Source organism: Watersipora subatra, chromosome 3 (genome assembly GCF_963576615.1).
Source record: "Watersipora subatra chromosome 3, tzWatSuba1.1, whole genome shotgun sequence".
Classification (NCBI taxonomy): Eukaryota; Metazoa; Bryozoa; class Gymnolaemata; order Cheilostomatida; family Watersiporidae; genus Watersipora; species Watersipora subatra.
The window spans coordinates 21,012,391-21,156,569 of record NC_088710.1 but is presented as its reverse complement, the minus strand read 5'-3'; the positions used below and the strand labels follow the sequence as shown (position 1 = coordinate 21,156,569).

The 144,179-nt window shown below is 35.0% G+C and overlaps 4 protein-coding genes across 5 annotated transcripts; 3 read left to right on the top strand and 1 right to left on the bottom strand.

Moving 5' to 3' along the window:
* Nucleotides 1-44,682: 44,682 nt before the first annotated feature.
* On the top strand, nucleotides 44,683-56,906 carry LOC137390418 (arylsulfatase J-like). The gene is made up of 11 exons (XM_068076751.1): nucleotides 44,683-44,848; nucleotides 46,372-46,483; nucleotides 46,616-46,667; nucleotides 48,034-48,137; nucleotides 48,293-48,393; nucleotides 49,262-49,332; nucleotides 51,508-51,612; nucleotides 54,382-54,631; nucleotides 54,733-54,892; nucleotides 55,179-55,354; nucleotides 56,668-56,906. Exons 1-11 carry the CDS (start codon nucleotides 44,683-44,685, stop codon nucleotides 56,904-56,906), a joined length of 1,536 nt encoding a protein of 511 aa, XP_067932852.1.
* Nucleotides 56,907-59,754: 2,848 nt separating this feature from the next.
* LOC137389647 (probable acyl-CoA dehydrogenase 6) lies at nucleotides 59,755-73,936 on the top strand. Its single transcript, XM_068075709.1, has 8 exons — nucleotides 59,755-59,942; nucleotides 60,077-60,197; nucleotides 63,922-64,158; nucleotides 66,283-66,450; nucleotides 67,628-67,798; nucleotides 69,838-69,999; nucleotides 71,027-71,177; nucleotides 73,663-73,936. The coding sequence occupies exons 1-8, from the start codon at nucleotides 59,757-59,759 to the stop codon at nucleotides 73,754-73,756; spliced, it is 1,290 nt and encodes a 429-aa protein (XP_067931810.1). The 5' UTR covers nucleotides 59,755-59,756; the 3' UTR covers nucleotides 73,757-73,936.
* A 55-nt stretch (nucleotides 73,937-73,991) lies between these two features.
* Nucleotides 73,992-91,666, bottom strand: LOC137389648 (ubiquitin thioesterase OTU1-like). The gene is made up of 5 exons (XM_068075710.1): nucleotides 91,584-91,666; nucleotides 83,601-83,787; nucleotides 81,920-82,009; nucleotides 76,646-76,864; nucleotides 73,992-74,435 (listed from the first exon to the last, which is right to left on the bottom strand). The coding sequence occupies exons 2-5, from the start codon at nucleotides 83,773-83,775 to the stop codon at nucleotides 74,011-74,013; spliced, it is 909 nt and encodes a 302-aa protein (XP_067931811.1). The 5' UTR covers nucleotides 83,776-83,787; nucleotides 91,584-91,666; the 3' UTR covers nucleotides 73,992-74,010.
* A 187-nt stretch (nucleotides 91,667-91,853) lies between these two features.
* LOC137391712 (6-phosphofructo-2-kinase/fructose-2,6-bisphosphatase-like) lies at nucleotides 91,854-139,100 on the top strand. 2 transcript variants are annotated; one of them, XM_068078244.1, is made up of 13 exons: nucleotides 91,854-91,997; nucleotides 102,748-102,873; nucleotides 105,319-105,415; nucleotides 109,053-109,119; nucleotides 113,595-113,744; nucleotides 123,502-123,685; nucleotides 124,269-124,342; nucleotides 125,766-125,837; nucleotides 127,859-128,008; nucleotides 130,734-130,838; nucleotides 134,122-134,251; nucleotides 136,290-136,417; nucleotides 138,666-139,100. In XM_068078244.1, exons 1-13 carry the CDS (start codon nucleotides 91,964-91,966, stop codon nucleotides 138,723-138,725), a joined length of 1,377 nt encoding a protein of 458 aa, XP_067934345.1. In that variant the 5' UTR covers nucleotides 91,854-91,963; the 3' UTR covers nucleotides 138,726-139,100. The 2 variants fall into 2 exon arrangements, with proteins under 2 accessions (XP_067934345.1, XP_067934343.1); XM_068078242.1 differs by lacking the exon at nucleotides 91,854-91,997 and adding an exon at nucleotides 102,524-102,646.
* Nucleotides 139,101-144,179: the final 5,079 nt, after the last annotated feature.

Sequence of the window (144,179 nt, the reverse complement as noted above, 5' to 3'; positions counted from 1 at the left end):
GTGAACAACTTCTCATATGTGGTAGGGCATTTGTCACACTATTCCAACCAAAAATGGTCATAACTTTCTGAGTCTTTTTGATGTAACAGAATGTAATAAAAAAAACTATTTTAATACTTACATCAGAAGAAAATATTATAATGGTATTTTTGTTTAGGCCTGCATCTTTTAGAGCTGTTCTTGTTTGTCCAACCAAGTTGTCTAAAGCAGAGACTAAACCTACAAAAAGAATAAAAATGCAGACCAATGTATGACTAAACATTTTTTGATAAATGCACACATGTGGCATGCAATACAGCATAAATAATAATAATAATAATAACATTGATAATAAAAATTAGCCTAGTTTTATGTAGGTATCATTGTCAGGTTGTGTGCGAAGTGTCGCTAAGCTAACTCATTCTGAAATGAGTCTGGGTGCTGCTATTCGTACCTCAAAAGTCATGAGTTATGAAAATGGGATAATTCTTGCATTTTTACTCATTCATCAGATATTGGCTCAGGTTACGCATCCAGCTTGAAATTTGGTTTATAATGCCAACTCTTGAAGTTCCATAACACATGTCATAGGAATGAGAATAGGGAAAACAATTACAACTGTTGGTCCTTAAAAAGACTTATTCATTAGTCCAATGAAGACAGCTATGTTATGAACTTTTATGATAGACAATACAGTTGTGAACTATGTAAATGGTTAAAAACATATTAAAAGCAGATTTGAATCAGTGGCTAACACTTTGTGGGAGTTGCCCTCACAAGTATGGAACAACTATCGATCTACTTTGTGGGAGTTGTCCTCACAAGTATGGAACAACTATCGATCTAAATTGTAGATCAAAAATTAAATATGAGTACATATTGCCAAATTTTGTATTAGTCCAAGGTGACAATGCATAATGCTGATGATAACTATGATAATTATGCATAATGCGCATAATTTAAAAATAATTTACAATTATTGATGAATAAATTTAAAAACAAATATCGTAAATCTACACGCAACCAACTTGTATTATTTACTTGAGCAACTTTTTAATTAGGCACATAACCCTAAATATTCGGCTCAAAATAATCTACTAATTAGTGTTAGGGTTTTAATAGTGATGTAGTAATGTATTATAACATGGTTATTTAAATGAACATGTTATAACTCTAATAACAGCCTACTAAACAACTAGAGCTTATAGAGTTCCCTAAAACCAGCAGTTGTATATTACATCTCTTATTTTTTATCAGCCCGCGGTTGAGTGTTTATAAGGCTGATTTTCAGGAACTAGATAAAATTTTGAAACCGAATATTTTTGTCAATTTGGTAAAAGGCACGGTGCATATACATGTGAAGTTGGCATGAAATCAAAACAGAAATGTAAAAACGCATAGTCTTCACGTACACTCATACACTCACACACACCACACACACACGCACTCACACTTATACACAGAGATAAAGTGGGCTTCATTAATAAAGGGGCATATGCTTGGAAAGTTTAGACAAAAATTTCCAAAAAATTTGCCAACCACTGTAAAAATGCATAGTATTCATGCAGACCAACAGACGCACTACGACAAAATAGGATTTAGTTATATATTGATTTCTCAGAAAATTTGATTATGATTTATTCATCAAACTCTAGGTAAAAATTTGCTCATTAGTGTTTAGGCTAATCTACATGAGTTGATTTGGCAGAGAGAGCAATTTGAGTTAATGCGACTTTTTTGCCACCACTGTTGACCTTTTTGGGAATTTTGCCTCATACCGCTGTTTGAATTTTAGGCACACTAAACCGCTACCCCGTGTTTGCTATCTAAGATTACTCAAATTGTTAGCTAAAATTATCACCTACCCAAGTACTTCCTTCTTCTCCTTGTCTCAAGGTTGGACGAATCTAAGAAATTATGGGTGTCGAACATCTCTTGTGTGTTCTGAAAGCACACGGCGTGTTACATCTGTGTATGAGTATGTAAAGCAGCTCGCATGCACAGAAAACCTACCAAAGTCTACTCCATGTATTTATGGGGAAGAAGCATTTCAAATATTGTTGAAAAGATTCTACTTCCACTAAGCAGCTTTCATTTTTGAAATAAGATGTGTAAATAATTGAACTGTATATGCATTTTTGATATTTTATGTTGATGCATTCCAGTACAGAAAAGTTGGGAAAATTGTCTATTTGTATCTATGTATAACTATGTCTATTTGTATCTATGTATAACTATGTCTATTTGTATCTATGTATAACTATGTCTATTTGTATCTATGTATAACTATGTCTATTTGTATCCATGTATAACTATGTCTATTTGTATTTATGTATAACTATGCCTATTTGTATCTATGTATAACTATGTCTATTTGTATCTATGTATATCTATGTCTATTTGTATCTATGTATATCTATGTCTATTTGTATCTATGTATATCTGCGTCTATTTGTATCTATGTATATCTATGTCTATTTGTATCTATGTATATCTATGTCTATTTGTATCTATGTATATCTATGTCTATTTGTATCTATGTATATCTATGTCTATTTGTATCTATGTATATCTATGTCTATTTGTATCTATGTATAACTATGTCTATTTGTATCTAATAGGTACAACCCGCCATTCAGCAAAAATGTAGCTAATAACATCGGTAAGATTTTCTTTAATATCCTGGACACAGAGTTCCCTAAATCACACGCTCTCAGTAAGATCTTCAATAGAAACTTTGTGAAATTAAGCTACAGCTGTATGAACAATGTGAGCAGTATCATTAGCGCTCATAATACCAGATTGCTGCAGCATCACAATGAGACCCCTATAACTACAGAACCAAGAGAATGCAACTGCCGACATAAGAATGGCTGCCCACTACAAGGAAAGTGCCTGAGCAAGTCAATTATATATAAGGCGACAGTCACCACCAATGATCAATCTGCGGAAGAACATTACATAGGATTGACTGACACCACATTCAAACAACGCTATTACAATCATATGACAACCTTTAGAAATGTAGAGAAAAGATCAAGCACCGAGCTCAGTAAGCACATATGGACCTTAAAAGACCAAGGCATAGAATATAACATCAAGTGGAGCATAGTCAAAAGAGCTACATCATACAACAAGACCACAGGCAGATGCAACCTATGTCTGTATGAGAAATTTTATATTATATACAATCCTAACATTGCTACCTTAAACAAACGCTGCGAACTAGTTTCAACATGTAGACATGCTGGCAAATTCCTTTTAAGCAATTTTAAGACTTAACTTTTAAACTTCTGCATTGTTGAGGCTTTAAATCGTGTTGCTTGCTAATTTTAATCCTACGTATCAGTGGTGTATTTAGGTATTTTAAGACCTACGCTTTTATTTCCATCTATATATAAGTCGTTTTCAGTGCTAACAATTTTATCTGATGATTATTGCATGGCAATATGAAACTATTAGTAATAAAGTTGTTTTAAACCTAACTTTAACTTTCATTTTTACTCAATTCTATTTGTATCTATGTATATCTATGTCTATTTGTATCTATGTATAACTATGTCTATTTGTATCTATGTATATCTATGTCTATTTGTATCTATGTATAACTATGTCTATTTGTATCTATGTATAACTATGCCTATTTGTATTTATGTATATCTGCGTCTATTTGTATCTATGTATATCTATGTCTATTTGTATCTATGTATATCTATGTCTATTTGTATCTATGTATAACTATGTCTATTTGTATCTATGTATATCTATGTCTATTTGTATCTATGTATATCTATGTCTATTTTTATTTATGTATATCTATGTCTATTTGTATCTATGTATAACTTTTTATTAACATTAGGCTATCATCAATAAAATGATGCTTTTCGTAATACGTCAAAAGAAACAAAAAATACAGTTAAAATGCTATTATATCTTATTTTATGCAGTTTGATTACATACAGTATGAGTCATGGTGACTACCATATAAACATAATATATATTTTATATATCGCATTTTCCTATACACCAGTTATATTTAGTTTTATTACTTTCTTTGTATTGGTGTTTGATTGTATTTCTAAAATCTACGCATTATTATACATACTGTTATATGTATATATTTTTTATTGGGCACTCCATAATCTTTTTTTAAATGTTTTACATATGGTGGCACCAAAAAATGCATAAAGACTTGTTTAAAAGAATAAGTTATTTCTAATAATTGAAGCCATTTTAACAGAATATTTCACACCTAGTAAAACAGCTTCATTGATTTTTTATAAGATACTGTTTGTTATCATTATCTATAATCAATAATCAATAATAAATAGACTAGAATATTCTCCATAGTAAATAATTGACAGACTATAGAGTGATGTCTATAATCTACAGCCTGTCTTCCATAGTGTATAATTTACAGTCTATAGTCAATAAGTGGAATCTATAGTTTATAATGTAATTGCACTATCATTTATGATTTATAGACTCCATTCATCAGTCTATAGTCTACAGCTGATAGCTTATAATCTAATCAATAGAAATTCAGTATTAAGTGGAAGATGTAATAATGCAGTTCAATATAAAAAAACATTAAAAGCCTAATTAAAAAAATATTTCTGTTTAAAATGAAATTTTTGTCAATAAAATAAAAACCATTGTATTTGTTTATTTGTTTTAAATTAATGTCAGGCATGTTTTAATAGAAAGGTGCTCAACCATCCTTTTTGAAACGATGTTTTATTCTATCCACATACAAGCTAAGACAGTACTGGTGGGTGGTAGCTTGAATACTACTAGATATTAGTATGATAGTTTCTACTAAACAACATCCAAGCTTTATTTGATATTAATAGCAACTTTAGCAAGACAAATCAACAGCGCGTCTTTTAAAATGTTAAACCTAAAATTCGTAACAGATTTTTAAACACGAGAGATACGTTTTTTTTACAATTACTGCTAGCAGTTGGCTGAACAAGTTGAGAGTTGTTTTACCTTTACTACTTAAAAATATTGTAGTTTTTTTTTACTTTAAATTTGTTTATTTTTTGATAAAACCGTCTTGACTATAAAGTTTTAACAGTTGCACAAATATTTACCATCATATAATCATGGCAACTATTAGCGTTACAGAGGTTAATGGTATCCTAGCTTTACCGCTAGCATTCTTAAAGCAGTGTGAAAAGCATTAGGAGTTATCAATACACTGTTAGATTCATGTACAGCAATAAGCAAGGGAGGCAAATTCTATTATCATCTCTCATAGTCACATGCATTTCATTGCGTTATCGTTTACAATGTGACCACCTACTTATGGCTACTGATACATATATATCAATACTGAGATCATGATTAGTAATACCTGCAAGGGAGTGTGTGGGGCAGTAGAAGTTATTAACACATTGTTAAATTTATGTACAACAGTAAGCAAGGGAGACAAATCTCATTAACATTGCTCTTGATCACATGCCTTCCATTGAATTATCGTCATCCATGTGACCAGCTGCTTATGATTAGTGATACATATTTATAAATACTGACATCATGATTAGTAATATTGTAAGGGAGTGTGAGGAGCAGTGGGAGTTATCTTACATATTGATATGACAGGTTCCATTACCAGTGCTCATAGACGCGTGTATTTTCTGTTACTATCTACATCAGACCACCTGCTTATGACTACCGATACAAATATACTGTAAATACTGACATCATGATTAGTAATACCTGTAAGGGAGTATGTGGAGCCGTGGGAGTTATCCACATAAATAGAGGAGCTTCCTTGCCCTTGTGATCAAGTATCATATCTTGGATATCTCGAGTGTCTTGTATCTGAATGAATAGAAAATAACTTTATTTATTCCTAAACTTTAAAGGTTCACTGGCAACAAAATTCACATTACAGTTATTTGGTATCAAAAGATCACCATGTCTTACTCTGCTGATTTGGAGGTGCAAAGTATGTGGAAATGTGATTACAAGCTCTTAAAAGCTCAAAAACGAACAGTTAATTGCAGCCATCACCAAAACGCCGTAGATTGGAATCCTTTTCCAAAACGGCTCAAAGGAAACATACTTGAACACGTTGGCTTCTGTTTACAGTGTCATGCAACCTCATTCGTGTAAATATTTTCACAAATATACTTCACGCATTCAATCGTGTCCATACAATCACAGTCCTGCAGCAACTATCGTGAAGGGAAATAGAGATTGAACAATTCACGACAGCAGATTACCATCGCCGAAGTGATGCATTGCCCAGGCAAAATCATGGTTGCAATATTGGGAAAGTTTGGCAGCTGCAATAGTTCTTTACATATCCCCGTTGCCTCGACGATCTCATCGGTTTGTGATCCGCGTAGTCAACAAATAATCGTCGAGAGGACAACCCCTACATACGGTGATACAGTGTGAACCAGCTTTTATTTATCAAGAGATTGCACCATAGTCACGTAGTTCTGATTTGATGACAGTTGAGTGGGTGGTGAATGTTTATGCTGACTCACCAGTTAGACATTCTCACTGGGGTTGCTGATTCTGTGCCTATCAAGTGTGTCTTATGCAAATCTATGAATAATATTTAGCCTAACAGACAGCACCAGCTTTTTGAGATATTTTGCAACAGTAGCACACAAGTGTTTGATCAAAACCACGAAAAAGTTCAAAAGATTAAACAGCGCTAGTGACTTTTTATCGATTTATAATATAATAAATATAATATTCGATAATATATATAAATACATATAGAAACCATCCGATTATTAAAATAAGACAATCATATGACATCAATATTATTTTTTGACATAAAATTTTTTACGTATTCTATTTCAAAATGTTTGTGATTTGTTGCATAGCGAGCAAACATTGAGAATATTTGTAAGGCTTTGATTATGGTTGTCAGTGTTATCTTTTACTTCAGTTTCCTAGAGTGTCTGAGGGTTGTCACGAAGTTGGACCAGGATGCTGACAGCTTAATGAAACATATCTCTATGTAAGACATGTAAGACATGAAACATATCTCTATGTAAGACATGTAAGACATGAAACATATCTCTATGTAAGACATGTAAGACATGAAACATATCTCTATGTAAGACATGTAAGACATGTAAGACATGAAACATATTTCTATGTAAGACATGTAAGACATGAAACATATCTCTATGTAAGAAATGTAAGACATGAAACATATCTCTATGTAAGACATATTCCAGCATTTCTTATTCTAACAACTGATCTTTCCAAATTTTTGCATCTTCTCACTTTACCTATGTTAAATGTTTATTATACATAAATTATAGGTTTCAAGTTCTTTCATTGTTTGTGTTTGTGTTTTTCACATGAAAGTTACAGGTTTTTAACTCATTTCAACGTAAAGGATATGAACAAATTGCATACAACATCTAGCAATTATTTTGAAAATATTATTGCTAGCTGCTTAACAATCTTCCACCTAATATTCATTCTCTCAGCAGAGAAAGGTATTTAAAACACTATACGTCAAACCATTTATTTGATTTTTTTACCTAACTGTTACCTTCTTTTCTTTTTTTTTGTTTTATGATCACTGTATGGCATAATCTGAAAAACATTTTCATTTGAAATGAAATTATTGCCAATAAAGTAACATAATATTTAGTAAGCATAAGTGCAAAGTGCAAACCACATGATCGTTTGAAGAATTAGTCAGCCACGAAAAATGCTGTTCCTGATCGAATCGTATTGTCACAGGGGATTAAAGATCTCAAATTTCGTAACGTAAACACCCCCTGAAATGCCTACTTGCAGCTTATGTAAACAGCTGCCAGGGAATTCCCACCTACTTAGTGCTATTTCCTTATTGAGCTTAGTGTTTAGCAAATGTAATACACAGACCTGTACTGATATATATACGCTCATGTAAACACTGGTCTCATAAGGAAAAAGTTCTGATGTTGTTTAACAAAAGCTGAGCAAATCTTTCAGAGAGAACCGTGACAGAAAACTTGAGGCAGCCAACAGGAAATGGCCTTAGTACCCTCTCAAGAGATCATGAGTTCAAAAGAACTCAGGAAACATCTGATTCATCTAATATCAAAATAATTAAAATATCTGATGCAATTGGAGAAGATCAGGACTTGAGAGAGAATACTCGCAACTAATAGTATAGTAGATGACTAACTACATGTATATTATAACTAATATAGAGTGTAGCTAATAAGACTTTAAAATCTATATTTCTCAATTTTGGTCGCCGGTCGTCGTATATGTCGATCTATAGCTATTAGATTTTTAATCTCTGAAGATTTGATCAGATCAGAAGATTTGATCTCGGAACCTCCCGTTCCCCAGTCCGACACCTTACTAAGCCACTCCAGCTTGATAGCGATGGCTAGGCAGTGTTTGTCGCTATATGAGAGCAAATAGGCTGCCGCATTGAACATTGAACCTCATGTTCAACGACTCGTGACATGCACCTCATGACAGCGCCTTCCCTGCATGTCATATTGTGACAAGCAGGGAAGGCGAAAGCATGATTTTTATATAATGTAACAATTGTAAAAGCTGTTAAAATTGTAAAACTATATATACATAACAGTTTGAACACAACATGAGGTTGTTCAGCAGACTGAAATATGTTAGTATTTTATAACATTTAGTACTTAGTAGCATGACTTATAGCTACACTTGAGTCTATTTTAAACTGCTACAAAGTTTCAAGCTGAGATGTTTTTACTGCAATTAGGAAACGCTACAAATCATGGAGAGGTCTTTTTGTTGTTTTAGGTATTAAATAAGTAATTACAAGTGTACACATACAAGGTGTACACATACAGGTTGTACACATACAGGTTGTACACATACAAGTTGTCATTCGTAAAATGAATTTAACTAAAGTTGAATTATGGTACAAGTTGTTGTCAGTACTACTAAAAGTGTTCGGCCTGTTCGCTCTAAAAAAACTTATATTCTTTTTAGAAGGCAGCTTTTAATTGAATTATTTTTAAGCCGACTTACTGTTAAGTGCGTTCCGATGTTCTCAGCATTTGGGGATCCTCTCACATATCTTTGCAGCACAGTTTGATCAGCTACAACATTAAATTACATTACGCAATCTTTTCCTTTTTTTATTAGAAAACTGAGCAGAAGGAAAGGACGGGACTGAAGATAGTACAATGTGCAGGGATAAAACAATAGAAACAAGTTAGCAGACAGAGACAGAAGAAAAGGAAACTTTGCATGGAAGTCTAGATTTAACACAAAGGTATAGCTTACACGCTTTGAGGTAGGCTTTTGTCTTTTAATGGTAAACTAGGATTTCAGATAAAAGTTTTTTTAAATAAACTTTACCATTTGAATTAAGCTGTTTTTAAAGTGAGCGTTTGATTTTTGATAAAAATTTTGCTGTTTGAGATTACCTCTGACTTTGAGATAAGCTTTGTTTTTAGAAGAAAGATTTTCTCTGGCAAGTTACCGTAAAACCCTAATTGGATGCCACTATAGAGGAGGGTTGAAAAATAGAGCGCCATGGCGTTCAATTAGAGGTTTTACGGTAGCTGTCTCCTTACGAGTTTTTCATTTTGAGTTGCCATAAGAAGTTGTTTAATGTGAACACGATCTGATGAAGCATTATGCATGACACAACTTGTGTACGTTCATATGAAATAGGCTTTTAGACAATAGCTACATATTGAGACTCAAACTTATGGTTTGTTTTGCCTGAGAGATTTTTATATTCACAATAAGAAATAGTTGAAGACTCACTCCAGTTGAAGTAATTAGCTTCCCCGGAGGTGATCCCTCTAAATTCATCCACTCCTCGAGCTTCGGGGAGACAACTCCTAGCACAATATCCTAGATGCCATCTAAATTATGCATACAATCAGTACATTGCTCTAGTGTCTGTTCAAAATATACGGTATTCAAGTACAAGTAGTAAGTTTCCATACAGTGACAGTGTAGAGACACACCCACACATGGCGCTGCAATGCCATTATGGAAACAGCCCTGTTGCTCTCACTAATGACAAGCTGTAAACCAAAAATTTGTGTCGTGTTGTTTATAAATTATATACGGTGTTTAGCAGATGAGTAAAGATGCACTAAAAGATGCGTTGTGACTACTAAACTAACACTTACTTGCCAACTTGTTTAGTGACATAGCCTTCCTCCTTCATGTACTCAAATATTGTCTTGTGTTCTGTTGGTAGACAAGTTCGACTCTCATGTACCACAAGGAGAAGCTGCAAAACCGTGAACCATAAGCTAAAATATTTGATCTATTAGGGCAATATTGTAGAATAAAACTGTTGTTGCATAACCAACGCTAATTTACAAAAATATGCAGATGATGATTTCATTACCTGAAGTCCATTGTTGGATGGATATTTTCCGGTCATGAACGCCGATCTCGATCTACATGAAATGAAATATGCATTTATGTTTGATGCAGTCGAGTTAGTGACAAAATTTAAAATGCTCTAGCTTATGTTAACACATCTACTTCCTTTAAGGTAAATTTTAATTTTACTCTTTTTCCCTCTCCTCCCTTTCTCCTGTCTCCCCTCCATGTCTCCCCTCTCATGTCTCTCCTTCTCTCCCTCTCTCCACCTCTACTTCACTTCTCCGTTCATCACCCTCCATCTCTCTCCACATCTCTTCGTCTCACTAGCTCTCTCTTTTTCTTTTTTTCCAAATATCATCCCTTTCTCCCTTTTTCTCTCTCTTTCTTTTCATCTCTCTCTCTCTCTCTCACTCTCTCCCTCTTTCCATCTCAACCTCTCTCTCACTCTCTCCCTATTTCCTTCTCTCCCTCTCTTCTTCTCTCCCTCTCTCCCTTTCTCCCTCTCTTCCTCTCTCCCTCTCTCTCTCTCTCCCTTTCTCCCTCTCTCTCTCTCTCTCTCTCTCTCTCTCAACTCACTCTATCTCACAAGAATCAATGCAGAACTCGTGAACTTACGCGCTACAAACTGGCTGCATGTATGACTGTGTGAGTTCGATCCCTTCCGCTCTCAATGCATCTATGTTTGGAGTTCTTACCTTTGGGTTGTGAAATCCGACATCATTCCATCCTGCATTTAAGAATATGCGTTAACTTCCTACTGATTTAAATTCAAGTTTTACAAAATTGTATAATGATGATTTGGAAATAATTAATATTGATTATTTAGCAACTAAATAATATTAATACGAATAATAATAATACAAGCAAATAATAATTGACAAATTAACTTTTATTGAGAATAAGGAGAAAATTACAAATCTTAATTTATTAATGGTTAGCAGTATGCCCGGTGGTGCCTGGGATGCTTTTCATTTTTAATCAGACAGTCTGATGGGTGTTCAAGAGGCCGGTTATTAGGAACCAGGCGGAGTTTGTTTGCAGTCAAACCATTATATAACTTGTTAGGCGTTTTGGTTTGTTTTGGAACCATGATTCGTTGGAGCGAATATCCCTATAATATTTTGTTTTGCAGCCCAAAAATATATACTGCAAGTGATATAATATATACTGCAAGTGATATAATATATACTGCAAGTGGTATAATATATACTGCAAGTGATATAATATATACTGCAAGTGATATAATATACACTGCAAGTGATATAATATATACTGCAAGTGATATAATATATACTGCAAGTGCTATAATATATACTACATGTGATATAATATATACTGCAAGTGTTATAATATATACTGCAAGTGATATAATATATACAGCAAGTAATATAATATATACTGCGAGTGATATAATATACACTGCAAGTGATATAATATATACTGCAAGTGATATAATATATACCGCAAGTGATATAATATATACCGCAAGTGATATAATATATACTGCAATACCGCGGTGATACATACTGCAATATGTTACACAGCGTATTAAAACTAATATACTTTATAAAATTAGATGCAAGGCCATTAAAAATGAATTTAAAAATTATATAGAATTAGCAGTAAGCCAGGCCATGCCCAGGTATTTCTTTAATTTTCGATCAGACAGTCTGCAGATGGGTGTTTAAAAGGCTAGTTCTCAGGAACCAGATAAAGTTTTGAAACCAAATATTTTATCGATCCGGCAGAAGGTTTTGATCATATGCGCGTAAAGTTTGAATGGAACCAGCAAAAAATGTAGAAATGCATAGCATTTATGTGGACTGGCAGACACACACATAATGACAAAGTGGAATTTATTTATATACTAGATGAGTGCCCGACATTGCACAAGTATTAAAAAAGTTTTTTCAAAAAAAAATTATTTTCAATCAACAGATTAGAGCTTTTCAACAAAAAAAATCTCTGCCTAAAATGTCACAAGATAGCAAGGGGTATGCGCGTTTACAAGTGTGACACTGTTGGTGGCTAAGGCCATTTCCATGGCACAAAGATGGCACATGGCGCAGGTGCTTTGTTTCCAAACTGCAACATGGCAGAACTGTTTTCATGTAATGTTTGTTGATTAAAAACATTTTCCTATTAATGCATATTTATTTTAATCTAATTTATTAAACAATTAAGATTCTGGTAATATTTAGCTAATTTTAAAGTTAAATCCAAAACAGACTTAATCACTTACTAGAACTTGGTGAGAAAAAAATGAAAAATGGATGAGGTAATAGAAAGCATTTTCTGCTAAAATCTTTATGATAAACAGTAGAGGGAAAATGTAGCAAGACTCACCCAAATCATCAGCCATAATGTAGACTATATTAGGTTGTCTTTGGTAACGGTCTCTGTAAGAATCACGAGCTGTGTCTATGCTTGCAGCATCACACGGGGCGGTCCGTCTGCCCTCCGCACTCAGTGTCAGAATAAGCACGATGATAGTCCTCAGTGTATCTCCCATCATGTCAGCAAGGGTTCTATTAGATGCCTTCCATGCACTGTGTCTTTATATACCACTGAAATCAGATTCTTATGCAGAGCATAAATTCCCCTTTTATCCAATACACTTTCACGATACTGATCCGTTTATTTTGGCTCAAGTCTAACTTCCTTAACCCAAATACAAATGAAAGCTCCAACACGCCCTGGTAAATGAATCGCAGAAACAACAAAACTACTCATAAATATAAACAAAGCTGTCATGTCTTAATCACTATGTTAAAAATATGCTAATTTGTTATGCTGATTCTCTAGATTTGGCTAACCCAAGTTTTTGCATTTAATTAAGATTTAGCTCTGCATAAATGACTACCGGTACAACCCACCCTTACGCTGACTCGCAGCATGGTACATTTCTAAATTATAAAGCTGCTCATACCCAACTTATAAGTATTTTCATATTTTAAAACATGCTTAGCGTGAGTCAGCTGATCACAACATAATGCACAAGTGCCAATTGCAGTTTCATTTCCTCATGACACAGATGGCAGGTTTCACTATGATTGTGTCATGCGCCACGGTGCCATTTCTATAAATAACACTCTTCATCCTTGCAATAATTAGAAGGAGAAGTTTCTAGTCAGCCTTGTATAAAATGTTATTTGTTCAAGGTTTTAGGCTAGCAGAATTAATTTGTTCTTAATTGACGAATGCGGACGGACGGATGTGAACAGAGCATTGATCAGCTAGCTAGACTCCCAATAGAATCAGATTAGCACTGAAAGAATTGTTATACCTGACTGGAAGTTTATAATCATACAATTTGTAGTACTTCAAAGCAATTCCTCAATCATCCGATGAAAAGTGTGACAATTGCAGTGAACATTTGTACTTCGACCACAACAATTTCTTTGGAGTTGCGTTTCCTTGCCTCGTCCTTATCTCATCAATAATTGCTCCTTTATCATTTTTGCTTTAATGCCTTTTGCAGTTAGCAAAAGCTGATGTCTTTTCTTACCTTACCTTGCATTTACCTTTTACGGGTTTAATCTCCCTTCTATTGTTCCATCTGCCTTTCTCTGCGAAACCTAACCTCTCACCGTTGTGACAAGTGATAAGGTGTGACAGGTGATAGATCAACAGCTACATACATATTTCATACTTACCTAACCTACATATTTCTTACTTACCTAACCTACATATTTCTTACTTACCTAACCTACATATTTTATACTTACCTAACCTACATATTTTATACTTACCTAACCTGCTTATTTCTTACTTACCTAACCTGCTTATTTCTTACTTACCCGCATATTTCACACTTACCTAACTTACATATTCCATTTTTATCTGAGCTATATACATGTATTTCATACCTACCTAACCTGCATATTTTGTTCTTACCGAAAGTACATATTTTTACCTACCTAAGCTAAATATTCCTTTCTCATTTAAGCCGTGTTTTTTATTTACCTAAGGTACATATTTGATACTTACCTAAAGTACATATTTTAAGCTTGGGCAACCTCAGTGCTATGCCGACAAAACTCAAATGAATATTTGCTATCTAACCGCAGTTGATAAACTCTTACACATCCCTGCATACCAACCCACATCATCATTTAATGCAATTGATAAAGACTGCATGATGTATCTTTCCTTGAATGATAAGGTGATGCTAAAATGGGCCTTCGTGGAATAACAAGGCCACAGGCTTACGTAATAATTCTTGTCTTATCTGTTTTGTGATAGACTGAAGGGACACTGTCTGGCGATTGCTCTGCAGAATTGACATTGATTTGACATTGAGCTGTCATTGACCTGTCATTGAGCTGTCGTTGAGCTGTCATTGACCTGTCGTTGAGCTGTCGTTGAATGGACATTGAGCTGTCATTGAGCTGACATTGAGCTGCCATTGAGTTGTCATTGAGCTGTCGCTGAACTGACATTGAACTGTCATCGAGCAGTCAACAAGCTGACATGGAGCCGGCTTTGAGGTGTCATTGAGGTGTCATTGAGGTGTCATGTATAGATATTTAGTATAGAACTGTCCTTGAGCTGTCCTTAAGCTGTCATCAATAAAGGAATTTGAGATATTTGATTAGTTTTCTAAATTCAGCGTAAGAATAAAAGACGACAGTATATTCCAAGAAATCTAAAAAATTGGTATACTCATCTGGACCGTTATCAACTGTACATATGTACAACTGTACATATTAGGTAACATCATAAACAATCAGTTGTGAGATAAGGATTGATTATACTTCTAAGGTTCTGTACATATGTACAACTGTACATATTAGGTAACATCATAAACAATCAGTTGTGAGATAAGGATTGATTATACTTCTAAGGTTCTGTACATATGTACAACTGTACATATTAGGTAACATCATAAACAATCAGTTGTGAGATAAGGATTGATTATACTTCTAAGGTTCTGTGTTAGAACTACCAAAACAAAAGAGCATGGAGTGTATTATAGAGCTCGACTATTTGTTATATATTTATGTATCTAATACTCGTTTTTCGTTCGGCAAATCTTTATAACTACTGTCCAAGATTTTAGTTAGTGATATCTTTGGTGTTTTAATTGGGCTTCCTATTTGTTAACGGATGCTAACAAATGTTAGCATGTACTAACAATGCTAACGGATGTTAACGGATGTCTTTGTTAACCTATTTGTTAACGGATGCTTAGCAAAGGCTACGACCCATATTTTTAAATCTCTAATAACTGCCAATTCAGCCGATTCAGCTGCATCTACCGATATTAGTCAGCATTTGCCGTTTCTACCATATATAAAGAAGCCCCAATTATGGAGGAAGACAGATTGGTATTAGAGTCAGCCAGAGATTTAAATCTGATTTATATAATTGTACTCCATGTGGTGGTATATTTATATTGTTATATAATATACTATTATTGTTATAATATATTATTATATAATTGTACTCCATGATTTGGAGACCATTTATTTCATCAACAAGAAATAAACTTGCGCGAGTGCATAGTTGAATAGAAGAAGTCAAACAGTATCGTCTTCAGTATAGTTACAAACAGTATCGTCTTCAGTATAGTTACAAACAGTATCGTCTTCAGTATAGTTACAAACAGTATCGTCTTCAGTATAGTTACAAACAGTATCGTCTTCAGTATAGTTACAAACAGTATCGTCTTCAGTATAGTTACAAACAGTATCGTCTTCAGTATAGTTACAAACAGTATCGTCTTCAGTATAGTTACAAACAGTATCGTCTTCAGTATAGTTACAAACAGTATCGTCTTCAGTATAGTTACAAACAGTATCGTCTTCAGTATAGTTACAAACAGTATCGTCTTCAGTATAGTTACAAACAGTATCGTCTTCAGTATAGTTTTGAACAGCACTGGGACCTTTTCCGCTACAATACGCTAAAACTATTAACCACTCGGGAAAAAAGGGGCTTGATAGAACCGCTGAAGAAACGATTTTTTGTCCCTCAACCTGACAAGATGGCCGCAAAACTTTGTACACAGAAAGTAAAAGAACAACAGGAACCATATCAACAGAGTTGAAGACGCTAGATACCAGAATTTCTAATTAAAATGTAATTATTAAAGTCATTCAAGATAAACAGACAAATAAAATGAATATATCTAATAAATTAGAATATATTGGATATATTCTAATTTAACTGACATTAAATAATTCAGTGTAGGTATAGTATGCTATAGCAGCTATACACTGGTAGATAGAATCAACTCTCCATAGCAACAAGAAACAACAAGAAGCGACAGTAAACTGAGCCTATGCATTCACTATAGTTACATTCAATAGGCAAACAAACAACTAACTCTAAGGCTATTATGTTTTTATTTTAACAGCTTTACTTGCTGTTAAGGGATAATTTTTTGATATCTTTAAAAAATTTTTGCTTTGTTCTTTTCCAACTGCAGTTTTTTCTTCAAGTCTTATTAAGTGCAAATGCTAAAAGGAGTGCTTCATATATGTTGTATTTCTCGAGCTGCATGTTATTAAAACTGATTAATTATGCCTTTAAGCACACTTTTGTTTGTGCTTCAACAATAATTGCAATTGAACAGGAATTCTTGATCTAATCGAAGTCAGTTGCTAGTAATAACCTGCTGTACACAGCAGTTCTTTAGTTTTTAACTCATGTCTAATAATAACAAAAGAGAACACAACTTCAACGGATCCTTTAGAGGGGATGAACTTTCTGTTGCCACAACCTTCAATTCACTCTCCCAACTCCTCCACAATACCATTGAATGCAATTGAACCGGATTTATTGATCTCATCAAAATCGCTTGTTAGTACTAACTCGCTGCAAAAGGTATTTCTCCATTTCTGAACTGGCTAAACATGGTGTTTAATAACAAAAGAGGACACAACTTCAATGTGTGCAGAGAACATACCTCTGCAGAGGTGAAAAAGAATCTCCTAGTTACATAAAGTATGTAGACTTTTACACATAAACTCTCCATATCTATTCTTTTGTCAATTGTGTCTTATCATATTGATGTATAGCCTATATATCTATATGCATTTGTTAACGGTATGTATAAAACATAAATAGAAAAAAACATAAAAATTAATATATTCAACAATGTTATATAAAAACTTTGCACATATTTATATGTTCAATAGAGTTTGTAGCGAAACCTGGCTGTCTATGTGCAATAGAAGAATAGAGATGAGCCTGGATTCACCGCAAGCCCAGTTTAGATAATGGCCATTGGTGTTATGTAACGACTGTATGTCATAAATCTGCAAATTAGTGAGTTTTATGGTAATCCATCAAATTTGGCAACGATATAGTCAAAAATCAAGTGACAAACAAAAGTGCTCATAGTACTTGCAGAAACAAAGATAAAATAATTAGAAAAATTTCTTGACTTCAGCTACCAGTTGCAATCTGACTGCTGCTTTCCCTTTGACATTTCAGCTTCATTTCATTTTTCAAATTCTTCTTTCCTGATATACTCTTTTTCATTGCTGTACTAGTCGATATCAGCGTTCCACTGAATCCTTAAGAGAGCAAGAATTTTCTTACATAGCTTTTATGAATACTTTTTACGAAATAGAAGAAGTTATGTCAAACTGCGAAGCTCACGCATTTGTGCTAAGCACAAACATTAGCTTCAAAATGGTAGTAAAGATTGTGTCATAATTTTCGAAATCGATAGTTCGGTTTTTATCACACAAATTTATATATGAATTGAAAGTTTAAAAAAAGTCTATTAAAGAGTGTGTTCTGACAGACTGTGTCGGGATGGGTATGCTAAGGGTTAAGAATAAAGGCAATCATTTACACTAAACCTTAATTCTGTACCAATATTTGGTGGACCAGATTAAAAAGAAGAACAAGCTGCATCTGCCCAGCAGGCCGTAGTTTGCCTACTTCTGGTTTACATGGTACGAGTAATTTTTGCCCAAACACTCTTTCTATCCTCATCACTGACCTCTGCGAAAACCAAACCCTAAGCGATAGTTTAAAGGTTAGGCAATTTAAATGATCAGCCATGGCAGCCTTCTTTTTCTCTACTGACATCACATGGCTTCAAACAATTAAAGGTAAATTATGATTAGACAGAACAGAGTAGTATAAGTATTTGTATTTTCAGAATGTATATCACACTAAAACTTTGTGGTGTTTTTAAGTATGGCATAAATTACTAGGTCAGTTTATATCGGCAAGCTTTGAGTTACTAACTGATATCAACTCTTTGTGGTGCCTTCCGCTTCCTCCATGTATTCATAAATTTGGAGTTATTCTCTCCATGTAACTTTCAACAATTTGTGAACAGTTCAACAAATATTTCATCCGCTAGAGCATGACTCAGTAAAAATCTATAACAAATGTTTTCAGTATTTATGGAGTGCGGTTTTTATACTGCGAATGGTTGGTTATTGTAGCCTAACAACAATGCCTATTTACTATGATCTCAGGTTATACTTCGTGTGGCCTATTTAAAGGCATAACACCTATACATCGCCAACAGGGCTTACCCGAATTCGTTATTGTGTACTAACACTGCATCATTGGATGAATTATTAAAATTCTTTGAACTTGGTAAGGTTTTCTAACAGGAAGTAGATCACCATACGTGACCCCATAAAATACCTCTTCCCATAGAGATTACCCTAAAGTGAACTTATGCCTTCCATCAAAAAGAGTTTGCTTGATGACTTTTGACGAATCACTCAGGCAGTCTTTCTATTGGTCAGTGTGAGAGAACGTGTATGCAGAAAATGTCACGTTTCTACTTGACTTTTTCCTCAATAGTCATCTTAGAAATTCCTCTTTCCTTTTATGGTAGTCAATTCTTCCTTGTTAAGGTCTATTGACAGTCTGGAAGGATTCATCTTTAAATGTTATTGTAACTCATAGCTATTGTTTCTGGCAAGCTTCTAGAATCACGTCACTCATGGTTTTCAATTCATGGGAAAATAGCCAATTTATTGTTGTTTTCACCTCATTGTTGAGTCAGCCAAAACTTTCCGTGTATACGTGTATGACATTGAAGGGTTACTCATGTCAAATTTTAAAAGATTTTACTAGAAAGGATAGATATTTTTCTTCATTTGCTATTTTGTTTGATGCTTTAGGTGATCTGACTACCAGGATGTTTAAAGACTAAAATCAACAAACTTAATCACAGTTTAAATGCTCAGAAGAGGGAAGCCTCCAAAATGATGTCAATAGTCGCATTTCCTGTTTGTCCCTCTCAGTATAACATCATCGATTGTATTTTTATATATTCGCATATATTTTTATTTTGTAGTTGTTGAAGATTGTTAAGATAAAACATTAAATATAACCTGAGATACATTGCTATGGATGTATCAAATGATCTAAAAATAGGTTGGTTAGAACTTGTTCCACCATTTTTCTCTAATACTGTGTAAACATATGAGTGCCCAAGGATAATGACCTCATATATTTATCACTTTTAAACAATATGCATGACTACTGATGTCAAGCCTACACACATCTTTTTCTTTTGAGCATTTCAACAGAAATCAAGTTTTGTTGATTTTAATTTGAAACATTCTAGCAGTCAGATCATCTGAAAGGATTAAACAGAATCTCAAATGATAAAAATATATCTATACTTTCTGATACAAATCTTTTGAAATTTGATGTCAGTAATCCTTTAATTTACACTTGGATTTAACATCAGGCTTAGGAAATCAGACAGTTCTGGCCATTCCAGTACCCCTCACTTGTATCCACCCCTCACTTGTACCCACCCCTCACTTGCATCCACCCCTCACTTGCATCCACCCTTCACTTGTATCCACCCCTCACTTGCATCCACCCTTCACTTGTATCCACCCCTCACTTGTATCTATCCCTGGCTTGCATCCACCCTTCACTGGTATCCTTTTCTATCTCATTGAAAATATTTCGTCTTACAGGATGATACAAGCCAATTATGGAGAGGAAAGTTTGCTTTCAGAACTAGGCAGTGCCAGGCAATCTCGTAAGGACCGTTCACAAACCACCAACGGATTTTTTAGAGTTTCTCAAGAGTTTTGAGACCAATTAGAAGGGCTTAACTGCAGTAGCAAGTGGTATTACGCAGTTCCAACACAGTCACAGCACTTGGTTATCTAAGTTTTTTGTACCCCGGTACCAAGAATGATTTTGGCCTGACACGCTTTGAAGATGAGCTTACACAAAATTTTGTAGACTTTATCAAAAAGCATCGCTATTTTTCTATCATTTGCAACTGTTTTTGATGTTCGAGGTGATCTGACTGCCAAAATGTTCCAGGATTAAAATCGACAAAACCTGATCGCGGTTAAAAAGCTCAGAAGAAAAATACATGCCAAATAACGCCAGTAGTTCCTATCAGCGCTATAGTTGATATTGGCCATTGAGTTCAGGTTGTCACGTTACGGGTCTCTATTCTGACTATTCTCTTTGCATCTATAGAAGTCATAATCACATTTTTGCTTGATTTGCGTGTTGTAACTACAAACAAGTTCTGTTGATTTTAATATTGAAACATCCTGGCAGTCAGACCGTCTCAAACATCAAAAACCATCACAAATGATAAAAAATAGGGATGTTTTTAATAAAATCTACTAAAATTTTTCCCAAGTTCATTTTTTAACAGATGAACCATTTTATGATAAGTACAGTAGTTTTGTTTAGTGGTAAAGAACTAGCTACAAACTAGTACAGCAGGGGTGGGCAAGCTACGGCCCGCAGTCCACATGTGACTAGCTAGTGGCCTCACGCCCAAACAACTGTCCACACCTATAGTACAGCATACTTTTTAACGAGACAGCCAACGCTGCCACAATACAACCAAATTTATACAAAGGAAGTTAGCTCATTCTGAAAGTTATTTGGTACGCTACAATCATCACATGTTGCTGAATATAGGAGCATAATACAAACTTCATAGCAGAGTATTTCCTCTATTATTTAGCGATTTTGATATGAAACCACATCTAGGTTCATAGTAATCTAATTATATATATTTCTCAAAGTTGGTCGTCGTATGTGTATTCGTAGGTTTAATTGTCCGGCTGTAGATCATAAAATCTTGGAATAAAGATTCTGTACCGAAGAAGATTCGATCTCGAACCCTGCCATTCTTCAGTTCGACACCCTACCCACTACACTACAGAAATGGAGTTGCTAGCTTGCCAATATAAGTCATTATATCAGAGCAAATACCTAACGACTTTGCGTACGACGCGGGTCACAGCATAACGTCACAAGAAGCTGTTCGCTCACATTATTAAACGTACTGACTAATAGCGCACAGGCTAATAGCTAGCAACTCTCACTACTTCTTATTGTTTGTAAGACAAAACATTTTTCTCATGATATGTAGTTTGAAAGTTAGAATGGCAAATGTTGTTATATGTTACATGCAAATCAATTTTCTGTCCAAAGACTTTTCTATTACCCGGGCAATGCTGGGTAGCACAGCTGGTATAATATATATCTCAAAGTTGGTCGTATGTGTACTCGTAGGTTTGATTGTCCAGCTGTAGATCGTAAAATCTTGGATTAAAGATTCCGTACCGAAGTAGATTCGATCTCAGACCCTGTCGCTCACTAGTTCGACGCCCTACCCACTACACTACAGAAATTGAATTTTAGCTTGCCAATATAAGTCATTATATGAGAGCAAATACCTAACGGCTTTGCGTACGACGCAGGTCATAGCATAACGTCACAAGAAGCTGTTCGCTCACATTATTAAACGTACTGGCTAATAGCGCGCAGGCTAATAGCTAGCAACTCTAACTACTTCTCATTGTTTATAACACAAAACACTTTTCTCATGATATGTTGTTTGAAAGTTATAATGGCAAATGTTGTTATATGTTAAATACAAATCAATTTTCTGTCCAAAGACTTTTCTATTACCCGGGCAACGCCGGGTAGCACAGCTAGTTATATATATAATATAGAGGTTAAACTGCACAGGGACTAAACATAACGACATCTCCTTACGATATATCAGGATTCAAAATTGTAAATAAACTGTGTCCAGAGTATTTATATATATTCTTCCTCACATGTGACAAATGTCATTTTCTATTACATAACACCAACATACTACATCCATCATCATATGTTTCAGTTTATGAACTTTCTATATCTACAGCCTTCAATTCCCTATTCTAATCTTCCACAATACTATTAAATTGCCAGCTTTTAAAACACTTTTATTCAACTCACTCAAATTTCCTGGTTGCTGTTTTTTCATTTTTTCCTTTATTTGGGAGTGTAATGAAAAACATCATCTTGTTGATGATTCACTCTCTAGGTCCAATTTCCTGTGAGGAAGCAGGTAATCTTAGTTCTCCTCCAATTCCTATAACCATGCCTTTTCTTGGCAGGTTTCAACAGTGGTTTACCATTGCTTTCTGTTGGGTGTTTTTATTGAGACACCATCTCTGGCTACCTGAACCGTTACATGCAGAGAAGCTTCTCAGCCCTTTGTTTGGCTTTGTTTTTAATCCTGCAGGATTGCTAGCCACCCTCATCATCCCCTTGCCATCATTAATGAGGTGATAACTCTTCATAACACTTACAGGCAAAACTCTGCAGACATAACTAATTCGTTCTGAGGTCTGCTTCATATATTGAAACAAATATTCTTTTAAGAATACACTGAAATTTATTTAGTTTGTTCTCCAACTCAAAACTACAAAAACTTCTTAATAAATATTACATGTAATTATAAATAGCACTGAAACCAAATTACTATATAAAAGCAAAACTATATATTAAAACTAAGCTAATAAACTAATAATCAATAATCAATAGCATTGTTTTCCATTATAGTATTTTTAATTTAAAGTAATAATATAACGGTAATTCAATTAGTTAAAACAACAATAAATTGGCTATTTTTCCACAAAGGGAAAACCATACGTGGCGTGATTCCAAAAGCTCACCAGAAACAATAGTTATTAGCTGTAATAAGTTCATCTAGACTCTCAATAGAGTTTAACAAGGAAGAATAGACTACAATATGAGGAAAGGAATTTCCAAGAGAACTATTGAGGAGAAAGTCACGTAGAAACAAACCCTTAGAGGTTATTTGGCAGCCCTTGAAAGGTACTTAAAAGTTAGTTCTCATTCTCAACTTTTGCAAGCAATATTTTACTCCCCATAATTGACTTACATCTTTTTGGTGCATACAGGAAGTGGAGCTATTTTCAATAAGATAGAAAAGAGTGCCAGTGAAGATTGAACTAGAATGGCCAAGAATGGCTGCCTTTGATCGAGTAGATTCTCTGAACCTGATGTTAGTACAGAGTGTAAGGTAACGTCATGCTCATAAAAAACGAAAAGATTTTGGTTCTCTCAACAACGAGATGAAAACAACAACAAATTAGCTATTTTTCCGCAAAGTAAAAATCATGAGTGTCAGGATTTCAAAAGCTGGCCAAAAACAATAGTTGTTAGTCACTAACAATACTATAACAAATATAGACGGATCCTTCTAAACTGTCAATAGATTTTAACAATGAAGAGTTGACTACAAGGTGTGAGGGAAAATGAATCTCCATGGAAACTATTGAGAAAAACAAAAACATTTCACCACGGCTTACTAAAGACAAAAAACTCAATCTAGAAAACCAAAAGAACTACCTCCAACTCCAAACATTTTTTGTGAATTCTCTAGTTTACAAAAAAGTTTTGAGTTTTACTAAATCTATGGCGCAGATTGACCATAAAATTGACCAACTAAATAACTTCGTTTGACCAACTAAATAACTTCGTTTGACCAACTAAATAACTTCGTTTGACCAACTAAATAACTTCGTTTGACCAACTAAATAACTTCGTTTGACCAACTAAATAACTTCGTTTGACCAACTAAATAACTTCGTTTGACCAACTAAATAACTTCGTTTGACCAACTAAATAACTTCGTTTGACCAACTAAATAACTTCGTTTGACCAACTAAATAACTTCGTTTGACCAACTAAATAACTTCGTTTGACCAACTAAATAACTTCGTTTGACCAACTAAATAACTTCGTTTGACCAACTAAATAACTTCGTTTGACCAACTAAATAACTTCGTTTGACCAACTAAATAGAAAAAAGAGAAAGTTTCATCACAGATCACTCAAGACAAAAACTCCATCATAAGAAAGTTTGATATCAAAGGAGAAAGCAGGAAGAGATGAAAAAGATTATTGTTTTTGGAAAAGTTTGGCATTTTCAAGCGTACATGAACACAGCAGAGCTTAGGCTAACAGGAAGCTATATAAAGAAAGAACTCCGCTTTCTGATTTAGCAGATAGTCTAGTAGACACTCGGTGACTATAGTCCTAGTCGAATGACACACTTACCTACATATTATCACCTCTAAATCGCTATTCTTACTTTCTCTTCTATACTGAACTATATTCAGATGTCTATGTGCTGAATTATTTAAGCTGGCCATGGACACAGTTCAAGTTTGCGTACTACATCTGTTTGTCATAGGAAACATAATTTTATAAAGACAAGATATTTTGGAGATGATCACAAAACAATTTGTAGAAGGCAGCTCAACTACTACAAGAAACTATCGTGGCTGGTTAGATATCTGGCTATGTTACCACATACGACAGCTTAAGTATAGCGGCCCATATTTAAATTGTCACTGAGTTAAGAAGATAACGTATACAGTAATATCTTGGCATATGAGTATTCCAACATACAAGAAGTTTGAGATATGGGGAAAAATGCAAGTAAATTTTTGCCATGAGATGTGAAACAAATTTGAGATACAAGCGCATGAAATGGTTCCCAATGCGGTCACTAATTGGCCGAGTATTCGAAAGGCTGCCTATAAGAACAGTTCTCTCATCAGATCAGTTTGTAAATTTATTTTTACATGTTTTTTGAATTAATCAGAGTAGAATTAAGTGAATAAGCAAATTGTCCAAAGCGAGCCGGTGGTGTGCGCGTGATTGAGCTGGTTTTCCATTATGAGAAGAGTAGCTCCACAATATGTACCAGCCTCTGGCAGAAGGATGCTAAAGTCATCAAAGCTTCCAAATGACTAACCATCCTTCCCGAGCTGCGCAGTGATATTTACGATGAGACGAAGAGGCTTCTGACAATATGAATAAAAGGGAGAGATCAGTACTGAGATGATCATCTAAACAGCCAGCAGAATCTACTATGACTTGAAGGAAAAGCAAAAAGCAAGCAGCTGAAAAAGGAGAGACTTTGAAGCCAGCGTAAACCTTCAAAGTGAGTCATGGCTGGTTCAATAATTTTCATAAACTGAGATACGCTCGGTTGTGATGCGTAGGAAAGCAGCAAGTTCTGATTCGAAAGTGGCAGCAGAATACATCAACGTCTTTGCCTCGGTCGTAGCACAACAAAGTTACATCCCAACAAGTGTTCAGGTGCAATAAAACTAGCTTTTTCTAGAAAAAGATTCTTTGCATGCATCATGGCAGAGGACAAGAGACTACCTGGCCGTAAAGTCATGAATGACCGCCTTACTCTAGCCGTGCGTGCCAATGCCAGTCATGACTGTAAGGTCAAACCAGTCCTTGTGTACCACTGGGAGAGCCCATGTTTTTGCAAAAGCTAAGGGATTCCATCGTAATATTTTACTTTAAAGTATTTTTTCAGAGAGTGAGAACGGATTAATTTGTATTTAGTTATTTTATATAGGAGAGATTGATTTGAGATACAAGTGGATTGACACGCTAGCTTGAGTTCCGGAACGCATTATGCTCGTATCTCAAGGTATTACTGTAAATGTATTCTACATGTTAAGGGAGAGTTATGCTTTAGTTTGTTTTATTGCTATAAAATAGTGTTGTTATTCTTGCCATTTCTTGAGATGTTGCCTTTTAATTGTGATTGCAAAACAAAAATGCTATGAGGGCCTCAACCAAACTGAAAAGACACTCAGCCCTTTCCTTTCATGAATGAAATGCGGCACCGTCAGCTGACTTGTTCTGGCACGTCGCCAAAAGCAATCGGCAAACCTTTTACAGGCATGGCACGTGCTCTGCTCATGGCACTTAACTAGCTGATATGCTTTTACTGCTTATACCTCTCTGACCTCTCTGACCTCTTATTACCGCTCTGACTAAAACTACACAAAGCATTGCCGAAACCTAATGCATGGTAATCTTTAATGTCCTTCTTTGTGAGGTAAGCAGTTTCATTTGCGCCATTTGAGCACTATTGCCTTAGAACAGATTAACCTACCGTACTCAGACCAGTGACACTTTCATGTCTTGCCAGTTATCCCTGTGTTTTCATGATACAGTTAATCCACAAGTTTGCTCCATCCGTAAGATGGAAACAGCAAAAAACCGCAAGTCAGCGAGTTTTATTACTCGAAAATTTTTACCGAATGTTTCATACGTGCGAAAGGTGGAAACGGCACTTGTGAATGATTCACAAGGAAATGCAGCGCAAACTATTCCATTTTCAACACTTTCCACACCTCAATTGTGCCTATTTCAATTTGACAAGACAGGCGTATGCCACTATGGCTGCTGGCATGGAATTCCTTATCTTTCTTCACAAAGTACCATCACAACTTCCCTTTGTTAATCCGTAACATGCGAATGTCTATTAAAACACTTATTGCACGGTAACTCAACGTGCTCACAATTCCGCGCAAAAACGCATGCACACAATTCCGAATTCGCATTATTTGCACCATGGAAACATTGTGCTTGTGGGAAGGTTAGGCTCATTGCTATAACAGTAATTTTTAGCACTAATTGTTTTCAAAGCTATAAAACCAGGTTGCACTCTTTGTGTTGTGGCTTCTCTAAGCAAATATAGAATCACAGGCAAAACTTTCACATACTACACACAGACAGAACCTATGCCAATCAGGCAATAAAGGACACACCTATTACTAACTTTGAACATGTCTGTCAAGTAAATATTAAGGGTAGACATAAAGCAACCGAAGTAGTCTCCAACTTTAAAAAAACATTTTTTTGGAGTTGAGGCAATATGGCTGAAACTGAAAAACTAGAAACCGAACAGGATTGGTGGCGCTCAATTTTGTCATTCGTAATCAAACTTTGCATTGATTGGTCAGCTTCTCAACAGCGAATGCAGTTGAGTATTTTAAAACCTGCTGCTTGAGTAGAGTGGATTAAAAGAAGTTGCTCTGTACCAAAACAGGAACTAGACAGAGCTATGTTAACTTCAAGCATGAGGTTTGAGCTCAGGGTGCTATGCATTGAGTCGTTCAAGTTTGCTGAAATATATATTCTTTGAAAGGGCTACACTGGCGACCATGTGCCCGGTGCACACCTTTCTCCGAGCAATGGCGGACTAACCAGCTGCAAGTGTCAAAATTTGCGGCTGCAGTAACCATAGATTTACTTTGCAGAAATAACTACTTTTATGTGGGACACACAGCTACCTTGTTGAGTTAAGTTGATGAGAATGGAAGGCAGTCGCGTCAAATGGCAGTTTTCTTCTCCTTGAAATGGCCAGTCAAGTAATGCCAGCCTTATTATTTTATATCATATTATATCTATTGTGTATACTATATTGTATTATATAATACTTTAATATATTTTATTATATCGTATTATATTATATTGAATTATATTATTTTGTATTATATTATAGTATGTTATATTATATTTTATTATTTTATATTAAATTCTATTATATCATATTCTATCATATTGTACTATATAATATCATGTTATATTCTATTATATTATACATATTATATTGTACATAATATATAATATAATATGTATAATATTATATATTATATATATAATATATGCATGTTATTACATTATATGTATTATATTATATATTATATTGTATTATATTATATTGTATTATATTATAGTATATTATATTCTATTATGTTATGTTATATTACATTTTATTATATATATTATATTACATGTTATATTACATTATATATATTATATTATACGCAATATATTGTATTATATTATATATATTATATTATGTTTTATTATATTGAACATTATTATATTATATTATACTGTGTTAACTTATATTATGTTGCATTATGTTATATTGTTTTATAATCTATTATAGTATACAGAATATATTATATTACACTATACAAATAGAATGTATATCTTATATTACATTATATATATTAAATATATATGTTATGTTATATTTTATTTTATTGTATTATATATATTATATTGTATTATATTATATTGTGTTATATTATTTCATATTATACTAGAGGGATTATATTTTATGATATTGTTTATTATCGCTGTTATCTTTTATCTCCTTAGAATGACCAGGTAGCAAAGTGCACAGATAAAGTATGTGTGGCGATGATAAAACAGCTGCCATCTTTTACATACGATAACTAAATCTGTTCATATAGAATTTTGATAAGAGAATTTATAAAGTGGTATAGAAAATGGCATAGTTCTTAAAACGCTGTTTACCGTAGCGGGTGCATCACAGACAGCAGCTCTTTGAAAAAAAAGTACATTTATCATTCATTATGCTAGTAAAACAAGCTATTAGCGTTAAATTTATCTGTTTTCAAAATTCGTCATTCATTTTTAAAGATAATATTACTTGTAAAAATGCTGACATTCTTGTGGTAGACAATTCTTATGTTAGTTTCTGCTAGATACACTACAGTCAGACTTGACTTACAGGGTTTGACAGTATTTACCCGCTGCGCTTCTTTTGAGACTTACAATAATGCCTCATGTTTCACGATTTATCGGGACGAGCCTCTCATGTCCCACTCAGCAACAAGTGAAACTCCACGAAATAGAAACAAATAAACTCATACTAATTCCGTGATTGTAAGCATTTTACTTTTTTTGTTAGGTTCATTAGACATTCATGATAAAAGCTGTTACAAGCCCTTTGTACTATCACTGTTTGTACTATCACTGTTTGCACTATCACTTTGTGCACTATCACTGTTTGTACTATCACTGCTTGTACTAGCACTGTTTGTACTATCACTGTTTGTACTATCACTGTTTGTACTATCACTGCTTGTACTAGCACTGTTTGTACTATCACTGTTTGTACTATCACTGTGTGCAATATCACTGTTTGGACTATCACTGTTTGTACTATCACTGTTTGTGCTATCACTGTTTGTACTATCCCTGTTTGTACTATCACTGTTTGCAATATCACTGTGTGCAATATCACTGTTTGGACTATCACTGTTTGTACTATCACTGTTTGTACTATTACTGTTTGTACTATCCCTGTTTGTACTATCACTGTTTGCACTATCACTTTGTGCACTATCACTGTTTGTACTATCACTGCTTGTACTAGCACTGTTTGTACTATCACTGCTTGTACTAGCACTGTTTGTACTATCACTGTTTGTACTATCACTGTTTGTACTATCACTGCTTGTACTAGCACTGTTTGTACTATCACTGTTTGTACTATCACTGTGTGCAATATCACTGTTTGGACTATCACTGTTTGTACTATCACTGTTTGTGCTACCACTGTTTGTACTATCCCTGTTTGTACTATCACTGTTTGCAATATCACTGTGTGCAATATCACTGTTTGGACTATCACTGTTTGTACTATCACTGTTTGTACTATCACTGTTTGTACTATCCCTGTTTGTACTATCACTGTTTGCAATATCACTGTGTGCAATATCACTGTTTGTACTATCACTGTTTGTACTATCCCTGTTTGTACTATCACTGTTTGTACTATCACTGTTTGTACTATCACTGTTTGTACTATCACTGCTTGTACTAGCGCTGTTTGTACTATCACTGTTTGTACTATCACTGCTTGTACTATCACTGCTATCACAACGCAATATACACTGGAGCTAAAGTATAAGAGATTTATATACTTTAATTTTTTTCAAGTTTTTAACGAATACCTTTTACCCTGTGAAATACTGAAGCTACGAAAGTTGAACCAGGAAGTAAGAGGAATTACTGTGTATTTAAATGCTGCCAACTCCACTATTCTACTCTGTCTTAAATTGCTGTTTGGATGGAGATAGTCAGAAAATAATTTTGAAATTTTATACCTTCGAGTTTAAAAAAATGATAGACCTGTAAAGTACTCTTACGTAGGTGGGTTTAAATTAGAATTAAGACAAATATTTACTCTTGTTGTCTCATCTAGACATTTTTATACTCTCGCTCTTAATAAATATTTACTTATATTTAATTTTCTAGCTTGTAACAAAATCTACTCATTGAGCATTTTCCGTGTAGATGTTTTCTTAAGACGCCCCTGCTGACGGACAAAATGTTTCGTATAGATGAAAGAGTTAATATTAATCTCACGCTGTTCAGGGAAACAGGGGAAATTTTTAAATCGTCTTTACAAACTTTTCCTGAATTGATTATTTTTGGCAGCGTCTGTCGCATAATCTACGGCTGGGAATACTTAACGCACCTACTCAGTTGATACTGGCATATGCTATTTGTAACTCAAACTGATTGCGTAGTTGCTGACTTGGCAAATGATCAAAGATGCTACGATGCAATTCAAAAGCTTCCCCTAACCTACTGCCTTCACATTTTATAGCTCTTTGTTTCCTGGTGAGTGTCCACCTACATGTAGCCAATGAATAGGTGTTAGTCATAAATTACCAATTAGGTTTATAGTCGTCTTAGCTGACTACTTGAAAGAATTTTAAGCCTCCAATTTGTCTCCTTAGCAGTTCAGAATCAGCTTAGACTGATGACAAGTATTACCAGCGATATCATATTATATATAATATAATATGTTATAGTATATAAGATATTACCATATATATATATATATATATATATATATACAGTAGATGCAGTATGAACAGTCTCTTGCATGAAAGTGCTCAATATTAAAATAGAGCGATGTAAAATTGGGTAAAAATGAAAGTTAAAGTTAAGTTTAAAACAACTTTATTACTAATAGTTTCATATTGCCATGCAATAATCATCAGATAAAATTGTTAGCACTGAAAACGACTTATATATAGATGGAAATAAAAGCGTAGGTCTTAAAATACCTAAATACACCACTGATACGTAGGATTAAAATTAGCAAGCAACACGATTTAAAGCCTCAACAAAGCAGAAGTTTAAAAGTTAAGTCTTAAAATTGCTTAAAAGGAATTTGCCAGCATGTCTACATGTTGAAACTAGTTCGCAGCGTTTGTTTAAGGTAGCAATGTTAGGATTGTATATAATATAAAATTTCTCATACAGACATAGGTTGCATCTGCCTGTGGTCTTGTTGTATGATGTAGCTCTTTTGACTATGCTCCACTTGATGTTATATTCTATGCCTTGGTCTTTTAAGGTCCATATGTGCTTACTGAGCTCGGTGCTTGATCTTTTCTCTACATTTCTAAAGGTTGTCATATGATTGTAATAGCGTTGTTTGAATGTGGTGTCAGTCAATCCTATGTAATGTTCGTCCGCAGATTGATCATTGGTGGTGACTGTCGCCTTATATATAATTGACTTGCTCAGGCACTTTCCTTGTAGTGGGCAGCCATTCTTATGTCGGCAGTTGCATTCTCTTGGTTCTGTAGTTATAGGGGTCTCATTGTGATGCTGCAGCAATCTGGTATTATGAGCGCTAATGATACTGCTCACATTGTTCATACAGCTGTAGCTTAATTTCACAAAGTTTCTATTGAAGATCTTACTGAGAGCGTGTGATTTAGGGAACTCTGTGTCCAGGATATTAAAGAAAATCTTACCGATGTTATTAGCTACATTTTTGCTGAATGGCGGGTTGTACCATAGTATCGGTCTTCGTCTGGTATTCTTGTCTCTGTTTTGCGCATTGTTTGTCGGGGCAGGCTGAAACACAAGCTTGTGTTTGTGTCCGCTTAGATTGAGTGCACCCCTATAACTACAGAACCAAGAGAATGCAACTGCCGACATAAGAATGGCTGCCCACTACAAGGAAAGTGCCTGAGCAAGTCAATTATATATAAGGCGACAGTCACCACCAATGATCAATCTGCGGACGAACATTACATAGGATTGACTGACACCACATTCAAACAACGCTATTACAATCATATGACAACCTTTAGAAATGTAGAGAAAAGATCAAGCACCGAGCTCAGTAAGCACATATGGACCTTAAAAGACCAAGGCATAGAATATAACATCAAGTGGAGCATAGTCAAAAGAGCTACATCATACAACAAGACCACAGGCAGATGCAACCTATGTCTGTATGAGAAATTTTATATTATATACAATCCTAACATTGCTACCTTAAACAAACGCTGCGAACTAGTTTCAACATGTAGACATGCTGGCAAATTCCTTTTAAGCAATTTTAAGACTTAACTTTTAAACTTCTGCTTTGTTGAGGCTTTAAATCGTGTTGCTTGCTAATTTTAATCCTACGTATCAGTGGTGTATTTAGGTATTTTAAGACCTACGCTTTTATTTCCATCTATATATAAGTCGTTTTCAGTGCTAACAATTTTATCTGATGATTATTGCATGGCAATATGAAACTATTAGTAATAAAGTTGTTTTAAACTTAACTTTAACTTTGATTTTTACCCAATTTTATATATATATATATATATATATATATATGTTAATATAACATTGTTATATATATTTTATTATATATATAATATATATAACATATTATATATACACATATATATTACATAATATATAAATAATATAATATGGCTATAATATAATATCTTATATATATTATATTATACTAATACCCTGGCAGCCCTGTGATTCATGAGAGATCATCAGGTGTAATAAGTATGTGCATAATCATTCCATTTTTTGATTTCCATTTGATTTCCGTGTGACGCATTCTTTTTCCAACCTTCAAGCATAGCTTCGGAGAGACAGATGGATGAACAGACACGAACAGCTCTTATTGCAGGAAAGATAACTTTATATCACATCACATTACACTGCACAATATTATATGATTTTTATTATATTATGCTAAATTATATTAAAAAACTATACTTCATTATATTGTTTTATACGACAGTGTTACAAAGCGAGCTGTCACACTGGCTCTATTGTTTACTCATAAGTTTTATAGTTATAAAGTCTGTTTTATCAGAGATTTGGCTGATATACTTAACAATATCTTAAGGCTGCTGCATTCCCACATTTGTGGCCAAAACAGTGTTGCAAATTGTATATTCAGTACAACAACACCAGCAAATATTTTCAGTGGTTTTCTGCATTTAAACTTATTTTGTAAAATGACTCATAGCTGGTAGCACAAAGAGCAGAGCTTTAAATTGTGCTTTTTTCTCTTAGTTTTCCATACTTCAAAAACACTAACCCATTAATGACATATAAACACGTTATTCCTTGGTGGCTCTACCACTTCCACCTTCCTCCTCCGCGTCAACTCATAGGCGGGTCATGTTTCAGGTGTCGACAGAATGGAACTCTTTGTCAACTAACCTCCGACAAATAACAATTTTAATCAGTTCAAATCAAGTCTCAAACAACACCTCCTTGACACTCGAATAGTCATGGTGACTTTTTTATATAAATAAATTAACTAACTGCTAGTCAGAGTCCAGCACCATGACTCTCTATTCTACTGCGCATGTGGGTCCTCATTGCACCTACTTTTTTTTATTCCTCCCTCATCTGTACCCTTTTTGAATGAATTAAACAAACAAAAATTATTTGTTTTTCTATTCTTAACAAATATACACTCTATCAGACTCAGTGTACTGCAATCATGATTCTTCAGTTGCATGTACCTCTTAAACATCGCTTCTTTGAAAGAGTGTGAAAAAAAAACGTTTAATCAATTTTATTTCTGTTTTTTTCATTGAGTTTTAGAAGCTTCTAAATAGTATTCCGTTTAAAAAGAATTGCGCTGTATTTAGAGTTTTTACAGTCGATGTCAAGGCTGTAATATAGTCTGAAAACAGGGGCCTGCTTGTATATACAACATCAGACTTCAGAGCGGTATACTATCAAGTACAATGTGTATGGTAATTCCGTAATCTTCATTCAGCGCATGCTGCAAGTCTAAAATGTATAAGAAGCCAGTCCATCCTAAAACAAAAAAGCAATGAACTCGATTATTTCTTCTTCCCAAATGGTAAACATTACTAGCAACTTTATTATCAGAAAATCAGAAGTTGTATCGACAATTTCAATTAGCGAGCACCTTGTCTACAAATGTTAAATTCTCCGTCAGCCTATGCATGACTAGAATTTCATTTATTCTTACAATGCATGCTATTTCGTTGAACTATATAATTTAGAAAACAATTAAATTTGAAAATAAAAACTTTGCAGTAGATTCTAAAAATATCTAACACTACCTATTGTCAATGGTAACAGAACGGAAAGTTCTTAAGGCGAATATTACTGTTATAATAAGTAGCGGGGCAGTCTAATTCTATAGCTAACTATATGGGAGGGAAATAGGCTGCGCAACAGCTTATTATGAAAGATGCCAGCGAGTCTATTTCCTGGCTGCATAACAGACTATGTGTCTAGTGTATACTGACAGTGTAAACAACGCGTTGCTAGAAAGCAGTCGGAACTGTTGCTAAGAAACTCCTCGCACGTAATAAGTTCGCAAACAGAAATTCATGCGAGATGTGACCCAGTCAGCAAATTAACACTAATGACGTTTTGGTACGTGCAAATATTTGGATTAACTAAAATTTCTAAAAAGGAGTGCTTATAGGTTTTCCTAGCATCTGAAATTTTTCCGAATCTCTTTCTTGGAAATAACAAGTTGTCATCCTGAGACTGACTCAGAAACAAATAAGCATTTAGATCAATATTATGTCTCTTTTAGTTACTATTTCATTCCTTAATTGTAGTTATTTTATTATCATGCTAAAATATTATTTATTATAAGACTGTAGCTAGAGATCTTGTAAGGCATACAAGTGTATTAGTAATAATAAAGATAAAACATTAACGATGAACTCGCACAAAATTTTAGTGAATTTTATAAAAAACTGTCGGTATTTTTCTATAATTTGTGACTGTTTTTGATATTTGAGGTGATCTGACTGCCAGGATGTTTCAAGATTAAAATCGATACAACTCGATCAAGATTAAAACGCTCAGAAGAAAAATATGTGTGAAATGACGTCACTAGTTCCTATCGTTGTTATAGTTGGTATCAGCTATTGCGTTCAAATTGCAGCGTTACGCGTCACTATTTTGTCAGTCTTTTTTCAATTATGGACGCCATAATTGTACTTTTGCTTGATCTAAGCATTTTAACCGCAATCAAGTTTTATAGATTTTAATCTTGAAACGTCCTGGCAGTCAGATCACCTCAAACATCAGAAACTATTGCAAATTATAAAAAACACCGATTATTTGCATGGCACAAAGGTTAAGACTCCTCATAGTTTCTGATAAAATCTACTAAATATTTCATGCAAGTTCATCTTTTATACTGATTATTATGACTAGTACACTTGTGTGCCGTATGAGATCGTCTGGTGTAATAACAATGTCTACAATTATTCCAGTTATTGGCTGGCTGGTCAATTGGTGTGGTTGTTAGAACATTGGACCACCATGCTGAACGTTGAGAGTTCAATCCCTGCATGAAACAGTCTTTTTCCCACACTCCAACCGTGGTTTTAGACAGATGGATGAACAAGGTTTTTATTATAATAAAAGCCTTGTTATTATTCTGTCAAAGAAGTATCTTTGACGAGTGGCAAAGATGTTTTTTTGCCACTCGGCTGTGTTCAGTGACAAAGAAGCCTTGATGACCGGAGACATGCCAAGTTGCAGCGATCAATTTGAGGTCGGAAACCATTTATGTCAATACCGTTTCTAACAATTTGCATGAACAGAAATTTCCACCAAATTTCTAAGCATTGAAAATTTCCAAAAATAGCAATAAGGTTAGACAACTCCTGAAACAGCAAATTATTCGCTCCATCATTCAGCTCATTACACCTTACTTGTGCTATGAGTAAGCGTGTCCGATTTATTTGTTTTTAGCTACAAATTTCTCGAATAAAAAAGTGAATCACTATTAAAAAAATGATGAATAATACAATAATTATTTCTAATTATTTCCGTAATTTCTTAATTTTCTGTAATTTTTTAATTTCCATAATTTTGTAGTTTTACCCCAGATACGAATCAGCATTGAGTTAAAATCTGCTGTTCAACCCTTTTTAAACTTCTCCAAAAATTTAACTTTCTGCATTTCTCAAAAAAGTTATGATTTCAAAGTTGATTCACCATAAATATCTGCTATCACAACCATGGCGATCTTGTGCAAAATTTTGAAACTTCTTTCACATTACAAAAAGGTCATTCGCGGTTTTATTGTGAGTAATTTAGCATTTGATGTAATTTGTATAAGGAAAAACTGTCACAATTGTTATATTAGTCATTAGTACGACTCAGAGTCTTCTGCCACTCCCTGCGCAAACGCTGTGTAATCTAAGCTCGTCAGTCAGCTGAACAGAGTCGATAGATTTGAAATATCTAGAATTAGTTGAGGGCCTTGTAGTCACCTTCTTCCGTTTCCTCCTATTGCAGGAAAAGTGTCAACTACCTCATGTATCAATATGCCAACAGCTGGCTAGCTTATCTGATTTATCTGATTATATGTCTGTCAATACTTGCTCTTCTCTGATGAAAAGCTATTTTGTTGATTCAATCACACGTACATGTATGATTGGTGTTGGTTTCAGAGAACAAAAGACTGTCTCTGATGTTTCATTGATAATCCACATCTGTAATGCTTTAGCTTTGATATTACATTACTCTCTTATCGAAACAATTAATTTAAAATTTTATTAAATTTATGGCCTGCAAACCTTGGGAATATTATTCTACTTGTCTTTCTAAAGCGTTTCAGATGACCCCCCTTCTTTTGCTGACACAAGGAGGTGCTTATTGTTATATAAGCCTACGCAGCCATTCTAAGTTGTTTAAAGGTTTTGCTTGCGCAACCCGCTGATAGGCTTACTGCAGCCAGCAGCAGTAGGCGATTGAGTCACTGCGCTAACTAGACAGACGGGTGAATCCTTTTATTTGCTTTAGAAAATTCTTCAAGCTTTTGTTGCCCACTCATTTGTATACATACAACTAGCTGTGCCACCCGATGTTGCCTGTGTAATAGAAGAGTCTTTGGACAGAAAATTGATTTGTATTTAACATATAACAACATTTGCCATTATAGCTTTCAAAGTACATATCATGTGAGAAGTGTGTCGTGTAGTTGAAATAAATTAAGAGAAAAATAAAAACAACTGTAAAGGTTTTAAAACTTTGTCAAACAACTGTACCTTTCAAGCTAGTAGCCTGGCATATTGACAATGGAAAACTCCACTAAGCTAGTTAATAAGGTTAGGATTCCAATGACGGTAAACCATGACTTTGAGTCTGCATTGTTGTTCAGCTCAGCTGTTCTAATAATAGCTATAGCCAGATTTCCAACATACAGACGTACTTTGAGAAATATATATATAGATTACTAGCTTATCTACAGCATATTACAAAGGGAAAAAGGTTGCCATAGCTTTTGCAAGTTCTCTATGATTTTAAAAATTAACTTACACATTACTTACACATTACTTACACATTACTTACACATTACTTCCACATTACTTACACATTACTTACACATTACTTACACATTACTTACACATTACTTACACATTACTTACACATTACTTACACATTACTTACACATTACTTACACATTACTTACACATTACTTACACATTACTTACACATTACTTACACATTACTTACACATTACTTACACATTACTTACACATTACTTACACATTACTTACACATTACTTACACATTACTTACACATTACTTACACATTACTTACACATTACTTACACATTACTTACACATTACTTACACATTACTTACACATTACTTACACATTACTTACACATTACTTACATGACAAATTACTTTAGTAGATTTTATCAAAAAGTATCAGTTTTTTTTCTATCACTTTTGATTGTTTTTTATATTTCGTGTGATCTGACTGCCAGGATGTTTTAAGATTAAAATCGACAAAACTTGATCGCATTAAACCGCTCAGAAGAAAAATACGTGCGAAATGACATCACTAGTTGTTATCGTTGCTCTAGTTGGTATAGGCTATTACGTTCAAGTTGCAGCATCATGCGTCTCTATTCTATTGGCCTATCTGCTACTATAGACGTCATAATCACATTTACGCTTGATCTGAGTGGTTTAACGGCAGTCGGACCACAAATGAAATCAGAGGGCAATTGCAAAAAAACAGCTAAAATGACACAAACTTTCTGAGTTAATTTTGAAGTCATGAGACCCCTCCAAAAACCAGTTTGTGAGTCATTCAGTACTTGCTTTAAAATGCTTTATCTCATGCTCATCCATTGTGAGCAGAACCAGCCAATGAAATGACAGTAACCCAAAAAAAGATGCGTAAAAGCGATGTAGTGATGACAGCCCACAATAGAGTAGAGATTTTGCAATATTTACTTATTGACTCAAATTCCTGTTACGAAATGAGTTTGAAGTTTTTATAAAAGTTTTCATAAAATAAAGTTTTCCTCATCATTTGTAAGAGCATTTTCAATGTAGAGTAATAGATTATATCATAACTAGTGCATTGACTACCCTTCATAGACCTGCTGCAGGCAGAGGCTTGCGTGTTTTTATGTAACATTCTCGTATAAGTGACAGCTCTGTAATCATGACTAGACATCTCAGAGTCCAGTGGCAAAGAAGCCTCTATGACTGCAGACATGCCAATTTGCAAGGATCAATTTAAAGTTGGAAATCATTCATGTCACTACAATTGGTAATCATTTGCATGAACAGAAATTTCCACAAAATTTCTAAGCGTTGAAAATATCCAAAAATAGCAATAAGGTTAGACAACTACTGAAACAGCAAATTATTCGCCCCATCATTCAGCTCATTACACCTTACTTGTACTATGAGTAAGCGTCTGATTTATTCATTTTTAGCTATAAATTTACCATAAAAAATGAATCACTGTTAAAAAAATGATGAATAGTATTAATAATAAAAATAATAGGATAACAAATTGAAATGTACGGTGCCGAACACGTTTATCATGTAAATGAGACAACTTGCTTGCTAAGCGCCATATCAATATTGTAGAGAAGCACCTTCTCGCCTCAGAAGATAGTATAGTCCTACCTTAACATTCAACTGCCCCAACATACGAAAAACCCGAGATACAAGCTGAAGTTCTAGCAAGTTTTTTATTGAGTTACAAGTGCGCAAGCCGGTTCTCGATAGTCACTACACTCTATAGCCAAGTATGCGCGAAGCCGCTTTCGAGAACAGCACCGCTTGATTTTTCTCTTCAAATCAATTTGAAAATTTTTTTCAACATGTTGGTTTAAAGTTATAGTGATCATGAGGCAAAAGCCCCATAACCGAAAGTGGATATTAAACAAATATGACCACGAAATTAAAGTAAGCTTAGTAAAAGATTAAAACTTAGTTTTAAGTGTGTATTTAGTAAGCTAAATTCATTTAAGTTAAATTTCAAGTTTCTATTACATAGTGTCACAAAAGTTTAGTGTACCAAATGCGTTGATGTCAAGTCTCAGACTGCAGTTATCCACAACGTCTGTCAGAAAGGTATAAAGACTCTATTCAATAGCGTACATAGTGATGTTATATTTTACTGCAGAGCATAATGAGTAAATGGGTATTTGTTACTTTATTAGTGTAGGTACTGAATTATAACAATTAAAAACACTTTTTCCCATCGTAATATCCTCTTTAGTTTGTTTTTCATAATATGGTAATGGATTAATTTTTACTTTGCTGTTTTATCTAAGAAATAGTGTCTTGAGATGCGAGTAGTTTGACATACGTGTTCACTCCCAGAAAGCTTTAAGCTCGTATGTCAAGATATGACTGTACATGCTGACAGCTGTACCCAGATAATCACCAAGCACATCATTTTAACACAAAACTATTTACCATCCAAAAAACCGTTAGCAAAAGATGACATAACTGAGTATTCTTAAAAATAAACTTACACAGAATTTTAGTAGATTTTATCAAATTTTATCAGCATTTTTAATTGTTTTTGATGTTTGAGGTGATCTGACTGCCAGGATGCTCGGTCTTTCTCATCAAATAGTGTGAAAAAGTTTTTAAGAGTTTGGCTAAAAGTTATAGTGAATGTGAGACAAAAAGCGCCAAACCGGAAACAGATGTTACAAAAATAAGACCACAAAATTAAAGTAAGTTTAGTAAAAGACTAAAACTTAGACTCAAGTGTGTATTTAGTAAGTTAAATTCATTTAAGTTAAATTCAAAGTTCCTGTTACATAGTGTCACGAAAGTTTAGTGTATCGAACGTGTTGATGTCAAGTCTCTCAGACTGCAGTTATCCACAACGTCTGTCAGAAAGGTAAAGACTCTATTCAATAGTGTACATAGTGATGTTATCTTTTATTGCAGAGCATAATGAGTAAATGGGTATTTGTTACTTTGTTAGTATAGGTACTGAATTATAACAATTAAAAACACTTTTCCATCGTAATATCCTCTTTAGGTGGTTCATCATAATATGGTAACGGATTAATTTTTACTTTGCTATGTTATCTAAGAAATAGTGCCTTGAGATACGAGTAAATTGACATATGAATCGCAAAACGCATTAGGCTCGTATGTCAAGGAAGTACTACAACAAACTGACCATAATGGCAGTTGCTACAGCTCAAAATGTAATCTCGTTTATTTGAACAACATTGCATTTTGATAATGCCAAATCGTATGTATAAATCTCAGTGTTTTGTTGCCTTTTTTCTTAAAGAGTCCAGCTATAGAAGTTAAAATCTAACAATGAAAACTTTTATGATTAAAATTTTTTTATAGTATAAGAAGATAGTTTTGATCACAGGACCTCCATATTCAGAGGCACCAATCTTAACTAGTAAGCTAGACAGAATACGATGAATTCATTGGGCAAACAATTATTACATTGGTTAAAATACTCACCCTTGAAGCGCTCGCTTGGGGTTAAAAACTAACATCGCTATGTGTAACGGTTGTTAAGTGACCTCAAATTGTGAGAATTGTTTTAGTAAAGATTTTAATAAAGATCTAGCTTTCCAGATAAGTTACTCAAATTCATTAGGTAATTATTCTATCACTCGTGCCAGGCATTCCGGCTAGTTGGTATATACAAATAATTAACGGAGGTCACTGGACTGCAGCTGCTTCAATAGTAGCTACCTGCCTCATAAAGGTTTTTACTAGACTCATGTTTGCCTCTGGCGCACCCCAACAGTTTGGGGAGAGGGTGAAGAGAGATGAGTTAATTTGACACTATGATGACACTATTTTCAAACTAAGGCGTGTGCATTATGTAACCATTTGATTATGTGTGAAGCCTGCCACACTAACTGATATGTTCTGATACGACAACTTGTCTATTACTCAGCTTTGTGAAAAAAAGCGTAACCAGGAGAGACTCAGGTTGTGATTCAAAGACACCGAGAAGTGAAACATGAAGAAGCTGGATATGGACAGGATTAGCTAGCAAGAAAGAGCTCGATCAGCTGTTTGATCAACCAAGATGAGGACAGTCATTGTCACATCGACAGACTGCCGTGATGATGACAAACTGATATGTTAAAGACAATGTATGGATGTTATGGTGACGAGTAACATTATTCCCTTTTAATAGCAGGGCTATCTTACCTTGAGTTCTGTCCTTGACTGACAAAGACAAGACCAGTCCCACTAGCGTAGACTACGGAATCAAATTTAAAAACAGACAGTATTTCATAACTGTGTCTATTTATAACAATACTAGCTGTAAGTCCGACGATACCCGGAACTTTTTTCATTTTAGATCAGATAACCTGTAGGTGAGTGTTTACGAGGCTAGTTCTCAGAAATAAGATAAAGTTTCGAAACCAACTATTTTACCGACCTAGATGAAGGTACGGAGCATCTGCGTGTAGAGAGCGTGTACACACATTAACATACACATCGCACATCGCACACAATGTTCAAGTGAGATTTATTGATGAAGATATCTTGTTAATTCATTGGTCAACAATGATTTTAACGTTAGAAAAACAAAAACCAATTTTGGAGACAAAAACACTCACAATGCAGGCTTCAAGCTGTCGCATAAGGAAGTCCTTTTGTTCGCAAGACAAGCATGTGAATTATTAATGCTAATGCCAAAGATTAGCCCATGTGTAAACACAATACAAAAGCACTTCTGTTGACCGCCGCTAATTAAACGAACGTGGCAGATAATAATAACAAGGCAGAAACAGATTTTTAAAATACTGCAAAGTCTGTGTCATATTTATACATCACAATTATAGAATTACATAAAATATTAACATTATAAAATTACATAAAATATTAACATTATAGAATTACATAAAATATTAACATTATAGAATTACATTAATCGGTGTGCGTGTGCATCTTGCCGAGTGCGCAGCAAAAAAACTTACGTTGTATAAATTGGAAGGTTAAAAACTGTCCGTTAAAATAAGCTGTTCTTGGAAGTCATATATTTAAAAAATACGAAAGCGTGTCATACTTTCATCAATAAGAAATTTAAACAGACAAGCTTTAGATAATCTAGTTTAAAAAATGATCAATAAAATATATTTCTATAGCGCCGCAGCCGTTTCCGGTTGATATTTTGCAACGATTATAAATCTTTCTATCCAGTTTCTCAATGTAAAAAGTTTGGTCGGAATCACTAAAAACTACTATTCCAAACCTAATCTGTAATATCATCTGCTACTGTTATTATTATTATTATTATAATAGCAATAATTTTTCAGCGGTCCATTTAACTTAAGTTAATTTAACAACTAAGACATCTTTGCCCTAAATAGACTGTGCTCCAAAACACTCGACTTTTCGTCAGCTCAAATGTATAACAGTTTTTTGAGTTTGTTAAGCCATCATGTATGGTCATATCTACTAATTCAGTGAGGTGAGGGTTCAAGGTCAAATGAACCATATTTAATACGGTAGAATTTTTATCAATAGCTACGAAAGAGTGCCATCAAATGATTAACGTTTAACACAATAAAATTGATATTGGTTTATTGATTAATTTAAAACTTACATAGATATAATAAAAATATTATAAAAATCTTACAAAAATGTTATTATTTATAAATATTATATTAAGACACTTGCTCATTTTAAAACAACGATGAAATCCAATACTTCCTCATCGACTGATGTGTCATGAATACATTAGGAAGTTTTCCTTGTCTTTTCTTTGAGTATATTTATATGGGGTAAATACAGAAATTTGATACGCTTCTATATAAAGTCATAGTTTTAGGCTGTTCGCCTGTTCGCCCTTTCACTCGTTTTTTGCTTTTGTGAGACTAGCTTCTATAAGGTATTTATTAGCTCACTAATCAAATATACTTCGCAAACTCCCCTGTCATAAACAAATAGCTCATCAGGAACCAGGAACTTGTCTGAGTACTGATAAATTTGGTACATGATTGATGTGTTTAGTCATAATATAAAAGTACTGAGAAAGTTAGACTATTAGCCATCTATACGGCTAATAGTCTAACACTCAAAGCTAGAATATTAGCCATATAGATAAGAGAAGCCATTCTCACTACAAGTGATAGCACTGAAACTGATGGCATGAGTTCATAAATATTAGTCTAAAAGACATATTTTAACGTTTAACGCTAACGTTTAAAGTTCTCATCTTGCTTGACAAATGTGAACTGTGATAGAGGTGGTCATTGCCGCAAATAAAGGCTGGCTCTCATCGGGTATATTTTGTTTGTTTGTTTGTTTATTTTCATCTATAATATAACCACAAAAAATAACATGAAGAGTGTTTCTAACAGTATGAAAAGACAAGAGAAATAGAAAAAAAAATGTCACTCCAGGGAAGGTGATGATGAGGTCCCTGTGCGCAATAGCAAGGCTAATCAAGGGGCGGAACCTGAAAGTAGAGTCAGCAGAAGTATGTCTAGTTGGTTTAGTCGTAGAAAGTTATATACATAGATAGTTTTAAAGAAATCAATGAGAATGAGGCTTCAGTTTGTGGAAATTTCCAATCCTTTTCACAGGGGTAATGGAAAACCCAACACCTACCTACCCTAACACATTGTTACCTGAAATAAAGTATAAGATTTAGTTGATATGCGTATATTTACAAATTAGCATATCTTGTGTGTATTAATGGTTGCAACTGTGTTAAGTTTCATTTCTACAAAATTCTAATAAGCAAGTTATTAAATTTCCCCAAATGTAACTGACTAATCAATCTTTTCTTCTAGTAGGGCAATGAGTTAAATTTCATGACTATAAAACATGGAGAACAGGATTACTCTATCCATTACTGATACATCACCGATACATCACTGATACATCACTGAAATGATGGAAGGTATACTCAGGGCTATCATCGTGCTTATGCTGACACTGAGTGCAGAGGGGAGACGGACCGCCCCGTGTGATGCTGCAAGCATAGACACAGCTCATGATTCTTACAGAGACCGTTACCAAAGACAACCTAATATAGTCTACATTATGGCTGATGATTTGGGTGAGTCTTGCTACGTTCTCCCTTTAATGTTTATCATAAAGATTTCAGCAAAAGATGCTTTTTATCACCTCATCCATTTTTTATCTTTCTCTAGCAAAGTACTAATAAGTGATTAAGTCTGTTTTTGGATTTAACTATAGAATTTCCTAAAAATTAACACCACAAGTTTGATTGCCAGGAATTAGTGAAATAAATTTTGTTGCTTTAGGAAATAAAGTTATTTAATTGCTAAAAGCACTTGCAAACCAGTTTAGAACAATTACTCTTATTTTAAAAGCTGCTTAAATGCATTATCATTATCATGTGGCTCTACTTTGTTTTTTTTTTGGTGGTAACTAAAGATGAACTAGTCATTACGTAAAATAACATCGAAACATTTTAATAACTTTTTATTAAAAAATAGTAATATTGTTCATTATTATTATTTATTATTATTATTGTCCACTTACTTTACTTTTATGTATTTTTTGCCTGCAGAGGCAGATAAACCAGTTAAATAGTGTTTATTTCAAAAACAATTAAATGCGATTTTATAACTTTCTATGAGGCGGCAATAATGATATAAGAGAAATATTTCTTTATTCATTGAAAACAAGAAGTTTTGAACATGAGTGTTTGACCTCGCTTACTCTTTAAGTCGTTGAGGAAAATTTCTGAGATATTATTATTTAGGATACGAACATGAAACAGGCTCATACTATGTGTTGGTAGATCAGCAACCTTCATAATCCTCTCTTAGTTCTCATAAATAGACATGTAGCAAAGCGTTTTTTATAAAGAAAAAAACAAACAATTTTTATTAAAAAAACTGCTTAAAGAATTTTAATAAATTTTTTTTAAATACAACAGCTATTCTTAGTTTTTTTTTCAAAATAGGTATGATAAAAAAATGTTTAAATTTTGAGAAAGACAAAATAATTGTCTATTCTAAGTTATACCAAAACTATTTTGGAATTGCATCTCTTAACCTGTCTTGTGATGGCACACTTAACTAGTACAAATATCTATAGTTGGGTTGGTAGCCTCATAGCAAAAACCTTGCTAGCTAATAATTTATAGCTTCAAAACTAGAATATTAGCCGTTATGGTATTTAACTTCAAAGCAAAATATTTGAAGTTATTCCTCATGGCATCAATGCTTGGATAGTAGTAGTTATGCTGTGTAGTGTATAGCATCAAAGCTGAAATGCTAATAGCTATACTGTATAGCATCATTGTTGGAATATTAATAGCTATACTGTATAGCATCATTGTTGGAATATTAATAGCTAAACTGTATAGCAACAAACATGAAATATAAATACCTACTGCATATACTGTATAGCATCAAAGTTAGATTCAAATTGTGCGTTGCTTGGCATATACCCGAGCGGGTACATATGGGTCAACAACAAGACATATTTTGCTAACCAGTGGTGTGTTAGTAAAATAATTTAGTTTAGAAATAATCTGATATCATTATATGAATTAAATTAGATTTTGTCATGCAGTTAACTTGTGTTATTGCATTGTAATAATATCAGGCTGGAATGATGTCGGATTTCATAACCCAAAGGTTAAGACTCCTCACATAGACGCATTGAGAACAAAGGGAATCGAACTGACACAGTCCTACATGCAGCCAATTTGTAGCGCGTAAGTCAGCCAATTTAATCAACTCTTGTGCTGACAAGAGTGTTTTAACCTTCTGTATTTACTTGTAGCCTGAATGAAACTGTCTGAAAGATTTATCCATTTCTTCACTTTTGTACTTGGTGGTGTTTGTAGGTCTAGATCAGCCTTTATGACAGGAAAATATCCATCTAACAACGGACTCCAGGTAATATAAATACCTACTCATAATTATGTTTCTTGGTTCTTGGGTGAGCTTTTACCAGATATTATATTGGTAGCGAATGCTCATTCAAGAGACTTCAATGTATGTATCGATATAGTATAATCATCAAAAAATGAGGTTTTCTGTTACATGTCAAAAAAAAGAAAAAGATTAAAAGGCAGAATCACTAAAAATTGAGTGAGTTAAACAAAAACGCTTTAAAAGTTGATTATCTAATAGTATTTAAAGGACTGGAGATAGTGAATTGTAAGTTGCAGCAACAGAAAGTTTCTAAACTGAAACATACTATGGTGGATATAGTATGTGATTAGGAATGCAAGCCGGCGTACCCAGCATTCCCTTGGTGAGAAATACAATTTGATTTTTTCATCTTTGATTGTAGTAACTTTCAAACAAATAAACTAAACAAAGATATATACAGTTTTTATATATGATTGGTTGATTGGCACAATTTTTCTGAGGCTACAGAAGGTGGCTGATTAGTCCAGTTGATTAGAGTGTCATTCTAATCAGCTAAATGTCAGGGATTCAAACCCCATGCTGCGCAACATTTTGGTCAGTTTTCCATCACAAAAGGTTTTTTCCGGCACTAATGTCTCCTCACAGTCAGTGACTGCCACATTTTTTGTCCTTAAAACCTGAAGGAGTGTTAAAAATCCACAAATTTTCAGACAGATTGCTTAATTAGAAGTTAGTGTTAATAAATTACATGCCCACAGACAGACAAAGCCAAATATATACGTAGATATATTGTAGATGCATTGCATTTGAAGTCTTCGAGAATAAAATATTTTCTGCGGTTATAATGCTAGTTTTGTGTTATCATGATAACGCATAAAGATAGGGTGTGGCTAACAATTGCACTCAAATATTTCACCTAAAAGGGGTGGTGCATACGCTCTCCAAACCAAAGCTTTGGATGTCCCTGCTAGAAAAAGCAACTAAAATAACCAAAGCGTAACAGCATGCAATTGAATGATCTTGGGCATGCTAGCTTTGGTTAATTCAGGCAAATCTAAGCTTATGTTTGATTGGACAGTTTTTCTGCTAACGAATACAGTTTTTACCTTACTTCTTTACAGACGATTAATTGATTTATTCCAGATTCATAAAACAACGAATAAAATTACTTTATAATAAGACAAAAATAGCTGCAGCAGATCAGTGCTAATTTTTTGATTTCGATTTTGATCCATAGGGCCACACCTCACAAGCTCTGGTTATTCCCAATGAGATATGTTCTATCAAAGAGTTTTAATTCTATTTGATGTTACATTGAATTACATCATTGCACTATCTCTATTTATATAAGCGTTTAGAATGTGTTCCTAATAACTCTATTTTTTAGTTACTGGTGATAATGGAGGAGAGTCTATCTTGCCTACCTCTAGAACACAAGACAATATTTGAATATATGAAAGACGAAGGCTATGTAACTAAACAAGTTGGCAAGTAAGGTTACGGAGTTGCTTAAATGTATACAGAGTTTATGTTCTCCTGGTAATGTCTAATTATAGTTTAGCTTAAAGTAGTTACAAAGCTGAGACTAGACCTTCATAAGCAATTTGTCATTTAGAACGTTAATACAAGTTTACTGCAAATTTTAGATGGCATTTAGGATATTGTGAGCAGAGTTGTCTACCCGAGAGCCGAGGTGTAGATGAATTTAGAGGGATAAAAACTGGACAGGCCGATTATTACAACTGGAGTAAGTACCTCCTCAATAACATATTTACTTGCTTTAATTTGTTTTTTTTTGTATATTTCTTATAGTAAACAATTGATGTAATAATTACTTTATTGTAGGAGCTGTAATAGAAATACAAAGTTATATTTTAAGCCTTAAGTTTGAAAACAAACGATGCTTTAGCTAAAATTAATACTATTATATTGATATAATTTTATTACTAATAAATTAATAATTACTATTTAAATTAATATATATTGATATTAACACAAAACTTTTAAATTATGTTCAAATTTTCTACAAATATCATCTGCTGCAGCTTACAATTAAATTACATCACCTCCACAAGCCGAATCTAACAAATGATATAAAATTTCATCAAACTTTTAATTCGACATGAAAAAATTTGTTACATACAATGAAATAGATTTTTCAAAAGTTTGTAGCTCCATAACTGTAAGCGACAAGGCTGGTATAATTAAAAATTAAATCAAAAGATTTATAGAATCAATCATAGAACCATTCATAGAATCATTCATAGAACCCTGCCGGTTTAAAGTTTATCTCTATTACTATTTTACCTCTCAACCTATTTGTTCTAAATTTGTACAAAAGCCTTTTTTGTAAAAAGAGAATCTATTTTAACAAGTTTTGTTTCAAAGAATACATCATGAATCTTAGAAAGATCTATGTAGTGTAACTCCGAATTTTTGAACTATAAGGATGCAAATTTGTTCGCAACGGGCAACCTTGAACCCATTCGAAGCATGGAAACACAGTGAAGATATGACTTTAAAAGTCTCTCCAGAGGCCCAGTAACCGTATTTCCAGATACATGTTTCACACTAAAACCATGCCATATAATAATGTCTTGTGTTTCCCTTTTTAGCTGATCATAACATTTTACAAAGGCAGGTCAACGGATCACCTAGTACAAAGAACATCGGTACCCATCTCACAGTAAGTTTATATTCCGTAGATGACCTTTTTAGATATAATCCTACGAGTTATTTGCTGCAAGGCATTGATCAATATCTACAGATATAGACACCGTAGATATATAAGCGTAATGATGTATATCATAACACATGTTTGGAAGGTGATCCTACGATAGGCTTTTTGCACCGAGCGCTGAATCGGGTACAGAATATCAACTACGCATAATTTGAGTCTAAAAACATTCTATCAAAGCTATTCGTGGAACTCAGGGAGTCGTTCCAGACGTATCGTCTTTTTATATATTTCAGACAATTGGGCTTCTCCGTTTACACAATAGAAAAGTAGCTCTGGTTTCGGTTTTAACGATTCTTGGAAAGTGTGCTCACCAATTCAACGAACACATCTAAGTGAGAGCTTTTTATATAAAGAGAGCAAATACAAACAATGGATGAAGTCTGGGAGTAAAACTCCTATAAAAATAATGTTTGAGCCTCTAGAGTACTGTTTAATAATTTTTTCAACATTTGCCAATAGAAGTGCGTGTATAAAGATTGAGAGGTATCAGTCGTCTAATCTATTGTTGCAGTTTTTATGCAGCTTCTGTTCACTTTTAGTATCAACGCCCTAATTGTAGGTCATCCAAAACTGAGTAGGAGTTTCTTCCCCTGTTAAATTTGCACTTTGGCATTGATCTTGTAAAATTCGACTTTTTCACAACTTTAAAAAAAGCGAAGTTGTGTACATTAAGATTTAATGCATTTTAGTGGACTATTCAATTTATATTAATTGAAGTTATATTTTTATAAAAATTTATAAAAAGTAAGAAGAAAGCTTAAATATTAAGTAGAATAATCAATCAATAAATCAATTGTTTGTGTTTCAGTAGTAGTTCAGATGAATAATGCTACTTCCGTCTTAAAAATATAAAACTTTATTTTTAGTTGAAAACATAAAATTTACTAGTTTTTTAGTCTACAACTTTGCAAAAGGCCTCCTAAACTTGCTGCCAACATGTAACACATATCAATAAAATAAGCGAAGTACCTTTTCAATAGTTTCGTTTTTTTAACCAAACAATTGAATTATAACCACTCACGTCACAGCTACACCCCACTGATAAAACCCACTGAGCCCACCAGACAAACACCTTATCCATCCTATATCTAGAACAAACGTATATCATAAGAATGTTTTGATTACTGTTAAATTTTCATGTTACTATTTTTTTCACACGGTTTGATTTGTTTTTAGCGACATTGGCCGGTAAAATGAAGTTGGAATGAAATGTTTTGAAACATTTTAGTTGATGCGGTAACAAAAATCATAGAGTTAAATAAAATCCTAGACTGAAACTTGAAGCTATCATAAAGGAGCATGGTAAATCCTCAAAAAAGTTATTCGATCGTAAGCGAGCCAAAATAGAATGGCTAGCTCGACTTTTTTAGCAAATAATTCTATCAGTAGGAGTATGGATTCATTGCTAATCACTCAGCTTCCTTATAAGCTGCTCAGTAAGATTTGTAGAGTAATTTCAAATTTTGTCAGCTTACAGGAAATATTTTCTTCATATTTTCTGTTTTATCTCATTATGCATATTTGCATTTATATACATTAAAAAACTCACAAAACGTGTGATTTTTAATTTTAGTGTTTATTGAACAAAGTTATCCTTAGGTTGTACTACCTGGTACTCATGTAGTGCTCTCATACTAGTATGAGTCTAATTTCAAAGCTGTTGAGTGCAAAATTGTGCATATCACTGTTACTGTATGCACTTAGCAGTCTCACCCTTATTAAGTTCAACCAGCATGAATGTATCTAGACACCTGAAGAGGCTGTCAGGTGTCATAAATTTTATAAGCTTGCTTTCAGCTGTCAATTCATTACTTTAATCATTGTATCTCCCCAGTTTGGCAATATTTTCCAATAATGTATCTAGACACCTGTAGAGGTGATCAAGTGTCATAAACAATCCAAGCTCACTTTCAGCTATCAATCAGTGACTTAGGTAATTGTGTGCTTCCCAGTTTTGTAATTGTTTCCTGTAATATTATTTTATTCTGATCGGATTAGTTTCCTTCGTTACTGACGTCTGCTATGCTCAAATGATCTCAACTCACTCAACGCTAAATGACTCCACAATTTTTGAGCAATTTTATCACCGACTGAGCAATAAAGCACTTAATATTCATTCAGATACAAGACACTCGAGATGTCCAAGATATGATACTTGATCACAAGGGCAAGGAAGCTCCTTTATTTATGTGGATAACTCCCACTGCTCCTCACACTCCTTTACAGGTATTACTAATCGTGATGTCAGTGTTTATATATAAATATGTATTGGTAGTCAAAAGTAGGTGGTCTGACGTAGATAGTAACAGGAAATACACCTGCCTATGAGCACTGGTAATGGAACCTGTCATATCAATATGTATGATAACTCCCACTGCTCCTCACACTCCATTGCAGATATTATTAATCATGATGTCAGTATTTACAAATGTATCAGTGGTCATAAGCAGGTGATCCGGATAACAACAGGAAATAACTGGAAAACCAGTTCCTGTTTTAGCAATGTTAATGAACATTATCTCCCTCGCTTATTGTTAAATGTATGATTGATAACCATGAATCATTGTTCTTGATAAACAATGACTGCTCATGTTAACTGTTAATAATAAATATTGCTAAAAAGCTTTTTAATGTTATTATTTCTTTCATGGTGAAAGAATATCTTGATACATGAACTGTACTTTTAGAATACAGAGGAAATGTTTAACACCCACGATTTCTTGAATGCTTCAGTTGCTGAACAAAGAAAGCGGCGCACATATCTAGGTAATATACCAATATAGTACATTTTATTAAAATTACATAATAATTTACGCTTTTCTTAGCAAAAGGAGCAACTGTTTGTTAACTAGGTTCATATCACTGATTCCAGGACTGGTGGCTGCTTTAGACCATTTGGTAGGCAAAACGATGAAGGCCCTCAGAAAGGCAAAAATGGATAAAAATACGATCATTGTATTCTCATCAGATGTGAGTAGATTATTTTCACGTTATCTAGAACATGCCTAGTCTTTATATTTACAGGCTGATGGTCACTAATTGTCAACTCAACAATTCAATATTTCGCAATCATGTATTTAGCAGTTTTTACTATACTAAGAGCAGTGTACGTCGGTGGGTGGAGATCAAGATAAAAGATTCCTTCATACGGGATTCAAACTCATGACTTCTCGATTAGCAGCCCAACACTTTCCCATTTGCATTAATGAAACATTTTGATATACATCTGAGTATTTGGGTACATACTTATTCTCTGTACTTTATTGACACACATGATGATCTCTCACAGCACACTAGACTGCCACTGCACTAGTTAGAAACACCGTAAATTCCGGGGTATAAGTCAAAAATTTAACATCAATTTTTAAGATTAAAAATCTTTTCTTGATTTATATGGCGATGACGATTTTCATCATTTGAAGTCTAGTAAAATGCAAATTTAGAAAACCATCGCAAATCAAAATTACATGATATGACATCTAGAGATTTATTTCTAAAATATTAAAATACTAGTAATTCTATTCAACATGAACTGTATCAGATGCCAAGTTTCATTTTCCATCATTCAAGCTTTCATGGCTAGGATTCTCTTCTGGAATAACGTTTTTTTCAAATTTAGTGTTCTTTCTGTAGCATCTGCCTACAAGCCTGAACTTCGGTAATCCATTTGACAATTGCCCATCCATCTTTTTACTTGCACGTGAATTTCAGTTTCTGATAGAACTTTGTCTTACTGTATTGTTTTTCCGTTCAATACATATTATCAGAGGTGGCAGTTTTGTTTTATTGGCAAGATGAGCCAAAAGAATTGTAAAGTGTTGTTTTTTGTGCCCTGTAGTCTTCTCTTGATCTCTGGTTAACTATCGTACTGCCAACGGCATCAAAAACATAGTAATTTTTGCTGCTAGCATTTATGGATGCCATTTCCTCAGCTACGCATCACTCGCCTCTGATGCCGACTGAATTATTTCGATCAAACAATTTGAGTCAAACAAGATTGGTTGACTTATACAGCAGAAGCATGTCAAAATCTGGATTTTTAAACCAAAATTCAGACCTCGGCTTACTTTGGTCACCTTATACGCCGCAATTTACGGGGGTTTTCAAAATATTCAATCTCCAGACTGACTGGTTTAGAATAAAACTTTATTCTTTAATAAAAAAATACTAATACATTTATCTGTCAGTCAACTGAACTTAGTAAAAGGTTTAATTAGTATACAATATAAAATTTTTGAGTTTCATGCAGATTTTTTGAGCTGAGAGAAGTCTTTTTGTGTTTTTTAAAATGCTTGCTGGCAAAACTATTTTTAATTTCTTACATGATATAGTCAGATCAGCATAATTATAGTATGGTCAAGTTGCCAATGAATTCGCACCAACTTTTTCAACGATTTGGCGTTACACTATAGATCTTTCCAAAATTTGTAGTGTGTTCCAGAAAAAAAAACTTGTTAAATTGGATTCGCTTTGGGGTCACTGTCACTTTTCAATTCAAGCGTAGTCAACTAGTCGTACTAGAAATGTATTATTTTATAATCCTCAAATGAGCAACCCATCTTTAGCTGTAAATTTTAATGTAAAGGCAAAAAACCAAGTGAAAACAGTAGTGAGTAGCAGTAAAATGTTTTTGTGGCAGAGCCCCATGTAGTTTTGCACTGAATTTTTTTTCCTCCACTGAAGAGAGCTTAGCTGAGTATTATCGATTCGAATCCATCAGCAATGAGTGTTTCTAGGATGTCAATCTACTATCACAGCGAATGCCTTTGCACAAATTTAGCAAAGGTAAATGGTGTCGAATGCGCTTGGATTTTACCGTTTTTATAATTCGGAATGAAGTGACTCCGAACCCATTCGCAGCATGGAAATACAGTGATAGTAAGGTATAGACCAAGTTACACCTCAGGCTAATCGTGAGCTCACAACAATGACTACAGTAGTGTTCACCAACAATGGCTAGCCATTAACACTTACCATATATTTGCTCCATTGCAGAATGGCGGTTCTGGTCAAACCTCCACATACGCAGGTCATGAGTACTATGCCAACAACTATCCTCTCCGAAATGGCAAATCATCCTTTATGGAAGGGGGAACCCGCGTCCCCACCATATACTATGATCCGAGGCTTCGCCAAAAAGTCATGGGCACTAAGAGAGATTTTTTAATCCATGTCACTGACTGGCTGCCAACATTTGTGCAGCTAGCTAAAGTTGGGGAGAAAACTCCAAATTTTGAAATATTAGGTATGTTCATTGGTAGAAATTTGTCTCTTTGGCTGGTTTTATTGATTTCTTTCATATTCTATAATGTTATTAGTATCAATAGCCATAATATGTGCACTCAGGTTTAGATGGGGTGTCTCAACTCGCCAACCTCGGTTCGACATACAGACACCCAAACAACAGGAAGTATAACCTGAGAAAAGAAATGCTTGTAGCGCTTTCAGATGCAACAGCAGATCTCATCAACACGTCTGACTGCGCAACAGAAGATGCTGCCTACAGGTTTGTTAGCAGAAATTTTGAGATAGTTTATCAGCTGCCGGTAGTGTGGTCTTACGCTGACCTTCTGATGACCTTGGGTCTTGAACTTTCCTGTTTTTATATTCAGCCTCCAAAACATTATTTCATTTAGCCTTTTTTATAGTTTATTGTGCATTGGATCCTTTGCTTTCTTCTGTCAATTAATAAGTCTATAAATGTAGCAAGGACGTTACACTGGTGCACAGACTATGCTATTTTTCATGTTTTGATAAACTTATCAAACACCATACCTTTGGTTATTTTAAAGATTTAAAGATTACAAGCTCATCTATGGTGACCAGTACTACCTGATAAACCCCGACACGCTGAAGTCCGAATGGCCTCAACCAGAAGAATCACCAGACCTTCCAGATATAACTGGAGACAATTGTCACAGGGTTGTGGATGGTAAACGGGTAGTCCGATGTCTCTTCAATGTCGTAGGTAAGACACACAGCTGAAAGTCAGGAGATTGAATTATAGCCAGGCACACCTGTTTATTATGGTCAGCCATTTATTTTCATGTGAGATCAGTCATGACAACTTGTATAAATATGCTTCTGAAGTCTAACAAAAGGTGTAAATATTTTGTTCAGGGGACTATGTGCTTTCATTAATGCTTCATGTTCCTTGAGCAAAAAGATTGACTACTGGTTCTGGTTACGATAGATCCATGCTTGATTAAGAGATACCTTGGTTAATATTGACATTTCACTTTGAACAGCGTGAACCTCCTATATATACGTATATACTAGCTGTGCTACCCGGCGTTGCCCGGGTATTAAAAATCAGCTTATAAACAATGAAAGATAATGAGAGTTGTTTGCTACTTGCTATTAGCCTGACACATTACCAATGGATAATTTGAGTAAGCTTTCTAATAAGAGCTACAGCTTCTCATGACGTTATGCCATCACTTAGCGTGTTGAGCTGTAGTGTATTTGCTCCCATACAGCGACATATATTGCCTAATGAATCCATCAAGCTCGTGTGGCTGAATTTGTAAGGCATCAGACTAGTGAACTGGAAAGTCTGAGATCAAATCTTCTGCAATATGGATTATTTATTTCAAGATATTAATTAGTAGCTGTAGCTAGACAAACACTCGTGCGGACCAACTTTGAGAAATATATATAGATACATATATATCTAATTACAACTAGGGTTCTACTATATCATAACAAAATACAATTTATAATATAGTAGATCAATTATAATATATACAGCTCTCCAACGCAAAGTGATGGCGTTACATTATGAGAAGCAGTAGCTCTCATTAGTAAGCTCACTCAAATTATCCACTGGTATTGTGCCAGGCTAATAGCAAGTGGCAGGCAACTCTCATTACCTGTCATTGTTTTCAAGCTGGTTTTTCATACCTAGGCAACGTTGGGTAGCACAGCTACTATAAATATATATATATATATATATATATAATATATATATTAGTTATATATTTGTAGCATATACACATGTGTAACATATACTTGTATATACATACATATATTAAATACATTTATTTGTATACATGTAGGTATATATACTATATACATTCATATACACCGTATATATTTCATAATAGCGAGTGTACCTGTTGCCTAAATTATGTTGACCAGTAATAATAGCAAAAACAGACAAAGTAAAACATGGAATCGGTACTTGCTAATAACATACGAAATGGAATGTAATTTCATAGAGTTAATGCTCTGTTGTTAGCGCGACATAAAATGAGATTTATTTTCCCTTGTATGCTTTAGATGACCCAAGTGAAACAAGAAACTTGTACGATGAAAAGCCAGAGATTGTGGCAATGCTCATGAAGAAAATACGGAAAGCAAAGAGAGAGGCCGTTAAACCTGTATATTCTCCAACTCTAGGATTAACAAACAGAACAGTGCAGCCATTTGGAGAATACGTAGTCCCAAAACAAAACTACTGCACCCCCTCTGTTGACTTTCCATTGCTTCCCATAGACCCAGTATGCTACAGTATCTAGACGTAAACACTAGGTAACCTTTTACTAGTAACTAGCAGTAAGCCTGCAGTGTACTAATCAGTAATAAAATCTAGAATTACTGTGAGCTTTACAGGACCCAGTACTACAAATTATTCAATTACATTCTATTTTGTTTTTATCAAGCTATTAAATTCTATTTAATTTTTATTAAAATATTGTATTTAAAGATAGCAGCATATAATAGTAGTTAAAAAAGATATTGTTTATCAATTATTGTGTATTAAGTATAACATCTTCTTGTGATCGTTGTGTCTGCCAGTCAACAATTGACTGGAAACTGAAATCAGACAATTACCTAGTTTATAGTTAAAGTTCGGCAGAAAACCAGCTTCTTTATGATCTTAATTTATTTTTCTCATTGTTAACCAGATGAAAGTGAGTCTGTTTTTAGGTTTATTGAAAAATGGTTTGTTTTGTATGTATACTATACACATAGTAACAATAGTGAATACAACGTGTGATTTATTTTTGTTAGCTTGAAGTTGTTTTTCGAAATAACTTATTTAAACAATAGACTAACATTTTATGATTACTTTCTTGTTAAGTTTTTATTTATTTGTAATTTGCTGTAATACGTTTAAACCGGTTTTACATTTTATATTTTATAATATATTTTAATGCGAACATATTAAATACTTTGTTTCCTGACCACCAACTCATGCCCACACATGTTGTAAACAAGAGAAATGAAAACACACATGTATTCTACTGTACACCCCAAATATACTTAAGAAGTATTTTTCTTCTGCTAAGATGACTGTTTTTGTAACTTTATGGCTATACCAAATGCAAATGTGTCATTCTCTCTCTTTACTAGTTTAAGCTGTTTCGAGTTAAGCTGTTTCGAGTACATGTACAAGATGTGATTCAAAGCAGTTGTCCTCTCAAGCTAAAAATCTTGTTTGCAAATAAATTTTTTTCATGTATTCTGCTTGCTTGAGCAAGACCAGAGTGCCAAATGAGTATTCAGAACTAAGCGAATATAACAAATGCAGCAGTAAAGAGTTGATGCTAAGGTCTTGTACAAATATTAAATGAGCAGACAACTCCTTGAATAAGTAAGCTTTGGTTTCACTATTACTAGTACATACCTATATTGAATAAGCGAAATAGAATGAAAAAGGTAGAAATTACAAAACACTCGTTTTAGTTTGTTTACATTGTAAACCAAAAGGTTTTATTCAATGTATTTTCTATTTAATATATTTCATATTTATTACAAGATGTTCATAGAGTGCACTGTTAGTCTCAAAGTAACTGTAATAATTTATAATAATAAAAACAGCCAAATACAAGTTATTATCAACAAAGTATCCAGATGTAACTTTTGCAAGCTTGAAAACCCAAAAAAGGCAGATATGCACTTGAAGTGGATTTAGGTTAGTAGGCTAAGAAGGGTTGTTTAATCCCTGACCTTCTGTTTTCAAGGGATCCCAATGTTGTTGCTTTAGTAAGAGACAAATAGCACTTCCTCTGGGTTCTGACAAGTGGAAATGACCAGAGAAATGCAACTGTACTACTGGTGCACTGTGATGCTGGTAGAATTCTAGATACTGGTGCAATCTGAGAGCTTGTCAGCTTAGTAGCTCATTGAAGATGATGCTTGCGGGTGCACTTGTGTTTGTTGATGCAATGTGTATGCTGATGCAATGTGTATGCTGGGGAAATGTGTATGCTGGTGCAATGTGCGTGCTGGTGCAATGTGTTTGCTGGTGCAATGTGTATGCTGGTGCAATGTGCATGCTGGTGCATTGTGCATGCTAGCGCAATGTGTATGCTGGTGCAATGTGTATGCTGGTGAAATGTGTATGCTGATGAAATGTGTATGCTGGTGCAATGTGTATGCTGGTGCAATGTGTATGCTGGTGAAATGTGTATGCTGGTGCAATGTGCGTGCTGGTGCATTGTGCATGCTGGTGCATTGTGCATGCTGGCGCAATGTGTGTGCTGGTGCAATGTGTGTGCTGATGCAATGTGTGTGCTGATGCCATGTGTATGCTGATGCCATGTGTATGCTGGTGCAATGTGTATGCTGATGCAATGTGTGTGCTGATGCAATGTGTATGCTGGTGCAATGTGTATGCTAGTGCAATGTGTATGCTGGTGCAATGTGTGTGCTGGTGCAATGTGTGTGCTGGTGCAATGTGTAAGCTGGTGAAATGCAGGTGAAGTCGAGCTAGTTGATGTTCGCAGAAAGATCCAGTGAAGGTTGCAGTGTCTGGTATTGTGCACAAGAATGAACATATCCATTACACAGGCAGGGTATTTATACCTTAGAGGGTGGGCCTTAGCAAGTTCAACCATAGAATAGCTAGGTACATGAGAGTTTGTCATGAAACACAGGCCCCGACCTCAACATATGATTAGATAATGGCTACACATATAGTGACTAGTATGCATACAGAAACAAGGAATTATTATGGATATATATAATTGGTTATTTGTATCCGTCCACATCGCACTAAAGAACTCTGGAGTGCTGTTTGGTAAATTTGTAGCAATGACCAATACATGTGTTTGTACATAGATTTGGAGGTGTCTTTGATCTAATCTATTACACTACAGTACATAGTTCATTGCCCAATCGTATACTGTATATTGAATGTACTGAATACATACGATTGACCACTAGTCGTATACTGTACGATTGGTGGCCAATCGTATAGCCACCAGTTTTCGTTCAGCCATCATTTTTGTGTCCACGTGCTAGCTTTCAGGTTTTCAAAAACCGAGTGGTAGTTGCTCCCTCGTTAAATTCGCACTTTGGTACCGATGTTTCTATGCTTTCGATATCTATATGTCTATATCTCCGCAGTTTGCCCTTCAATTATGGCTGCGATGCAACATATACTTGGAAATTCGAAAAGTCTGTTGAGGCAATGCTGTAACAGAAAAGTTTTTAAGCAATTGTTTCAACCGTTTCGATTATGTTCTTCATTATTTATTGCCGATGAACGGGAGACCACAGATTTTTATACAGAAGAACATTTGCAATTGAAAAATACTCTTCGTAAAGTAAATAGCCCTGTATAATAATTATTATTTCAATAATTATTTTGAGATATATACATGTTATTAATGCAATGAAGTTTTTTTTTGCGTTTTGGCAGTTTTACGTATCAAGTTGTATATATTATTGTGTTGCATAGATTATAGAAAAGGATATTAATCCTCATGTGGATGAATGGGAGAAAGCAAAACATTTTCCTGCTCACCAGGTTTTCAAAAAACTCGGTGATGCTGGATTTTTGGGAGTCACTAGACCAACAGGTATGTCGGCTTCATTGATGATATAGTTTTAGAAGAATTCTGTTTAATAAAGCAAAACTTTAGATTAAAAAAGCAGCACTTTACTTTTTGGGATAGGGCTACGGTAGTCATGGCTCCCTTCAGAACTCTCTTACCTCAGACGAGGTAGAACTTCCTAGTGATTTAATTTAAATCTAAAGGGAAGCCTCTATCTATTGGGTTTGTTTTGAGTCAGGGTATAATTTGGAGAGCAGCACACTGCTGCTTATGATTATTGAGTTTTGGTTGTGTGCCCTCTGATGTCTCGAATTGTTCGAGGCAAAAAGCTATTGTGGTAGATATTCTTGTTTGTTGTTACAGAGTTAAGTTCTCTCTTAAAGGCTCTTCTTGTTGTTTTTGTCATATTTTTTCTGTCTTGGTTGATTTCATCTTATGCTTCAGAGAGGGAATGGTGTTTTTCTTCATTCTGAAGAATAGCATCGCTAAACGTGTGTTCCTTCATTTCTGGTATATATCCTTGGGTTAGGTTTATTGTGGTGGGTAGGGATATGGTAGGAAGGGGCTGTCGTCATGGATTTTTGTACAGGTGAACCATTTATCCTGCCAATAACTCTGTCATAGTCACACTTTGGATTTCTCCACGCCCCTCTCTGCTTTAATAACTACTGCTGGCTACCTTGACAAGGTGACAATGAAATGTTTTCAAGCAAGTAATATGCTAAAGCTGTGGTATGGCAATGGCACTTACTTTGTTTTTAAATGCAAGAGGTAGTTTTTTAAAATTTGTTCAGTTTCAGTTGAAAGCTTTCAAGTACATGTTAATAATTAAAAGATAGTTATTATAGTTGTGATTTGTGCAGTTTTTGTAGGTTTGTCATGTTATGGCAGTGATTACATGGCATGATTTATAACCTGATATTAAATTAGCTATCACAGAAACGTTTCATATCGTGATATATCATGTAATTATGTCATGACCAATCGAGACAAAAAATAGTTGGTTGTTTTTTAAAATCCATGAACAAAAAAACATCAATTCCGCACATTGCAGTTAACTATCATAAGAAAGACAATACAATAGTAGTACTTCTACATACTTCAATTTTTACTTTTTGATTTTTTTCTGAATACTTGATCTTAAAATACCCAGACTAACTCTGTCTGCAGCGTTCTGTAAAGTGAGCTACAAGTAAACCAGTAGACTTGAGTTACCATGGTTACCATGCCCGAAGTTCGTATCATCGGCAAGAAGGTAAAGTAAAAAAATATCGGAAAATGCTGCTCAAAAGCAAGAATAAATGCACTAAAAATTCCCCTGTCATACAGCCTACGACCAAAGTGATATTGGAAAAAGAAAGGGTACTGGAAGAAAGGGTTGAGAAATGCAATATTAGCAGTCAAATGGCACTGCAGTGCAATAGGTGAACTGCAATGGTAGCTGCAATGGTAGCTGCAATGGTAGCTGCAATGGTAGCTGTAATGTACTGGGTGTTATTATGTACCACAAACAGCAATAATGAAAGGAAAAGATTATATGTTTATATCTTTTCCCTGCAATAGGAGAAAGGCAATATTAGAAGTAAAATGGCAAGCTGCTGTGTAATATATACAGTTTGAAAGTTGGTTGTGTTGAATGTAGTATGGTTTTGACAGCGATCTGTAACCAAAGTGAAGAAATGGGTCATGATCACCGAAACCATGGTTAAGTCGTGTGTGTGAGATTTAGAGTTATTTACACTAGCAGAAGGAGAACATTCTCAGTTATTTTGCAAAAAAATTTGATTCCAGCTTGATTACAAAAGATTTTATGGTCAATAAGCTGAATGCATGTTTACCATTGGTGCGCAAGCATAGTTCTGAGAAAACTAGTGTTAAAGTTTGAGAAACGAAAACCAATGCACAATTTTGTTTACATTTCAAAACGTCATAGCAACCAATATCAAGAAGTTGTGATATTTATCTAGATTTTTGTATTTATATGCAAAAAATTATACTGATTTTAAAAATCTAAACAGATTTTAGTTGGTTGTCATAGAAATAACTGTATATCTATAAGAAAGTGTAGGCCTATAACTTAATTTTGCAAATATTAAAAACGGCTTGGCAGTACCGCGATATTGGGCACAGCCGTAGTATCATCAACGAGATCTTTAGAAAAATAATAACAGTAACATATTGCACACCATCGGTCGCTATATACTTTGATCTTATAAATTCGAATGATTATAACTATAATATATAACTTATATCTAAATCTTATAATAATCTTATAAAATCGAATACTTATTCCTATAATTAAATATTTTTGCAAGATATTGAAAACGGCTTGGCAGTACCGCGATATTGGGCACAGCCGTAATATCATCAACAAAATCTTTAGAAAATAATAACAGTAACATATTGCCCACCATCTGTCACTATATACTTCGATCTTGTAAATTCGAATGATTATTCTTATAATTAAATCTTATAATTAAATCTTATAATAATCTTATAAAATCGAATAATTACTCTTATAATTAGATATTGTAATAATCTTATAAGAATCGTGTGAAAAATATCATCGTCATTTCCTTCACTTGCACTGCTTTGGACATCAGTTGGAATACTAAAGTACTCATTAGAAGTGTCCATTATCTTTAAAATCGGCTAAAAAGAAACGATTACTTTTCAGTACTTCAGTACTTACATTAATTACAGAAACCTTCGGCAATTGGACAATTCCATAGACTGGTGAAATGTGCACGTTTTTCTCATGAAATGCGCACGACTTAATGGTTCTACTCTCTCTCTCTCTCTCGCATGGCTTTATCGGCATTTCGTTGGCCGGTCTTAATTTTGATTACAAAAGGCTTGTCAGGTTTAATGGCAATTTTAGGCCAAATTAATCTGTCTAATAAGGTATCATCTGATCAGGTGGGTAAGTGTTAGGATATTGTCTACACTTTTCGAAGACTTGGTAACATATTTACATAGGTTTATATGTGTTTTGTATCGTTATTATACTTAAAAGACTCCACACAAAAATGGTTAAATTTGTTGATGAGATTTGGTACAAGGGTTTGGGTACAGCGTTGATGAATAATTTTCAGGAGTTGTGTGCGTATATGCATTTATCATAAATCTCTCAAACACTCGCTTCGCTCGTGTTTAGTCGGGGGATGATGCCTAAGGAGTTATCTACTCTCCAAGCACCGTCAACTATGCAAAAGCTTTGTTAAAGATGAACTACCACAAATTTTTAGTAGATTTTCGCATGTATTGGTACTTTTCTATCATTTGCAATTTTTTATATTTGAAGTGATCTGGCTGCCTAGATGTTTCAAAATCAACTTGATCGCGGTTAAAATGTTCAGAAGAAAAATATGTGCCGAAATGTTGTCACTAGTTGCTCGGCAGCCTGCTTCTCTTTCTCTAGATAGCAGCTATTGCGTTCAAGTTGCAGCGTTACCCATCTCTATTCTGTCGATCTCTTTGCAACTATAGATGTTATAATCGCACTTCTGCTTGATCTGAGCGTTTTAATCGCAACCGAGTTTGGTTGATTTTAATCGTGAAACATCCTGGCAGTCAGATCACCTCAAATATCAAAAACCATAGCAAATGATGAAAAATACCGGTACTTTATGATGGTGTATTAAAATTTTGTGTAAGTTGGTCTTGAAGGATTTTGGCCATACGGATACTATTGTTACCAATGTTCTGTGTCTTTGTTATAGTGTACTCATGATATCTTTTCCTGTAGAGTATGGTGGACTCGGCTTAGACTTTTCCTACAGTGTTGCTGTAGCTGAGGAACTGGGCAATATAACCTGTGGGGCATTGCCTATGGCTATAGGTGTGCAAACAGACATGGCCACTCCAGCCCTTGCTCGCTTTGGCAGCGATGAGCTCAAACGAAACTTTTTAGCCCCAACTATCGCAGGGGACATGGTTGTCTCTATTGCAGTCAGTGAGCCCCATGCAGGCTCAGATGTTGCTAGTAAGTTTTGTTGAGGCCTTTTTGGTACGTCTACTTTGATTGAAGTTTTCAATCCTTTTTTAAAGCATTGAACTGTTATAGCAACCTGAAAAGGGATCATCTTTTTATAGTTTGGTACCCTTTTAAACATAGAATAGTGGAGTGGTTTTAATGATGAACCTACACAAAATTTTGTTAAGATTTTACCAGAAAGTATTAGTATTTTTCTATTATTTGTAATTGTTTTGGATGTTTAAAGTGATCTGACTGTCAGGATGTTTCTAGATCAAAATTGACAAAACCTGATCATGGTTAAAACAATCAGATCAAGCCTAAGTGTGATTATGATATTTGTAGTTGCAAAGAGACTGACAGAATAGATACGCGTAATGCTGCAACTTGAACGCAATAGCCTATACCAACTAGAGCAACGATAGCAACTAGTGACATCATTTTGGCATGAAAATTGCCTCAACTCATTTCTTTAAAAGTTGACTTGCAACAAAATTCACGTCGAGTTGAGTACGTGAATAAAATAAAGGGATTCCAACAGTTTTTAAAGCGTTTTCGTGATGACTGATTAACTGTTCGTTTTGAGCTTTTAAGAGCTTGTAATCACATTTCCACATTGTGCACCTACAACACGGCAGAGTAAGACATGGTGAATCTTTTAATACCAAATAACTGTAATGTGAATTTTGTTGCAAGTCAACCTTTAAAGAAGACCTGACATAAAGCAAGTCTGATGGATAATTTGGTTTTATGGAAAAATATAGGATCCTTCTATTCTAGTCTGCCATCACAACTATTCTACACTGATAAACATTACATGTATGTTTTCATTGTTGTCTGTTCATATCAACTCAGCTGTCACATGTTTCACAGTTTACGAGTAATTCATCATCAGTTTTGTAGGCAGGAAAAAACTTGCTTCAATGTAAACTACAGACATATTTGGAGGTCTTTTTAAGGGCCACTTACGTCAAATTTTAAAAGATTTTATCAATATACACAACTACTGATGTCTTTATAGAGAGGTCTAGACACGTCTTTTTCCTGTAGTCATTTAACCACGATCAAGTTTTGATGTTCTTGTTGACACGCTATATAAGGTACGGGTTAGTTGGATTAAACCGTTTGCTGGTAACGGTGTGCAGGCTGCTTGTATTGTGTAATTTTCTATTTCTCCCTCATAATTTTATGTTTTAAATGTAAAAGGCGTTAATTAATTTAAGACATTTAATTTAAAAAGTATACGCCGGGTGAGGATAAAAATTGTTCATTTAGATTTAGTAAAATGGCTGTATAACGTCTGAATGATGCAACAAACAGTAGTAACTTGTTTCATCGTTGTTATGGAAATGTATAACATGGTGATACTGCATAAGACCAATAAACCTATGTGTGGTCTTGGCTGTAACTGCATGTAAGTACATGTATTATAACAGTGGTGGTTACTGAGAATCACTCCTAATTGAATGTATGAAATGTTTGATTGATATAGCTGAAAAGATAAACCGGTGACGATATCATCCATGTTTAGGTGAATCACCTGAGGCATAATAAGAGGCACTGCTAATAAAAAATTAAAAAATGATTTTATTTACCATTACCATTCGTCTATAAGCGGTCGGAGAAGTAAAAGCCTGTTGACAACTATTCATGTTTAGATACTGTTTGTGTTATAAAATAATAGCAACCTCCAATGGACTGTTTAGGGTAACATTTATTGATGAGATGTTTTTCCTGCATATAGGCTCTAGAGTAAATAGTACTAACTACTTGCGGCACACTGAAAGCTAATCTCTTAATATGATTAGACATGTTTTTATAGTACAGGGGAAGATAACTCCTAAAACGATATGCAATTTGGACATTGCAAGAACTGTGATCTCAATTTTTGCTGTTCATGAACTTATTAGTTTTTTAATAGTTCCTGGCCAGCTCTGATAACTAAATTTATTTGAAATCAAGTTCACTATAAAATAATAGAAGTGGAATGTTTTTAATCTAATATAGTAATCACCTTGGCTTCGGTTGGTGGATAGTCGAATCGACTGAAGTACAGTTGGAAATATGCGTGTGTGACTTGTAACTAGTTGTCCAGTCAAGTGTGGAATAAAAATTATAATTTTAATATTTAAGATATCAAGACACGCGCCGTACGCGATGGAGATTATTTAGTGATAAATGGGTCGAAGATGTGGATAACGAATGCATCTCACGCTGACTACATCGTTCTTCTTGCTAACACCAATGATGGCCCAGCTCATAAGTCTAAGTCACTCATTGTTCTGCCTATGAACCTGCCAGGTAACTTTGCACAAGTGCTGTGTGTCAGTGTTGAGGAGTAGATACTGTACACTGATATATCTCTACTCTATACTGATATATCTATACTCTATACTGATATATCTCTACTCTATGCTGATATACCTCTACTCTATACTGATATATCTCTACTCTATCCTAATATATCTCTACTCTATACTGATATATCTCTACTCTATACTAATATATCTCTACTCTATACTGATATATCTCTACTCTATACTGATATATCTCTACTCTATACTGATATATCTATACTCTATACTGATATATCTCTACTCTATGCTGATATATCTCTACTCTATACTGGTATATCTCTACTCTATCCTGATATACCTCTACTGTATACTGATATATCTCTACTCTATACTGATATATCTCTACTCTATACTAATATACCTCTACTCTATACTGATATATCTCTACTCTATACTGATATACCTCTACTCTATGCTGATATACCTCTACTCTATACTGATATATCTCTACTCTATCCTGATATACCTCTACTCTATACTAATATATCTCTACTCTATACTGATATATCCCTACTCTATACTAATATATCTCTACTCTATACTGATATATCTATACTCTATACTGATATATCTCTACTCTATGCTGATATATCTCTACTCTATACTAGTATATCTCTACTCTATCCTGATATACCTCTACTGTATACTGATATATCTCTACTCTATACTGATATATCTCTACTCTATACTAATATATCTCTACTCTATACTGATATATCTCTACTCTATACTGATATATCTTTACTCTACACTGATATATCTCTACTCTATACTGATATATCTCTACTCTACTGATATATCTCTACTCTACTGATATATTTCTACTCTATATTGATATAAATAAATTGATGCACCCCAACGTCATCATTCTCTATTCTATGCTAATATAATTATCTCACTCTATAGATATATATATATATATATATATCTACAGTAAGCTGTTAGCTTTATATTATGTTCCATATTAAATGATGCAATTCAGTTTCGCTGATTGAGTCATATTTTGAGGTTAAGCTAGCACAAGTGTATGCAGTGAAGGATTCAACTAGGTGAAGTATAACAACTAGGTTAGTATTTTCCCTGTCACGAATACAGACTAGGTTGAACCTATTTACTGCTAGGTATAAAGGTGGATTTGATTGACAAGCTTGGAATGCACGCATCAGACACAAACATGATATTCCTCGAGGATGTGCGAGTTCCAGCAAGTCATATCATTGGTCAGGAAGGTCTCGGATTTGTCTACCAGATGATGCAGTTTCAGGAAGAACGTCTTTTTGCCGTAGCAAGTGGTTAGTGGTTGACTGCCTTTTCTTGTCAGTTTTGGCATACTCTCTTAGATACTTTGGAACTCGGGCTTAGTTCTGAGAGTTGTAGACAATTGTATGTCTAATCATGGAGAGTTGTAGACAATCATGGGGTATTTTCATGCGCAATACTGCTTTCAAACAGCAGCTGACTAGTGAAATTCGCTGCTATAGATATTAAAAATGTATTGGGCGGTTATGTTGGACAACTAGGATATATTATACAAGACAAGAGGTTTGTTTTCGCTAGATGTACACCTGCATGTCACTAGTGGTGTTTAGCGTATTTTTAAAAATGAGTTCCTTGTGATCCCTTAGAAAGTTCATTGAATTATAATAGTTTTAAATTGTTGTTAAAATGTTCTAGCAAGATCACCTGCCTATATGTACTGCACCGATCTCATTTTCGTCATTAGTACTGTATTTTGTATTTTCAATTCGTTGGAAAACATGAGAGAATTGGAAATATCCGGAGTTGCATGCTCATGATTGGTTGTTACGCTCTAGATTTATTTGGTTTGGTCACTTTTTGAGAAATGCAATTTTGGGTTTATCTTTTATAATATGCATGTATATGCTTTTAATTATCAATTGTCAACAGTATTTAGTAAAAAAGGGCACCTATGCTTCAGCAGATATGTGAACCTAAAGCCGCCATAAAAATTATTCAAATCATAAGGCTAAGAATGTGGTGTAGTCATAGGTCTGTGATCAGATTTATAATAATGGTATTTCTTTTTACTATTATATATGCTAGTGCCCTGGTGGTCTGGTGTGCTGTGGGACGTGCCAGTAGAGCACTGAGAATAGCTATGCGCACAATAATTTTAGCTTTGTGGAGAGTGAATTGTTGACACAGGTTGTAGCGACCCCAGGCAGCAAAGCTGACTGGGCTGGCTTGGAATCCCGTACGATGCAATATTTTTTCAGTCGTGACTACAGACGGACATGGCTCATATTATAGTAAAAATTACTCGACACAGTATTTTTATGATGTAACTGTTGGCCTAAATACTATGCTATTGCTGTACTGGAAGACAGGAAGTGTTATATATAGCCCGCAACTCTAAACCCTCACCTGACAATAGAATGGAACCATACAGAGAAGTTTGCTAATAAACATAATGTTGTGGTGGGGCAAATTTTCCATGCCATCAGCTCTCAGGAATAGCACAGTGACTTGTCTCTCCCTAGTTGCAATATAAGATCATGCGCAACTCCAGAATTTGTGGACCAAATGATGATTTGCTAAAAGATGTTGTTTGACACAGCTGTACCTTGTTGCTAAGGGTTGGCATGTGTTTATTTGTTTTCATTGAAAAAAGTACATAACAGTGAGAAATAAAAGAAAGAAAAGGTGCGCTGAGGACCCACACACGCAGTAACATAGCTAATCATGTCCCTGTGCCCTGGTTAGTAATAACAGTAGTAATTTTATTTACATGAAAAAAAATAAAAACAGCGATATGTGGGTGAAAATTTTACAGAATGGTGGTATGCTAAGACATTGAGTTGGTAGAGTGACTTAAGGTTTATGATTCCATCGATGCTTGTTTCACAGAAACATGTTCTTTGCATATTTCTTCAAGCTGCAGCACTGAAACCGCACATTAAAACATCTTACGTATATGATTCTGTTGAGTGCTTGTCATTGTGGTCAGTGTTTGATAACATTGGAATGGTTGTGGCATAATATTTAGATGTTATTATCCTTCTCTCGTGTCATGTTATCTTTGTAATATATGACCTTTGTCTTATATGATCTTTGTCATATATCATGTAGCTTTCAACGTAACATACCATTACCTCAATTAGGTGTTCAGCTCTTTTGGTAGGAGACAGCTATGGTTATTTGTGTTATTATTTCTTTGTTTAATCTTTTTCATAATCTCTCACTCTGTTTTGCTGTGGTCAATGTGAGAAACTGCGTCTGTATAAGTCTGATGCATACCTGGGTAGTTCTAGCCTCTCAGGACGTATTGAATTAAGTTAGCTGTGGTGCTGATACAGTCGTGACCTTGCAGCGATCACACCCCTTCGCAAGGTCATCCGAGACACAGCCGAGTATTGTAAGCAAAGGAAGGCTTTTGGCAAGTCACTTCTTGAAAACCAGGTGATTCAGTACAGACTCGCTGAACTGGAGACAGAAGTCGAACTGCTCCGGTCTCTTCTCTACAGAGCCACGAGTATGTCTTATTAAATGTAAACTGTTTTAGTTTTCAAGCCATGCACTGGAGTTATTAATAGCTCCTACTGTAAATTGTATAGAGGCTTGCTTCGCTGTGCCAATATATCCACCTCGTTAATAAAAACATGGACAGTCAAATCCCGTCGTATGAGGATAGTCTGTTTTGACATTTATTTCATGTGGCGAAGCTGGACTATAAAGAAGCAATTCTTTTTTAAGAATACATCTTTTTAGTTTATTTCGTTTCAGAGTCAAAAAACAATGGTAAATAATTCAAATAATTACATATAAGCATTAAAGAAAATGTCTCATTTAAAATTATGTTAAAACTAAATTAATAAAGCGATAATCAATGAAAAAATGTTTCCGTTGTTATTTTACCTTAGAGACGGAAAATCTAGACTCAAGATTAAATTGGTTCAGTGGTAGATTAAGTAATAGAAATATGCAGAGTAACTTATTCTAACACACTATATATAGTTTAAATTAACATAATTGTATTATTACGTTTATTTTTACTTTAAATTTTTACCAGCTTTTTCATTCTCAACCGCGCAACTGTAGTTATTCGAGAATCATTATTTCAAGAGTCGCATGCTGGAGATAAATTAGTTCATACCGAGACAAATATTTTCAAATTTTACATTGTCGAAAATTCCTATTAGTTTACTAACAGAACTTCTTCATAATTCCTATTGTAGGTATTGATCTCACATTTTTCATTCAAAAGCAGAGTTAACAAGTGACAGGTTGTCTGGCTCTGGGCGATATACTTGCACAGGTCAATTTGGCATCGTTTAGTGGGACAGGCTTTGGGCAAAAATGAAAATGTAAATTATTCAGTTAGTTGCTCGTTTTGTTTTGGTACAAGTTTTTACACACTTTGAATTTCGGAACGTGTCACCCTTAGAAAGATTTTAATTGATAGAATCAAATCAATAAGGGTTACTTGCAGCTGTTACAAGTAAAGAAATAGAGTAGCCATTCATTTCGATAGCATTAGTTGATGATCTCCGGTGTTGCAGAGCAGTATGTGGGTGGACAGGATGTGACTAAGTTGGCCTCAATGGGCAAGCTGAAGGTCGGAAGGTTGGCTAGGGAAATCCCCGATGCGTGTCTCCAGTACTGGGGTGGTATGGGCTTCACAAGCGAGGTCCTTATTAGTCGTCTTTTCAGGTACCCTCTTTTTAACTGTTTCTTTTTGTGGCATTTTTTCCTCTTTGTTGTGACATTTGAATCTTCTATCGGTAAAGGTATACGTATGGCGTTCAGATTCCAATCGCACACCCTTCACAGTTGCAGTAGAATTACACAATTTTTGTCAATTATAATTTGATGGCACATGGTAATCAAGCCATAGAGTCCTTAGCAGGCAGCATCAAAAACCATGGTCCGAGATATCTTTTAAACAGATAAGGATTATTGGCTACAAAAGCCAACCACTTGCTTATAAAACAAACACGATTCGATGAATGCTTTGAGCGTTTTTATTGAATTCATACGCAAGTCAACCTCTACATGGGAAGAATAATTACCACTTCAATCGTGTGTCCTTAAAAATGAGCTGAATAAGATAACTCCAAGTTTACGCATATGGGTGGACAACTCCAAGTTGATGCATATGGGTAGACCCAAACATACACTGATTCATTGATCTACAGTGGTGATCATACTAATGGGACCGCCTGGTAATTTCATAATAATCTTTTATGGCATAAACTCCCTTTCCCACTAATCTCAGACCATACATATTATACATTAGACCTGCACGATGGTTCGGTTTGATCCAGTGGTTGCGGTTAGTTTCTATTAAATCGAGTCGAATCTTTCATTTTCTGACATCAGACAAAGCCGGCAACACCAGTTCACCGGTGCGATTTTTTGGTGCGGTTTCCGTTTTCATATCATAAAAACTGCGCCGAATTCACAGATTCTTCCATGGAAATTGACACTATTTTCTCGTGAAAGGTTTTTTATTTTTAATCTTTGCTTTACATATACGTAGATATCACATCCATTCTTAAAAGCTATTTATATTTCATTACAAAAATCTGAAGTTACGGTTCATGAAATGAGGATGTTCAGGTGGCCTCAGTGTCAGGTTAACCGCAAGCAATTGTGACATCGTTTGACACCGTGGTGAGTCATCATGTGTGTCAGTTATAAACAGTGTTCGATTGAGGTTGGGGTCGATAACCGAATTGGCATGGGGAGACAAATCGTGCAGGTCTATTATACATATTTGAAAAGCAAATATTCTAGACATTCTGTCTACCACCAAAGGTGCACTCTAGTAATAAAATCTGTTTAATAGGCACCCATTATGTATATCCTATCAGGTCAGTCTAGGCTTATGGTGTCATACCAATTACTAGGATGCTAGAAATACTCTAAAGAAACTTAAAAACACCACCAATTAACTTTTATAGAGTTATGTTCTAAAATTATGTCAAATTAATTTACGTTTACCACAAATTTAAACATTATTTATTTTGGATTTTTGTACCGCTTCATGCCGAAAATACCATATTGTACAAAAATCAAACTAATAAAGCAAATATCAGTTAGTTTTGCCCAATATTCTTATCCAGTACATTCTGAGCTTTCTATTGATGTGGATATTGTCATAATTCATATAATACCGACATAACAATATATGAATTAACAACAAAAATGTATATTTTGAGTGGTCCCATAAATACGATCACCACTGTATGTTTCTTGACGTTTACCCCAGAGATAATCCAAAACCAGCTGTATTAACTCAGCAAACAAACTGATTTCACCCTTTACTGATATAGTTTTGATTGGCTGGCACTGAGGTAATGTCACCATGATTGAATTTGTGGAACACAGTGGATCCTCGCCATACATTTTTAATCTTTTCCCGTGTTGGCATCATAAGGCGAAAATTTCGTATAGAGGAGTATAGAAACCCATAGTGATTATCTAATGAAAACGCTCCCTAGTAAAAATCACCAAATTTTTATACATGTTCTGTATATGTTAAAAACTAGTAACAAAATAATATATTAACCTTAGTAACTATAGTCATCTATAGTAACTTTAGTGTATTTAGTGGTTATGGTCTACAAGAAAATGTAACACCACAATGTACTATGTACAGTATGTACCATAGGGTGTTCTAACCGCGAGGCAGATGTGTAACATAAATGTTGAATTTAACTTAAATGAATTTAGCTTTTATGCGTTTAATAAATGAATTTATTAAACGCATGCTTAAAGTGAAGTTTTAGTATGTAGTTTTAACTATTTTACTGAATTTCAACTTTTTCATCGGCTAAAATTTTACCACCTATCTGTTTTCAGTTTCGTTTTAACATTAATGAATAACTTCGAATTGAGCGAGATTGAGCATCGTATCTCTTTCATTCGTTTTTAGAGGGATTTCGGTGAAAGGCATATCGGCATATTGTTATTCCGACATAATCAGCATGCTGACTGCCAAATTTGATTTTGGAGAGAAATTGTCGTTGATATCGTATGGCGAAAAATCATGTTTTACATCATAGGGTGAAAAAATCGTATGACAGGGTCATCGTAACCTGAGGGTGCACGCACTGTACACTGTAATTTGCTCAAGCTTGTGTGTAGTCACCTCCTTTGGGTTGCTAAAACAAGTTTTTTGTAATGGTTACAGGGATTTCCGTCTCCTGTCCATCGGAGGCGGTGCTGATGAGGTGATGCTCGCCATCATAGCAAAGGAAATGAAGAACCTGCCTCCCTTTAAATAGGGCAGTTCTCTCTAATCAATATACATTTTCCTTATCCAGTATTGGGGCCAAATCCTATTTTTAATACTACAATTCATTCTATTGATAGTGATTGATTTAATTGTAATTTATTTTATTTTTTATATTTTTATAACATTTAGAGTCAAAGACTATAAATAAAGATATTATGACTGCAAGCAACTAAGATAAACATAAAATTATACTAGAACAATGAACTATAGCTCCTCGGCAGAAAGGTCGGAAGAAAAAAACAACTAAAACTCGGCGAAGTTGCTATGGCCAGTGTCTTTAGCGTGTTTGCTCAACTCTTTCTGGCCAGCTAGACCTTGACCGCAAGTCACGCATTTCAACTTAAAGTTTTTGGCATCCGTGTATTGTCTATTAGCTTTTTCCTTCTCTGCTAAGGAAAGTGCCTGTGTGACCACCCTGTCATCATTGACAGAAAAGATTGTTCTTGGTTTAGATTCGCTGCCCTCATACAGTGGGTCATAATGAATGCCATCATATATAAGCAGTATTCTATTGTCATACTGCTCTCCAAACTTTTCTGTCCTCGTGTGCTGTATATCCACCACAACCATCTCTGTCATGTAATGGTGACAGAGGATTGACAGCTCAATAGCTCCACCCCAGGAGTCGGGGTACTTCACCCAATTTGCATAATCCTCTGGCTTTTGACCTACATAGATAATCATTAATGAACATAAGGAATAAAATCAAGGAACAAGACTAGTAATTGCTCAGAATTTGCAGTAAGTGTTACAATGCCGGCAGCAGTACGACCAAGAACAGCAGCTGAGCGGACGGAAGATGTTCGATATAAAAGATTTATCATGTCATAACAATGAAACCAACTCATCAAGCAATGGTCAGTCGTGAGAAAGACCAGCATGATATAAATGAGTGTTCCATGAGGTCAAACGAGGTCACCATGTCAAATAAAGGTTTCTTGAAACAATACATCTCTAAATTGTTATTACAAACTGATGAGCCCTTGAATAACCTAGTTACAACTTGTCTGTATCACATTGGGTAAGTGCTAACCACTAAGAGGAATTTAAACCAACTTGGTGAATAATTGTCACTTTCCATGAATCGGAAAACATCATTAGTTTAAACCTAAAAGCATATTAGTTACACGGATTACTTGTACACAAAAAAGTCTATCTGTGTGTAATTATTTTCTTACATTTGTTTTCATCTCCATTCCTGATTATATGGAGGTTTAAGGCGGTGTTGCATGAGTATTTTTGATACTTTGTAGAGTGATAACTTTTCCATGTTTACATTTATGTCAAAACCATTTATAGATCATTGCCCTTAATTTGTGCGATGGGCTATGGAAACGCTGATAACAATACATTTCCATTGCTGACAAGGCAATGTTTCATATAAAAACATATAACACAAAGTTGGGTTGTTTTCATATTTTTAATGCAGTTAAAAATGTAAGATTTCTTTTGGTAAACATGTTTAAAACAAAATAAATTCAACTCATATTGGACATGGTAGAATTTGGAGCTAATGCAATAGTGATGTAAAGTTGTTCATACTGACATAGAAACACCAAATGACATAAATTCTGCAGTAATGTGTATCCTGGAGAAGAAAGTGAAATGACAACACACTTGTAATTTTGCTAGTGATGAGATTTGTTTTCTTAATAAACATCACGATCATTTAAAAGATCTGCCTCAAAGACTAGTAGCAGAAAATGACGAGGTAATAATGCGTCGTCCAAAGCGCTAGATTTTTTTTAGTAGAAACTTCAATGCAGATCTATGACATGACCGTGACACATCTTCATGTTTGCCATGGACTTGCGTCACTGGTCGTACGCAACCCGGCTGAACAAATATAATTTGTTTCATGAGGAGATGACTCCTGAGTGAGTTAAATTTGTGAGCATCTTCACCATTTTGTAAAGCGCATAAACTTTGCCACTATCACACCTTCAAGTCAGCCACTATCACACCTTCAAGTCAAAAAATGAGACTAGCTTAAAATATTGGAATCAAATGTTTCATATACACTAATGAAAATCTTACAGCCAGACATACAAGTCATAAAACTGATACATCAATCGTGATTTGGTAAATGTGTATTTAGAAATATTTAGTTGACTACTTATCACCCTAACTGGTTAGTGCGGATGAACTTTTTCTTCTGCGATCTGTAAGTTGTAGAGACTTTAGTTTTCAAACACTTGAATGAAAACCTCAGCAAATATGTTGATATATATAAACAACAGAAACGTAGAAATAATTTTATAAACATGAGCTGTTATTAGAAAAACCTTGTATTAAAAATTTTGAGTTTTTTACTGCCCTGATGGAAATAGATTTTCAAATTAACAATCTACCCAGCGATATTCTATACGCGCTACCGTAACAGCCTAGATGCTCCAATCTCCATTAATTTTCTATTTCGTGACACCAACATACTACATCCACAACTGTATGTTTCAGTTTATAAGAAGCCTAATAAGTACACATGTACAGATGGTCATATCCTGTATACTTCATATTATAAACTTTATATGAGTACAAACATATTTCTAGTCTTATAACATGATAGACTCATCAGACTTCCTATGAAGAGACTTCATCGTATCTTTCACTTTATCAACTTTCTGTTACTATAACCTACAAGTCGCTATCCCACCTCCTCCACAATACTATTAGATTATCAACTTTTAAAACATGTCTGTTCAATTCACTTAATTATTCTTGATATCTGTCTTTTATTATTTTTCTTTTTTTTACATGTAACAGAAAACCTCATTTTTTTGGCATTTAATGAAAAACATCATTTTTTGATGACTACCAATTTCAATAGAAAGTTATACCTACATTAATGCTAATGATACAGTCGGTATAATCCACCCACCCAATAATGCTTCAGTATATTTTTTAGGCTGTGATAATATAATGTCCGCCACAGTTCTCCTCATTTCTGTTGCATTACTGAGTTTGAGTACACCATTGATACAGAAGTCAATGCTTGAGAACAGGCAGGAGTTATTGGCTGGAACAGCTTTCCGTCTGATGGATGTGTCTCCTAATGCTTCCTTTTTTACTTGACCGCTGTGTGGTGACAAACTCCTTTCTGTAATAAAAGTATAGATGCTCTCAACAAACATGATTCAGGTGGAAACAACTACAGCTGTTACACTATTTTTTCCTCGACGTGTTCAGAGCCCCATAGCTTCACAGAGTCCCGTGACCAAAACCGGAAACAAAACGTTTGTTTCCAAACAAACTCGATCGACATACTGATCTCTAATGGAATATTCATACCTCGCTCTCAATAGCTCACTTTTTTGCATTTACTTTCCTTTTTTACAAAACAATATTGGTAGCATATAGTGGGAATTTTGTTTTCTTTCAAATTGTGTACAATACAACAATCAATTTCAGAGCAACTGCCAATGGGAGTAATTTTTGTTGGTTAATATTGCGGTCTCTCCATTATAGCTTATATAAAAATAGTGGGCGTGGCCTGTTTGTTTGGGAATGAGCGAGCTCTCATATACGCTTCTGTTGGTCGCGGGACTCTGTGAAGCTCTACGGCTCTGGATGTGTTTGGGTAGTGATTCAAATTTTTAACACCTTCAGAGCTGATTACACATACTTGCAAGATGAATGGCGTCTTCAGGATTGTATTGAATTCTGGTCAACACGGTAAAAATGGCATTTTTAATTGGGCTGTAGCGGACTGACCTCTATAACATAGCCTTACTCAAACCACAAAAAGATATTTGGCTGAAGTCTGCTAGACTGAAACAGTGTAGCAGTCAGGTATCAGAGGCTATTTAAGTTGAACTAACAGAAAGTACAGGAGGTAAGGTATCATAACTCCTGAGAACCAACTTATAACAGAAATAACATTTTTATATTCTGACAAACCAGCACAACATTTGTATATGTCCCACTTGGTCCATTCAAACATTTTTTTCCAATGCCTGTAAAATAATTCATGCTAGCGTATATATAGAGGGTAGAGAGGATATTGAAGATGGGATATTTCACATGAATCTTTGTGTAATATTTAAAGTTTAATAAAACAAAAACACTGGCAATAAGTATTGTTGTTTTTTGAAATTTAGAAAGTAGAATATACATGTAAAATGTGGCTCATAGCTTCTGCATACGATGTTTTATATTGATAGAACTATATGAATGCCCGGCGTTGCCCGAGTAATAAAAGTCTTTGCGCAATCTATGGGCAGGCCATCGCAAGGTGGATTTCCAACACGCCATTTTTTGGAATCAACTACCTAAGTCTATTAAATGCATAGAGAAGATGGCCAGTTTCAAGAGAGAACTCAGGTTGTATCTTTTTAACATGTGAATAAAACCGATGACGACAAGCCCAACGCTCCGACTAGCTATGCTATTGCGTATTATGGGCTTCATCACTCCTCCAGCTTTTTTTCTTTTGCTCAACTAATTTCGTTGATGAAAATAAATCACAAATCAAAAACCTTATTTTTATTCAACATATACAACATTTACCATTCTAACTTTTCAACTTTATATTATGAGAAGTGTTTTTGTTCAGTTCAAATAAATTAGGAGAAAAAATAAACAATGAGTACATGGAAGTATAAAAAAGGTTACTGCTGCAGCAAAAGCTCGTTGTATTAAAAGTTTTGATGGACGATACTGGTGGCTCTCGATACTGGTACAAATGTAAAAGTGAGATATCGGACTTCTTTGTTTGGCCAACGGAGAGAGAATGTAGAGGCAACTCCTACTCCAGATAATACATTTGTCCATATAAAAAGTAGTTATCTTTTACATATTTATCAACACCGGAAATAGGAGTGCAAAATGGCATGCCTGAAAATTACAAAATACAAATTTAAAAAATAGGAAATGGGTAATGGTGAAAAAAGTTTCTAACATATTTCTAAAATTTGCAATAGTAAAAGGTAATATTAATTGATAATAAAAAGTGCATATTCAGCATGTGCAATCGCGATAAGGATATACCGATATGTAAGAGCTTTAAAAACAATAAGAACGGCTTAGTTTAGTGGTTAGGCACACTTGTTTGTAGACTTGAGATTTGAATGTCAGGAGTTGAAATCCTCTGCAAAGCAGATTTTGTATTGCTAAATTTTAATCGCTATGACTAGACACACTGATGAAAGCAAAAAGACAAACAAACACTGAGATTTATATACCGTTAAACCTCTAATTGAATGCCACCTCTATTTGACCGCCGCTGTAAGAGAAAGGTTGAAAAATAGACTGCCACCTTTATTTAACCACCACTTTGACAATCTTTGAATTTTATGAACACATAATATCAAGTGATCAGTAGAAGAGTGTCCACAAACTCGTATTAATAATGAATCGTTTACATCAATAACAAATAATACTTTCATTGTCCAACTCCAGAGCTTTCGTTTTTCTCGTTAAAACTTTGAAAGCATTACCATAGAAATAATTAATAACTGTATCAGGCTAGCAGTAGTTCCTTATTTAACGCGGTATTGATATTTCAAAGTACATGTATATAAAATGGTTTACCTTTACGATGGTAGATGAACGACTAGTTTGTACATTTGTGCTAAATGTAACGCGTAAAAGTATCGCTCTGCCAAAAATTGTTTGGACGCTAATACCGACTACTTCAGCAGTGCAGAAAAGTTGAGGTCAGAAGACATTGTGGAAGATAGTAAACAACCAGAAGATGTTCATTCCATCGAAAGCAACAATCACACCACGGCTATCAGAGCAAACAATGCAATTATTTTTGCATCGTTTTAAAAATGCTAACTTTGTTTCTGCATGTAATATAATTATGTTTTGTTTATGTCACTTGTTTATGAATATTTAAATTTGCAGCTTTTGATCGATTATCATTATATAACTTGTAAATTTGCAAATTTTCAGCAAATTATTTAATAGCATCCTTGCGGTTTTCTTAAAGGTTGACTTGCAACAAAATTCATATTACAGTTATTTGGTATCAAAATATTCTCCATGTCTTACTCTGCTGTGTTGTAGGTGTAAAATATGTGGAAATGTGATTACAAGCTCTTAAAAGCTAAAAACTGAACAGTTAATCGCAGCCATCACGAAACCGCCTTAGGTTGGAATCCCTTTCCAAAACGGCTCAAATGGGACGTAGTTGTTACAGGATGGTTTCTGTTTACACTTTCATGCAACCTCATTCGTCAAAATATTTTCATAAATATACTTCATGCATTCAATAAAACCATGTCTATTGTTCTTACGCGTCTGTTTTATCGTCATTGTAATGCTGTCACTTTTAGCACTGATATCTTATAACTTACCGTAAAAATTTGTTAAACTTTTTAACCTTAGCTCGAAGGAGTACTTATCATTGTCTGATAATCATGACGAGCCTGTTGGTCACCTGTGATAATCGAAAAGTGCTGCAAAAATTATTTTTGAAGTATTGGGTCACGTGATCAGATTACAACTTGACGATTGAATAATGCCGAAACAAAACTGTAAAGTAGCGAGCATCTATATTTGGTCAGGACTCCGGTAGAACCTGAACTGTTTGTCATAAACTAGTGTTACGAAACGTTTTATATTGAGCCTTTTATTTCATGTGATAACATCACTTGTCAAAACAATAACCACATTGGGTTTGAGTACGTCGTCCGTCATAAAGGGATTCCAAACGTAGTTTGGAATCCCTTTACGACGGAATTAATATTGTTTTGACAAGTGATGTTATCACATGAAATAAAAGGCTCAATATAAAACGTTTCGTAACACTAGTTTATGACAAACAGTTCAGGTTCTACCGGAGTCCTGACCAAATATAGATGCTCGCTACTTTACAGTTTTGTTTCGGCATTATTCAATCGTCAAGTCGTAATCTGATCACGTGACCCAATACTTCAAAAATAATTTTTGCAGCACTTTTCGATTATCACAGGTGACCAACAGACTCGTCTTGATTATCAGACAATGATATGTACTCCTTTGAGCTAAGGTTAAAAAGTTTAACGAATTTTTACGGTAAGTTATAAGATATCAGTGCTAAAAGTGACAGCATTACAATGACGATAAAACAGACGCGTAAGAACAATAGACATGGTTTTATTGAATGCATGAAGTATATTTATGAAAATATTTTGACGAATGAGGTTGCATGAAAGTGTAAACAGAAACCATCCTGTAACAACTACGTCCCATTTGAGCCGTTTTGGAAAGGGATTCCAACCTAAGGCGGTTTCGTGATGGCTGCGATTAACTGTTCAGTTTTTAGCTTTTAAGAGCTTGTAATCACATTTCCACATATTTTGCGCCTACAACACAGCAGAGTAAGACATGGTGAATTTTTTGATACCAAATAACAAAAATGTTAATCTTGTTGCAAGTCAACCTTTAATACAGCTTACAATAAATCGACACTCATAACTCTTTTTCTGTTGCACACAAAAAGCTAGTTTTGGCTGTGAACTGTAGCAATCATATTTCAATATCATACATATCAATATATATCAATATATGTATATTCAAGAACACGTGACATAAATGAACCATCCTTATATTACATGCAGAAAAGAAAATGAAATTTTTGAAACAAAAACATTTGCATCGTTTGCTCGGTCAGTTGCATTCTGATTGTTGTCTTTGATGGAAAAAACATATTCTGGCTGTTCAATATCTTCCACAATGTTTTCTGACCTCAACTCTTCTTCTGCACTGCTGAAATAGTCGATAATAGTGTCCTAACAACCTTTTGGACACAGCAAAACTTTTACGCGCTGCAATGCGCACAAATAATAAACTTTTAGCAGCATCGCTAAGCACAACTTTTCATTTAAAACTAGTCATTCATATACTACTGTAAATGTAAACTGTTTTTATATATTTTGAAGTATCAAAACCGCGTTACATAAGGAACTACTACTAGCCTGATATAGTTATCAATTATTTCTATGGTAATGCTTTTCTTTCAGTTTTAACGAAAAAAACGAAAACCTTTGGAGTTGGAAAATGGACTTTGATACGAACAGAAACTACGAAAGAATTATGGGTTTGTAAACATCAAGGAATGGTAGAGTGGCGGTCAAATGGAAGTGGTGTTCTAATATAGGTGGCATTCAAATAAAGGTGGCATTCAAATTAGAGGTTTTTCGGTATATAGCATTGTCTAAAGTAGTACTTTGAGCTGGTGCCCTTGATCCTTTGGTCTCTTCTATGATTATGAAGTCTCCATGGTTTACTCCACAATCCTTTAATAAGCAGTTATCTCCTAAAATATAATGATATAATATATTCGCAGCCAGCTCAGGTGCAAATTGCATCTACTTTGGTAAGTTGTATCATTTATAGTTTAGAAAAAAAACACAAAAACTGTTAAATGTTTGATGAATAGTCACATTCTCGTAGGAGGCAGTGCAATTAAAATATGAGAAGATATATATAACTCAAAGGTATAATACTAATATTCTATGCTTTAATGTACTTTAATTTGAGCTTGTTGCAAAATATTAGATACATACTAATTGCATATAGCTGACACGCATCTCAGATTTTACTATAATCATTTGAAATTAAAATGCATGCTGAAAGACAAAAACTTATAACCTTTGCCTGTTGTCCGAAATTCTATCATCCTGGCTTGAAACAATCAATAGTTCATGGTTCAATACATGTACAACATACTATGCTTGGTACATTTAATAGAAGATTGAAGCAGTAAATGTCTGTCAGAAAATGGTTAACCAAAGATTGAAGCAGTAAATTTCTGTCAGAAAATGGTTAACCAAAGATTGAAGAAGTAAATTTCTGTCAGAAAATGGTTAACCAAAGATTGAAGAAGTAAATGTCTGTCAGAAAATGGCTAATCAAAGATTGAAGCAGTAAATGTCTGTCAGAAAATAGTTAACCAAAGATTGAAGCAGTAAATGTCTGTCAGAAAATGGCTAACCAAAGATTGAAGCAGTAAATGTCTGTCAGAAAATGATTAACCAAAGATTGAAGCAGTAAATGTCTGTCAGAAAATGGTTAACCAAAGATTGAAGAAGTAAATTTCTGTCAGAAAATGGTTAACCAAAGATTGAAGAAGTAAATTTCTGTCAGAAAATGGTTAACCAAAGATTGAAGCAGTAAATGTCTGTCGGAAAATAGTTAACCAAAGATTGAAGCAGTAAATGTCTGTCGGAAAATAGTTAACCAAAGATTGAAGCAGTAAATGTCTGTCAGAAAATGGCTAATCAAAGATTGAAGCAGTAAATGTCTGTCAGAAAATGGCTAATCAAAGATTGAAGCAGTAAATGTCTGTCAGAAAATGGCTAATCAAAGATTGAAGCAGTAAATGTCTGTCAGAAAATGGCTAATCAAAGATTGAAGCAGTAAATGTCTGTCAGAAAATGGCTAATCAAAGATTGAAGCAGTAAATGTCTGTCAGAAAATGGCTAATCAAAGATTGAAGCAGTAAATGTCTGTCAGAAAATGGCTAATCAAAGATTGAAGCAGTAAATGTCTGTCAGAAAATGATTAACCAAAGATTGAAGAAGTAAATGTCTGTCAGAAAATAGTTAATCAAAGATTGAAGCAGTAAATGTCTGTCAGAAAATAGTTAACCAAAGATTGAAGCAGTAAATGTCTGTCAGAAAATGATTAACCAAAGATTGAAGCAGTAAATGTCTGTCGGAAAATAGTTAACCAAAGATTGAAGCAGTAAATTTCTGTCAGAAAATGCTGATAATCCTGAAGTAACAATACTGGTATCCTGACATCTCTAATACATATACGTATTATAATTATATTATTATTACATTATTATATGTATAGATAAAAAAGAATGTTTCACATATGGTGCCACCATAAAAATGACTTACCTGCCTGTATGGCGGTGGGAGGTATGCCACTCTTGAGCACAAAACTTTCAACATCTAAATCAGTAAGACTAACAATAAGTGCTTTTAAATCGAGTAAGGTCGACTCAGAGTCAAGGTCAGTTATTGGATAAGTGGCAGAGCGAGTGCGACATCTGAGCTGTATAGGAGTTGCCATATGGATGCTAGTCTACAATAGTAGAGTGCTATTAATAAGACAATTAGCAAGTCATTCTTTAGTTGTGGTACATTAATGATTAGGTCATGCAGACAGGTTATATACCGACAAGGTATAACCAAAGATCAATGACACATAGATTTTAATGTCAATTGTAGAGCTATATGCATGAAAAAAAATAAGCTTGATAGAAGCAGTATTGAGAACTTTAAGATTTCTCAAACAACATCACATTTGTTCCCCTGGTAAATAAAAAATAGCCACAACTCTAAAAGGATGTGATCCCGAGCACGCAGTGCAATGATGATCTATGGAGTAACTTACTGTAAAACCTTTATTTGAATGCCACCTTTGTTTGAACGCCACCTTTATTGAATGCCACCTCTAACAGAACGCCACTTTTATTTGAATGTCACCTTTAACAAAATGCCCCCTTTATTTGAATGCCACTATAGAAGAAGGGTTGAAAAATACAACGCCACCCTTTTTTTGAATGCCACCTCTATTCGCCCGTCACTTCGAAATTTTTTGACCTTTATGAACCTATAATAGAGTGATCATTAGAAAAGTGTCCATAAAATAGTACTAATAATGACACGGTAACAGCTAATTTTTTCATTGTTGCTGTAGTGGTGGCCATGATAATAGTGATGGTGTGCCTAAGAAGATCGATCATCACAATCATCAGAACTACACTCTGATTCAAAGTCACTAAGGTCTAAAACATGTCCATGGCTTTTAGATTCATCCATAATACGGTTTACAATCTTACTTGAAGACTTTACAGCGTTTAGATGAACGATGACGAACATCGTGCGACGTAACGGCAGCCATTATTAATTTTGAAATGTTGAAAACGTTTTTAAAAATTAAAAACGCTATGTCCGTTTTTTAACTCTGAAGCTTTCCAGTTTTTGATTGAAACGTTGAAAATGACACTATCGAAATACTTGATAACAGCACAGCGCCATTATTTCAAGTTGAGTTAAACAAGTAGTTTCTTGTTTAACTCGGTTTGATACTTAGACGTATATTAAAAACGGTTTAGCAAAAATGTTGAGGCCAACAGCATTAATGTCGATCCATCAGAAGGAGAGTGTAAAATATTGGCAACATTAGCATCGCTTCACCCATAAAAGGGTTAAATTTATTTTCCATAAATCTGTCGAGCTACTTGAAAAATACAAGGCCACCCTTTATTTGAACACCACCTCTAATTAAACGCCACAATGTTAGATTCAGCAATTTATTTTGCTATACACGTAGTAATGTGTACATCTTTACTCACTGTCCAAGTCTATCAGCTGTCCTCAAGAGACAGCAAACAAGTCAATTTTAACCACAGGGTTGTGATTTCACCAAGCCTTGTCCTCATTTTATGTGTTTTTCAATACTATTTCAACATTTGTGTATTTGGTTTATAATCGGAAGTATGATTCATTAGCAATTGGCAGCAACACTTTTCTATTTTTTGGACCACCTGAGGCATTTATCTTGTGCACCTCAAGCTGGTAACTTGTGTTGTACACTTATCATACTCGTCAATATTCCTAAAGTAAACTAAAGTCATCAGAAAGCACGATCAAGAATACTTATCACGTTATATCACAACCAGGACAATTCTTATTGCATTTCCTGAGAGGATGTAACAAGGTAATACTTTTTACTTTAATATCATTATTATACAGAGTGCCTTTTTTATTTGTTATTATTCATATAGTTAATGCTTTGTTTTCAGCTGCCTTTTTTAAGTATATGCGCATTTCTGCTTTATATCTGTTATATACTCATTCATATCAAATCATAATTTGTTAGCAATGTTTTATCTGCTACATATTATTGCGAGTTTTTATACATCTTTTATGCTACTTTTACTTGCTATCAAACTTGCTATTGCCTCTTTTATTATTATTTACTCTTCATTTAATTTCATTTTAGATTCACGATATATCGGTATATGCATATATATCAAATAAACATACTATTCACATACAACTAACAACCGATAATCCGTTGGATCTCAGATCTATTGGGAAGTGCAATACAATAGGCAAAGAGTTAAAAATGGAACGCCATTTGTTCAAATAGAAGTTTTACGATAGTTTTTAAACACTCAGAGAACAATAATATAGTGACAGACATTCTTTGATGCACTGACTCATTAGATAAGGTAATTCAACCAAGATAATTCATAAACAGATGCGAACATATTCATCATTGTGATTAAAAGACAAAACACTGCCATGGTTTGGTATGGCTATTATTTCCAGTAACATTTGCTTGGAATGTGACAAATATTTAATTTGTGAAGCCAGCAGTATTAATGTACACAAGTAAAAACAGCAATGTAATATAAAAGCATGATCCAAAAAAATACGAAAAAAAAACTTCTTCAAGATAAGATAATCTTCAGAAATAGACTTTGAGAAGCTTCAATAACTCATGCGACCTTTGAACCTCATGCGGTAAATATGTGTCCATTGTGGCTGTTATTATGGCTGTTTTGACATTTCTAGCTAGTATAAACTTTTAAAGAAAAACACGAAAGTAAGAATATGGCCTTAGACATTTTAGTACACAATTAAGTTTACATTTGTAAATTTCCAGTTCCCATTTGGTTAACTCAAATCAATGATATCATATATTGCTTTGTCATCAGTTTATATGGTCATAGGATCCATGAACCAGAATGGCTAATCTCAGAAATAGAATATCAACCAATAAGTTATGGTCATTGATTAATAAATTAGATCTGCTACATGACTGTCATCTCATGCATAAGTTTAAAAGACCATAGCATGTAAAGTTTATTTCTTTAATTTCAAGATAGCTATCATCTTGCTAAAACTTTTAAAAAAACACAAGCTCATGAACAATACGTTGTATCAAAAAAAGACTGTTCTGAAAGCAATTTCATGTTTACCATCTCTGAGACACAATGACCAAGTAAACGACTATAGTGAAACTGAACTCGTGAAACTGAACTCAAGCAACGGATGAGCTCCTGAGCTAAAATAAGCATTAAACGAATTAAATAAAATGCTTTTTATCTCAGAGTGCCTGTTTTTAGCAAAAAAATTATGACTATAGTCTACTGCTAAAATTTGTTATTTTGGTCGGAGCTTTTTTGCACTTCATATACCTCAATCTTGGGCTCTGGTAATTTTCCTATAAATAGTTGTTTGAAGGCATTTAAAAGCTGGTAAAACTTACAGCTAGCAGAACTTTACACAACTGGTAGAGACTCAAACTTTACAGGTAGAGACTCGAACAGACACATAATAAAATAAGAGAATGCTAAAAAAACAGTAGAAAAAAACTGAATTTTCATGTCTCCCTCGCTTGATTGATTATTGTAGTTTGTAAAACTAACAGCTTCTATCAAGGTATTGTTATTACACATGCATCTATTGAATTGTTTTCTTTTGCTTATAAATGAATTGTTGAGATGGGCTTTAGAATAGATTAAAAATACAAGTTGCTTCTTGTTAATACATTTAACAGCAGTCATTAAGTGATCTTGGTGATCTCGTCTTATAGGCCTTGTCATGGTATTTGTATGAGTTTTTTGTGCACAAAGTAAAAAATTTTTAATAACTAGATGAATGCCCGGTGTTGCAAGGATAATGAAAAACAGCTTATAAACAGTGGCAGGTAATGTAGTTGCCATTGACTAAGTTGACCAATTAGCCGATAGCAAAATTAGCAAATTAGCTAATTTGAGTACCTTAAGCTAGTAACTTAAGCTTGCTTATATTGCTAAACTTATTATAATGAAAGCAGTTAAGCGTGTGATGTTATGTGTCACACAACATCAAGTTATCCATAATTTAATGGATGTAATGAATATGTTCATAATTACTCATTGCTATGTTGGGCACATAGACTAGTGAGTTAGCAAGCCTGTCAGCAGACCTGAAGGTTCCGAGTTCAAATCCGGTGTGAATTGGATTTTTTTGTTCCTAAAACATTATCGCTACTACTGGACACACAAATCACAAACCAACCAACAGACAAGCATTGAGATTTATAACTATAGATCAAGCATTTCATTGAGTTTCTAGAATTGCAATCAATGAAGCAAACATCAGCAATAGAGGGAATGCAACTTAAACAGAGAGTGTTGTCCCTAAAATGAGCTGTTAGAAAAATGCTAGCACAGAAGCTTTTTAATTGGGCCATGGATCGTGCTGCTAGATGCTCGCAAAGAGGAGATGTGGAGTTTGTGCAGAAATGTTTTGCAGTCCTAAAAATGAAGTACTTTTTGGAAAGATAGGAAAGCTCACAATGAGCTGGGTCGGTCGGAAGCCACAATATATGAGCACTACATGTAACATAGGATACACTTATTGGAACTCTCTACAAAAAGAACTATGCAGTCGTATTCAGCACACATCACCAGTCGATGATGAAAATGTATATGCTTTTTCAAGGCTGTTCATTTTGTAGCGACAGTCAATGCAGCACAGCACCATGATTGCAACTGAAGAACATGTGAAAGCTTGGTGTACCGTGAGAGGGTGCATTTATGGTGCGACTAACACAGCAGAAAGAATAAATGTATATTACTAGTGCCAGATTTAGGATAGAACACTAGTGATATTTGTTCTGTTCATTAATGATGAGCTGTTGCATGGAACGACAATTATTACCTGCAATCATAACAAGTTTTTAAGGTCAACTAGTCTGCAACTATGAGTAGGCTAAGCATGGCTGAATAAAAGCACAAACTTACCTGCACAGATGCATTAGTAAATTAGTCGTACGAATACGTTGTACAATAACAATGCACAATAACAATACATTGCAGTAATATGTCACCACATATTAATTCTAGTGTCAAGAAATCTTCATTTTTAGTGAGCTATGAGTACAATCCAAGTCTTTCTCCTGCAGTCGATCATTTCAACAATGACTGTCATAATTTAAGCTATCACTGACTTTCATGCAGCATTGTTTTCTGCTTTCTCAGGCTATCTGTCTGTGTCTATTTCCTTTAACTTCATGTTAAGCCTACCTACATCTTTGTATTTCAGCCTGGGCCGGCCCTGATTCTTCTTTCATAATGTGTCAATATAATAGTTGTTTTGGCAATCCCTCATGACCAGCCCTTTGCGCATGTCCCAGCCATTTGAGGCATTTTTCTAACAGAATGTCATGATGCATGGTTGTTTAATCAGTACTATGTGCAGTTTCTTCACTTGCGTTTGATACACTGTCCAAGTTTCAGCTACTTATAATGGGGTGGTTAGGATTACAGTTCTGTATACCTCACACTTAGCTCAGATTGTTACATGATTGTTCCTCCACAAAATATTTTAAAGTGCTCCGAAGGAGATACTGACAGTTCCAACTATGTGACTCCATCCTTTATCAATTTTGGCATTACTGGATACGGTACTACCCAGGTATCTGAAATCCATACAGAAAGCGGCTTGCTGTCTATCAGAATATCTCTAGCATCAACTTTACAGATTGATACAGAGATTCTGTTTTCTTTATGGTTATCTTCAAGCTGAATTTTAATGCTCATTTTACAAATCGATCTACAAGCATCAATGAGTACAATCCAAGTACTTTGAAGGTAGAATGCGGTAAAAAATAACAGAACCAGTATTTGGTTTGAGAAAATTGAGCAAGTCTTCGGTCCACGAGAGCTGGATTAATAATATTCAGTGATGATTTAGAAAGCCTGCTTTTAGCCTTGTTCTTTAAATATACATTTGTAACCATGAAAGTCAAACATATCAAGAAACACTTTTAAGACCAACAAAGCATCAGGTCGATATAATTTACATCCGTGACTACTCGAGGACCTATTCGATGAACTGGCTTATCAACATCTTCAAACTATCACTTGACCAGGTAATGGTTGTAGTAAAATGAAAGACCACTCTAGTATGCCTCTTCTACAAAAACAGTAAAAACATGCCACAAAACTAAGGCGCGGTAAGCTTTATTTGCACTGCCAACAAAGAACTCGAGCTCAACATAACATTGCAATAAAAAACATAGTCTTAGTCCATAGTCTTAGTCCATCCTTAGCATAGCTTCTAAAAACAAAACCTGAGAGACAACTGATAGAATTTTCAATTGAACAGTCAAACCTTCTAGACCACGGTGTCTATAATGGACTTTAGCAATGCCTTGATGAGGTCAACAATCACCAAAAACTTGTAAAAATGTTACGCGCGTATACTATTTTCTATCAAGTCATGACCTGAGTTAAATCAACTTTCAATGACTGAACTCGCGAGAAATTGCCGAAGAGCAAGCAATGGCAAAAGTCATATCCAAGGTGCATCTGAGGTCTGCCATTGGCTTTTCCTATCCTCTCCTACATACCGTAAATAATTTTCTGCCATTCCACTTTCAGATGTACACCCATTCACCAATAATACTAATATGGTATGACAAAGCCAGTAACACTATCTAACGATAGAGTACTCCAACAAACTGGAAATGGGGATGGAACATAGAGTTCTATTGCAACAAATTTCAACATCTCACGTACCACCAAACAAAGGAATACTATCGAAAACACATACACAGTAAAAAGTATTGATGATCCTTAAAACTAGGACAATTTAACTACCCAAAGAACGCATAACCCAACACAGACTAACATCTGAAAACTACTTGCAGTAAAGAAAACTATTTTCGAGCTCATTATAAAGACTATGATCCCAACATGATTGAGACCAGTTTTAGAACTGTTAGTGTGGTTAGCAGTTCAATGTGTTAGCCCTGGTTCGAACTGGTGTTAGCACCAGTTGTTAGACTGGTGCTGAAATACGCCTCCTACGCTTGGGATTCAATAAAAAAGTATCTCGGAAAGACTTAATGGGCACTGCAGATATATGCTGTCCGATTAATATTCAACATCATATGCAGAGATTACTAGATTATTACAACTAGCCTGCTAAAAACTCTAAACCTACAGCCATTCGTACAGCATTAAAGTAAGCCTCAAATTGTTCATTAACTATCACCCCGAGTTAATGACAGAACCCAAGATCAGTTATTTCAATACCAAATTGCCAAAACCCACACCAATAGGTATATGATCGCCGAGGAATAGAGTTATTTATGGATCATATATATTTCCCTATATATATTTTCTTTATGAATTATATATATTATATAAGATTTTCATCAACAACGGTATTCTGGCTGACTGCCTTCTATTCTTGAGCAGCTCCAAATCTAGTTGTTCTAGTAGCTTCAAATCTAATTGTTCTAGTAGCTCCAATATTTGTTGTTCTAGCACCTCCAAATCTATTGCTATCAATTTAACATCTCACATTAAATCAAAAACTAAGATAATGCTTCAGTTTATACACGCTTTGAACAGCAAAAACCATAAGATATCCAACAGCGATGCTAATTATTATAGACACAGCAGAGGCTGTAAACGGTAAATTCAAGTAATGTGTCTTATAAATCCGGTCAAGCGTGTCAGCGAATTCGTCGGAATCAAAATACAAAACTCAAAAATACAGAAAGGTCTTCGTTTAACTCGTCCTAAACAGTTTTACCAAATTCCAAAAAAATTAAAAACTGATCATTATGTTCTAATCAGTTCTAATATGCTTGTCTCAATTTCATTTCAACTTCGAAAACCATTATTCAGTTACTTTTTACCGCTAAATTTAATATTTTGCAATATATGTAATAGTCATGATGATAATAAAACGAAAACAGTAGCTGTAAAACTGTAGTTTAGTTGTGCAACAGTGTACGTATTTTATTAAAAAAAGAGCCAATAGTAAATCTTATCATCATGAATTAAAGTGGATGCTTCTTACCTTATTGAAATAAGCGTTAGTTTGTCAACGGTGTTTGGCTCTGAATGACAAGTTGTCAGTTTAGTTGAATGGCGAACGAGTTGTGCAACGATTTTATATCTAAAACAGAAAAAGGATTATACTTGGGTTGTTATTATACATGTTTTGCAGGTTTCGGAGTTTCTTCGTGGCGTCGTAGTTTTCCCCTCACCGCTGTCAAGGAATATTTGTGGAAAATTCCCACGTTCGATCGCTCGGCATCTAGCGTGACTCTCATACATATGTTCATGATGATTGCTACTAAGTGATACTGAACCACTTCCAAACACGTTAGAACTGATTTGAAGTGAAGTTGTTTTATCCATCGTTAAAAGCCAATTTGCCGTTACCCGTTTGTCAACATGCCACTTACCCAGACATCTCCACTTCCACGAGGTATTTTATCAAATCTAGTCCATATATGGTAATTGTGCATTTTGATCTTCCATTGTGCCAGTTTTACGTTATATTTCTATGCGTAGGGTGGTTTAACAGTCATACCCGCGTGCGATGCTGGTCTGTGGCTGGGAGTAATGTTCACCTCGCTGAAATGTTAACAGCTTTCATTCTGTCAGCAGTTTTTTTACACCGTCGTTTTCTTCAATAGCCTAAAGTGAAGAAAAATTGGTAACCATCTTAACTGTGACTATAATGGTCTTATTTTTTTTTTCAGGGAAAATAATATAACAGCTTGAAATATTTGTTAGATGTATCTAATTGTTCACATAAGGAGTGTATTTTTAGGAATACCATGTTAATGTGCTCTTTCTAATATTTTACTTCTATATTCTTGGGATTCATGCCTTGGGCAAAAAATGGTTTCATCAGCACATGATTTAATCAAGTTTATTTTTGCTCTCATAATTTTTTCTTTTCTGCTTTCATGTTAGTCTTTCAACATAACTTTTGGTGACTGCCTTAGCCAGTACTTGGTTTAATAGAAATTTTACAACTACTTTTTTCTCAGTAATTTGTGGTAGAAGTAAACTATGCGCATCACATAAAGCACTTGTATCGTATGTATTGCTTCTAATTTGCTGTCCTAAAATAGATAAATTAAGTTCACTATTAACTCAAACAATGTGATCATAAACAGATTTTCATTTATTATTTTAGTTAGTCCTATACCGTAAATGATGGCCCTTTTACTCAGCTATAATTTTGTATTCATTTTTATTGCTATGCCAAACCTTACTACTAGAAGCTAGAATGTCAAGACATTGCTTATTGATCATTATACAAGGTCATGTTTACATAAGAAGGGAACATATAAACGCTATTTTGGGATTAGTCTCTGACTAGCTTTGTTGCTTGCCAAGATGTTCTTGCCAGTTGCTGTAATGATTATATTTGCTGATACCATCAACTTAGATTATCCTGTTTCTCTGTGTCACACTTGATGGTGAGTTCTCTCTTATGAGTCATCTCTGACTTTCCAAATGGCAGATAACTGCAACAGTTTGTAGCCACTAAGCGCTGTTTAGTCAATGAATACAAATAGATTCATGAGTGGATGCTTAGATGCTATGTTCATGTATGTCAGCATCCCTCCACGTAAGGAATCAATTACATATCACTTTAAATGCCTGACGCAAGGCTATGCGAAGATGGTTGGGGGGCTATGACCTGCGTGTACATGAAATCAATAATTGAGGTGAGATTTTTGTCAGTGTGTGATATATGTTCATAAACCGCAACCATCTCTCTCTGTAAATGGACTGAAGAGTTTGAAAATGTGGAGTGGAAAACATGATTTCAGTATAAAATTCATGTCATGCTTGAACATCAGTGCAAGCATCACTCAGATAGAATTCAGTACTACTGTACTTTGGCCACACCAAGCCTATAGCTCTCCTAATCAAGTTTAGAAATTTTGGCAACTTAACAAAATATCCTCACTGCGTATTGATTGCGCTACAAAGGATATTGAAGCGGTAGACCTAGCTGTTAATACGTTTGAATAATTGTGCAGCAAACCTGACTCAAAAGCTTTGTCCGTTCAGCGAAGGATCACAGTTAATCTCTCACTTTAAAGCATAGGTTTTAGAACATAGGCTCTACAGCAGTTACTTATTCCGCCACCTTATTAATTGGCAGCCGGTTTATAAATTTTTTGAATACACGCCTGCTGAGCTTCTCTGATAATAGCAAACAAAAGATGGCCCCATGCTAATCACATAAGTATGGCCCCATATCTAAGTTTCGTATGAGTGTGTTGTATCGCTATGCAGTAGGCTATACGCTATACGAAGGGTAATTAAATTTCTCATGAAAGTCGTTCACATACAGTATTAGATTGCACGCAAAGGATTATGGAATTATTGAGAATTAGTTATTTCCTATGGTGAAGTTGCTTATATAATTAAAATTGAAATCACGTGTTTCAGAGCAAATGTGGCTAAATTTCAATGTTGCTCGCTTGACTAGCTTCTCATAACTATTGTCCATGACTTAAGCAGTTTTAATCCATTCAGTTGAGGGCTTTGATGATTTTAGTTCATCTGGAGAGAGTTTAGGAGGTTTGGTAATGACTGTACAGCGTCGTATGTCTAGTTGTATAGCTGATTACTTCCAATGGAAGCAATCATTGGAAGTAATCGGCTATTGCCTTGCCAGGTTTATCCACACAGAATCGTAATCAATATACAGAATCAATATACATAGAAGTCTTCCATGTATATTGATTATTTCTATGCTTTGAAAATCAAAATAGTTGTTATAATAAAATATAAATAGCAGAGGATAATGTAAAGATATAGATAAATAGTGCAATAAGGTTTCTATTCAACCAGAGAAAATTGGAGGGGGTCTGGTGGCTTTGTGAAGACTGTTTGATTTTTATGCTGAAACGAATAAAAGTTCACAAGCTAACAAACTGCCGAGTGCATTTTTATAAAGTTATTAACTTGTTCCTGTTATATATTATTATATCTCTATATTTATATAGAGATAAATATCGCTTCTATGATGTCGATTAGTACTCCCACAGCGAATGCCAAGTCTCACAAATTTAGCGAAGGGAATGGTGTCAAATGCGCTCGAATTTAACTATTTCTATGATTTGGAGTGGAAGCAACTCTGAATCTAGTTGGAAGTATGAAAACAGGGTGTGTATTACTGCCCTTGAGGCAGGTTGGATGTATCGAACCCAATTACATTTCCTAGTCGTAGATGTAACAAGGTCCTGAAGGTTCTCTTACAAACTCCATAAAAGATAAGATGAGTACAGTGACCCCATCATGTGGAGAAACACGTGTCTAATGTGTGTCCAATAATTTCCACTCTTGGCTAGAATTTAATTAATTAGTTTGGTATAAAGAAATCAATTATACTCGTTTGATTATGCGCATTACAAGTAGATGGTATTGATGGTAACCTCAGCATCGTGTTATGGTTAATCTCGCCAACTAGTCTTTGTGTTGGGCAGCTGGCTTTAAAAGGGTCTATTCCAAAAATAGTGATGACTAATTCACCTCTTGGGACACTTTAAAACTGGAAGATCTACTTAAATCTGTTATGCATTTTCCATGGTCCCCTGGGTATTTATTATATATACATGTACTAGCTGTGCTGCCCGGCGTTGCCCGGGTTTTAAAAATCAGCTTATAAACAATGAGTGGTAATGAGTTGCCTGCCACTTGCTATCAGCCTGGCACATTGCCAATGGATAATTTGAATAAGCTTACAAATAAGACCTACCTACATTATGCCATGACTGCGTTGTGACCGAAAGCGGTCGCCTATTTGCTCCCATTTCACGACATATATTGCCTAGCGAATCTATCAAGCTCATGTGGCTTAGTTAGTAAGGTGGTCGAACTGGTGAGCGGAAGGTTCCGCGATCAAATCTTCCATTTTACGGATTTTTTATTCCAAGATTTTAATAGCTATAACTTGACATACACAAAGAGGACAAACTTTGAGAAATATGTATAGGCCTATTAATATATGATGTCAGTTGAGAGACTTGCGTTATTTATGGCTCGTCGGGCTTTTTGGAGTTGCATCATTTTTTTTCTGAGTCCGTACTGAGCTAATCTCTATCAGGAAGCTTGAATGATTAGCGCTTCCTCTTCCATATAAATATTATCATCTGTTTACTATCAGCAGATTAGATAAATCCTAAAGCGGGTTAAGATGGTTAAAGATATAAGGATTGATAGGATAGCATGCGTAATTTTAGATGCTTGACGTTTTGGGACGTATCTTTCTTAGTATACCTTTATAAACAAGAAGGATAGTTTGGTTGATATTTCAAGTCAAAGACAAATAACAAGTTAAATAGTAGTAAATATATAATTGTTCATAGAAACTTCTGTGCAGGTCAGTGTGTTGCAAGGGACAAAGTTGGTTTAATGCTGAAAGTTTACACAAAGTTTTAGTGGATTTTACTTATTTATTTGCGGTTGTTTGAGGTGATCCAACTGCCAAGATGTTTTAGGATTAAATGCAAAATGCGATTATGACATTTATAGACGCACATTGGCAGAGACCTAGAGATGTGAAACGCATGACAGTACAACATAAACGCAATAGCCGATACCAACTATAGCAACAAAGCGACTAATGACGTCATTTCAGCATGTATTTTTCTTCTTAGCGTTTTAACCGCAATCAAGTTTTGTCGAGTTTATTCTTGAAACATCCTGGCAGTCAGATCACGTTAAACAACAACAATCACAAATGATAAAAAATGCCGGTATTTTCTGATAAAATCTACTGAAATTTTATGTAAGTTCCTCTTTATTGTTTTACGGTTGGCAGTGTGCGAGATCGGTCGGTCCCGTGACTAGAGTGAGGTATAAACTTATGGAGCTTCTGGCTGAGAGCTGTCGTTTTAGTCCATCACCACTTCTGCTGGTGACTCACTGACTACTAACCTTGTCAACTACTAGCCTTGTCGACTAACTACTAATTCTGCGTATTATTATTGATTAACCTATTATATTCTGTATGTATTTACATGTATGCATGTTTATAAGCTGGCCATTATTATGCACTATTAAGGGTTCTTTTGGATGTTTTATGGGTAGAGGGTCGCCGTATGAGGTACATGTGTGGCCTGAGCATTCCAATTGCTTACCTCTCACAATTGTCACACTATGTTTCCATGATGTGTCTGGTGCCAATTTGGAGTTGTGCACACCTTGAGTTACCATGTGATAAGTGTTTTAATGGACATACGCATGATGTTGATAAACGCAAACGCTGTGTTATAAAAGATAAAGAATTCTACACTGGAGGCCATAGCAGCACACCAGGAACTGCTCAAATCAAGATAAAATTATTGAAGTGTGGAAAATGTTAAAAATGGAAGAGCTTGCACGGCATTTGCTTGCATGTCCGCCTTGTGGTTCCACATTTGCAAGCATGAAATTTTCGGGGAACAAAGGTCACTTTCCGTAAGGTTTTTTGCTGTTTCCATCTTGCGAATGACCCAAACTTGCATACAACATCATGAAGACAGAGCGGGAGTCTGGTAGGCCTAACTAAACCGGATTAAATGTGCTCGATCATGTGACAACTCATGGACTAACTGACAAGTATCACAAGTTTACAAAGATCAATCTTTTAACATATCAATCAAATTTTCATCTTCCGAGGTCATAGCCCAAGATCTTTACATGCAGTTAATGTTTGTAGGCTGCAAAGACAGACTGTCAGTCATGTTTGTTGATTACTAAAAAAAATTTTAATGAGTTCTTCATCCAATTGGTGAAGTAATTTAGTCACCTCGTCGAAAGCTTATCGATGAAATTGACAAGTGGATGATAACTCCAAGTTTATAATTATGCATTATAGGCCTAAACCATTGCTTGTTATGTTCCCCACTCAACTATAGATATTTTATCTGGCAATTCAACAGCACATCAGCGCTGAACAATTTTGAGAAGCCCATCAAAGTTAACAGCCAACATTGTTAGCTTTCTGTAGGTTCTCTCATAGAACTAAAACATTTTGATACAAAATTTAAAAGTTAACTCGTTATTCTAAAACCTTTGTTAAAATCCATCTGTTATATTTCTTCATTGGTGTCGCCCCTTCTCAATAATAACCTTGTCAATAATAACCTTTTCGAAATAGTTCTATGGCAATAATTGAGGTAATAACTAAAGCGGCCAAGCTAATGTTTTGTCAAGGTCAGTAGTAGTTGTGCTTTTTCCATTTTACTTTTTTATTTTAGTTTTATTAATTATGGAAACATCAGTTCATGAAATTGCTAGTTGCAGTATTAACTGCTTTGTTGTAGTATAGCTACTTTTTGAAAATCGACTTTGATCGATTATGGTAGGCCAGGGTTCGACAACTTGCAGCTCTTTCATCCCCTCGCTGCGGCTCCCTCTGACTTTAGATTTTTTTCCTTTTCTACCATATGCCAAGTAATTCATAAAACTATAGTTTTATCACTAGACTTTTTAATATAATTTTTTTAAATTGTAATTTTTGTGATAAATCAAACATTGTTAAGCATCATTATTTATGCTCTGTTATTATTAGTACCTTATCACATGATCGTCACATGACTTTAACGTAAAAGTACAGAAAAATGTACTACCGGATTCTCGCGGAGGGCCAGATCAAAATCTAGTGAGGCTGGAGCCACTTAGGTCCGCAATATCGTCAACAACACTACGGACAAACAACAGCACTAATACAGGTAGTACACCTTATAACAAGTTATGCGCCGATAAAACCCGCCAAAAGTATTTTATTGTTCTTTGCAAAAGTGTAATTTTGTTTTCTCAGCAGTTGAATCATTATACATGCCACACCTTTTCGTTTTATGGTGTAAACATGATATAAAAGCATTTAAAGCTAAACGCGAAAGTTACATGTAGTGTTTATTTAATTTTTAATTGAAAATATCAAAAATGGTTTGTGGCTCCCACTGCATTCTTTTCTGCAGAAAACAGGTCCAATTGGCTTTTCGAATAGAAAAGGTTGCCGACCCCTGTGTTAGGCCCAACCTTTTACTATAACCAATTTTTCGCAGCTGTACCGATCTTTAATAGCTTGTAGTTCCTATAATAGCTCTGATAGTTTAATTTTGCACAGTTTTAATACCAAACATTTTTTATTGATCTTAGCTTGTTATTGACGTGTACTTGAGCAGCACACGATAGACAAGAATCGGAGAGCCTAAAAGCATTTATAATTTGCAACATCATGCTGAAATGTCACAATATAATATTTATTCAAAAATTCTTGATACTGAAGCATGGAATGTCGTATTAATTTTTTCGTAATGACAAATAAATGGTTTTTTAATAGTATAACAAGTCAGCTGAAAACAACATGGAATTCCAAACGTGCGATACAGGCATTGCTGGTGATTATATAACCATATTTCAATCGACTGGATTTTTATTCTGAAATTCATAAGAATTTGCTGCTTTATCTTATTTGAAGCGTTGAAAGGTTGCTGAACAGCTACTAGGATTATACTGAGTACTTCATGCTGTCGATGCCTCTGATTATGGAGGAAGTTGGTATTTTTCAAAATTGTGGAACCATTCTGCAAATTTTAAATCAACTATTTAAAATGGAATAGCATAGTTATATTGTTATAAATGACAATTTTTTATTTACTACCATAGTTTTTTTAAACGTGTTTGGGCCGGAAGTTGGAGTTGTAAGCTCTGTTTAGGGCATACAACTCCAGATTTAAATTTTGTTCCAGTAATTAAAAACCAACTGACAGCTCCTAACATCATGAATGCATCATCAGTAGCACATAACATTACAAAATTGAACCTTTAATAGTGTTTTCATGTAATTTCGACCAAGTCTTGAGAATGAACAGAAAGATTGGCGATAAATGCAAAATATCAGCTGGAAACATATGTGATGCCATATAATTTTTTTTTTAAATCTTGTTAGCTGTATTATCTACAACTTGTTCATTCAGAGTCTTTAGTCATGAGAACTTGATTCCAAGTGAAATATCATGGTTCTATTGTTAAAAATGAATGTAATGTAAAAATGTCAGGCTAAATTTTAAGTTTCCATTCAAGTATACAGTAATGTCTCTACTAAAGATTACCTTGATACGCAAATAGTTTAAAATCAATCATATACCAATGTTTAGCAAGCGTTTTACTTTAGATGTAAAGTAATTTCAAATATAACATTAAAACTTTGTTTTCGTTGTGTTGTAGATTTGGAGTTGTGCACACATTGAGTTAGCATACGATAAGATAGCATAAGTGTTTCAATGGAAATTCACATGTTGCGTATTAACATGGGTGATATACTAAAAATGATAAGGAATTTTATGCCAGAGATTATAGTAGTGCACTCGTGTCTTGCTCAAATCAAACTAGGAACTACTGGGGTATGGAAAATGTTTAAAATAGCATAGTTTACGCATCATTCGCAAGTGCTGTTTACATGTTTCATGCTGCTCTCGCAAGCATGAAACACTTGATAAAAGTAACAAAACTCATTTGACTTGCTGGTGTTTGCCATTTTGGGAATGACACAAACGTGTGGATTAACTGCATCATGGAAACATTTCAGAAGCATGGAAATATTTCAGATGTTTGGAACTTTATCACCAAACCAAGCAGATTTAGCCCTACGCATTAATGTGTCACCAGTTGCGGGTACAGTAGACACTCCTATAGCATAAACCTCCTATAACTTAAATTCCACTTAACATAAAGAATTCATGTCTGTATGTCAATTTTTGATCCACAGAAACAATTTTTACTAAAAGCGTATTCTCGGCTTTCTATTGGTTGAGTTTGCCGTTCATAAGCTAGGTCTCGTCTCCAATGTAAATATATTTGATTTGTAAGACAACACTAGATGAATACTGGTCCCTTGGGTCTAAAATTAAATACTGCCCATAGAACTCTTCTCACTTTACCAGCATGAGCATAGGTCAGCAGCCATGGGTAGTGAAATATGTTACTCATCTATGATAGCATGGATATGTATTGTATTAATGCATTAGTAGCGGCTATATTTACATGTATCACTTCATAGCTACACCCCTCAAACAAAAACTACTAATCACTCCAGACTAACAACTATTCTATATTTAGAATACTCTTATAACATAAGAATCTCTTTTTCCAATGCTATTATTATTATTATCATTTTTATTATTGTAATACTATTATTTTTTTCAATACTATTGGATTGGGAGGGAGTTCATTATTTTCTATTTTACGGTTTTTCACTTTTCACGAAAAATAAGGGACCACGGTAGTTTTTGTCTTGATTCTAGGTACGCCGATCGTGCGATATCTAAATCAGGTAGAGTTCATTGTTGATAACTAGCCGTATGCATGCTGATGTATCAAAGAAAGCTGTGGTATTCAATTTTTATGATTCTTAGTATTTTAAGCATTTAACCAAATGCTTAAAACATTTAATCAAATACATTCAACCAAATGCTTGTCTGTATAAATCTCAGAGTCCATCATTCAGTGTGTCCAGCTATAGCTATTAAAATCTAGGGATGAAAGATTTGCTTCGTGCTGGATGTGATCTCAGAACCTCCTGTTCACCAGGCGATAAACTAACCCATTGAGCTACACCAAATGCAATTTATTCTTTAGGCAATATGAGTTGTTATCTAGATTAAAATAGGCATAGCACTCTGCAAATACACGCAATGTCATTGTATGCTTGCTTTCTCGGCTCTTATTAGTCGGTTTAGCAATACGCGTAGTAGCTTACTCCAATTCGTCATTGGCAATGTGCTAGGCTAATGGCAAGTAGCAGGTAACATGGCGGTAACATTACCTGCCACTAATTATAAGCTGTTTTTAATACCTGTGCAACACCGAACATTCAACTAGTTTTATGTAAAACAAACGTGTTGGGTATATATGCTAAAAACGTATTTATTGATTTCATTTGCCTGTTACTGATAGAGTAATGAGTGTGTCAATCTTATATCACTGATGACAACCCTCAGTATATGGATACGCCTACGTGTAGGCCTAAATGAATACTTACTACTTACCTCATTCATTAATAGATATTTTTCGAAATTTTTTAACGGGCACCGACCGCTCTTAGGTTACACGTAGGGAATCTGAAAATTCATCAAATATACGGAGCGTTTTAACCGCGATCAAGTTTTGTCGATTTTGGAACATCCTGGCAGCCAGATTGTCTCAAACATCAATAACAATCACAAATGATAAAAAGGCCGATACTTTCTGAAATCTACAAGAAACATTGTGTAAGTTGGTCGTTAAATCAGTCAGCCCTTGACTGCAGAATAGAACCATATGAATATTTGTTGTAGAAAAACTTCATATGCTCATTAATGTTGGGCCAGTTATTTGACTAGGTTTAGTATTTTTGTCTACCGCGTATTTGAACAAGACAAAGTCAAAATATCGACCATTGAATGAGTTTCTACGCTTTCCATAGCCGAGGATACTCCATGGAAAGACGAACATAATCATAGAACCATAAGCAAAGAACCGCAATAGTTCTATGATAGACCATTGCAGTTTGCAATGCATGGTAATTCATTCCATTTTTCATGGAATGCACATTAATGCATTGATGTTAATGAAATGCAAACTATAATGTCGGTCACCAAGGTTTTGTAAATGTTGTTATGGTCAATTAGATCAAACAGCGAGGCTATGTATGTTCTAGCGGAAAATGAGTTATGTTTTGTTGCCAACTCTGCTAGTCGAAATCCTGGCACCACGAGTTCATTGATAAGCACCTAGCGCTTTTCCCATTTACACAGCAATTGGCATCAAATAATTATCAGCAATTATAAAATTATGCATTTCTATTATGTATAGGAGTTGTCTCCCTCCATCATAGCTTCAAATCAATACCTGCTTTTGTAAACACCGCCTAGTGCGCATGAGGCCATGCCTCCTGTATAGCATTGTTGATTGGTTGTGGTCAATTGCATCAGCTAGCTTATATACTGCTCGCCTTGGCTATGGTTGACTAGCGTTATTGACTAACTCTTGCGAAGAGAAGTTTGACTTATTGCTAAGGGAGTCTCAGCATGAGCCGTCCATTCTATTGCTGCCGTTTCCACTCATCACCTACACGTAATTACTGTTTTACGGTTCAGTGTTACTTTTTAACATTTGCAGGCAGCGTTAGATCTAGTTTCTTGTTTTAGTTAACTTACCTTAGCGGTTTATTTCAGTGTCATGCGCCAACATTGTGAAAAACCCGGTAGTGATTGTTCTGGTGGGGCTGCCTGCAAGGGGCAAGACGTATATTGCCAAGAAGATGGCTAGGTATTTCAATTGGATCGGCATCAACACCAAAGGTAGGTTACTTTGTTACTATTGACCTCTTGTCCTCGTAGTCATATACCATCATAGACAAACCACGGGATAGCCAATTTACTAAAGTATATTTTCTGGGATGCTCTCAGAGCGTCCCGGCCGCACCGAAAGTACCAGAACTGGCGTATCAGTAGTGGGCATCTCAATTAGCGTAAAGAAAAGCAGTTTTTGTATTCCTTTTATTTTATAAGGACAGATTTAAAAACTAGATGCCTTGGTACCATGCAGTAACAGTAGTTCTAGTAAATGCATATCAGTCGTTGCTATGAAGGGCTAGGGGCTAGAAGAGAACAGATGTAGAAAATTAGGCTGTGTAATACGTTTGTTTGTTTGTTTTATTCTATATTAAATCATAACATAACAAGTTGATAGAAAAAGTAAGGTGCAATAAGGGCCCATATGCGCTGTAGCATGGCTATTCGAGGTGCAGAGCCCGAGTTGAGATTGTTAATGAAGAAAACATGGATAGTCTAAGCAAAAGAAATCAGAACAAATCTATTCCAGAGAGTCCAGCGAGTCCTGCTGCAAAGCAGTTCTAAAACCGCCGTGGCTAACAATTTTCCTTAGCCAAATTAGCAAGAAATTTCATGCTGATGACATACGATAGGCAATCCGTCTATGGCTACCAGTAGAAGAGGAGGGTGGAAGGGGTAATGAAAATACAGAATGCACGGCTATGCTGTAAACACCCTTAACAAGGTGGCTTCAAAAGCTACAATATTCAGCATGTGGCACATTGCCCCGCCTCTTGCGGCTACTCGAGCTATCATTTGTGTTGCCCGACCTATGTTTGCTTTTTATTTGCTATTTATGTAATATGACCACCGGCAGTATACTGGCCTGCGAATAGAGATGAATGGATGATAAAAAATTTTCATGGCGATGGATTTGCCATTTTTAATAACTTTTCAAAACGTAGAAAGTGTACTCATTACTACTAGAATTAGCCATCGAGGTGAATAAATACAAACAAACAGACTTTAGTGCTGGTGGGTTTTTGACATCATTGCCCTATCGATGTCTATGCAAATGAGAGAAAATCTGGAATATAGGCAAATAAAGAATATGATTAGCTAAGGTAGCTGTTGACTTACGTTGTCTCATCTAATCTTCTCTTATCACTGATGACCTGTCTGTGTATGTTGTCAGTGAACAGCAGGTTGTTCTGTGTATGTTGTCAGTGAACAGCAGGTTGTTCTGTGTATGTTGTCAGTGAACAGCAGGTTGTTCTGTGTATGTTGTCAGTGAACAGCAGGTTGTTCTGTGTATGTTGTCAGTGAACAGCAGGTTGTTAGAGTCATTGTACTCCAATAGCTTTTTTATTCGTACTCTGGTTTCTTCACGCATGGCTCAAAGGTTTTTTACGCTAAGATATGTTATGATTTTTAATGTTTTAAGCATTCAACTTATCTTATTTGCTTATCTATATAAATCTCAAAGTCCGTCGTTCGGTGTGTCCAGCTATAACTATTAAAATCTAGGGATGAACGATTCGCTTCGTGCTGGATTTGATCTCGAAACCTCTCGTTCACTTTAAGATGAACACTTACAAAAGAGTTTAGTAGATTTTATCAAAAATTATCGATATTTGTCTAAAATTTGCGATTGTTTTTAATGTTTGAGGTGATGTGACTGCCAGAATGTTTTGAAGTTAAATTGACAAACTGTGATCGCGGTTAAAACGCTCAAGATTCATGCGAAAGTACGATCACGACATTTATAGTTGCACTTTGACAAAGGGACCGACAGAATGGAGATGCGTAATGATGCAACTGGAACACAATCGCCGATGTCAACAACGATAGAGGCAGGCAGCCTATAGTCACGTCGTTCTGGCACAAACTTTTTTGTCGGAGTGTTTAATTGCAATAAAGTTTTGCTGACCACTTCAAACATCAAAAACAATCGCATTTGATAAAAAATGCCGATCCTTTCTAATAAAATCTACCAAGGTTTTGTACAAGTTCGTGTGCGTCTTGTGTTGTATGGATGAGAGAGGAGTGAAATCACATACATTCTTAGAAATTTTTGTTTTGTTATTTATATTTCCTCTTCTAAGCATAGTATCATCCTTGTTTGGCAGCGCTGCCAAACAAGGACACTCATTGGCATTCTACCGATCAAATATAGTTGGTTTCTATTTTTGCTGAGATTATTTTTGATGTTTAAATTAATAAAGTAAATGCATTCTGTGCCTGAGCTAATATAACTATTGTCATGTTACAACAGGCTGACTACTCAGTATCAGGCATGTTTTAGGCCTACGCCTTGCGCTAGACAAACAATATGTGCACCTTTTGTTATTGTGTTATTGTTTTCGTTCTATCCATTATACTCGCGGGTGAAATGGGGAAAAAGGCTGATATCGACCACATGATTTCTGCTATCATTGTATCGTCAGATTGACTGGAGATTGTTTGTTTCAGTGTTTAATGTGGGTGAGTACCGGCGGGCAGCCACCTATGAGTACAGGGACCACGAGTTCTTCGACCCTGGTAACAAGAAGGCCATGGAGATCCGCAGGTAGTATATCCGTGGCATTCATCGAGTTTTTGTGGGGCAATTTAGGTCGTGCCAACAAAGTGTCAATCATTATCATCAAATGCCAAAGCACTACCGATGTCGTCATAATTGTTTCAGTGTCAAGGACATGTTGTAACTCCTAATCTATTTTATGAATCATTTTAATATTTCTCAGGCTATATCATGTTTTGTCTCTGGATTGGTGTAAGTTTATCTAAAAGCAAAAATTGTTTGAATCCAGGCACAAGATGCAGCAATTCTGCATCAGCCGAACCTGTTATTTGACGCACTTGGATCAAATAACTATTGTCGCAATGGATCATTGCCCTGACTCAGGTCCAGATTTGTTACATACCATAACCTCATAAAAAGAAAGAATCTATATTGGAGCCATCGCCTGTCTGAGTAGCTAAAATCTTGGCATTGTATCAGGCAGAATTGATGAGCATGTTAATCCAAGGATTTTGAACTTTGGCATTCTGACAGGTTTTGGTGATAAACTAGCTCTATGTCAAGGTCGTTAGCTTTATCTAGCCCACGCATCACATCGCAGTCTGGTTTATGGATTGCTGCGATTAACTGTTATCTGCTGCCTTGATGTAAATATTATATCTATCACTGGCTGTTGATTATAAGCCATTGCCCCTTGGCCAAAGGATAATTGTACCGCGATAGCTGTGATCCTTAAGGCTGTACCAATGGGCCTTAACATTATGACATCAAAGTTACCAGGTCAAAGGTCATTTAAAGCTTTAAAGAAAACTCCTTGCCTTTTGTTGTCAAATAAACTCATCTGTAATAAAATATGTTGATTTGTTATTTATTATTGATTTGTTATGGTTGATGATAGATGCATTGCATTTGGCCCACTATTCTATGGTTACAAATTTTGATTCACAAATTACAGGGTTCATCAACATAGGCTATGTATTTTGTTTGAAAGGTCGACAGCATGTCATTTTTCCGTAGTTGGGTTCTAGCCAGTATGGTTTGAGTGTTACTGAGATATATAGTCGTGTGTGCTTTATCGCTGTATAAAGGCTTATCTTGAATAACCAGTACTTCTAATGCTCCTTCTGTTATAATATACTTGTACCCTGCTGTATAGTGTGCCATAAAGCCTGGTTCCCGCATCAATTGCGAGACTCCGGCGGTAATTTGCGCAGCAAAACGCTTGTGACATTAGGCTCGACGGCGTCTGTTCACATATAAAGCTGCATCGCTAAACATAATCACACAATCACATAAAATGTTCACTCGCCAGGCCGTTCCGATAACGGTGACCTTCACCTGTACAGTGCGATTTTGGAAGGCTTTGCCTGCAGCTTTTCGTGAAATTTGAACATCGTTAAACTCTTGCGTTAACTGTCGGCAACTACCGGCGGTGCCCGGCGCGTAGGTTCACATTTCACCGCTAATAGTCTGCAGTGCTGTCGCCGGTACATCGCGACGTATATGGGAACCAGGCTTAAGGGATCATCATGTATAATAGCCATATGTGTAATTACACATGAATGTAATGAGATGGTTGATAGGCGCCGATGTTGGAGTGCCGGTCTGACATGCTGAAAGTCGCGAGTTCAAGTCACGCATGATGCAACTTTTTTCCCAATCTGCCACTGTGGCTTTGGACGAATGGAAACAGCTTTTATTATAGTATAAATTATATATATATATATGTAATATAATTATAATATAGATTACCGTAAAACATCAATTGAATGCCATGGCGTTCTATTATTCAACTTTTCCTCTCTAATAGTGGAGGTGGCATTCAAAAGATAAATTTAGCCCTACCACGGGCGAAGCGAATGTTGCCTATATTTTGCTCTCTTTTTTCGGTGGACCGATATTAAACCTTTTGGACGCAATAAATCTGCCAACTTACATCCAACTTGTCAAAGATCTCTTAATAAATTTGCATCAAGAAACTGAGAAATAGCTCTACCAGTTGATATCTATTGCTTGCAATTGACCTGCGATGATATTATAGCCTGTGCCCTTCTTTGCAATTTGTTGGCATTTTTAATTTTTATTTCATTTTAAATTTGAAGACATTTTTATTTTAAATCTATTTTTAACATTGTTGAATAAAGGGTTATTGCACTCATTGATATGTTTGCTACAGTTTACAGCCAAAACTAGTTTTTTATGTGCAATAGAAGTGGAGTTATAAGCATCGATCCATTGTAAGCCGGGTTAAGATAGCCGCAAGGATGCTATTAAATAACATGCTATAAATCTGCATATTTAAAAGTTATATAATGATAATCTATCAAATGATACAAATATATATTCATGAACAAGTGATATAAACGAATCATACTTATATTACGCGCAGAAACAAAAATTAACGTTTTTAAAACAATAATATTTCCATCGTTTGCTCAGATATCTGCGTTCTGGTTGTTGCTTTTGATGGAACGAACATCTGCGCTCTATTTTTCAACCCTTCTCTCAGGGTGGTGGTCAATTGGAGGTGGCGTTCAAATAGAGGTGGCATTCAATTTAAGGTTTTACGGTATATATATGTAATATAGTTATATATAACTGTATATCATATATTACCAACACCACAATCTACTGATTATTTGTTGTTTCAATTTAAATATGTGGAATCGGCTAGTAAAAGCTAGTTTGTTTGTTCTATGAACTTAGTGTATGTATCCGTGTAATGAACAACAAAAGCAGGGGACAAAACATGAAATGGCTTCCATAAATGGGCATATGTTGTGTATTTAATTCTCTCTTAAACATGTGTGTTACTGATGTGGAAATACATGATTTAATCGAAATGTTGCGTCTGGTCATTAACATGTTTCATACCATAACCAGAATGTTGCCAATATATTTGCCAGTTAAGCTTGTCTTCTGAAAAACTTGCCTAAACTCTCAATACGACATCAATTAAATAGCTGACTAATCATGCTACACGGCAGCTGGTATGGCTTCTTTTGAGACATCTGACATTTGAACAGGAAAGCAGCGTATCTGCCTGTAAATCCTGTAATTTTAAATAAAAAGAACGTTTTATCCTCCTCATGGCATCAGTAAGGTGGTTTGGAATTGGTTAGGTTTCGCTTGTCATCAGACTGTCATATCCAACCATGTTAACAGTATTCTATAGTTCAGTAACAATAGAGGAAGGATAACTCTTAGAGTATATAGTTAGTAAGGTGTTTAGTTATTTTTAAAAATAGCATCGGTACTTGTTGTTTTGACGGAAGTTTATTTGTGGTATTATGGGAAATACTATATTACCTTATTAATAATACCATAATATCTTATTCTCATCCCACTGATAGGCAATTGTCAACTAGGCATGGACTTGTGGTTTCATTTGCAATTTATTGTTTGCTGGCACCCTGACAGTTTAGAGTGTGCCTTGAGAGACCATCAGGTGTGCGATAGAGCAGAGTGAATAAGTATTTGCACAATCATTCCTAGAAATCTGAAAGCGGCTATTAGTGTGCATGTTAGAGTGTTGGTCTATCAAGGTGAAAGTCATGAGTTCAAATCCCGTCGAAAGCAATATTTTTGCTAACCTCTGGCGAGGGACGGACCCGGCTATTATTATAGTAAAGATTTTCAGATTAGCTGTTGATACAGAACAATAAGCTGTGCATTTCATTTGCAGGCAGTGCGCTGTCGATGCTCTCAATGATATGACAGCATGGCTGGACAAGGAGTCGGGAGAAGTGGCTGTGAGTTTACTGTTTTTCAAGCTGTCTTTGTTACACTTAGGCTAAATTATCAAGTTTCTTCTCCTAAACCCTGTACATCCCATCCCGTCAATCAACTCCATCGCTGGTTGATTGAATGTTTTGTTCAGTTTCTAAGGTAAAAGTAGACGACAACTAGAATAGAATCAGGATGTGGTTCATTGGCTATGCAGCAACTAGCTGTATATGTAACAGATCCCGCCCCGACAGCTTAGATATTTGCATAAGGGTAGACCACAAAACATTCTAAATTCTAAAATTTCAAAATTGTTTTTCCTTTGTCCCAATCATGGCAAGAGGAAACCATGATTGATCATTGTTGCAATGAATTATCACATCCTTGTGTGATGTACTTATTGCTTTTTATTGAGATGGTGTGCTAGCACTTTTTATCATAATGTTTCCATGATGGGCATGATTCGTAAATTTTCGTGAGCCAATCCGCAAGCTAACCGCATCATGGAAACGGCATAAATCCACAAACTAAGCGAGTTTTGCGATTCACAAAACTTTATCGAATCCATCTTGCTTGCGAATAATGGAAATAGCACTTGCGAATGATGCGCATTAAAATACTACACAAGCTATTCAATTTTGAACATTTTCAATATTTTCGTCATTTTTTCTTGATCAAGTTTCGTGTGTTTGCGTCGCTAACTGCGCCATTAATTATTAACTTAGAGCGTACAATCCCTCACCTTTTTTAACAAGGCGCTGGAGTCAATCCGAATCATGCGTATGTCCATAAAAAAAACTTAATTCGCTCGATCACGCAACTTGCACACAACTCCAAACTGGCATGATGCCCTTCATGCGTGTCATGAAAACATACTGTATTTGTCTCTTCATTGGTTTAGGAGACGATGTGCTAGAATGTTTGGTTCATACTTTTTCTTTCATTGTCGGTTGATTCGTTTTTAACACCTCAGAAGATAGCAAGAGCTACCTAGATCCAGAGAATCCATACACTATAGTCTTGTTTGATTAGTGTTTTCACCCTTGGCTTTTGTCTGATTAGATCTATAATAAACAACAATTTTGTTTGCTACTAATTGCTGAATCACTCTATAGAACTGGAGAGATTTAAAATGGAAACCAATTTGTTGAAATGCGAAAAGAGGTTTGACATGAAAATTCTACTAACTTTTAGAAGCAAATCTGTTATATCCTTAGTAATTTTGAAACAAAATATTGAATTTGTCTACCTTTTGTGCGATATTACTTTTACATATTGCAGGTTACATGCTCCTTGTATTTGCCTATTTAATATATCCAAGCCTATACAATCAAACCCATAAGATTACGTTAATGTACAAGTTTTTAAAGATATAGTATTTTGCGCACCATAGCGTACACCATATCGTAAAGCACAGTCCCAACTCTGTGGTCGCTTTCTGTTTTTAACCAATATATAAGACATACCACATTATAATACGCATTTTAAAACATACCTAAAAATACAACAACAAAGGCAAAACTTCGTCAAATTTATTGTACAAAATGTTCAAGTTACTTGCAACATTCTGTCCAACATCATCTGGTCCCAATCAGTTCATTCAGCTGGCTGAAACTAGTTATAGGTTGTATAACTAAATTCTGATCCGTCGGTGGGCGGAGCTAAAGGCGTCGCAACACTAGCCGCTTGTTGGCTGAGAAATTTAAGTCAGTCATGCCATTACGTTTGTTACCCGTTGATGGAAATGTCCATTTAGGAAATATATTGTTAATATAGGGTGTAACGACCTTGTATGCTCTTGTTCATCAATGCCTTTGAATAATAGAGAGTTTATCAACCTAAAGCGAGGAAGAATACAGGCTAGCAAGTAATGATTCACAATTTAAATTTCTCTACAGTGGTTGGCATAACAGTCTCTAAACAAATCTCCATATAAGAGTATTTCCTACTCAAGGGTGGATAACTCTAAACAGCATTACAATCGATATACCAGATCACTATTTAGTGCATAAGCAAGCAAATCACATTAATCTATAAAGAATAAATTCATATACAGCTCTGATAAAAGACGTTATTTCATACATTCTTTTAAATATAAAATACTGCCTGCAGAAGTTATTACATCAGATGCGTTGGTTAACCCTTTCCTCGTTGAGTATTATCTCCACCTGGCATATTGGCAGTATTCACTGCACCCATATCCTGTCTCAGGCTTTATACATATATTTAACTATTTATATCTCTTGCTCCACGCTGCTGTAGTCACGTTACAGTGAGCGGTAAAGGAGTCATACTACACGCACTACCATCACCCTAGTTCTTTGGCATTTATCTTTGACTAGGATGAGATGATTAAAAATGTCTATCTTGTGATATCCTTCAACCAGTCGGCGGATATCGATTTCTCATATTTAACTCTTTGAAGCCGAGCCTTGTATACATAAGCCAGCTCTTGATCCTAGACCATATTACCAGCCTTCTATCGACTGAAAGCTCTTAGATTTGCACTATTCTTTTTGAACTGAATATAATACTGAAGTTCTCAGCTTGTGGAAAGCAATGGAAGAACCGGAAATAAAATAAGCCAATAGTTCTTATTTCACATTTTCAAATGAAATGTTGTTTTAAGGTAACTGACAAAACATCATTATTGCAGTAGCTTGAATCTAATAGATGGTGTGGGTTTTTTTTAATAGAAAATTAACTAATTTTGGTGTCAAGCTTTTGTTGTTGATGAGAAGAAACTTTGGCTTGCTTATTTCTGAACATTCATTACTAAGAACTTCAATCAGTCTGTCATTAGAAACTAAAGTCTTGTCGTCAGCCATTTTTCATTTCTTTGCCGGTTTGAAGTGCCTTGAATATTTTGGCGATATCTCAATTGGCGATTGTCCAATCGAGTTTAAACTTTGGAATTCTACTGAAAGCTTATCATACCCATATTATCAAAAATTTCGTAATCCTGTCTAAACTGGAAGTCAGAAAAAAAAGCGGAACTAAGCAGCCGAATTTTTTAGAGAGTAGGATTCAGTGGAAAAACAACTCCCCAAGTTTTCTCTGGCCCAGGCTTTAGAGCGTTAAAGGTTGACTTGCAACAAAATTCATATTACAGTTATTTGGTATGAAAAGATTCACCATGTCTTACTCTGTTGTGTTGTAAGTACCAAATATGTGGAAATGTGATTACAAGCTCTTAAAACCTCAAAAAGGAAAAGCCGCCGTAGATTGGAATCTCTTTATTTCTCTGACGTAGTCATGAAATTTATTTATTGTCTTGTCACGTGATGTTCTCACGTGAATTGAAAGGCCAATAAAAAGCTCAATATAAAACTTATCGTAGCACTAGTTTATGACAAACTCTTCGGGTTTTACCGAAGACCACGTATCAAATATAGATGCTCGCTACTTTACAGTTTTGTTTCGGTTTGGTCTAATCGGCAAGTCGTAATCTGATCGTGTGACTCAATACTTCGCAAATAATTCCTGCAGCACTTTTCGATTATCACAGGGGACCAACAGGCTCGTCATGATTATCAGACAATGATACGTACTCCTTCAAGCTAAGGCTAAAAATTAAACGAATTTTTACGGTAAGTTATAAGATATCACTGCTAAAAGTGACAGCATTACAATGCCGATAAAACACGCGTAAGAACAATAGACATGGTTTTATTGAATGTGTGAAATATATTTGTGAAAATATTTCCACGAATGAGGTTGCGTGAAAGTGTAAACAGAAACCATTCTGTAACAACTACGTCCCATTTGAGCTGTTTTGGAAAGCGAATCCAAACTACAGCGGTCTCGTGTGGCTGCGATTAACTGTTCGTTTTTGAGCTTTTAAGAGCTTGTAATCACATTTCCACATATTTTGCACCTACAACACAACAGAGTAAGACATGGTGAATCTTTTCATATCAAATAACTGTAATGTGAATTTTGTTGCAAGTCAACCTTTAAGCAAGATCGATCATTTTAAAAACAACCTAGTTTTTATCATTAAAAATGAAATTTAATTTTAAGTAATATAAAATTAATTTTAATTTTTCACATTTAAGCAAGATTGATCTTGAAAGATCTACCTAATTTTTGGTCATGGACAGTGTCTAGTATTTAGTAAGACATTTTCAGGGACTTTCACTTCAACTGTAAAATATCTCTTTTGTCTGCATTCAGTTGAAATAAAGCGTGTAGAGTAGTTTTAAACAATACTTGACGTTTTTTCTGTTTTTCAGTTTATGCAATCTCTTGCGTTACACAAGCTGAGCTGTATCAAGACGCTGACTTTTTCCTCTTTATTCGTGTATTTTCATTGGATTATGTTACTTTCACTTTGGGCTTGTATTTTCATTGGATTATGTTACTTTCGCTTTATTTGTTTGCAGCAGTCAAAACAGAAATATCAAATGCATGCTCCTGTAGGTAAACTGTGATAAGTATTTACACCTAATATCAATACTATGTACAATGATTGGTTAACTCCGCCCATTTTTCACCACAGCTGTTTGATGCAACAAATGCGACGCGGGAGAGGAGACAGATGATTTTAGATGTCTGTTGCCCCTTGGAAGCAGATTGCAGTCGTCAGTACAGCGTCTTCTTTGTCGAATCCGTCTGCACCAATCCAGAGATGATTATCGAGAACATAAAGGTAACTAATTGTAACAGTTAAAATCCTGGCATGTGTCCGCTTTTCTGTCCCCATTGCTTGGAATTGACGCCTTTGAAGGCAATGATATTCCCTGTACAACCACAGCAGAGATGCTTGATCATACCCATATTTCTTTGATTGATATGTTGAGTATATCATTCAGATATCTTGTTTTATATACTAGATGAATGCTCGGTGTTGTCCGGTAAAAAAGTATTTGCACAGAAAACTTATTTTTATTTACCATACAACATTTACCATTTTAATTTGTAAACTTCATATCATGAAAAGTGCTTTTTGTGTTGTTCAAATAAATTTTTTCTAAAATAAGCAGTGAATACATGGGGTTGTATGTATAAAAAAGTTTACTGTTGCAGCAGAAGCTTGTTGTATTAAAAATTTTGATGGACGATACTAGTACATCTCAATACTAGTACAAACATAAAAATGAGATATCAGACTGTCTTTGTCTGACCAATTGGAGAGAGAATGTAGAGGCAATTCCTACTCCAGATGATACATTTGTCCACATAAAAAGTATATAGCTTTTCCAGATTTACCGAGACCGGAAATAGGAGTGTAAAGGAACATTTGAAAATTGCAAAATAAAAAATTACAAATTAAAAAAATTGTAAATGATGAAAAAACGTTTTTAAAAAGGTTTCTAAAAAATAACGATAGTAAAAAGTAATGTTTATTAATAATAAAAAGTGCATACAGTAGACACTCATTACAACATAAATAATCCATTTCAGAAACGTTTAAATTATAGGGATTTTACATTATAAGAACAGTAAAATACAGTTAAACATGGATAACTCGAACTTCACGGGGCCGAGCAAAAGTGTTCAAGTTATCAGAGCGTTCAAGTTATCAGAGCACTGTCACAAGTCCATGTATTTATTTATTTATTAGTAGATACATGTACATATACAAACTATAATGGAAATCAAAAGCATAAATGGCTTGTTTCAAATTAAATGCTTCTAATGTAAAATTTAAAACTTTTTTATCAAAAAGAATAGGAGATTTTTCTATCATTTGAGATTGTTTTGTTGTTTGAGGTGATGTTATTGCCAGGACGTTTTTTAGATTAAAATTGGCAAAACTTGATCGTTGTTGAAATGCTCATAAGAAAAGACATCTTTTTCTTTTGAGCGTTTTAACCGAGATCAATTTTGCCAATTTTTCTTGAAGTTTATGCGAAGGTCACCTCACTTTTCCATGCTTCCGAAAGGCGATCGCTAAGCGGATGTTTGGTAAAAATCAAAATTCACCAAACCTTTAGAAAAGTCGTTGGCAAAAATATTTTGCCGACGGTGGTAATAACGACGCCTATGATTCACGAAAAGTTCAGGTTTACCTCTATGACTTAGAATAAAGGGATTTTCTAAAGCGATAACAACCGTCTCGGTAGCCGTTGGGCAAAAAACTGTTCGAGTTAACAGAGTTGAGGTCGAGTTATCTATAGCAATTTATCATTATGTGGGAACGGACCAAAGAAACCGTTCGAGTTAACCATGTATTCGAGCTATCCGTGGGCGAGTTATCCATGTTTGACTGTACATGCAAATTGCCTAATCCATTCCAAGAGTTTTCCAAACTCACCCCTTTGGCAATACAAAAAAAAACTAGATTCAACTTTTTTATTGGTTGGCTGTATCATAACTGAAATTTTATTAGTTTGCATCAACAACTTGTCTCCTTTTTGTGATAAATTTCACTGGTTTTATAGATAATGATTGCGGTAATTTTACAATAAATTGACGTCCAACTTTCGACATCCATTTACAATGATTTGTTCATTTACAGCGATTTGTTCATTTTTTCTAGAGAGCAATGTCTATTCTGGAAAGTAAAACTAATAGCAAATATTTTATATGTCTTCAATACAGCAAAACAAAAATATATTTTTCTATAAAAAAGAGCAGTGTCTACCTGTTCGTCTTCTATCTGTATCCAGGGGTCAAGGTCAATATAAAAGATAGCTTTTGGCAATACTCTAGACTCCTGACATTCAGATCAGTAGACCGGCGCTGTTATACCTGCACCAATTAATCGCCTTCAAGTATTTATTAACAATTGCACAGCTAACTACATGTATTCTCTGTTTTGTCGACACATCTGATGATCTATCACGAGGAACTACAAGTAGAATGTCATTGAGGCGGTATATATAATAGATATAACGCTATACCTACGTCATTTTTTCTCACAAATGCAGCGAGATATGTTACCATTCAAATCGAATTTGAAAAATTGCCCCTATTTTCACTTTACATTATTTGGAATATTTTACGTAGAACGAAGCAAAAACTGCATAATTTTTTATGTTATTTGGAATTTACGTTATAGAAGCGTCTAGTGTATTTAGCGTGTGCAATCGCGATAGGGATATACCTGTATGTAAGAGCACAAGCAATGATAAGAACAGCTTAGCCTAGTGGTTAGGCACGCTTGTTTGTAGAGTTGCGATCCTCTTAAATATTCTGCAAAGCAGATTTTTCATCGCTAGATGTTAATCGCTATAACTGCACACAGGGATGAACACAAAAAAAGCAACAAAAAGACAAACAAACACTGATATTTATATATATAAATTATTAAATATTATATTGTATATAATTTAATATATACATTAAATTATATGCATATAGAAGTCTATATATAGCAGCTGAATGCCCTGCATTGCATGGGTAATAAAAACAGCTTATAAACATTACGTTACCTGTATACTACATTGTCTGCAACTGTTTATAAGCTGTTTTTGTTACCTGTGTAATGTAATGAGCGTCTTCACTATTAGTAATCGTTACGCTTAGCTGCGCACATAGTCCACTGGGTAAGCTACAGAAATGAAGGTTCTGAGTTTGAATCCTCTACGTAGATATGCTTGGTGCAGTATGATTGTAGTGTATTGTGTACATGTATATGGTAATACCTCATTGTTGACTGTTTGTCTGGACCAGCATCTCCGCGATGAGTGAAAATTCGCAAAATAGCTACTAATAAACTCATATCTAATAAAGTCACTTTTTCATTGATTTTAAGCATTTTCTTCTTTTTCTTAGGTTCAGCAAACGATTTTGCGGTTGAAACAATGCCTGATGCATGAATATATGATGCATGAATATATGATGCATGAATATATTAATATATGATGCATGGATATATGAATATAAGATGCATGAATATATGATGCGTGAATATATGATGCGTGAATATATGATGCGTGAATATATGATGCACTTTGCCCTTTTACATGTCACAAAACGTAACAAGAAAACAACGAACCACGACTACTACTATCACCATGCTTGCGAAGGGATCAGAATATGGCCGAGATTTATGTGTTTTAGTTTTTGTTTTTTTTTTCATTATCGTTAATGTTTTTCTTTAATGAATATTTTTTACCCTCCGAAGTACCAAAGCCTCGAAAGATGAAGCGTGAGGTAGCGAGGAATTACTACTCTGGTAAATGACGGTATAGGCATGTTCATCAGTCATATTCAGCATAACGTAATGGTAGATCATATAACAAAAAGATCAAGTATTACTTACAGATAAATATCAAGTGTTTCTTTGACATAGACTGTGATCCAACACTTATCAAAAGTAATGGGGACCAGCACGGACTGCAAAAAGTATAAAAACCCATAGAAGTAGCGTCAACCCTCTAGACTTGCATTCATAACCATCATTTACATAATGTAATTTTATATATATTATATAAATTTTGCTTAAGAAAATATAGTCAATAATTAAATCTTTTGGCTCATCATGTTGCCTCATTTGAGAATACTGGTCTAAACCAGTTTGTCTCGAATTTTGTCGACAATTAGGAGAATGCTAGGGCAAACCAGTCTAGTGGGCGAAACATTTTTTGTCGATGATCTCTACACATGTGGCTTTGGGAAGTAACAACATAGTTCAGCGATGTTTCTTTCTCGAGTTTAGTTTTTAGTTTATTTTCACCCGTCTTCCTCCCTTCCCAAATAGAAATGCGACTAAATGTATTGAAAAACCTTTAATAGTAAGAGGGTGAGTTTAAGGCGCTAAGTAGTGAGAGGTCGATGTTTAGTATCAGTACCTGCGGTCGCTGATTTACGATTACTGCCTATACATTCAAATGACTTGGGTATAGCCTGGTTCCCATATACGTCGCAAAGTACCGGCGACAGCACCGCAGGCTATTAGCGGTGAAATGGGAACCTACACGCTGGGTATTGCCGAGGACCGCCGGTAGTTGCCGGCTGCATCGCAGTAGTTTAGCGCTGTTCAAATTTCGCAAAAGGCTGCAGGCAAAACCTTCCCGAAATGCACTGTACGGGTGAAGGTCACCATTATAGAAACGGCATGGCTAGCGAACATTTTATTTGATTGCGCGATTATGTTTAGCGATGCAGCTTATATGTGAACATATGCTGCCGAGCCTAACGTCGCAAACGTTTAGCTGCGCAAGTTATTGCCGGACTATCGCAACCGATATGGGAACCAGGCTTAGGAGATGACAATCTTTCAAACAATTATGTACTGCACAAGATCATGTATGTCATAGAACATTTGTATCACACGTTATCAGAATATAGTGTGGAACTAATTAACCTAAACTAGGATATCTGGTAGTTGCAACGCAGCTGCTGATTGGATGAGTTTTAATGTGCCTGGATGTTTAAATGTTAGTTAAGACAGCCTTACCAATGGAATGTTGTTTCTGACTTTACAAATGTACAGTAGATTACTGGAGTTTTGGCAGCTTCATCTATTAGCGTGTATAGGGAAGACAACTACTGTGATAACACATGCTCAATTTGGATTTGTCTTCCTTCTGTGCAATAGTACTTCTACATATTATAGGTTATGTGCCGTCTGTGTTTACCTGTTTAATAACTGTGTATTTATACATACACTATCAATCCAGTGCGATCACCTCAAGGTGCGAACCTTGAAAAATACATTATGAAGTTAAAATTTAAACATGAAATTTAAACAAGGAATTTTGAACAAATATCTGACTCTCTACCCAAAGCAGTCTTCAGTATGTAACATTTGAAGTTCCTTGAAACATCACAGTTTCTCCGGTGCTCATAAAAAACATGTAAAATGGAAAATGAAAAAGAAAAAATAAAACAATATATAAGCTATATGTTGGTCTTGACACTAGGAGTGCAGTACTTGACACTAGGAGTGCAGTACTTGACACTAGGAGTGCCAGTACTTGCTTCAGCTGAGTTTTAGAGTATCAATATGAGTCTAAATAGGTCATAGTAAGGCATATCTGACAGCATTTAACATGTAGCAATATTTCTACAGCATTTCATTGATGTCCTGAAATTTTTAGGAATTGATAAAATTTTCAGCATGGTTCTCTAAATAGTTTGGAATTACGTCGAGAAAAACAAGCTCACTCTCTCCTACATGCATAGCATTCGAGTCATAGGCCATGCGTCAATATCAATGCACAATTTGACCAGCGTAGCAATTTTACATGTTACACTTGGAACCTTTTGCGTTGGGTCATATAGCTCACAGCATTTAGCTAGGTTGCTGGCACACAGCAAAAGGACCAATTAAAATTCACTTTAACTGTAAATTAGCAACAAGGTAGTTCAGCGATGTTTGTTTCCCGAATTAAGTTTTCACATTTTTATTTTTTACAAATATGTTTTTTCACCTGTCTTCCTTCCCGTAATAGAACTGCGAGTATTGAAAATAGTCACATAGCATGGTTCATACTCGTCAGCGCGTGATGAGGATGATATTATCTGCTTTTGTTTGCCCTATTTTTATTCTCCAGTTTCCTCATGCTGCATTTTAAAACAGAAAATCTCTCACTGAAGTATCAAATTTTGATTGTTTTCTAAATTTGCCTCCTTGGGAACAGTTAGATTATCATAAACGGTATATGTGAGTGTTTGTCAAGATAGAGTATTGATTTAATTAAAATCGGTGAAATACTTGAGACTTGTCGTGAGTTGTAATTGACGACATCTCGTTAAGGAAGGCAGTCATCAAGGAGAGTTTTACAGACTCATTGCTGACTGCTATTTTTATTCGTATATAATAATATTATAACATATATAGTATATTGTTAATAGTATATTATTAATAGTATATTATCAATAATATATTATTAATAATATATTATCAATAATATATTATCAATAATATATTATTAATAATATATTATTGATAATTGTAATGGCTTGCCAGTCAGCTATAAAATTTTAAAGTCTTCCTTTCAATTAGGTAACTGGTTTATTGACTTTGCAGTCACCATGCTGCTGGTCCATTCATACCCGATGGTGGTCCCATCGGGATGATGGGAATGGATACGTTCCCATCCCATCCCATCATACCAGATGTAGTTGCGTCAAAATTTAAGTTGATCTTAAAAGAAAGCATTTTTTTTCTCTATCAGTTGATATGTTGTTTGTTGTGTTACGCGATCGCATTGCCAAGATATTTGAAGATTAAAACCGAAAAAATCTGATCACCGTAAAAACGCTCAGGCCACAAAAACGTGCCCAGCCTCGCCAAAAATGATGTCACGCGTTTGGCAACCTCTCTCTATCTCTCGTATTCACATCGGCTATTTGCGATAAAAGTCTAGTCTTACGCGGCTCTATTGGCATATATCTTATTTTGTATTTGCTCGTGTTGGCTAGAATAAAATTTTAAATCCTGCTACAGATGCATTATTATGAATGTTTAAAAGGCCTCAAATAACGAAAATTGAAAGTTTGTTCTACTCACTTTCTCCAAATGTTGTGTAAACATTTGGGTACCGACTACCAATTTTACCGGTCTACGGTAATTCTGTCTAGTCACTTTATGTAGAACGCGGTCTTTGTATCAGCACAGTTCTGCAGCTACCCATATAAACGATATACAGCCTCCCATAAGCCCCGCCCACATTATGTCGCCTATTACCTATTGCCTACGTACTAGTTTCTTACTAGTTTCTTACTACTAGCAAGCCACCTCTTTGAAAAGAATATAGACAGGGATAGAGTTTTAAGGATGAGAAGTCTGCTGCAAACTGGATTTGAACTCACATTCTCCAGTTCTGCGGACACCCATATACCATATCCGATTCACTACAATATTCTGCAAATCATGTTTTGCATTATCTTCAACAATATTATTTTATTATATAATTTTTACAAGCAAAAATCTTTTCATCTCGGCATAAAGCTTTTATTAAAAATATTCATCAAGTCGTGGCCACTCACATAGTATTAGCTGATACAATAAGACAAATTCATCTACTGCAACAAACTCAAACAAAACATCATCCAGCACGCATTCAAGTCTTGCTTTCTCCTTTATAGCAGTTTCCACACTGACAAAGCTTCTTCGGCTGGTGGGACGACATAAACATTCTGTAATCAGTAAAACAAGTAAATGTAAACAAAGTAGATGCAATAAATATGTCATTCATAGATATGTCATTCTAAAGCGTATCTATTGACAGCTTCCAAATTGGGAGTTAAATAGATTGCGAGTGTAATTTTAAAAATGAATAAACATTTAATAAAGGCACAAGTACGCCAAGCCAACGATTCGAAGCTTTGGTTCTGGAAATTAAAGATTTGCAATGATCAATCGATTTTACCCACTTCCTACGTGTGAAAATAATTTGTAATCATGACTCTAATTTACCAAAAAAAATTCGAAAAAAATATTATAGCTAGGTAAAACGGCAGATAAGCTATGAAACGATGATTGGAGATAGCAAAGAATTATCATTTTATTAATTAGTATATGTATTTATGGCTATAAAAAATATTACATTTACTAAAGTATAGAAGACTCTAAGTTAATTTACCTCCATTCTGTCTTCTTCTGCAGCAAAACGCTGCTGACACCTGTCAGCTTTGGCCATAGGCTGTCTACTCTAATCTTTTACTAAACGTTGCTCAGATAACTCTGAGTAGCGGTCGCTCGAACTTGAAGCCATTTTAAAACTATGTATAACTTAGTAATTGTTGAAACGCGTTGAATCAGTAACGATGAGCATGAATTCTCTAGCGATGAGAATCTTCGAGATCACGGACAACGCGTTTTACGAGTGATAACATTTATTACGGTCTATATAAAAATTTCGCAATCGTGATTGGCTAACGAAGCGACCTCATATTTATCGCTCGTGGTTTCGTTTCAGAAAACAAGCTAGTGACGTCACGAAATTGGCACCCGCTGGAATGTGAGCTTTTTAAAAGAGGGCCTCATTCAAACGCATATATCTCTGGACAGGGTTGGTCTACAAAGACAAAAATGGCATCAAATTGTAGCTGATGTTTTAGCCTTTTATGGGTCCTAATTTCATTTTTGACGCAACTACATATTTAACCACAGTATCCCATCAAATCTATTTCCAGATGAAGGAGGTAATTGTGTGGCTCCAAGCTCTTGCCGCTTATATGTTGTCACCGCCGCAGCAGGGTGTTTTCACATAGTTTGGCTAAATATGTTTTCTTGGATTCATTCTCACAAATATCCTCATACTGCGAGAGCTTGTGAAGCTTAGCAATTATTACACTATTTTATCTTAACAACCTTTTATTTATCAACTATCTCCTGGAAATGGTAAAATGTAAAATGTATTTTATTATAGCTTGCTCGTGTTTCTCATTCTGTTTTTGTCAATTATTAATCGCCTTTTTATCAATTATTAAAAACCTAATACTATATACTGTCTCCATGTTGTAATAAGTTGTTTTATCGTTTGTAGTTTTACGGTGCAAAAAAAAATATATATATCATACTTTTCAGACTATTAGCCACTACTTTTTTTGGATGTTTTAAGCCATGCGGCTTATATGAGGTTGCGGCTATTCTGTGGTTTTTCCTTTCACCGCTAGGGCGCATTAACCAGAATCTCTTGTTAGCGCGCCTCTAGCGGTAAAAGAAAAAACGAAACAATGCCTAACGGCACTGTTCCGTTTTAAACAGGAAAGTTGCTGCCGTGTTAAAAAGCACCGTCCTGAGTTCTGCGGCCTATACAAAGGTGCGGCCTATGTATTGTTTTATTATCGTCTTTTTGAAAATAAAACAGATGCGGCTTATATAGGGGTGCGGTTTATAGTCCGAAAAATACGGTACATACAAGATAACAAATGCACCTATACAAGACTTATTTACAATCAATCCGGGAGGGATGTTACAATATTATTATAATGGTAATCTACATCAAAAGGCAGTTTTAGGTGAAATTGTCTAGTAGAAATGTAAAAAGCCAGCATCAAAATTTAGTTACTAACATAGTTATGGCTGAGTTATTTTCAGTGTAAAACAATTTATAGTGGGACCTCTACTATGTTCGAGTTTTGCTTGCGTTTGGAATAGATTAGGGCATTTATATCGTAATTTTATATCATATTTCTGTTTATGAACTTGTTTACTTACAAAACACCTTTTGGAATGAATTAATTTTGTAAGTAGATTTACCGCTGTATATTGGAAGTTGTCCACTCAGCTTCTGAATCGTTATTCTTCAACCGACCAGCATCAGGTCAACTCAGTGAAATGAATAAGTGTACAAATAGCAAATATGTTTAAAAGTGTACAAATGTACAAATATTTTAGTTTTCTTTCATGGCAAGTTTTTTACCCTTTCAAAAAATTGCCTCAGGAGAGATTATGTAATACTTTGATAATTTTCAAAAAACGCAAATTGTTTTGAGTATGTGAAAGCTTTACTGGAATTATATCTCATGTTCATAAGAGACAGTGCTCTCTTTCATGTACACAGGCTGTGAAAGTCTCCGGCCCCGATTATGACGGAATGAGCAGTGACCAGGCTGCAGAAGATTTCCTCAAGAGAATAGCTCATTACCAGGGCACGTACGAGCCGCTATGTGAGGAGTACGACAAAGATCTCTCCTTCATCAAGGTTTACGACCAGGGAGAGAAGTTTCTCGTCAACAAAATTCAAGGTATGCTTTACTGTTACGGTTCTTCATACACTATGTTTCCATGACAGGGATGGGGCAGATTTGGAGTTGTGCACACATGGCGTTGCCATACAATAGATGTTTCAATGGGCATATGCATGTTGTGAATTAACACGGGCGCTTTCTTAAAAAAGATAAGGGATTTTATGACTGAATTCATAGCGGTGCACTCCCGTTTCACTTAGCAGCACGCTTTCAAAAACGGAATGACTAAAAAAGGTTTAAATGGAATAATAATAGAATGGAATGTCTATCTTTTGCAAGCATGAAGCATCCAGTAAAAATCTTCGACTAACAAAACTCACTTGAATTGCTGATTTTTGCCATTCACATGATGGGGATGATACAAATTTCATGGAAACAACGATAGTAGTTCAATCTAGCGATGTGCCACATTTTTTCTGTTTTCCATTCTTATTCTCTCGCCCTAAAAATCTTTTTTGGCCCTGATGGATCTAGTAGATGTTTAGCCCGTGATCTAGTAGTATGCATGTTGGAAAGGTTGGGTAAACATTTATCAATAGCTCTTGTCCTCAGCGTTATTCTTTCACAATCTTCTCTGCAGGTCACCTTCAGAGCCGAGCTGTCTACTATCTCATGAACATTCATGTAACTCCAAAGAGCATATATATCACCAGGGTGAGTCAGATATATCACCAGGGTGAGTCATATATATCACCAGGGTGAGTCATATATATATCACCAGGGTGAGTCAGATATATATCACCAGGGTGAGTCATATATATCACCAGGGTGAGTCATATGTATCACCAGGGTGAGTCATATATATATCACCAGGGTGAGTCATATATATATCACCAGGGTGAGTCAGATATATCACCAGGGTGAGTCATATATATATCACCAGGGTGAGTCAGATATATCACCAGGGTGAGTCATATATATCACCAGGGTGAGTCATATATATCACCAGGGTGAGTCAGATATATCACCAGGGTGAGTCATATATATCACCAGGGTGAGTCATATATATCACCAGGGTGAGTCATATATATCACCAGGGTGAGTCATATATATCACCAGGGTGAGTCAGATATATCACCAGGGTGAGTCATATATATCACCAGGGTGAGTCATATATATATCACCAGGGTGAGTCATATATATATCACCAGGGTGAGTCAGATATATCACCAGGGTGAGTCATATATATCACCAGGGTGAGTCAGATATATCACCAGGGTGAGTCATATATATCACCAGGGTGAGTCAGATATATCACCAGGGTGAGTCATATATATCACTAGGGTGAGTCAGATATATCACCAGGGTGAGTCATATATATCACCAGGGTGAGTCATATATATCACCAGGGTGAGTCATATATATATCACCAGGGTGAGTCATATATATCACCAGGGTGAGTCATATATATCACCAGGGTGAGTCATATATATCACCAGGGTTAGTCATATATATATCACCAGGTTGAGTCATATATATATCACCAGGGTGAGTCAGATATATCACCAGGGTGAGTCATATATATATCACCAGGGTGAGTCAGATATATCACCAGGGTGAGTCATATATATCACCAGGGTGAGTCATATATATCACCAGGGTGAGTCAGATATATCACCAGGGTGAGTCATATATATCACCAGGGTGAGTCATATATATCACCAGGGTGAGTCATATATATCACCAGGGTGAGTCATATATATCACGATTATGATGTCTGTAGTTGCAAAGAGACCAACAGAACAAAGACGTGTAACGTTGCAACTAGGCTGCAATAGCTTATATCAACTATAGCAATGATAGCACAAAGTGACGTCATTTCAACACTTATTTTTCTAAGCATTTTAACCAGGATCAAGTTGCGTCAATTTTAATCTTGAAACATCCTGGCAGTCAGATCACCTCAAACATCAAAAACAGCCACAAGTGATATAAAAATACCGATACTTTCTCATAAAATCTACTTAGATTTTGTGCAAGTTCATTTTTAAGCCAAAGTTGGAGAGTAATGTATTAACGTGTTTGTTCGGTTGCTATACGTCTTTCAAAACAACAATGGCGGCAGTTTCTCTTGTAGCACGGTGAAAGTGAGTACAATTTGCAAGGCAAGATCGGGGGTGACGCTGATCTGACAGCAAATGGCAAGCAGGTAATTCTTGAGCTATGTTCTCCTTAATCATAGAGTCGGTTATGCGTAATACACTTATCCTCTGAATGCATTTTAGCACATAAAAAGAATTCTCTATACCTACCCTCGACTAAAAATATCAAGGCATTATCTATGATAGATTAGATTACACAATCAGCATTTGTTTAGTTCTCTGTGTATCTGTAAATTTTAAGTTCTTCTCTATACACAACATTCAGGAATATGTGACAGAAACACCTGATATTATTTTATTAGTTTAATTTCATTTATTAACTTAAAATAGAAGGTAATGAATTCGAGCGTTATTAATACTATCACTGCTAATCTCTCAATATTAATATATTATTGACTAATATTGTTCTCAGATTACATATGCTAAACAAGTTTGAGTGACAAAATTGTGGAGTAGGGTACAAGATAGTAATTTGTTTAGTCATACGAGGAGTTATCTTCTACACGCTCTCAAAAAGATGCGACCATCATGGCAATCACCTTTCTGATGACCTAGTAACGACTCCAATAAAACCTTTTAGCGTGCTCCAAATATGTCTGGTGTAAGATCAGCCCTCAGTTATCATAGCGTGTTAGCATGTTTATAAAGATCTCAGGCCATGGCTTATGCTGATGCAATGACACCCCTGCACTTATCCACTGTCAACCGCTTCTGCCCTAACCAGTTACAAGATCCCGAGCTACCGTAACTACAACTCCAGTTTTGCAAAACATTATTTTTGATAAACTGTTCAACTATAACTAACAAAATAGCAGTACTGATGGGTCTACAGTCATGCGTTAGTAGTATGATACAGCATATTGCAAAATTTCTCAGCAGATCTCTCTTGTGAAATGGCTTATTTATAGCCTGGGCATGGCTCTCGTGGGGATTGGGAGAGAGCCTGAGACACATAGCGAGAAAAAGGTAAGATAACTTCTGCAAAACGAGCGACATATGTTACATAGGACGCTCAGACTGATACTAATGAAAGCGTTTCGATAGATTCAGATCTCACGATATATTAGATGTGGCGCGTTTAAAAGCCTATCGTCACGGTAACGTGACTTGATCTAGTGAAAGGTCCTATGTTTTGATAGGCTGGGTAGTTATGTAATACCCCGTCTGATAACAAAACGATAAGAATCATAGATTACTATTCTCTTGCGGTTTCACGTTTGCAGTTTCATTTCATATCATGATAAAAAATGGAGCGATTCAAAATTCATCTATCAAAGCTAGGCATAGTCACGCTGAGACCAGAACAGTCTCAAGCTCTACAACATATTATTAGTCAAAACAGATGGCAGGTTTTGACTAATTTATAGTTCTTCTTGCTGGCTTTGGAAAGAGTATTTGCTTTCAGATGGCACCGTTTTGCAGTGGTAGGTCCGAGTTGTTCATAATAACTGTCGCGAGTAATCACAGTACTCGCGAGTAAAATAAAACTGAGATTACTTTTTACTAGATAAACTTTTCTTTATTAGCAGCGTGCGATTCATTTTTGTTGTTCTATCGCTATTCGTTTGTATTGTTATTGTGAAAATCTTTTATTCAAGTGATTTAATTCTTGATTGTAATTAAATCAATACCTAATTAATTAAACATATGCAATAATATTACTCTCGTGATTGATTTATTATGCAACCAACATTTCATACTTACCAACCAGCGTTTGTTTGCTGCCAATTCAGATTAAAAATAATACATAATACTCGTGAAGATCATAAAAAAGACCGTCACATGATACTCCTTCGGAAATAACGATTGTGATATTAGCGACTGCAGAAGTCGACTTCTAGAGTTGTCTTCCTCGCGTGTTGTTATGTGTCCCAGGCTCTCTCTCCCAATCCCCCACGAGAGCCATGCCCAGGCTAGCTTGTTTAGGGTTCTCGTGAGTACTTAGTCTATGCAAGCTCTGATTAGCCAATGCAACGCAAGATTGTTTACAGGCAAGATGCCAGTTCATTTCTCAGGCTGCAAAGGGAAAGTAAAATTGTGAATCACCCGGATAGGTGAATGTTTGTAGTATGGCAAGGAGCTGGCCCATTTCATTAATGAGGAGGATATTAAAGGTCTGACAGTGTGGACGAGTGAGCTTCGGCGTACAAAACAGACAGCCGAGTTCTTACAGGATGTGCCAAAGGTGCACTGGAAGGCCTTGAATGAGATCAACGCTGTGAGTATTCTCTACATCATTGTAAACCATTATTAGAGGCTAAGAAATCACTGACTTTGTCCAATCAGTGTTTTTCCTTCCTCTTACTGCTCCGTAAGTACAACAAATTATATATTTTGGCTATGTAATATATATATAGATAATATATATATATATTATCTATATATAGATAATATATATACATATTTTCTATATCTATATATAGATAATATATATATTATTTATATATAGAAAATATATATATTATTTGTATTTAATTATTGAGTTTAATATTAATGCGTTATATATTAAATATGGTGTATACTACTGTATCATATATTAATGTACTTTTATAAGATTATATTAATAATGTATATTTAGATTCTCAAGTTATCACCTAATGAGAGCAGATCTATATCTGTTTGAAACAAACTAGTGGTGAATTGACTAAGAAGTACTCTTTATATGTCATATTATTGTATAACTCACTCTATACTCATTGTATTGGGTGCACTTTCTCTACTATTCCTTATGAAACTAGTGTTTCTAGAAATAATATAAATAAATAGTTTAAAGAATAGTTTGTACCTAGCTTTCAGCTACTGTCACTTTCAAGGATGCTCTCTTTATTCTCGTAAGGCTGTCATGACATAGTTGTTACTCCTTAAGTTATTCCTTACATTATGATTAATATATATATATATATATATGTAGGTCATGTTAATATATATAGATGATTAATATATTGGTCATGTTAATATATATAGATGATTAATATATAGGTCATATGAGTATATATAGATGATTAATATATAGGTCAAGTGAGTATATATTGATGATTAATATATAGTTCATGTGAGTATATATAGATGATTAATATATAGGTCATGTGAATATAGATAGATGATTAATATATAGGTCATGTTAATATATATATATATATATATATATATATAGATGATTACTATATAGGTCATGTTAATATATATATAAATGATTAATACAGTCAAACATGAATAACTCGAACTTCAAGGGACCGAGCAAAAGTGTTCGAATTATCAGAGCGTTCAAGTTATCAGAGCACTGTCACAAGTCCATATATTTACTTATTTATTAGTAGATACATGTACATATACAAACTATAATATAAATCAAAAGCACAAATGGCTTGTTTCAAATTAAATGCTTCTAATGTAAAGTTTAAAACGTTTTCATGAAAAAGTATAGAGATTTTTCTATCACTTGAGATTGGTTTGTTGTTTGAGGTGATGTTATTGCCAGGACGTTTTTCAGATTGACATTGGCAAAACTTGATCGTTGTTGAAATGCTCAAAAGAAAAGACATTTTTTTCTTTTGGGGTTTTACCCACGATCAAATTTGCCGTTTCTTCTTGAAGTTTATGCAGATTACCTTACTTTACCTGGGATTCGTTAAGAGCAACACTCCGATGCAGTTCAATTAGAAGTTTTACGAGGTTTTACGGTACATTCTATATCACTCACGCTTTTTTAATAGATACTTATTGAATGTACACACGTATTCTGTGTTTAGGTCAAACGATGAATAGTTTTTGTAGCTCAGACAACGTATACGTTTAATTACACCAATTTTAAGACGTTTTAAACATTCAACATTCCGACGTTGATTCAACACGGAATCAACGTCGGAAAACTATTCATCACGGGTTAGCCGGGTCACGCACTCAAGGATTTTTGCCACGCACATACAAAACAACATGCGATTTTTGTTTTGTATGTGCGTGGCGTAAATCCTTGCGCGCGTGACCCGGCTAGCCCGTGCTATTCATCGTATCGCAGTATAAATCAATTTTCACCAAACTTTTAGAAAAGTCGTTGACAAAAATATTTTGCCGATGGTGGTAATAACGACGCTTATGAATTACGAAAAGATGAAGTTTACCTCTATGGCTTTGAATAAAGTGATTTTCTAAAGCGATAACAACCGTTTCGGTAGCTGTTGGGCAAAAAAAAAGTTTGAATTAACAGTGTTGAGTTCGAGTTATCTATAGCAATTTATCATTACGTGGGAACGGACCAAAGGAAATGTTCGAATTAACCATGTGTTCGAGCTATCCGTGGACGAGTTATCCATGTTTGACTGTATATTGGTCATGTGAATCGTACTTCATTTGCATTAAACTAGTCATTGTTATTCTGTACATAGCGATACGTAGTGTCCTCTATTCTGACTTCCTTTACATAAGATTGAGCTATTTTTTATTGGTTGATATTTAGTTGTGAGTTTGTACTATCTGGTTTACTATTTTTCCTATTTTATAGATGTGTGTACAAGTAGGCATCAATGTAAATAGATTGGGAATATGATGCAAGGACTTGACATGCATTAGTTCTGTGGAAAATAACAAAGACATGCTATACAGTATTCCAAACTGCCAAATTTTTCTAGGACAAGTCTTATATTTTTATCTAACTCGTTGACCTATTTTTTCAATCTTGCAACACCGATATTCATCTTTTCATAAGACTGTTAGCGTTCATAGTTTTGCAGCTTTTATCATAAGGTCTACTTGTTTGTGGTGTGAATTTGGAATAGTATTTAAATACTACATTAAGCCGGGTTCCCATATCGATTGCGAGACCTCGGCGGTAGCTTGCGCAGCAAAACGCTAGGCTCGGCGGCTTCTATTCACAGATAAAGCTGCATCTTGTACCAAATGCAGCGAAATAAATTTTAAAATAATAGCAAATAATGACTTGTTTAAAGGGTGTGTGTGAGGAAATGACATACGAGGAAATCCAGAAGGAGCATCCCAGAGAGTTTGCCCTGAGAGACGATGATAAATACCATTACAGGTATCCTAAAGGAGAGGTAAGATTTGTAACGGCTGGTATCTTTTATTTGGCAAGGTTAGGGGTCCTCTTATCGCTAACCATGCTTCCTAGTCTTTGTTCCAAAACTGAGCTGTGCTCTCTGGCATAGCCTTTACTTCCTAGCCTAGTTTTTGTTCTTCAGCCTAGCCTTTGCTCCACAACTGAGTTGCGCTTTTTTGCCTAGCCTTTACTTCCTAGATTTCATTTAAAATAATATAAAAGCTTGGAGTGATTTAAATTTTTCCAGTTCAAAAAAAAATTTTTGACACAAACTTTCACATACAGTGAAACTCGGATAACTCAAACTTCAAGGGACCGAGCAAAAGTGTTCGAATTATCAGAGTGTTCAAGTTATCAGAGCACTGTCACAAGTCCATGTATTTACTTATTTATTAGTAGATACATGAACATATACAAACTATAATATAAATCAAAAGCACAAATGGCTTGTTTCAAATTAAATGCTTCTAATGTAAAGTTTAAAACGTTTTTATCAAAAAGTATAGAGATTTTTCTATCACTTGAGATTGGTTTGTTGTTTGAGGTGATGTTATTGCCAGGACGTTTTTAGATTGACATTGGCAAAACTTGATCGTTGCTGAAATACTCAAAGAAAAGACATCTTTTTCTTTTGAGCGTGTTACCCACGATCAATTTTGCCGATCTTTCTTGAAGTTTATGGAAAGATTACCTTACTTTACCTGGGATTCGTTAAGAGCAACACTCCGAGGCAGTTCAATTAAAAGTTTTACGAGGTTTTACGGTACATTGTATATCACTCACGCTTTTTGAATGGATACTTATTGAATGTACACACGTATTTTGTGTTTAGGTCAAACGATGAATAGTTTTTTTTAGCTAAGACAAAGTATACGTTTGATTTCAACAATTTTTAAGACGTTTTAAACATTCAACATTCCGACGTTAATTCAACACGGAATCAACGTCGGAAAACTATTCATCACGGGCTAGCCGGGTCACGCACTCAATGATTTTCGCCACGCAAATACAAAACAAAAACAACATGCTGTTTTTGTTTTGTATGTGCGTGGCGAAAATCCTTGCGCCCGTGACCCGGCTAGCCCGTTCTATTCATCGTATAGCAGTATAAATCAAATTTCACCAAACCTTTAGAACAGTCGTTGACAAAAATATTTTGCCGATAGAGGTAATAACGACGCTTATGAATTACGAAAAGTTGAGGTTTACCTCTATGGCTTGGAATAGTGCTGGGCACGAGTACTTCTTGGTCAACGGGTTTAGACCCGCCCCCTTCTGTTCGGGTTTTTCGAGTATCGGGTAGCTAGTAGTGCTAGGCTCGGGTATTCCTTTGCCTACGGGTTTTTCGGGTATCGGGTTTGTTGATATGGATTTTATGTTTAAATTTTCTAAACAGATATATCTTCAAATTTACAAAGCAATTATATTTCTTTTCTATTTATTTATTATTTTTCAGTTTTCATTGACTGACATTCGTACTCGCAGCGTTAACAGGTGGATTGTTAAACAGTCAAGATAGTCTGGGGCTACAGGGCATTTTCATGTCAACAGGTGGCAGAAGATAGGGTCTATGGTAGCTTAATACTTAAGCATGTTCTATGTACCTCTCTGACTTTTTGTAGATGGTGCTCCAAATCTCATAAAAAAACTTTACATTATCGGCTTTTTCCGTTAGTAAGGCTTGTTGGCTTAGTAAAACTTGGTTATAATGAATTATGTAATCCATAATAGCTAGTTGTGGTAATCAATTTAAACAGAGTTATTAAATCTTCACCGCTACTATCAACGCTGATAGCTTTTCCTCACAAGGCGATAGCGGAAACAGACTAAGGACCTATGTGTTATCGGTGATAGCGAACACGCGCCGTATTAAAAATGGCATAGATTTGTTTACGAAGCCGATTTGGCTAATTGCGCAAATAAAATTTGATGTATTTCTTCTCACCTTTTAATGACAAGTAATCACTGCCTGACTACAATATTTCTAGTAGGCATAGTAAATAAGGTATGATATATTTTATTCTATTTATTAAATTAAAGACTCGTTAAACCCCATTGTCATGCCTCCTTAGCAAAAATGACACAGAAATGCCCTGTGGTCCCAGACTAAGAGCGCAGGGTGCAATAGACCGAGTTTTTGTTAACACTACCCGACGGATCCGTGTACCAAAACCCGAACTTGAAAGTCAAAACCCGAACCCGAAGGACCGGAATACCCGAAATCTCTATTACCCGATACTCGAGAGAAGATAAACCCACGAGTTCAACGAGTATTACTACCCGTGCCCAGCACTAGCTTGGAATAAAGTGATTTTCTAAAGCGATAGCAACCGTTTCGGTAGCCGTTGGGAAAAAAACAGTTCGTTATAACAGTGTTGAATTCGAGTTATATAGAGCCATTTATCATTGCGTGGGAACGGACCAAGCAAATCCAGTCGAGTTAACCATGTGTTCGCTATATCCGAGGGCGAGTTATCCATGTTTCACTGTATCTGCTTTTTATCAGCAGTTTATAACTCTTAAGGTTTGCTCTTTGGTGCCAGATTTCTAGATGTTTCCAAGCGTAAAACTGGTCGAGCGACATATCGTCACGTCTGTGTAAATATCTTATTTGTGTTATTCTAATTACTCCTCTTAACTTGTTGTAATTCTTGTTGCTGATGAAGGAATGCAATTCAATATATCTCCCGAGTGGCCAAGCAATACCTAGCTAATTTGAAATCTCTTTTGTTTGGTTGTCAAATTGCTTTAAAAATACTACCAAGGAAAAGATTTTATCAGCTGAAATAATTGATCGCTAACCTTTATGAAGTTCATTTTATATTAATGCATGTTTCCTAAACCTTTCTGACTTTTGGTCGAAAAAGACAGTTTAATAAAAATACAATAAATATGAAATATTGTAACAAAATGGTAAACATTGATGTTTGTGATCAAGCTGTAGTCAGATAACCGAAAAAAACTGTTTCTATTTTTCTGCAAAAACTGAAGTTTATATCTTTTTGCCATCTACTATAAATAGCGATATGAAGTTTGCACTAAAGAAATGTAGGCAGTGATAAGACAAACCGAAAAGTGAATGACAAGTAAATAAATCTGAATTTGCCTCATTTACTCTCATTCTATTTACTGCCATGGGGGCAATTCTAATGGAAGTTTGGAAAATGTAATTTGAGTGACATAGTCATTGACAAGGCTGTGCAGGTACTTTATACCATCATGTGATCAGAGTTTGGGTGGCAAGGATTAGCGAGTGTCGTAAATCAGCCTGTATACTGTAGTCATATGTTGACCTTGTGACCCGAGTTGAACCAGTTATTATGGAGCTCGAGCGGCAGGAGAATGTTCTTGTGATTGCGCACCAGGCTGTAGTCAGATGTCTATTGGCCTACTTTCTAGATAAACCAGCAGGTAAGATCTATGCGCTAAGTTCGTTTCTAGTAGTCAAGTAGTAAATTCTGATCCTCTGGTCTCACTCCCCAACTGTCTGTAACTGAGCACCACTCGTCAAGTGAAGCCTTGAATTTTAAGTTTGTTTCTGTGTCACATAAACACTTTGTATGCAAATTTCAACTTTATGTAAAAAAAATTATTTGTCTGAACAGTTAGACACACTTGGCAGAATTTTGTAAAGATTTCCAGCAGACTATTTGGAGCTTCAAAATGGTCTTTGTAGAATACTTACATCGATTCCAATTGTGCAGTTTCTACTCAGTTGTTTTGATTTGCGGTGTATGAACCCTCAGTGTACGTAAGTGTACATAAGTTGACAACCTTTAATATGTTCTATACTGTGAGATATTCTATACAATAGGTGCTCCTGCATTGTAAATAATCTGTTCCAGGAACGTTTACGTTATAATAACAGTCAAATACATGTAAATTGCCTAATCTGTTCCAAGATCTTTCCAAACTCACCCCTTTGGCCTTACAAAAAGGAAAAACCTAACTTAACTTTTTTAATTTGTTGGTTGTACTATAACTGCAGTATTATTGGTTTGCATCGACAACCTTTCTCCTTTTTCTGATCAACTTCACTGGTTTTATAGACTTTGGGTGCAGTAATTTTGTAATAGTTAACGGGGAATGAACATCTTCGACGTCCATTCACAACAATTTGTTTATTTTATCTAGACATCAAAGTCTATTCTGCAAAGTAAAACCAATAACAAATACTTTATACGTCTACAATAAAGCAAAACAACAACATTTTTACAATAAAAAAGGGTGGTGTTTACCTGTTTATCGTCTATTTGTACCCAGGGGTCAAGGTTAGTATAAAATATAACTTTTGGTGGTACTCAAGCTCATGACATTCAGATTGGAAGACCGACACTGTAACACCTGCGCCAATTGATTGCTTTTAAATATTTATGAACAATTGCGCAGCTCCCTATTCTCTGTTTTGTCAACACATCTGACGACCTATCACGAAGAGCTAAAATTTCATGAAAGTTGTATATGTAGATACAACGCTATACAAATGTCAGTTTTTTTCCTAAGTGTGGCGAGATACGTTACCATTCAAGTCAAATTCGAAAACTTGCCCCGACTTGACGCTTCATGTTATATGGAATTTTTTACATAGTATAAAGCAAAAACTTTGCATAATCTTTTTACATTATCTGGAATTTATGTTATAGGAGGTATATACATTATAGGAGCATCTACTGTACTAGTATTTAGGTCATAAGTCATGGGCAACCATTAATATGAGCCATTATAGGAGTGTCTTCTGTGCTAGTATTTAGGTCATAAGTCAAGGGCAACCATTGATATGAGCCATTATAGGAGTGTCTTCTGTGCTAGTATTTAGGTCATAAGTCAAGGGCAACCATTGCTATGAGCCATTATAGGAGTGTCTACTGTGCTAGTATTTAGGTCATAAGTCAAGGGCAACCATCGATATGAGCCATTATAGGAGTGTCTTCTGTGCTAGTATTTAGGTCATAAGTCATGGGCAACCATTAATATGAGCCATAATAGGAGTCTCCACTGTGCTAGTATTTGATCATAAGTCATAGGCAACCATTGATATGAGCTATATAACCTTCTAGCATTTAACCAGATGGTTGACAAATCTTGAAATGAGCACTTAAACCATGGACAGGCAACTCTTAAAAGCTCATGCAATTATTTCCATCATGTGTCTTACACTAACAACTACTTTTTGAGGTTTTCAAAGCATTTTCAACTATGACAAGTCGTTTTGGTTTTCAACGTTTGATCACTTTAGCTAACTCGCATTTAAACAGTGGTGGACAACTCCTGATATTATCAGTTCTATACTTTATACTGATAGTTGGATCAGCTGTTTTGTCAGTTCTTTCTTGTTGTACCGCCTCACAATCGGTCTTTCCTACTGGGTAAAAAGGTTACCTCTTACTACTGTTAAGGAGTTGTCCACTCTTGGAGGACTTTTGCCGAGATTGATGTTCTGGTTTTGCAGAGAAGTTACCATATATGAATGTTCCACTTCACACAGTCTTCAAGCTCACCCCATATGCTTATGGATGTAAGGTGGAGTCAATTTCAATAAACGTGCCTACTGTACAGACACATAGAGAGAAACCAAAGGTATTTTCATTGCTGATAGTTTTGGAGTTATGGACTCTTAGACAGTTTATCCTTGGCTACTTATTAAACATGAACTTACCCAAAGTTTCAGGAGGTTTTATCAGGAAGTGTCGATGGTTTTCTATCTTTTGCGATGGTTTTTGATGTTGAAGGTCGCCTGACTGCCAGAATGTTTCTAGATTAAAATTGACAAAACTTGATCATTGCTAAAATGCTCAGATTCAAGCAAAAGCGCGATTATGACGACGTCTATAGTTGCACTTCAGCAAAGAGACCTATGAAATAGAGGCGCGTAACACTGCAACTTAAACACAATAGCTAATATCAATAATGAGAGAGAGAGAGAGAGACAGTCACGCAACTAGTGACATCATTTCAGCTTGTGACTATTTTAACCGCGATCAAGTTTTGTCAATTTTAATCATAAAACTCCTTGCACTCAAAAACCAAAAACAATCACAAATGATAGAGAAATACCCATTCATTCTGGTAAAATCTGCTAAAACTCTGTGTATACTCATCTTTAACTGATTGTGTATGATGTGAAGGCGGGGCTTAGCAAGTTAAACCAATGATATAGCGTTTACCTCATAGTCCTTGTAAGGCTTGGGGCTGTTTCCTTTTGGGTAAGTATGTGATCTGTTGGTTGCTTAATTCTACTGAAATCCTCTAAAAGCTGATATGGTAGAAATGCGTAGGGAGTAGCCATGCATTTGGAAATATGGCAGTCTAGAGTGGCAGAGCTACAAGCTGGGGTTCAATACTAAGTAAAGATCAATGGTAGTGTCCGGAAGGGCACCTGATATTGCATGCCAGATTAATAATGTAAATTAATTTTGACAGCTTTGGAGATTCAGGACTAAAACTGTCTGGCTTGAAGAGAATATTGTTTTTAAACATATTTCCAAGTTACCCTTGGTTGTTTTGCAAAATATATCAATTTTGGATCATAAGTTGCTATTCGAATTCAGTTCTTTGCTGAAAAGCGAAATACCGAAAGTCTTTTTACAAAGGTTTATATAACCAAGCTGGTGTGCGAGTGACAGCTTCTCACCGATTGTTAGGTATCAGATGGTCATACATACCTCCTTTCTTAGTCTCTTCCCTATGTCAAACCCTGCATACGTTAGCCCAATAGCTATTATACATACCGTGCGCTACAACTAATAATTTGAATATTTTTCTCTGCATTTCCATCAGCTATTTATTGAACACTTAATGAGCACTTCAGCCAGTTTAGCACTTCAGTAAATGACTTGCAACCATGGATTACTAATTATGATGCACAAAATTTATAAAGTTGTCATCTCTTGTACCATGTTCATTGGAGAGGAGCAGCTTCTCACATTGTATTCTACCTCATTCATTAGATTTTTTTGAAGACGGAAACATTATTCTAGTAATATTCCAATTATTATTAATTGGTGAGCTGGTTAGTGATGTCAAGTGTTAAATTTCATACTTACAACTAAAAGATTGCTGGGTGAATTACAGCCAGAAACCATTTCATTTAGCCGTTCTCACCATTTTATAAATCACACTTTGGAAGTAAAAGTCACATAATAAATATGATGGTGAGGCACTTATGGGGTCTAGAATGTTTGACCGGTGAACAAAAGGTTGGGGTATGGTTCGGAGAATGGCCTAGGAGAAGTATATATCTATGTAGTTTGGCACATTTGATGCATTTTATGCGCGCTGCCCCACTGTTCTGATGAGCAAATCACTACGTATTTTATTCTTTCTTTAATGGTCATCAATCATCTTTATCATTTTATCTATGACCTTACTTGGCTTCGTGCACTGCTCGTAAATGGAGTTCATATGCATTCAAATATTTTGGAGAGATAAAAGCTGTTCATATTCATTCAAACTGGTCGAAAGCACCTATCAACAATGTAGATTGGTGGTCAGGCTGAATAGGGATCATTTGTAAGATAAAAAAGCAAAGCATGATAAACAAAAAACTAAGCAGCGGTGTTTCTGTGTTTTGAACTCTGTCAAGCCGAGTCGCAGTAAATACGTAGCATTTAACAGTTTTACTCTAGGCAAACTTATTTTTTTCATCTCAACTTATAATTGGGTTAAACGATACCTTAACACCTTAAATGATATCTTAACCTGTGATACGTTACCTCTCTGGTTTTTATGTCTGGTTTGTTGGATTTATCTTACCATTGTTCAAAGAACAGCTCAGAAGTACTAAATGAGCACATCATGGTACACTCACTCGTCCGTCTGCTTGTAGATCGTGAGCACAACTCGAACAGATGCCGATGCTCTAGCCACAGTTCCTGCCCATTCCTAGCAGCAATTCCGTAGATTTCAATATAGGCCATTATTTTTACCAGTCGTCTATATACCTTTTAATGAATATTATCATATATCTATTATCGTACATCTATTTGGCTCACACAATTAATTCACATATTTATCTGATTTTTTTCGAATCTCATTTTCAAGAGGTAGCTCCTACCTCAATCAGACATGCAAAAGATTTTGATTGTGATATATTTTGAAAGGTAAAAAAGAAATTTATTATTTTTGTAGCCTATCGAGGTCATTGATTGATAATTATACTCGGTCTTACTAATAGATAATTGGCGGTTAATTGTTTGTTTGACAACTTCTGGAGAATACAAAGGTAGAATTTCTGCTGCCTAATCAATCAGTACGGCCATTATTCTGCTCTGAGCACGCTGATTGTTTTAGCAACTCTCTTCGCATGTACATCCAAGTCTTAATGAATTCTGTAATAGTCATAGTTTGGCTTCATCGCCTATTTTCATATAATGTTGTTTCCACTTCACCTCACTATAGCTTTCAACTCTGATTAGCGATGCGTACAACTTAGTCTTTGATCCATGAAATCAACATTTTCTTAAATATTTTACCACAAATGGCCATCAACTCAAACAGTTGTTTTGCAAGATGTTCATGGGGCCCTTGCAACATATCCAGTACACGCATCTTGTGGGTGTATTTTTATAACTGCCATTGCAGCTGTCAGAATCTGACAACGCAAGGTTTGTATAGGTGAGTAAACAGACCACAGGTCTGAATTTTGCATTTATGGCACGCTTCAACAGGTGCCTTGATGTAATTTCTTATCTCTAAGATCAGATAAGATAAAGGAGATAAGGTGTCAGCTTGTCAAATTACTAAACAACATCATAAGACAGCAGCTGATTTCTATCAAAGATTTACCATCTTAGCTGATAGGCATTGTGGTTCAAGGTATGGTGAACCGTTTGTGGTCAGCAGAAACCTAAATTCGTTGGTCCTTTTAAGGCCCAATGCTGACCTTCAACCTTGGCATTGCTCATCGGCATCATTTTTTTTTCAATGTTTCTGAGCTCTAATTCTGTAGACTCAAATTATTCAGCAAACCATTGTTGAAATAATATTTTCATAGATGTCTCCCTCCAGTTCAACAATACATGTATTACCTCCAATCGGATTTTAGCCAATTATAGCATTGAATTATATAGCAATTACAGCATGCCAATTGCTAGCATTACAATTAGTCAATTTATTTCTAAAATACTCAACATTAAGGACAAAAACTCAATTTAGAATGCCTTTTATGACAGCATGTTATACATGTATATCAACTCAAATTAAGTTCATTGACCCCTTACACCTTGTGCTACGGTAATGCGATTGTTTTAATAATTTGTATGTCGTCTAGCTGTCATATATATAGCTCAAGTTCAGCATCAAATAGACAAAATGAATAGATCCATCTCTGAAATATCCACTGTGAAAATGGTTTGGCATTTTGCAATGAATAGCATGCACAATTAGCTGGTTCACCATGTTCTCTAGTTCAGGAATCGGATGGCCCAGCTTTCTGAGTAGTACTACTACTTCACAGTTCTGGCTGTGGTTACTGCACAACCTTGATTCATTCTGCACAGACTCGAATGGGTAAGACCAATTGATCTCGCAAGGTAATAGCTGAAACTGAATATTTCTACGTGGCAGAGTTGAGACTAGCAAGTGTTCCATCATTTTCATCTGTTGAGACATTTTTTATAAAAACAGGTTTATTATAACTGTAATATGCATAACATAGTAGAGAAGAAATGAATAAATTTGTTTTGTTGTTGTTTCCTGCGTGGGAAATTGTAAATTCTGCATTATAATTTCACATTGTATTATAATTGCAGGAATTCTCTTGTAATTATAATACATTGTGAAGTATTGCGAAGCATACTCAAGCTATGACAGGTATGGGCAGGTTGCTAAACAACTGTGCTGAGCATACATGTAGTCTTAACAGACTAACTTCATTATAAACAACCTTTTTACAAAATAAACATTTATTTTGACCTAATATTATTTACATACATACATGTATAAGGAAAATTTGAGCACCACTTGAAAGTTCTATTGGTGAGAAGTTACAATAATCTATTTAAGTGTGCCTCAGCAAGTGAAATATTTATTAGGATAGTAATTCAAATATTTTACTAAAGCTAGTTTCAGTTTTCAAAGTATTGTAGAGAAGTATGAGATTATAAAATATTTTGTTTAAGTTTGTTTTAGCTGTTAAAACATTCTTTTAAAATCTGCTGACCAACTGCAGCCTAGTGGTGTAGTGGCCTAGAATGACTGACTTGTATACAACAGGTTGGGGTTCAAATCCCCAAAAAGGTGGTTAGTGGTGATAGGAATGACTTCCAACCTTAAATTGCTCTCTGCAACTGGACATGCCTCCATTATTGAGGTTCCCCTATCACTGGTCACAGACATGTGATTACAGATTACAAGATTACAGAGACATTATTCACGCAACGACATTCTCAAAAAAACGTGCGCAGCCTCTGCTAAGCTGACAGCATATTCCATCTTCAAGGGATTACTCAAACAAAATCCACGTTAGGAAAAAACTACATTTCATTAAAGTTTGTTCCAAAAGTTCAAATATTTTATTAAATTCTGTTTCTGTAGTTAATGGTTTGCTGCACCAGCAATAAAGTTGAAGAAACCAATTTTTAGACACTTGGTTTTTAGCTCGGTTCTCCTACGCCAAGTCATACAATGATATATTGTTCAAGGTTGCAGATTGCACTTAAGCGATGGGAAGGTCTGTCAGTTTCTTTTGTTTCTCAAGCTGTCGAATTTAACCTATTTCAGAATTGCAATAGCAGCAACATCTGACCTTTCCTTTACTGCAATGAAATTTTCATTTGCCAAGAAGCTAATTCGCCACCCCTTCTAGCTAACACTCGTGTGGCATAATGGAGTTAAGACTGGCTAGCTATATGCCACACGGACCTGTTGGGATATACTTTTATAGGGCATGCTCTTTTCAAATTAGTTATGGTATTTCATATGAAAATGATAGATCCAACCTTTGGACAGATGCTCTGTTAGGCCGAGCTAACATTTTGAATGTTGTCTTGCAAAAGTCAGTGAGGGTTGAGGTTGTGCTAGCTAGTTCTCTGTTGTTCTAACTCTTTTCTTCTCCTTAGACTGTCTCACTTCATCATGTCAAACATCACAACTATATTAGACAGTGTTACACTGTTGGATTATATTGAATGCTTAAGTGGAAGACAACTCCAAATGCAAGAGCAGGTATGGTAGTAATAGCGCTGTAAATGGTGTGCTACATAAACAAACATTTGTTTTTAGACATTTTGAGTATAATGTGAGTTATGATATTATGATTTAGTGCAATTTAGAAAGGTTTAAAACTAATTCTCTTTAATTGGTTCAAATTTTCTTTCATTTTTCCAGTCGGTCAACTGTTAAGAGATTTGATTTTGCTGGGAAGTGCTGCTGCAATATTGTGTGATTTTTTTGAGCCAAACTAGATGTTACATTTTGCTCAGTTAATACATTAAAAATAGCTTTATTTTATTCCCATTTTCAAAACCATGTCTTATCTGCAGTGAATGCTTAGAGATGGACACGGTGCAAACTAAGCTGGGTGTATAGCAAATTTTTGACAACTTTTCCATCCTTCTATGTTGATGTTGCAATGTAATGTGTGGAGGATTTTTATAAAAGCTTAATAAATGTTCACAATAATAATGTTTCTTGCCATCATATTTCCTAAAACATGATTTTTTTCTATTTTTGATTTTTATGCAATAGTTTTACGCCATAAAAAGAAATTTCATAACTTTACCACATTTAATAACACAATTCTATAGAAGTTAATTTTATTGAGTCAGTTTTAGCACATCTTTTAATTATTTTACCGTTTGATGAAATTAATTTTTAAATTATGATAATCATTAAAATCAGTTGATACCTTGATATGTTTAGCCAGAGTTAATGATAAGGCTGTTTGAGCGGAGGAGTGGTGGTACTGGCCCTATTTGCGTCTGAGGTTTTGTGTCAGTAAGCTCAGTGCATCAGCTTGTAACACAAGTACACCACATCTCATGCATGCTATCATGACACGTTGTCAAATCTTTCTTGTAACGCTGTCATATTATGATAATATTATTCTTATGATTATGCAGCATAATTACATTTTTGCGGTGTTATCCAAATGGTCGTAAACAATGATTCTCAAATTTCGAAACACAATCCTGCTCCCGGTTTTAATCTACAACTACTATTTATCGCATGCATGACTAGCCAGACAACAGAAGCTGCCTTGAATACGAAACATAGTTGTGTGCACTGTTTTAGTTGTCAAATGAATTATCAAGGTTTCCTTGTGTTCAATGCACATTTTTATCACCTGCCCTCCTTTGCCGCTTTTCTCGCGCTACCTGTCATTTTGCTTAAGAGCCTAAATTAGGTTGACATCTCCAGAGCACCTGTCAGATGTCATCAATTTGTAGTTACTCATAAGTTTTAGTACGTATGCTGTAACTATTTGCTTTATAAGGAAGAGTGTGGTGGACAGATTAATTAAGCCGTAAATGTGGGAGATAGATTATTGGCCTGTAAAATGTTAAAAGACGCGGTGATGAGTAGAGCCATAAAAGTTACGACTAAGAATGCAATATAGATAAGGGTCAAGGATAAGTTTATTCACAAACATCGCTTTTCTTCCCAGTAAAAATAATTTATCGGCTTCGAATAAACAACTCACTTAAACTTTCCTTATTTTAAAGAAAATAATTTTTGTAGGTTTTAAACAGTTACTGAGTGTTATTTACATAAAGAGTCTAAAAACTTGTCGTGAAATGATTTGCGGTGATAATGAAAGAAGTTTCGCGCATCGCCAGAATTAATGGTATAATATGTTTTTGTAGTTGCGATAATTTAGTTGCAAATGAAATGAAAAACGTAAAAATAGAAAAAAGGACAAATCTAAATATAATAGCAACAGTAAAGCCTGGAGTTGTCACGCTTCTTCTAGCGCATTCGAGGTTATTAGTAAAAATGGAGACATGATTAGAAAGCAGTGTAGCCACTGGCTTTGAAAATAAAGCAAATATCCAGCAGCGCTGGGCCTACTGTTAGTTTATGTTTTTAGTAGTGAGTTTAGAGTAGCAAATGAACTGAAAAAAGTAACAATAGAAAAAAGATAAATATAATAAAAACAGAAGCGCGTGGAGTTCTTTGAAATTCTACTAAAATTCACTTACATTTGAAACATAATAAACTTTTATTTTTGTAACTAGCTAACAGTTTGAAAAATAAGATAACTGAACTGATATTAGCCTTATGAAACTGGGCTACGTCTCCCTCGCCTGGTGATAAGAATTTCTAATCAACGCCAGCTCAGCAGAGGGACTCCAATTACTCAGCCAGAATTGTCTCAACAGAAGTTGACATTTCTCTTTCT

Coding starts and splice junctions, on each gene's coding strand:
- LOC137390418 (XM_068076751.1), top strand. CDS start 44,683: ATGGAAGGTATACTCAGGGCTATCATCGTGCTTATGCTGACACTGAGT. Junction 48,138..48,292: donor GTAACTAAACAAGTTGGCAA/GTAAGGTTACGG, acceptor TGCAAATTTTAG/ATGGCATTTAGGATATTGTG. Junction 54,893..55,178: donor ACAGAAGATGCTGCCTACAG/GTTTGTTAGCAG, acceptor GTTATTTTAAAG/ATTTAAAGATTACAAGCTCA.
- LOC137389647 (XM_068075709.1), top strand. CDS start 59,757: ATGGCTGCGATGCAACATATACTTGGAAATTCGAAAAGTCTGTTGAGG. Junction 66,451..67,627: donor TCTGCCTATGAACCTGCCAG/GTAACTTTGCAC, acceptor ATTTACTGCTAG/GTATAAAGGTGGATTTGATT. Junction 70,000..71,026: donor TCTTCTCTACAGAGCCACGA/GTATGTCTTATT, acceptor CCGGTGTTGCAG/AGCAGTATGTGGGTGGACAG.
- LOC137389648 (XM_068075710.1), bottom strand. CDS start 83,775: ATGGCAACTCCTATACAGCTCAGATGTCGCACTCGCTCTGCCACTTAT. Junction 82,010..83,600: donor TCCCACCGCCATACAGGCAG/GTAAGTCATTTT, acceptor ATTATATTTTAG/GAGATAACTGCTTATTAAAG. Junction 76,865..81,919: donor ATCAAGGGCACCAGCTCAAA/GTACTACTTTAG, acceptor CTTTTATTACAG/AAAGGAGTTTGTCACCACAC.
- LOC137391712 (XM_068078242.1), top strand. CDS start 102,601: ATGAGCCGTCCATTCTATTGCTGCCGTTTCCACTCATCACCTACAC. Junction 109,120..113,594: donor AGGAGTCGGGAGAAGTGGCT/GTGAGTTTACTG, acceptor TTTTCACCACAG/CTGTTTGATGCAACAAATGC. Junction 125,838..127,858: donor TGACAGCAAATGGCAAGCAG/GTAATTCTTGAG, acceptor GAATGTTTGTAG/TATGGCAAGGAGCTGGCCCA.